Raw genomic sequence first — 138,495 nt, 5'->3', positions numbered from 1 at the left:
ACATACATACATACATACATACATACATACATACATACATACATAGATAGATAGATAGATAGATAGATAGATAGATAGATAGATAGATAGGTAGATAGATAGATAGATAGATAGATAGATAGATAGATAGATAGATAGATAGATAGATAGATAGATAGATAGATACATACATACATACATACATACATACATACATACATACATACATACATACATAGATAGATAGATACATACATACATACATACATACATACATACATACATACATACATACATACATACATACATACATACATACATACATACATACATACATACATACATACATACATACATACATACATACATACATACATACATACATACATACATACATACATGCATGCATGCATGCATACATACATACATACATACATACATACATTCATACATACATACATACATACATACATACATGCATACATACATACATACATACATGCATACATGCATGCATGCATACATACATACATACATACATACATACATACATGCATACATACATACATACATGCATACATGCATACATGCATACATGCATACATGCATACATGCATACATGCATACATGCATACATGCATACATGCATACATGCATACATGCATACATGCATACATGCATACATGCATACATGCATACATGCATACATACATACATACATACATACATACATACATACATACATACATACATACATACATACATGCATACATACATACATGCATACATGCATACATACATGCATACATGCATACATGCATACATACATACATACATACATACATACATGCATACATACATACATACATACATGCATACATGCATACATGCATACATACATACATGCATACATGCATACATGCATACATGCATACATACATACATACATACATACATACATACATACATACATACATACATACATACATGCATACATACATACATGCATACATGCATACATACATGCATACATGCATACATGCATACATACATACATACATACATACATACATGCATACATACATACATACATACATGCATACATGCATACATGCATACATACATACATGCATACATGCATACATGCATACATGCATACATACATACATACATACATACATACATACATACATACATACATACATACATACATGCAGACATAACATGTAAGTGTCGTGATGAATTCCACTGTGTGTCAACGCGCCAGGCTTCTCTATCTATTGTATTTTTTGTGCGCCTGCACCGCCTTAGCAGTCCCCTTAGATATATTATAGTAACGTATTCTGCCTCAATTACAGGTTGCACTTAAATTCGTCGTGATAATTAAAGAGTTTAAAATATAAGTAATATACAATATCGAGTTTTGTTCAAGTATCATAAATAGACAATAAAAAATCGTTGGCGCCATCGTTTGTATAATATAATCCAGCGTTCAGAAAATTATTTGACCGGATCATAGTTTATGCAAATATTTTTATCCCATAGCAAAGTCGGTGTGTTCGAAAAAATTGAATTCATTATTTATTCAGAAGGTCACCCAGTTGATTCGGTGAAATTGCGTATTTACCTTCGAACGAATGTCCTTTGCAAAGGTCACTTTAATTTGCTGTAAAACCCAAAGGAGTAAAAGCAATATGTGGTATTTTGAAATTATGTTACATATTTGATGGAGGCGCTTAATAATAATAATAATGTTTATCCCATCAATAAACAACACAGTACAATACCATCACAAAGGTTGACTTCTTCTTTTGAGTGCCATGAGCACCAGAAGAAGTCGCTCTTCCTCACCGCACTCATACTTTAATTCAAAGTTATAAGATGAAACAAGCTAACAATTATAAAAATACTAATGAAAATTGTTAATGGTAGTAACGCGCGCGTGTGTGTGTGTCTTTGTGTGTATGTGTGTGAGTACGTATGTAAATTTCGCGTTAAATGTTCATGTGTAAATGGCTAACTGTATAGATAACCAATTCAATTAATGTTATATATTTACACTCATTTCATTTAAGACATAAACATTTTGAATTAAAAGCCGTTCAATTGTAACTGTTTCGTGCATTCTTCTGTTTCAAATATGCATTTCGAGCGCTCAAGTGCTCTTTCTGTTGTTAATGTTAAACCGTTTTGTAGTACGTCGTAATATACGAGTCCGTAGCTACAACGTATATGGGGAATTCATGTTCAAGTCTGTATCGAAAAGATGCATACCTTTATTAATTTTATGTTAATAAATTACTTTAAATATATACAGTTATTAGATAAAAGTACAAATAAACATTCTTTTTAATTAAAGGCGATTGAGCTAAAACAATCTGAAAAAATTAAAGTCGCCACGAAGAAATTTGTAATATTTGTAAAATATAGAAATTTTCATTTAAAATACTATAAAGGTATTGCAACCTTTTGTTAAAAATATTTTAATGTTAATAGAGAACGAAACGTTAAAACATAAATAAAAAAAAAGGTACATTTTCCATAAAAAATCATAAAAGTTCAGATATTTGAAATTAGCAGTTTGTTTTCTAGTACGAAATAGATAAAAAAAAAATATTCTATCACGTGCTCAAATTCAAATAATTTTTTCAGTTAAAGTAAATATAATCAATTCTGCACCATCTTCTAATAAGGAAATTAAAATGCATCATTGGTTATTTTTTTTTATTGTTATTAGTACTCGCGACAAACCATGAGTTTTTTAATAACAATGAATATGGAAAAAAGGATATGTATTCATCTAGATTTTTGTAATTCTATTTTGTAATATTTGTTGAGTTGATATACATTCAAAACAAATTCATAAACATTCAAATAGTTACGGACCATTACATACCTCTTTATTAATGTCGTAATTTAATCTTACTAATATTTTTTCTTTTTTGTATTAAAATGATGTCCTCGCTTTAGAAATTAACTATTACTTAATACAAAAATATATACAATTAAGGATATGGAATTGTACCAAAAATACTTTTTTATATGTTAAATAAGAGAAATATAGTGCATTAAATACTTGTAACCCTTTGAGTAAGCCGGCTTGAGTGAATACCACTCATCTGTCATTCTACCGCTCAATCAATACTTCGTGTAGTTTGTTTCGATAAAAAGGGGAATTGAAATGGTAACGAATTTATTACAAACTAAACAAGCGCCTCATTCAAACATCAAATATTTTTATTACAGAGTATGTCAAAAAAGTACAATATTTTTTTTAAATATCCGGCCTAGAAATCTAATTTAATGCATTTCTATCAATAATATAATCCTGTAAGGAGTAATAATGACTTATGTATCAATGTTTTATTGCCATGAGCATTAATTTTTTTAATAGCCCCCCTTCTCACATCACCTTGCACCTCTTGTAACTTTTGTATACATTTTAGTTATAGTTTTTGGAATGCGATAAATAATACATAATTTTAGAAATTAAAGTTTATCATTATCAAATAGATATATGAACAAAGGTCACGTCCTACTTGAATATTAACTTTTGGAACAGCTTAGTTCTAATCAAGAAGTCCACGATAAAGTGATTAAGCTAGTAATTTTCGACTTACTAGATTCAGTAGTAGGGAAATTACCCGTTACCGTTTAGCTGACTTTACAACTGAACGCGGTCAGAGGTCACAGGGTGTAGTATTACGGAGTCAACTGTTACTTGTGCTATGAAGATTGAAGATGTAATTGGAATTTTATCAAATATTTTGAATTTTATTAATATTATGAGCGGTTTGGAATAACGATTTATAGGAGTAACAAAACATCCTCGTTATAAAAGTCAAAAGTTTTTATGTAAACGAATGTTAGATGATATATATGTGTGTGCAAACAGCTTAATATTTCAATGTTGATGTTATGTAACATTATGTGAGTACACATTAATCAATTCAACGTATTTTGATTTTTAAAATTAAATTAGCTTCTATTTCTAAATACCTTGGAGAAACCTTAATTATACGGGCGTGAATAAGATCTTAATTTAAACATAAACGAAGGCATCATAATATTATTTTAATTAATGATTGCGCCTTACAATATTTTTGATGTTTATTTTAATTAAACTATATTTAAGAATTAATAGACTTACCAATTCGATTCAGACGATTATATATATACATTACACCCATATTATACTATAAGGGTTTTTGTAATTTTATACCCTAACGATCTTCTTTATAATTAGAAAACTAAAATAAGACTGAAATTAATTTTGATATGGTTTCAAGTTGAAATAACAAATACTAATTATGTTTTGGCCCTAGAGTATAAATTTTCGTTGAATAACTTAGTAAGGTTTTGTAAGTGTGTAGGTAGATACCATTATTTTACCAATATTTGACAGGTTATTAGTTCTTACGCATAGCGAATGTTACGACCTTCTTCAATGTGTCGAAAAAAATATCCATTATTGTCCACCATTTACAATATCGATTTGTTTTTTAATCAATTATAAAAATCTTATTTCAAGGCGTAGATATTCTATTCTTAAATATTTGTAGATTTGTATATTTCGCAGGCGGGTTGTAGTATCTTAATAATATTTTAGCGATAAATGTAAGGCTTATAATTTTACTTAAAGCCACCGGTTGTAAAATGTATCGATATTTCTGCTATAGATTTAAAAAAATGAACTAGTACACCCAACACTTGAACATAAATAATAGTTTAAATAATAAAATATGAAATAGCTGTGTGAATCTATTTTCATCGTATAAGCTAATATACTAATACAACAGCCATTAATAGGTCTTTTCTTTACTCGTCATTGTATACTTAAACTCATTTGTAATGGAAATGTTGGAAGTTAATTGTAATTCAATTTCCAACATATTAAACAAAAGTGCAATGAAACTTTTATAGAAACTATACAATTATAGAATACAATAAAGAATCATATACGTAAATTACACTTTATTTCATTACAATACAACTCATTAAAGTTAAAATAATTCTAATATTCAGAGGGTTTTCTTAAGAACCCCTTCTCGTTGTTAGGAATTATTGCGACAGGCTGGACAGTGTTCTGTCCGCTAATAAATTTCGTACTGAGACCAAAATGCTACAATTACTGTGGACGCAGTAGACTAGTTTGACAATGTCAAGTCAAAGACGTAAACATACATACATATAGCTTTCAGTTAATTTCTTACGATGTTAGATAAGAAATATAACATTTGTAAATTAGGACATCACATCACACACATTACATTAGCAGCCTATAAATTTCTCACTGCTGGGCTAAAGCCTCCTCTCCCTTTGAAGAGGTTTTAGCCTTTGAACAAGATTTGGAACATATTCCACCACGCTGCTCCAATGCAGGTGGAATACGCATGTGGCAGGATTTTGTTGAAATTAGACAGGTGTAGGTTTCCTCACGATGTTTGTGAATTATAAATACAAATTAAGCACGTGAAAAGCTTGCCTGGATTTGAACCCGAAATCATGGGTTAAGATGCACGTGTTCTAACCACTAGGCCATTTCGGTTTTTTTTTTAAATTAGTACATAATTATGATTCATGAGGCAACAAAAATACAATGATCAGTCAGACTCCACTCACGTCTTCTCTAGACTCCAATCTATCTTTTATATGCCTTTATATATGTATGTATTTGTAATGATCGAATTCTGAAGATTAGGTTCGATTAAAAATGTTTGCTAATACTATTTATATTAATGAAATTAATAAAATTTCATACACTGACAATTTATTGCTACACTTTGAAAGACTATATCTTTCTAGTTTAATTAACAATGAAGGTTTCAATCTCGATAGTCGTAATTTATTTTATTTCAAATCGAAGTTTCATATTTAAAATAATAAATTATAAAGCATCACAAGGTAATTAAACGGAATATTATTGTATTTATATACCTTCGTGATTTTATCAGTATACAAATACGGTGCAATTGGGAATTGTTACCAGGAGTACTTGTCAAAAGGACATTGCCAGAAACTATGGAACTTAAACAGGCCAATTTACAAACATGCCAAATATGACAATTTATTACTTTATTTACTGATTATTAAAATGCCTTTTGAGTCGTAACAATAATAATTGCTTTTAGATTACTTTGGATTGCTTTGATGTAGATGGCTTTATTTATTTTTTTAATATTTGGCCAGAATAGATAAATGTTACAAGTTTTAATGTACGACAATTTGGTATTCGATATGTTGGTACATAAGCTTAAAAGGATGTACTGTATCGGTTATTTATACCAAAACAATTTCTATTTCATTATGATCAATGCTTAAACGCCTGTCTGGTATTATAATATTGCTTAACCAAATTACAGCAACGATTTCTATGTCGCGAGATTTACATATATTACAGATAACATATTGCAACATATAGATGCACAGGTTGCAATTTATACCTTTAGAACAAACAAAGCGTAAAAAATTATCAGTATCTGTAGCAAGATGTTAAAAGTTAGCGAGTAGGCGTATATCATAACAAAATAATAGTCATAATTATTTTCATAGAAATAGTTACCTTTATTCAAGCGTATTTATATATATTTAATCGATATCTGTAAATAATATTGTTTTTAATATCAAATATATTTCTATTGGCGCGCTTTTGGACATAATTGGCATTTTGTACAGAGTAGCGAATTTGTTGCTATTGTCCGAAGAATAGGAAATGACACAAAATGGCACATGGCTCGAGTAAATTTGTTTTCATTACATTTCTTTAATTCATATTTGTTTTAGATTAATGAAAAGGAATATGAAACTACGAGTATGACAGTGTCAGAATATGGCATTGTCATTTTACGCGGTCATGATTTGATTTCGTATTTGTTTTGTATTTATTATTGTTATTTTAAATCTTTTGTCTTTAGCTACTACATATAAAATTTCAGTCAAACATATAAATTAATATAAAAATATATGGCAAATATGTGTTTTCGATTTATTTCCTTTAAAAGATTTAACATAATAATAATTGATACGTAGTGCGACATAAAACAGAACTAAATAGTATATACTACGACTACATATAATACTACATACTTTCATCCATATAAAAGAGTAAAAGGTTCGTTAAACGCCACTTGGAATTCGGTTCAAAGTTTATGTTCAAAACCTCTGACTAACTACGAGTTATATGCGGTTTCAAATACGCTTTAGCTAACTGATGCTGGAAAATCTATCTCGACGAAAAGTTGAATTGGTGGAATAAACTGACCAAATCGATATTCGATTAAAACATCAATGGATCTGAAATAACGTAAGAAAAAAACATTTAATATTAGAAGATAAAAACTAGAAGCGTCACAGTTATTTTTTTTTTTAAATTAGCCTTCTCTTGCTTTTAACTCAGACTTAGGTCTTAGTTTTATGACTGTTACTAAAAGGTATTCGCTGTAGGGATAAAAGTATTTTATATTATGTCGAATGAGGTGATATCGAATGTCATTATATAAGTATTTAATTCAAACATACATAATAAACTGTCAGAATCTTTATATGTTTAAATCTTATTATATTAATATTTAATATGCTCATATTGGTGTCGGAGATATATTTCTTAGTTATTTTAATTTAGCGAAAAATATTTATAATTAAAAACTGGTTTATCCACACTAAGACAGCCGAATGATTGGTAACTTGTAGTGAGAAAAATACGAGTGTCTTTTTGAGCTGGTACTATTAATCAAATGCGTTTGCGCCAAGGAAAATAATATTATTTTCTATCGAGCAACTCATTTCTGCGTTTGAATGGTATTTTCGTAAAAACGTTACTCGAATATTTTTTGCTCTATATAAAACTTTTTGTTTTCAATTTCGTTAAATATTAATCTCGTAGTAAATGCTGCTAAATAAATAATATCCACTAAATTTATCTACCAACAAATATTATTTACGAGTATATCGTTACCATAACTAAGCGTCGCGGTTTCTTTCGCGTAGATTCAAATTAAAAATATATAAATAAATGTTATGATAATATCCAGTTGAAAAGCATTTTGATTAAATCGACAAAAAACAGCTTATGTTAATTAACTTTAAGAAACGCGTGATAGCGTCGTAGTATAATTGAAAGAACAAAAATGTTATTAAATAAATTGTTGAAATATTATAAGTAAGACCATTTTTTCATTAAGCTGCTACTTATATTCCTGTCATATTCAACGAGCGATTACAATAACAGCGCGTGGCCTCTTTGTTTTTATTTATTATACTCCACACTTCTTTACTGGTTTGCTTTGATTTTAAATTCTTTCATCAACCAATCAATTTCGATAACTTACATCTGCTGTAATCGTGACGACTACATTTTTCTATTCTTATTATTTGATCTATCTGGCACGAGAATCCATTACTGTAATTTTTATGTATTGAAATTTATATAAAGAAAAATTTTAATAATGAACCAAACATTTAAACCGTCATACCTTGATAATTTATTATTATTATTATTATTTATTATTAATAAAGTTTTTTTTTTTGGTTGTTTAGTGTATGAAATAATAATATCAGTTTTAAGTTTTAATAAATAAAATAAAAAAACATCTAACGTATTTTTTAATCTACATACATTCTTGAGTGAGAATTATTTATCGTAATTAAACTTCCTTGTTATATTAATGTGAATTTGTTTACTGCGAATAACGTGTTTTGTTACTTTTGACTGTGGCGTGTGTGGAATAAATTGTAAATTGAAATGGAACTAACTTTCCGCATTACCATGACAAACGTGAGGGAGGACCGAACCCCCCTGCGGTTACGAATTTGCATAATTTGCACTAATATTGTTATTAGGCACTGATACAGCGTATCGTATTTATTATACCCTTGTTTCCATTATTTTTAATACTAATGTACTTAGGTATGAATCATAATTATCTCTTTAAAATATAGTTATAATTGTACCTTCGTTACGTGTATATATCACCAATCGGTCAAACCATTTAAGGGGCTTAATGGTTTGACCGATTTTATTTTTATGTATAAGTTTTATTGTTTGCGTGAATCGTATTTACAACAATTTTTCAGTCATTTCTACTGATTCGAAACTAAACATTCTATAGTTACACTTTAATGTTATTTATACAACCGCAACTTTAACCGTCGAAAAATCATTACGTATCACTTGATTACTTGCGATTTCATCAAAGTATTTTTATTAAGATAGACGGATAAACTTCACTTGGTGGTAGGGCTTCGTGCAAGCCCGTCTAGGTAGGTACCACCCACTCATCAGATATTCTACCGCCAAACGGTAAACGCCAAATGGACTAATAAGAAAATATCTTCAAGAATATTAACTTCCCGATCAAGAAATGAATACTATAAAACAGATGAACAGAAAATAGAAAAACAGTTTCAGTTGACTGGATTCCAACCAACTGAATAAATTACGACGAATAAATTATGACGGATTATAAAAGTGTGGACTTTTATAAAGAAACAATCAAAGGGTGAGCCTACAGCCACTTAAATAATCGTTCTCAATGCAGTAAATTCTAAATGGTAGATTAAATATATAATGCATTAAATATTTCTTATAGTTCAATTGAACAAGTTTAGTTCACCATTTCCAAAGCAGAAACAGCAGTTGTGCTATTGAGCTGTAGGATTAGTTAGAAAATAGACGTCTTGACCCAACTTCACTATAAAGTTCAGAACTGACCGACGTACACTTTAAGCACTAAGAGCCCGTACTGGCAGTTTATTTGTCATGATCGATTTAAGTTAGAGTTTTAGTTATGATATTATATTACTGATTTTATAAGTAAAACTATATATGTATATATATATTAATTACGCAATGTATAGCTGAGAATAAACTTCCACGGAGATTTAAAAAGAAATAAATATTAACTGATCGTTTATAAATGTATTTTATAAATCATGATTGTTCGTTGTGTAAAATTTTTTGATGAAATTATTTAACTGTATAATAAATTTGATAATGGAATGTGGACGCGTTTTCTTTTAAAATTATTAACATAAAAATACAAAACTTTAAAATTGCTAGATTTATTTCAAAAACAAAAAGTAATGCTACCTTATATTTGGAAAATAATTACCCTGAACTATCGAATATAAGTTTTGTAACATGTTAATACCAGTTTAGTAGACACTGTCTTGTAGGTGGCCGCTTGAAGACCCATCTGTCCAAACCGTCCTGGCAAGTTTCCAAAATTGTCTGTTCATTCGCCACAGATAAAATATCAACTTGTTTGCACTCTAAAGAGCTATAACTTCCTGTCAAAATAATTTTTATTTTTTAAGTTCTATCCAAAAAGCAATGTTGATTAAAATGAACGTATGCATGAGAATTATTTACATATAGATTTGTAGTTCTAGATTAAGATGACCGACAAGTATTGAAGTAAAACAGTACATTTTATTTAAAACTAGTTATCGCCCGCAGCTTCGGTCACTTTTTAGGGGTTGTCAACAGGTTTAAAGCACAAAAAGTAGGTCCTCCCTTGGGGTTCAAGCTAGCTTCATAACAAATTTTATCAAACTCGGTTCTGTGGTTCGGCCGTGAAAGCGTAACAGACAGAGTTACTTCCGCATTTATAATATTAGTCTAGACTTTTTGCATTATTTTATTAGTATTAAAAATAATAAGTTTAAACCGTTGCACACATCTTTTTTTTATTCTATGGCAAATGGCTAAAAGGTTTGAATGTTGCCAGTCGAAACTATACCCTTTTAGGACATCAAACTATAAAAAATTACGATAACTATTAGTCATATTGAAACTATAAGCGATAATTATGTTAAATAATTAAGTCGGTAAACAATACATACACGGGCCTGTATTCTGTAAGTAGAGACTCTAATCTCACCACAGAACAAGAATGTGAAATATCAGTATGTGATATGTGACATCGACTATAACAATTAAAAAAAATATTGAATAAACGTATTAAAATAGTATTTCACTGTAAGTCGGTTGTCAACATTTCATGAGTAAGATTCGATGTGAATCCTCACATGATCGCGATGCTGATTTTAATTATGTAAATTAAATATAAGACGTTTTTAATTTTAATAAGAATATTTAAAACAAAATCGTATCTCATTTTAACAACCAACCTCAGTTTTTAAAGCGGCTTAATTGTGCATTTGTAAGTTATAACGAGTTCATTAGCTGACACGACTAAGTCACAACTCTCGGTGACTTATCGTTTTACAGGGAAAATTAAATAGAATTTAATTTATGTATTTTTCATAATTAATTCTTTAACGAGGTATTTTATACATTTTTATTTATTAAACATTTAATCAACTATTTAGTTTGCCTAAATTACTTTTATTTAGTTAGATAGGTTGTATTGTATCGCAATTATTTATTTTTTACTAAAGTATTTATTTATGTGTATGATTTCTTGGTGGTAGATAGGGCTTTATGCAAACCTGTCTAGGTAAGTACAATGCACTCATCGCATTCTACCACCAAACAGCAATAGTTAGTATTGTTGTGTTTCCGGTTTGAAGGGTGAGTGAGCAAGTGTAACTCCTGGAGTTACACTAGGGAGATAACGTCATAGTTCCTAAGGTAAATTTAGAAAAAAAAGATGCAGGCACATTGAAATAACATAAATAAAATAGTAAATAATATATCACAACGGCATGGATAGCGCGTCACGTCATACAATAATAACATTAAAAAAAGTGCCCAACGCGGCTATAGAAGTTACACTTCAAAAAAGTTTCCAGGGCAGATGGCTTATTTTCGATATATTATATCATATTTCTTACAGCGTGAATGTCTATGAACGGTTGTCACATATCATTTAATGGCCCATGTCGTGTCTGCTTATATTAAATAATAAAAAAAAAACATATATACATAAAAGTAAAAATACGATTAAACTACATATATAGAGAATTATAACACACAACAATTTGTGTAATAATATCCATCTACTTAAATTGGTTGAAAAGCTAACTTCGCTAAGAAATATATACCAGTGCAAACAAAGCGACGTAATCGATCCGATGCCATTCGATCAGGAGATAACTGAACCCCGCGAGATGACCTCTCACTCTTTATATCGACTTCAAGAAATCTTTGTACAATATATCGTTTTTTTTTTTCACCTATACGTAATACAGCTCTTGTTACTGGTTTACTCGATAGGCATCTAATTTGAAAGGGTTAATATTATTAAACGAACTCGTCTAAAATGTTGGACGGAAAATTTAATTTTAAACTTTTACTGCGTTTAAAGTCGCATTCTAGGATTTTTTTTTAATCCCAACTTTTACAGGTGCAGATAACAATTATATGTGTTGAAGACGAATATTGTTTAATTGTTTGTAAGAATCTGTATAATTTTTAATAGCGTCATAATAAATTATCTAAAATTATAATAAAACCTAATTACACTCGAAGTATCAATTAATTCGGTTAAACGGAACGTTAATATTGTAAGTCGTTTCTAACTAATCGTTCACGTTACACGGACATTGTTGTTGCTGGCTATCTACTAGCTCTTGTTGTTTTCACATAACATCATGCCTATATTGTTATTTGCTTTCGATAAACTTATTATCAAACAGTTATATTGTATACGCCTTAACTAAGAATTCGTTGAACATGTCGGATGCTTGTCTGTATATTAAAATACATACAAATAATAGGTATACATCTATCATATCAATCTGGACAGTCGAATGTAACCCAGCTGTAAGTTCTCCCAATAAGAACTTGACAGTTGGGGGACATGGTATGAGCCGGACATATGTTTTCAATCGGAATTTCCCTTTTAAGATAATACCAATGCATTTACGTTTGATGAACTTTTAACACGAATTTTATTAATTTCTAACAGAGAATCCAAAAATAGATTTTTTTAGGATTTCATTAACTCTCAGGTGTCTTTTAGGATTCTGAAACTGTTTCAATCTTGTACTTCAAAATCATGCAAAGTTGTGAGTCTCCGTTTTATTTGGATTATAAATTTTGCATTTAATTCCTATTTCATCTCATAGTCTAAGGAGATATAATACATTATTGTGATTTATTACAAATCATCAATGGCAGTCGATACCAAAATTTGTTAAGAGGAACTACCGAATTGAATTTTCCATTGAAAATTAAATAAAATACTGAATAAACGGTTTATTACGTTTTGCTTTAATTATTACAGTCTACGTAAATGAAGCAACAAAATACGCGAGCAATTATAAATTTAAATGGAATATAGATCAACATATTGAATTAGGGGCAATTGTAAAATGCAATAAATAACGCATATTTTGTTCAGTTAATGAGAAAAGTTATTGGAGTAATTTTGTTTTCATGAAACGTACTGTAAATCACCTTTAATGGCTTTTGCTGCATTTTTATACCGACGCATAAATATTAATGTTTTACGCGTATTTATAGGCAAGCACGTGAGATTTTTATGAATCGAAACAGGTCTATCTGAAAGAATGAAATGTAAATAATTATATTATCTATTTTGATTACATACTTTATTGTATATTTTTCAAAAACCGGGCATTCGTCCTTTAACTTATGTTTCATTGTTATTATTACAAACCCTAGAATTATGCACATTAAGGTCTTAAATTTAAACAAATAGAAATTAAAAATAGCTGCTGTATTACAAATCATGACCGCGTGGATAGCAAGAATGCCAGCACCATGTTCCCGTTGAAAAATATGTGCATTTATTTCGTATATACAAATTATGTAATTCTTACTTCTCTTGACTTTTGAGTATTATCGGTTTTGTATCCTAAAGCTTGAGAGCGTTAGGATTCACATACTACTCAGTAGAATAATTTTAGCCCTACAGATATTGATGTTAATCACTTGTAATATTAATTTTATATTATTTAAACAATATATTAAGGTAAACTAAAGATACGCTGCAACGTGTTACATGAATTTATTTTTAACACTTTGTTTGTTTTACGAAATAAATGTATAGAAATTTAGGGGTCGAGTAACAATTACACTAGTGGCCACAGTTTCAGAGTTCTGTTACGCTAGTGCTTAGTGTACAAAACCGTTGATTTAAACTCAATAAATCGTGAGGTTACGCCAACACGGCTCTTGTTTGGTTCACACTTGCCAGTACAATAAAACTTTAATTACATTTTTAAATAAATTGTGATACAAATTTACATTTTAGTTGCTTATAGAGTTGTCATTATTTACTTGTATCCTGATGAGAAGGAGAGCTGTAGCATCATATAAATCTCATCTTTATGGTTTTAAAAAGAGCATATTAAGCTTTAACATTATGTTATAATAATATGGTTCTGAAATAACAATTACTCATTTATTCTTGACGTCATGATATCCTGACGAGCATATACAGGAACTAATTATACAATAATCATTTCGTTTTTCATTGTCATTTAATCAAAATATTAATTTAATAAATTACATCGCTTATTGATTAGTAATAAATTACTAGTGGTACGAAAAATATTACTTTGACATAGGCAGAGCCGTCGAAAGAAAGCGGAACTACATTTTTTGTTTACTAACGATTTTTGTTTCATCTATGTAATTAATGACGTAACACCGCCAGGAGGTTTAAAACTTGCTAAACGATCTCTTATTACTCCAAATTATTTATGTATGTAGCATGCTACAAATTTTGTATATCAATATGTGCTAAGAAAAGTAGATTTTTGTTAATGTTTTTCATTTTCATTGAAAATTTGAAAATGACACAAACGGATGTCCCGAAAAAAAAAGACAAATTATATTAATAGTTATTTATATATATTTAGAAAAATATATAAAAATAACAAAAGTATAATACCTCTCCTTATTGCCTCCACTGGTGACAGGGCCTGTGGTGGAAGGGCTGGATCATTTTTTCCTGCTTACTGATTCAACGGGGAAATACTGCTAGCATTCTTGCCACCATTATAGGTCATGATTTACACAGTATATATTTTTAATTCATATTTAAGGACTCAATGTCAATATTCTTATCATTATTATAAAAATTATACAAACTTTGTTGAAATACAGTTCGTACAATTATTATTTTTTGATATAACATATTACATTCAGAATGATCGATTTTTATTGTGAAACTTGAAAAATAAAACTGGCAAGAATAAAACATTGTACAGAGACAACATTGTACATATTTAGGCGATTCCTTTATCCATACAACTGCCTAGAAGTAATAAAAAAAACAAAAGTGCGCTTAACTGAATTAAACCACCATTAATTTTTCTTTTTGAGCTCGGACAGTAAGGTCGATATTGGCACGACTTGTAATTTGTTAAAAGTTTTTGTTGTGTTTTATTTGGTATTGTAAGCTCAACTGAATAAGTAGCTTACTTTAATATGTATCATTTAGTGGTTTATTTATACTTAGATAAATTCGAAGTTAGAGCTTTTTTTTGTTTTGTTATTGTGTCCGATTTCATAAAAGTGTAATCGATTTCAGAACGTCATTCGTATGGAACGTATTTCGTATATTAAAAAATAATACAAGATGTTTTTCCCGCGCAACATAATAATTAAAAAAACAAAAAAGAGAGTCGCGCGTGGAATGACAATAGGAGTTTTTTGTTAATTGGATTTTTAACTACAGGACTATAATTTTTATAAAATAAAACAAATAATAAATAAATATTCTGTGTACTGGTGTATTTATTAATCGGTATCATAACTTTAATATTTCGCTAAGCTGTAACAGTAAAGTAACAGTGTATTTTTTGTCCTGTTTCATTCAATCTCAACTACATAAAGAGTACTGGCTGGAGTGCGATACTGAAAAATAAAAAAAAATAACAAAAATTCTATATTTTTTTTTCCTTTCATATTATTCGAAATTTAAAAAGTAATTTACGTAGTTAGTAAGTAGTAGTGAAGATTTTTATGTAATTTTCTAGAGATTTGGGCATAAGATTTATTTTATTCTCCATAACAGTAAATGATATAAGCGTGATGCAATAAATTTACCTACAACACATATAACTAACGACATTGATTACCAAATCTATTTGGAAGATTATTATTATGATACCCTATCGCGTATAAGCAATATTCTTTGATTACTTTTAGTCCCTGAAAGTTTAATAATATTATTGAATGTTTGACAAGAGCTCATATTGAACCAGACAGATACCAATTTGGTGAAGATATTATTTACCGTCAAAACAAACGAAGGCTAGGCTTCTTTTATCTCGTATTATTTAAACTTTTCTAATGGACTTTATTACTTTTATTATAGTAATAAAATTATACGTAATATTATAAAGCTATAATTTCAAACATAATTATTTGATTTTGTTGGATTTCTCGGAAATAACTACGGTAATTTAGTTTATTAATACAAAATACTTATAGTATATAATTACTAATGATTCTGTATTGAAATTCTGGTAAAATATTACTATAATTATTTTCATCAATCTCCAATAACAAACATTATTGATTGTATTGTTATTTTGACAATAACGTGTCAGTTTATTTCTGAATGACAATAAAAGTTTATAGAATTCAACCAACGTTAAAAATATTAAAAATAAAGAACATTAACGCTGAGGTTTTGTTCCTCTTAATAATATTATGTATTTCGCATGTGACATTGGCGAAATAAACTGTGCTCTCTCGGCACAAATAAGAGCCAAAATTAAAAAAGAAAAAAATATGATGTATAGATTAATTTTACAATAAAGCATATTATGCATTGATTAAATGAGTGCCAATATGATTTATGCTTATGATAGCTCAGATAACTGAATATGTAACACGGTTGCAGGTGAAATCCAGTCTTTACACAACATCGAATTCAGATAGCCAAAAGTAAAGCGTGTATTTTACTTGATAGATATAAAATAGATAGCCGAGACAGCCCAGTGGTTAGAACGCGTGCATCTTAATCGATGATTTCGGGTTCAAACCCAGGCAGGCACCACTGAATTTTCATGTGCTTAATTTGTGTTTATAATTCATCTCGTGCTCGGCGGTGAAGGAATACATCGTGAGGAAACCTGCATGTGTCTAATTTCAACGAAATTCTGCCACAAGTGTATTCCACCAACTCGCATTGGAGCAGCGTGGTGGAATATGCTCCAAACCTTCTCCTCAAAGGGAGAGGAGGCCTTAGCCCAGCAGTGGGAAATTTACAGGCTGCTAATGTAATGTAATGTAATATAAACAATTCACAACGGTCTAAATGGTATACATTGGCATTCGTATAAGGGGAGATGCGGTTCAAGTGTAAGGTTCTAGCATAAGACTGAGGCTCCGGTTGTACATAAGTTTTTTCTGCTATACTCTACTATACTAAAATACCATCTAGAACGCTTCTCTTCATGCGTGATACTTATAGTTCAAGAAACCTATTTAAAGAATCTGTAACAACGTTACGCCATAATAAATATAAAAATACTTTCTTTCGTGTGACTCTGTTGAGATAAATCTTGATAAAGAAAGCTCGCAAAGTCATTCCGAATCCACCTCATTATTCCTTTGATAGCTGATACGAGTCATAATAGAACAGGGAATCGAATCCATTGACTCGATAGCTGTGGAAACTCGGCCTCGTTTGGAACGAAAAGCTCTTGAAGACAATTTGAAGAAGGAATAACTAGATACGATTATATTTTGAAACTATTATTTCTCTTTTTATTTGAATTTTGTATTTTTTCCCCAATTACTATACTTTTATCAAGTCTTAAATCAGAGATGTATTATTTTTATGATTATATTTTAAAAGCTGATCATCAAAATTTTACGGACATAACAACGAACCTTGGAGCTGCTCTTCTCAAATTTATTTTGTGCGTGATCAAATATCTTTGACAGGAGTTACAGCTTCTAACAAAGAAGAGTCTGCATGTGAAACTATTAATAGCGATTTTTGGTGAAGGAGGTATTAAGGTTAGAGCCATAAGAGCAATGAGTCGCTTTCAAATGAGTGATCATCATAAAAATGTGTAGAACGAGGGGGCTGTGACTATGACCTTTGGTTATTTTATGTTTTATTTTGCAATGACTATGGTTTCGCAATTGCGAGAGAATTTATCTTTTTCACTATTTAAAACTATAAAGTTGGATAAATCGCAAGGAGGCTTATTCGGGCAAAATATTGAGCAAACAATCATATTTTATATTTGTATGCTTAATATTCACCATTGTGGAAAGATTCGCTTTGAGCACAAAAGACTACTTAAGTTAAGATTCTGATACAAATAGCGCAATGGCTGACTTATTTAGTCATGAGTGAAATTATATTTTTGAAGTGGTATTGTTTGTAGGTCAATTAACAGATGTGCAGACGCTATAATATATCAATCTGGTATTGGAAATTTTAGTCCTAAATTCTAAAATTTAAATTTACGAACCCAATTGTAATGTTAAACCGAAATTTTCAGTCAAATAATAATTAATTAACTTTTGGTGAAATTGAAGCAACAAAATATTTTTTAATAAAATATTCAATACTTGTTAAATTAAATTTAACCGAACAATGATACCCGAAAAAGTAAGATTCTTGACGATTTAAAAATTCATTTATTTTCTTCTCGATCACCTCGTGTGTGTGTATTATGTGTGTTAAAATATTACAGAGTAAAAAATTATTTAAAATATATTTTTTCATGAACACACTATTACGGGTCTTCAGTCGTTGTTGTTCTAAGGGATAGAATCTGGTATAATCATTTAATTCGTTTCAAAATTTAGTCAGCTAAAATCGAACCGTGTAAACCTTCTATTAATATAGCTAACATAAAACAATATTTGCAATTTCAAATTATTATAGTTGGGCATTGTTTCGATACCACATTGCGTTTGACCATATCTGATAATGTCTATCCAATACTCGACAACTAGACTATAAATCGATGGAATGGTGACTTTATCTCTTGACTCCAGATTACGTTGGACTACAAGATGCTCTGTCCTTTGTTTACGCGTAAGGTGTAAGGATATATTGTTTTTGAATAATGGTTATGAGTATTGTGTCTATGTATTTTAATTAGGTACCATATGTTCTGTACCATACTAGACGTTCTTCAAACTGACTTTGTTCATGGCGACTAATCTTCCGGAATAGTTAATCACCGGAGATATGTTGTGCAAATACAGGTGCACTCTGATATGCCGTGGAGATGATAAAATCTGTCAGGACACGAGAGAGTGATTTCTCTGCACCTGGTTCAATAACTAATACAATGATAAGTTATCGAATCTTAGTTTGTTTACTTTTCAAACAACGTGCACCTTCCGAAGTCCGGAATTCGAAATTAATTTTCGTAACTATGAATTCCTTTACTACAAAAACAATATCATTTATTGACCCGATTCGGGACCTCACAATATACAACCATATAAACTAACTTCCAGACAAACGACTCAGTTTATGATCAGCGTTAAAATAATTTACGCCGTCTCAAGAGTCAAGAGGTTATACAGGTCGCCGCCAACTGGTTAAATTAAAAATTCAATGAAACGCCTAGCCACTTTACTAAATGACACCGTTCATAGAATATGGACATTCCCGAAAGTAGGGCTGTTTATCCTGATAGAGTTTCAAAGTGGTTGTTAGTGCTATGGGATTTGCAGCATATTCGCCTTATTTGATAATACTGTAGGCGTAAGATCGAAAAGACCATTAAGTGAGTAGGTGTTTTCTGTGTCTGGTGTAGAAGAGTCTTCAGCAAATGACTCTGTTTTCTCTATTTCATTTAGTAAAGTAGCTAGACATTTAATTGAAAGCCTAATTTCACTAATTGGCTACGTCATATACCTATCTAAACGAAACCATTAAAGAGCGTGAACTTTATTGTAGAAGTTTAAGACGCCTCTAAATATAAATTAATTAGAATGTACTTCATTACAAGTAGGCTCTTACAAGCACTTTTGACTCGTCATATTACGAGACCAAATTAAAAATTATATAAAACAATTATTGTTAATATAATATTCTTTGCTCTGAAGGCTAAAAGTAATGGTTAACTTTGCTATAAACTAATACTAAAAATAATAATAATTTAGGTTAATTATAAACCATCCTATTAAAATCTAGTAATTTTCGATGTTGTGAGTTCATATAAACTCTGGAAAGTTATGTGTAGTGTTGTTTACGAGTAATACACTGGTTTTCCTTAACGATTGTACATGATTATAAAACTTAGACTAGTTAAAATAACACAATGAAAATACTACGTAAAGTAGTAATAATTAAAGACTTATAAAAAATACAATCGTAAAGTTGACTCCAACAATACTTAGAGTTAAATCAACTAAACTTACTTATAATGGAACGAGGTGAGTTTATCACAATTTTAGAAAATCACTCACGAAAGTACTAATAAATCAAACAGTTTTTAGGTTCCCGCATCGAACGGAAATAATTAGATGGTACTTCCTTTTTTTCAGATTAGTATGCAGACTAAATTCGAATCATATTTTTCTACTGATTCCTCGGAAATAATTATAGAGATATATGTACAGAGAACACACATACCAAACCCGCACACAAACACATAAACATCCATTAAAACTTTCATTACAGAGAATGTAGATACGTATAGGAAGTTATTTAATTTATATTTGTGTTCTGGGAAGTCAATCATAGACAAGTCAGAATTTGTGTACAGATTTAGTTTGATGGCATTTCGAATTAGGCCGCTCTCAAAGGATTTGGTCCAATCATAGAGAGTTAATTTGCGTTGAATTGTCTATTGGCGAAGGTTATCATATATAGTCATATTATAAATACTCGGCGTTATTAGTTACGTTGTTCTTTGAAATCGAGAAACATTAGAAAAGTTAATGTGTATTTATGTTATTTAGTATTTAATCAGAATGAAAACGAGTACAAAGGCTGAAAATCGCGGTACAAGTTTGATATGCCGATTTTTGAGGTGTAAGACCAGATAGAAAGCGCCAAAGTATTTGACTCGGACCAGAATATCGTCCAGGATACTTTTGGGTCGTAAGATTAGAATACATCTCTCTGAAAGCAGTCATGTCAGCGATGTTTTAGTCTTTGGTTTGAGACAACGAAAGCATCGACATGGCTCTTATGTATCCCGGCAAACATGTAGATTTTAAAAGGGTTTGCTGTCAGGACCTGGAATTGCAAATAGTGATCTTTTCAGAACACCTTTAGAACGACATCGAGGAGGATGACTCGGCTAATTGACTTTTGTCGTTGACTTAATTTTCAATAAACGACTATATTTCAGTTAGTACCACTAATAATAATATAAATATATTATTTATATTAAAGGACAAATAGAATATGTAATTGAATAACTCGTTATTATTCGAAAGGTTTTGTAAGCGAGCTGTGACCGATACATTGATTGGATATCATACCCTTGCATATTAAATAATGCGGAAAATCCCTTTACCGTATGTCGAGCTCGTTACACTCTGTCAAAAGAAATAAACCATTTGGGCTGATTTGATCCACTTACACAAATTCCACATTCACTTTGAACATAAATATTAAATTTTAATCAATTGAAATATATTTGAGCTCATTCATTTTCATACATCAATGATTTACTATATTTTGTGTCTTTATGATGAATTTCATTGGTGAACGGTTTTGTTTTTCAAGCCCGTCTGCGTAGATAATACCCTCATCATATATTCTACCGCCAAGAAGCTTTACTATTATTGATTTCCGGTTTGATGGGTGAGTGAGCCAGTGTAACTACAGACGCAAGGGACATAACATCATAGATCCTAAGATTGGGGGCGCAGAGGTGATGTATGTGTATTTCCTATAACATTAATGTATATGGGTAGTGGTAACCGCTTACCACCAGGTGGCTCATTTGCCTGTTTGCCAACCTAAATCATACTTGGACAACACACAAAGCTAACGGAAATAAATCTTGTAAAAAAAATAAAGAATTATGTGTAATATTATACAGATGTGATTAAGAAATTTATTTACATAAAGTGCAATATAAATAATAAATTTTATAAATTCTCATATGAAATAAACGACAGCTTATACTTCAGAAAGACTAGATCTATCAGATTTTTTATCCTATAAAAAATATTAATATATAATTCGCAATGTATCGTTATGCACCGAAGTCCCCAAAATGTTCGGAAAAGAATTTAAAAAACGTTCAGTTCGTTTAATTCTTGTCACCTGATTTTTTTAAATTTTTGATTATGTATTAAACTCAAAATTATAATAATAAATTAATTAATATGGTACCCAAGGATGTTAAATCTCTAAATTGAAATAAAAAATGATTATATGGCAGTTTCGTCAAACTGATTTTACCGTTTATTATAAATACAATATTATATCTTTCCGGACCGCCACAAATCTTACAACGTCCCGTTTATGCAAATCAACCGCTATTACGATTTATGTTTTTGAATATATTATAGCAGACCATTACTCTCATCCTTGACGTCCTTTGGTCATTAAATTGATTATATAGAACAATACTTAAATCCGTTACTACAAATTAAATATATTTTTGTTAACTTTTACCTATTTTTTATGATTGCTTATTCGTTATAAACACCCTTTATCGGTAAATCAAAGAAGCAAAAATAATATTGAATCAGTCAATACTTTTTATAGATAAATATCAGAAATTGTTCAATGCCTTAATTTACAATATCAGAGGTTAAGACTCTTCTTAAGACCACATCAATATATTTGATACCACGTTTTTTTTATATACATTATTATTATAAAGCTGAATTTGATTATTTAAATGCGCTGAACCGGAAACTCTCAAAGTAATACTTGTGAACAATAAGCCTAAATGTCAATTTTAATGTTTCAAACTATTCAATTTATTCGTTCTCGTTGGATTTTAATAATCCGTTTACAGCACATGCCTATCTCGTAAAAGAAACCTATCGATATAATAACCTACCTAAATATCATTCTCCTAGATTCAGTATTTTCCACTCGACGAAGATATTTCGCTCAGAATATTGTTACATAATTTTTCATTTTCAAATTATTTTTTAACTTTTTTTTTAAGTATGCTTGGATCAAATCTTGCTAATGAATTTGAAAAATTTTTTGAGCTGTAATTTTGTACAACACTACTCGTTTGCTAATGACCATACAATCAAATAACTTCCTATTAAAAGTTGTAACAAAACTATCGACAAATTAAGCAATGTCGATTATATTCATAATTAGTCATTTATTGTACAATTGTTTTATGTAAATATTTTTCTTGAATTATAGTTACAAAAAAAGCAGGTTCCGTAATATTTTTAAGGAAAGAAACTCTTTTATTGTGACACATCACACAATACTACACAAATAATGACAATTAAATTTTCACGTATAATATTATGTTGCAAAAGGAACCTCGAAACACAGTACATACTGGTTTTCAAATAAAATAATTTAAAAATGTACTGTTGCCAATTTGGCGTCCTCCTTTCGACATAATATTATTAGCTCATCACATTTTATACGCCCTATTTGTCAAAACAGATTAAAGCTCAATTGTGAGATATTTCGGTTTTAGTTGGTATACACTAAAACACATCTGTTGTAATAGGATTTTAATTAAAATTTGATAAAATGATAAAACAGAAATAAATATAAAATAACTTTAAAAGCTTATTTAAATCTTACCCCATTAAAGCTGAGAAACCGCAGGTATATTTCACTCTGAAAGACTGGGGGTGGAGTTAATCTCTGTTATTAACTCGCATGTAGGTTAAAATACCGCATTGACTTTACCGGTTCAGATTTACATTTTGTTACGACTTTTATTTTCACTTACCGACGTTCTGGTTGCTATGAAAAATGTTGCAATTTTCCACAAGCCATATCGATATTTCACGGATTTGGTAATTGGATTATAGAATTTAAAACTATTTATGATTAAAGATATATATAATACTTGTTATTTAATTTAAAATAATGTTATAATGGAATAGAATAAATTAATGGTTCTCATATTAAGATTCAAGGTTTCTTTCAAGATTCAAGGATCTGATACAGAAAAATTGTAACATATGTATATACACAGTATATATACAGTTTTAATATCTAATTATTGATTTTGAAGTATTTATTTTATTTTTAAATCCTAAAATGAGGAAGTCGAAGGTTTCTATATCTCGAAATATGACGGTAACTCAGCACTGCACACACAGGAGACTGCGTATGCCTAAACACCAGTGCACTCTAACTATCATAATCTGAGGGATTGCATATACGAAAGCTGGAAGCCAAACCGTAACAAGTTTTCTAAATAAGGGGTTGTTACTATGAAATTCTAAATACAAAACCTAGACCTCAGACTCAGCAGCCTCATAATTCCTAACGTAAATATATTGCACATGAGGAAATTCCCTGTTTTTATTTTACTTTCACGTATCACTCATATTTAATCAGGAAAGGTCTTTAAATGTTTTAAGAAAAATACAGTAATGTAATTAAAATACAACTGGAAGATTTTAAACCTCAAGTAAATCGCATAAGAGTTTCGTAAAATTAGCGCCAACTTGCTGTTGTGGTAAACTACTTGGAAATTCTTTGTACACATCCCTGAATTATTTATAGCTACCTGTGTGACCTGGCTTTATTTTGTAGTCTTGACAAAACTGGTATTAAATGCATTTTAAGTTGGAAACTTTTTATCTTCTAGAAAAAATATTAAACCTGATAAAATAATAGGTAGGTAAAATTTTTAAGGATGGTTTTTTAAATTTAATGTTCCAAAAATAAACAATTTCGCAAGATATTAAAATGTTGATTCGCAAGATATTAGAATGTATGATATATATTTTAACATTAACAAGAAACCTCATGTTTCGAAACGTTATTTGTGAGATATTAATGTATAAAAATATATATGTATATATGTAACAAATAATACGTTTTACCTTAAAATGGATATTTGTTACGTTCGAGGAATAACACTGTTATTGAACGAAAGGCAAAATGTTCTAAACATATGAATTATTTTATGGATATAATAGTTGCCAGTCCTAATTTCGTACGGGTGAAATAAGGATCGTGTATGTATAAACCATCCAGGAACTCACTTTTAAATACACACAATAATATTTATCGTAATCCGTCCAGCCGCTTATATGGAGTTTATTAGAAAACCAACATAAAGCAAAAAAAAATTCCAATTAAAGAAGGAATAATGATAAACAAACTTTAAATTTACATATTCCATGTGAAAACTAGTAGCTCAGCTATATTGTGCAGTACCCAGTTCTTGATTAATATATCTATATTTATAATACATAATTATTCTTCTTAACTACTAATATCCACTTTAAATTAACTCCAAAAGTTTCGATAGCAGCTTCATCGACATTTAAAACGCCATTTTTTCGCAAATCCATAATTAATATCATAGGTTATTGAAATTTAATCTCTCGACCAATGATATCGCTTCGATTCGAATACAAATGTTTTTTATTTGTCTTTTGACCGCTTGTGATTGGAACTGGCAACACAGAAGAATTATTATTATATATATAAAGAGTCCGCTTAGATTAGAAGTTTAGTTCGTAAGATTATTATTTGAAAAATATTTGTAAGATCTTGATTTTAAATATTTTGCTGTTTCAAAGCCATTCCCTCGTTAGTTCTAGTCGAGTCACGTCCGTAAATGTCATTACGCAGAGAGTATTGGAAAATGATTTAAAAGCAAATACTTTCCTGTAATCTGCTCGGTTGGCCTTAGTGATTTCTCTAACAAATGCAGGTAGTGTTTTTTATATTGAACCAAAATTATATTTCGCTTCAAATTATTGATGTTAGTTTATATTCTTATCAAAATTTCTTTAGTTTTAAAATTAAGTAATTAATAATTTTACTTTGTATCTTTGTGCAAGGCCGGTAGTAAGTACCACGCAGTAATACCATATTCTACAAAGATACTTAGAATGGTTGCGTTTCGATTTAAAGTATGATTAGTGCAGTGTGACTAAAGAACAAGACCTCATGTTCGTTTTAAGTCCCAATATTGGTGGTTCATGGGCAATGGAGAGGATGGTTATTCTTTTCTTTGACTATGTCTAGCATTGACTTCTTATCATCAGGTTGTTAATTTTTCAATCTACCTACTAAAATGTAATAGAAAATCAAAGTATCTCTGGTGATTTAAAATTATATTATTGTCAAATGTAATTATACTATAATGTAATGATAATGATAGTATTTGTTATTTTTGTTTATCAACGGCTATATGTTCTCCAATTAAATAAATAAATAATAGTGAATATGCGAAACATATTATTTTATTTTATTCATTTTATATAAACTATATAAATTATTTTTTTATAATTGATTACTAAAAAAGATGAATATACTCTTCTTTTGAAATAAAATTTAAATCATTAGTTTGTTCAGATTTAATATTTTCAAACGTTTAAATTGTTTTATTTTTAAATTCGATACTTTAGTTATAAAAATCAAAACTTACACCAACTTAATAAAACGGAAGACAATCAAAGCGTTATTTATCACGTGCAGTCGTTTATCGAATGCATCTGTGCCTCGGGAAAAACTCACACTCTTTGACTATATGATTTAGCAATATTTCTTCATGCGATATTTTGCATTTACGGATAACATTGAAGTGTTAATAACGGGATTTTTTAATATCGTATAAAATGCGAAGAATATCTTGCTATATATTTATAGTCAATAAATATATAAATATGTTACATTATACAAATCGGGCGCTCATGTGAATATTTAGTTCAAGTCACGGATTTAAATATATATAAATATAATAAGTACTTCGTGTCATTAACTTACTTATTTTTCGTTTTTAATTACATTCATAATATTAAAATAATCAGTGCAACTAAAATTACATACTCAGAAACAACGTAATAAAAAAATAAAAAATAAAACTAGTATTCGTTTGCCATATTATTTAACATGATGTGGAGGTTGCTGCGGATGTAGTTTAATTCTAGGCTGGCCGTGCATCCCTATTTACACGTGCTATACGAAGACTTGTTTATTTTCAACTAACATGCAGTATGTAAACTAACATGCAGTAACTGTATGTTAAGCATACTTCTTAGTTACAAAATAATAACCTCGTTAAATATGTTAAAACCAGCGTTTAAATGTTAATGCCATTGAAAACAGTAGTCTTTTATCGTAGTTTATCGCTGTAAAATTATATAATGATTGTATGTAAGCTGACTACATTGATGTTTATTTAATTATTTATATACCGAAGCAGTTACTTAATTTACTTCAGCGTTAATTGGTAAATAAACTTTCTCTCATTACAATATGATGTTTTCATCATATAAATTTTAATAAAACAATCAATATTACAACTCTATCGACGTCGATGGTATGATATGATAACCGATTATCATATAAGTACGCGCTAATCTCAGAAACAACTGATCCTATTTGAAAAAAAATCTTTCAGTGTTAAATAACCTACTCGTTGAGAAAGGCTATATTATAAAACTACGATCAAAAAGAACGGAGTTTCAATGAAAAATGTTTTAAAAACAGGGGAATATTATTCCTTTTGAAAGCTTCCGTTGCGTTCTACATAAATGGTTAAAGTTTCGCTAAACTCATATATGACAGAATCTGTAATATAGCCGATTTAAATCGTAACGAGAAGTTAGTATATACTCACGAAGGCGCGCTCCTTCACGTTAAAATAATTAGTTTATAATTAAAACAACTTAACAAAAATAATATTTGTACATTTTTGCTGTCTTTACTCTTAGTATCACGTATACCGAGACTTCATGTCACTAAAGCAAGTCGATAGTCATTAAATAGGGAGGGACGCGCCCTCGTAAGTTAATAGATATATAAAAGTATAGCAATGCTTTTACAAGGATAAATCTCTGTTGTAACTTGTCACTAGATAGTTGTTGCTAGTAAAACGTAAATCTCACATAATATAACTTTTGGCATTTGGCCACGACATAGTACATCGGCGCCCATATTATAGGTTTTAGAAATATAAAGGTTAAGACTTTTATGGTATTGAACGTAAAAGTTAGACACAAAAAACGTAATATGAAATATTTTATAACTTTTATTTCTATATAAAAAAATTATTTCTGTGTAATGATTGACGTTATAATTAATTCAATTTCAACACAACAGGATATCTAGATTATATAATGCGGTATGCTATTGCTATTATATTATGTATACGTATGGTTAAATTTGAAACAGATTGGTTTCATTGTCGTCTGCATAATGACCCTCATTACTGAGTCCAGCAATTAGCATTATCTCATTAAGCGGTAATCGTAATGTCATGCTGTTTGCCATTGTATCGATACGGAGGTAATGCTTTTTTTGTAATCCAATTGGAGGTGCGATGCTTATATAACTTTCTGTAACTGTGTATATGAAATGGAATAAGCAATGGAATTTATTTTATTTTATAAAGTGTTACTCTGTTTGAAATATTCTTAGGATATAAAACAATACGTCTTATTGCTATCCATTTCCATGTTGTACTATTTTTATAAAATGTTGATTGCAATCAGCAAAGTATTTCATCTGTATTTATTTATAAACAAATTAAAATAATTGAATGACTGTCAAATTCTCCATTGCTGAGCCAAGCTTCCTCTTTTTGGTCTGATTTGTGGGAACACATGTGGCAGAATGAAATCTAAGGCATGAAGGCTTTCTCACGATGTTTTCCCGCAGTGATGTGCAAGAGATAAATTATTATTGTAAATAAAAAGGTAAAGATTTAATTTAAGTATATAAGCAAGTATTGGGCCATCTCGGTTCTAATACTTGCTTAACCTTTAATAAATGTTTTAATAACTAATTGAAGGAAATATTAAAATAATTACGTATCAATATTGTTGTTTTGCTTATTATTTTTGTATATCCAATAGCAATCGAGACGACGACAAAAGTAAGTTCGATCTTTTATATAAGGTATCAGGACTTCCTTTGTTACATTTTATATTGCACTTATGTAATGTACAGAGGAGGCAGCATACATTTTATAGCATATCACACAGTATTTATGCGGGAAGTCCTTCGTTGTTTTCATTGATAAGCTAGAGTATGGTGTAAGCGAACAAATGTAAAGAAACTTTTTTTATAAGAATGAATATCAGCAATGCTAGTTTTTAAGGAATTATTAGTATTAAAGCCTGCGCTAGGATTCGGGACGATAACAGCCCCAGGGGTCACGATCAAACTTGCATCTAGGCCAAACCATTGCACCTATTGACGCTTAACTCAATAAATAAAAAAGAAACAAACTTCTTTTGCAAATGTGAAACATCTTCTTTTGTTTACCTTTAAGGAAATCCTAACTAGAAATTTATTATACTTAACTAAGGTGAAACACAGATAACATTTCAATTTGATTTGAACATTGATTACGATTCGATTCGATATATGATCGGAAAACCATTTTTTTTTACAGAATGTTGTTTGACGAAGAGCTTAATTCGAACAATTTTTTAATGGACAGCAATTTTAATCGACAATTATTTTCTTGAATGTAGCTGATTAATTTTGTTAAGGCATGTGTAATTACATACACCTGGGATCCTTTTAACCACTGATCAATTCGATCGGATACGATAAATGAAAAGATTTGGCGATATCACTGACTGACACAAACTTCAGTCAAACCTATACTCGTTAGACAAAGTGTCGTCCCATTTCACACAGTCGGTTTGGTATTCGTACCTTATCAAGCCTTTAATATAGTAATTCTATTGTGAATAAAATAATTTCTCTACAGCAAAATTTAATAAAAACATCATTATAAATATCATAATAAAGTTTTATTTATGTCTAAAAGCATCAATATGTTTAGTTATTTAGATATTCAATTTAATTTGACATTTGATAAATTCAAATATTTAAAAAAAATGTAATGAATGAAGTGTTTTTACTCAACACTAGATACATGACAAAAAACAGCGTTAATTGTATTTGATTGATATGACTTCGTATTTAAAAAGTGAGGAAAAGGTTTAGAATTTTTGGTAGAATCTACATTCCGAACTAGTGGTAACTTTACATTTATAGTAATATAATTTAAAAAAATACTGGTTCATCATTGGAGAGTAGGTACCTATAATATATAAATACCATATAATTTAATTAATTAATAAATTGCATCCGTGCAAAGCCGTTTCATTACGTAAAATGATAATTAAAAAGTGCTTGAATGTATATATATAGATAACCTTTTCAATATCTTATCAATGATAATATTAAAATAATATAAATAATTATGAACAATAGAATGATCCCCGGTTTAATTTTTTGTAACTAGAAATTTGTATATATTATATAATCCATACCTGAAAATGAAATATACCTTTTATAACTACTGTCACGTCACCGAGCATAAACTATATCATGTTCTATATTGAGTTCATCCAATCACGGCAACTCATCCCTCGGCATTTGATTTTATAATTATACAATATAATTTGGAGCGTTCTTGTAGTTATAATTGATTTTGAATAATCGTGGAATAACCGTTTTCATTAATAATCGGCTATACGATCAAATATGCGCAAATGTTCAACAGCTGCTGTAAGCTCTGCATTAGGAAAAGGAATGCCTTTTATAATAAAGGTTAAATCTCTAGAAGCTGTGAATAGCGAACGGGTTCGCTAATGCACTATAAATTCAGAGTTCACTAAATATCTTGAAAGTTCAGGAGCAAATTTCAATTGATAATTTGTATTTATTTTTAAAAATCCTTTGTTTCTGAAGATTATTACTTTAATCGACCGTTCTTATTCGCTTTCATTGAATTTGTTCGAGACACACTCTTCAACTATAGTGTGCCCGAACGAGTTTGCTGGACTTGACGAGGAATAGTAATAAAATGCACTTTTAAATTTTCTATGCTAATCTAGCTGAAGAAGGAATCTTGGTTGCTCGTACTAGTGCACTGTACCGCTGTAGCTGAGTGAATAAATTTCTATGCTTTTTTTGTATCTTGATTGAGTATTGCTGTTGGCCCTACTGGCCTTTACAACGTCACCGAACGTTGGGGCGAGTGTTAAAACTCTGCCTTAAGGTGAACCCTTTTGGGCTCGAGAGTGACGTTCGTCCTGAGGGTGTCTCCTATGAGATCGCACCTCGGCTCAGAACGTAGTCGGTGGGGTAAATTTCTATCGATCGTGGTATTTCACGCACCCCCCTGGTAATGGGGAATGGTGATGGCAGTTCCTAGGGCCGTGCCCTATCTACTGCGGTATCCTGTTCGCCGTCCGTTTCTACGGACGGGTCGTTGGGGTCGGGTAATTCCATGGAAGTACCCTAGTAAATTTCTATGCCCGGCGGCCGGGTTTATATACCAGGTAGAACAGTGCACGTGCGCACGAGCGCGCAAGACCCCGACCCCGCTCTATGCAGCTCTTTATTATTTAACCAATGGCGTGACTACTAGCTATCTCTTTCTATCTATTACAAATTAGAAACTAAATTACACATTACAGTTAACAAATTATGTACCTATCACTATTGTGGTTCTTATATTTAAGGATAGTCCTGAATATTTACATATATCACCCGGCTCCTACAAAGAGCCGTACCCGACGAACCGGTCTGTACAATAGCGTCTCACCGCGGCCGACCGAAAGGAAATCCCAAGCGGGACTTATCCTGACGGCCCCGACCGAGAGCGAGGCGTCTAGACTACGTTTTTCCACCCACGACCGCAGGTCGCTCGCTGGACCTCCCCGAACGGGGTCTCATCCGGTGCGCTTGATCGGATCGTGGGAGTCTACGCGGTCACGGACCGGACTCGCCGAAACAAACCACAACAACACAGAACACCGACAACCTGTCAGAATGCCGAATACCACTTCTTCTCCACTCTTCTCTACCAACCACCCTCACCCATCTGCAGCCTTCACCGCCAGCGACGGAACTTGATCTCAACGAGACACGCATACGCAACACACATTTGGCAGCAGCAAGATGTCTCCGAACCCTCCTTCTGTACCACGACATCTGTCGTGCGCAGACATTCGCAGAGCAGGTCGTTCGCTGGACCTCCCCTTACGGGGTCTCATCCGGTGCGCTTGATCGCTCTGAGAATGTACGGAGGACCAAGAGATGTCTGCAGCATACGCCACTAGGGTACTTCCATGGAATTACCCGACCCCAACGACCCGTCCGTAGAAACGGACGGCGAACAGGATACCGCAGTAGATAGGGCACGGCCCTAGGAACTGCCATCACCATTCCCCATTACCAGGGGGGTGCGTGAAATACTACGATTACATATATCACTATTGTAGTGTTTTTATACTTAAAGATAGTCCCGAACAGTATTAATGTTTGATAAAATGAATCATTTCAATTGGTGAGTTGGGAATTAAATAAACAGTATAATTTATTCATCTAGAACAACGCTAATAAGTTGTTTTTTTTAAATTAATAATTTGAATTCTCTTCTAAAATTAAAGTGAAAAAATGTATGTACCTCACGAAATTTTTTAATATTACTAACCTCGACATTTTGAAAGTGAAAAGATTTCTTTTATTACAAATCTACATTGCTAAATTGGGCTCTCAGAAGAAAAATACGTCATTTTTCATATCTCTGTATCCTAAGAGCTGAGAGAGAACTTGAAATGTCATCAAAAAAGAACAATATGTAAACAAGACAATTTCGCAACATTTCTTAAATAATTTTTAAATTACGTCAAGGGATGTAGATGTGTTGTTTGAAAAATAATACAATTTTTTTTTGGTTTGAAGGTATATATGCAACTGGCCCATACATTTTTTAATATTTAAAGTATTAGTCGTCTTTTTTGCGTCAAAAGTTCGAGATTCAGAGATATAAAATAGTTAAAGTTAATATAAATCTTATTGAATTATAGCACACAGGGATTTATAATGTTATGTTTATTACAAGCTGTGTGAATACTTTACATGCACAGGAAATTTCTGGTATAAGATCTAAGCCAAATCATAATAATGCGAAGTTTCTAAATTCAAATGAAAATGGGAGTCAGTCGGGTAATAAATCATGTATATTAGGAAATATATCCATAATACGTTACAAAATACCACCAGAATATTTTATCAATCAAATCTTAGTTTAATAGCTTGCAGGGCAACGATTATTTCGCCAATGTCACGTAGGTTAGAGAAAAAAATATTTTATTTGCAATCAAAGCCACAATGTCACATGAGTGAATTATTATTAATAGTCCGCTTAATGCATGACAGATGTAAACTTTTACATACTGTCATTTGTTTGGTGAATCGATAATTAATTAAATTTTTATACAAATTAATATTTATATCGATCAGTGATTATTATTTACATTTAAGGTTATTATTATTATTAAATGCACCCACACGTACAGCGAGAAATATTTGTTGGCGATATGTTATAATACGCCATGATACTTATATGGTAAAGGCATAAAATATTATGTAATATGATTTTTATATTAAAAAATATTCTTATACATTTTTGAGGTAATAAAATCTAAGAGCATTATTTATTTTAAGGTTATTTAAAGAGGAATCTTCATCTATAAGAATATTAACCAGGTCACGTATACAGCCTAAAATTTGTTTAATTATGATACCCTTGCAATAATTACAGTTAAAGCCTAGTGTATTAAGACATGGAAGTAGGACTGAACCATGACTATGCCACGTTTATTGTAATTTCAGTTCTGGAACATTCGTTACCCTCATTACCGTGTTTCATTTCACGTCTTTCATAGTCGCGCTACTTTTTCATCTTATTAAAATACTTGAATGTAGCGAATGTGATATGAATTATATATCGTGAGTTATAATATATAATTTATATAGGTATTCGAGCAACTCTTTGCTGTCTTACCTGATCATATCTGACTTGTATGTGTGTGTGTGTGTGTAACTTTAAACTGACTCGAGTATTTTATTACTGTATGCTTAATTAAGAGCTACTGTTTCAATGCGATTTTCATCTTCAGCTTGACGGAAAATTCGTGAGGAACATGTACAGCCAGTAAATTTCCCACTGCTGGGCTAACCCTTTGAAGAGAAGGTTAGGAACATATTCCTTCACATGTGGCATAATTTCGTTGAAATTACACACATACGGGTTTCCTCACGATGTTTTCCTTCACCGCCAAGCACGAGATGAATTATAAACACAACTTAAGCACATGAAATTCAGTGGTGCTTGCCTGAGTTTGAACCCGCAATCTTCGGTTAAAATTTACTCGTTTTAACCAGTGGATCACGTCGGCTCTTCTCGTGAAGAAACCTGCATCTAATATGGAATGATGTCATGTGTATATAAACCCTTCCCATTAGCAAAAGAGGAGACATATGTCCAGCTGTGGGATATTCACGGGCTTTGAAAATCCCATTACTAAATTTTCCCTTGTTTGTTTGGGCGTATTATTACCAATTCGAGGGTCAACGCCTGTAACACTGATACGACGAAGTAAATAAATTACGAGTCTCCCAACCCTCTTCAGCCGCCTCGACAAGTAGAACAATTATGCAACCCTTTGTGGTGGACACGTATTTATTATTGATGTAAAAAGGTTAGGTTATAGAACAGTGAAATATAGAAGAGAACGGCTTAAAGTACCAAAAACATACCTAGCAAATAAAATGGTGGCATCAGGACAATTATATTTTAACGTAATATAATTTGTTTAACATATGTATACTTTTACACTTAAAGATGAGTTTCTTAATAATTTGGATCTCGACTGCTTAAGCAATGGCTTCTTGATAGCATTTCTGAAATTATTTTCAATCTAGAGATGTAGGTCACAATTAACAGCGATATATTTTAAACCAAACTGTCAGTCAAGTTCGTAATTTCATTCCGAATTCCGGTCAATCGCAGATACCCCAATGAATACTTTATAAACTCTTTCTGAGAGCTAAATTTAAAACGGACTCGTGTTGCTGTATTTATTCAGAGTAATATCACGCTGTGAACATTTTCAACTGGTCGTTTCAGTTCATTTTACTTTATAATTTAAATTTATACATTCAAGAGTCTTAAATAACATTGATTTTTAGTCAAAGCACTCACAGAAATTTCTTTATAATTCTTTTTTTGTAAATATGCGTAATTGTTGGAAGATGAATTAACGAAAATGTAATTTGTTTATATTATATATTTTATAAATTGTAAGATCTATTATATATTATAATATAAAAATTTTAGAAGCAGCTTATTTTCGGTCGGAATTTCATTTTGAATTTCGAACGTCATTAAAAAGCGAAAATATCTTCAAAACATTATTTGAAATGGAGGTCCTTTGATCTTCCTGCTGTGGAGAAAATCAAACGGAAACAAGTAGGTATAAAATAGCCTGTGTAATTTATTATTAAGTAATTTGTATATTAAAAAGTAGCTAGGATTATTCTTATATTTACTCAAAACCTTTCATAATTTTTCCAAAATAAATCGTCTTTGTTTTATAATGCGCGTAAGAATTTCTCCATAAATGCGTAAGAATTTCTCAATTAATGATGTTAAAAAAAATTTACCTCTTCTTTTATTTGTTTTGTATTACATGTTTTGAAGAAACATAAACCAGTGCATTTATTTTGTTATATATTAATAATTATTACGCTTTTGGCTCTTGAATGACAATTCCAAAAATGCTTTTATTTAGCTAGTACTAACTGAAAACCTTTATATTTTTTATAATGTAAAATAATAATTCAAACGACGATGAGAGACTGTTTATTTTTTTAAATATTTTTGGTTTCGTATTTTTCATACGTACATGTAAGATTTAGATAAAATCAAATATTTGTTCATGACTTAAATTATATTTCTTATTCGGAGTGTAGATAAATTTGTTCAAGACGTGATTTGAATAATCATACAATATATATATCATTTACTTGTAATATTTAAGGCGAATCGTGACAAACCTTGAGAAAAGCAAATATAATTATGTGGAAATATTACATTGAAGAGCTATATTGCCTAAATATTGTCTACGTAGAGTTATGAAATTAAAAATTGGTATGACATACTGTATAGAATATGTAAATCTTAACAGGAAATTGTAAATTCAAACAAGGGCAAGCACCACGTCATAAAAAGTTATGTATTTAATTTGTAGGAATAACTAAATTTATCTCGTGATCGATGGTGAAGAAGCCCATCAATGAAATTCTCCTACATTTATATATCCTCCAACTCGTAATAAGCTGGGTAAAATTAACTTCAAACTCTCTACACGACTGGAGAGGAAAACTTTTCAGATACAGCAGTCCGACATTTGCAAGTGCAGGCAACAGAGAACTGAAATTTGATTTCAGCAATTTTTTGCTTTTAACTTCTGACTCATAGCAAAATCTAGAAAATCTGTTTTTTCATGGATTTCATGGATTCATCAATCGAATTTAGCTGATCAACCAGTTTAAAGTGATATTTTGTTTACCACAACAAGCCAAATAAACATGTTATTTATTTCGGTATACAAGAGGAGAAGGAGACCCTTAGACGTACCAATTCCGTATTTTCCTAAATTGATCTTAAAACAATATTTATTCATACAAATTTTGATCATCTAAACCGATGATTGGGGTTTTAAACCCGAGTAAACTACACTAAATTTCCATACTACACTTAATTCCAACTCTCACAACACTCCAAATTACACTTAATTTGTATTTATAATACATCTCATGCTCAGTGAGGAAATGGGCGTGATGGTAATATCTCCAAACTTTCTCCTCAAAGGGAGTGGAGGCCTTAGCTAAGCAGTGAGACATTGACAGCCTGATATTTCTTATTATACTGGTTCGAATTAATAGGATGATGAATTCATAGTTATGATGTTTCGCATTATAATATTATGTCAAAATGCATGCACAATAATTTATAGCGACAAATCTGGTAGCTTTAAAAAAATGGTAGATGAAATCTGCTTGTCTGCTGGGGTGTAAAAATTTATTTTTCTCTGTGATATGATGTATATATATTTTTGTAAAATATATTTATTTTATCAATGTATGTATCTATGCACTTTTGCTATCTCATAGTTCATTTATCCCTTTACTAAGAAAACCATAGGGGCGAGAATCAATAAACTCTTTGAAGGCGGTTTGGATTACCGATGCCGCATCGTAGTTGAACTTTTTTCCTTGTAAGAAGTTGTCTAAATTTCGGAAAAATGGTATCCTGTTGGAGCAAGGCCCGAGGAGTAGTGTGGATGTCGCAGACATTCCAATTGTAGCTCATCTAGCTTAGTGGTTATTTATTGTGCAGTGTGTGGTCTTTGGTGTTGTCGTGAAGCAGTTGTGGTCTAGAGCGATTGACCAATCTCGGTTGTTTATCAGCTAGTTCTTACTAGGTTGTTTATAGTTGCTGACAATAGATATCTGCCGTAATCGTTTGGCCGGATTTTAGATAGCTGTAGAGAACGACATCGGCGCTAGTCCACCAAACACTCACAAGTAACTATTTTCGAATCAATTTTCGTTTAGGGCAGAATTTGGTTGGGTCTCCAGGGTTCAGCCGTTGCGACGAGCGTTTCCGAATATCGTACAGTATCCACTTTTCATCACAAGTAATGGTTAGATTTTAAATTCCTTAATTATTGTGTCGGTTGAGCAAAGTCACACAGCAGTCGACGCGTGTATGCAAGTTCGATTTACTCAATTCATGAGGTATTTTTAATTTCTCGATTAGCTTCAAGTGGATTAATACAGTTTTATCACTTACTCCGAAGCCTGCAGCTATCTCTGAAGTGCTTTGTGATGGATCTATTTCAACAATAGCCTTTAATTCTTCATTTTCCACTTTCCGCCCGTCCACGGAGTTGGTTCTGAAGGTCGAAATTTCCAGAACGAAAACGATGAAATCAATAACGTACCATCCTTTCTTTTGCTACAACAGCGCCTCACACATCATTAATCCTTCGAGCTGTTTCTGCAGCACTGGTGCCACGGTAGAACTCGTACTCGTAAATATACCGATATTTCATGTTTTCCATTGTGCCAAAAAACAAATGAATGACTGTTTTCAAAACTCAAATGTACCAGCTAAATGAATTTATAATTTTGTGAATTCTTTACAAAGAGGAGATATTTCAGATCAAAGGGGTCAGTACGTACGGTACTTTCATATGTAAGGACCTAATACTTATTCAATAAATTAATATTAACGCTATTTTCTGATTTGCATTCGTAGCAGAAAATCAATAAAGTTTAATTTCAATGGTCAAGTATAAACAGCATTGAAAGTTAGTTATGAATCTTGTGATAAAATCATGCCTGTCATTTTGGTCCAGTTGGCGCCGTATAAACATATAAAAAGTATATATATTATTCTCGCAAGTTTATTACTTTTGGTTTACACTTTTTAATAAAGTTAAGATTTCTTTGGTTGCTGTTGTATGTTAATAAAAAAAAACTTTATTAAGTCATCGACCTTAAAATTAACTTTAATATCGTTGAAAGGCTCGGTAATATTTATAGTTTGTGGTCGCGAGTAAATTAGCTTAGCCGTACTAAGCTATTTGTAAACAGGGTCGGTGCTTAAAACATAATTACGCGAGTCTGCATTTACTGAGCGTCGCTCTTCCCTTGTTTTATTTTAATTGCATTCTACGTAGTGTTTACCATTTTATTAACCCCTGACGCAAAAGGGGTGTGGTGGCTTTGACACAAATGTGCAAATTTTGTACCAGATTGTCTCGTTTTGTTGCATTTTTATTTGATGGTACAATTGGGTTGTCTGCCTCAACTCTGCAACTATATGTATATTTAAAATTAACTTAAAAAATAAAAATAAAACGCGAATAATGTGCTTGATCGATCACTACCATGTTCTATTATAGCTCGCAAAGTGATTTTGACTTACTTTTTATTTAAAATACTCTATACGCCGAGTATAAGTTGCGAAATAAAAAAAAAAACTACAGTTTTATTAATATTGTGGGTTAAGAAAGTCATTTAACTCGTAATCTAATCAAAGTATAGTTTTATTATAGCAATTAAAGTTAGGTTATTAGTTGAATTTGCTGTTTTGGCAGTTGTATGCTGCTCTAAGTAGACTAAAATATTATAGGCCATTTAATTTGTTATTTAGAACCAAGTAAATAATAAAACATTAGTAATAATGTATTCGCCCGTCTCTACTGTGTTTATGCTTATTGCAATATATAATGTAATATAATTATTTATAATTATAATTTTATGGAAATACATACTTATAATTAAGAGGATAAGTATTTTTCTTTTTATACATACTATTAATACAAGAAATAAAAATAAACTTGCAAAGCAGGGGGCTTTTCGCTTGCATACGTTACAGAGAATGTTTATGGGCAATGGTATACGCTTATATAATAAAATACCGAAAAATATAATCAATTTACAGTTAAACAAATTTAAAATTATTATTTTTATTTATTACATTAAAATATTATTTTTTATAAAAAACCGCTTTGATTAGACTCTGGTACCATCACAGAAGTAACATATATTATTGAACAATAATTGTGAATAACAGCATTGTAAATCTGTTTTTTTTTTACCCTTAGTACGTTAACGTTTGACCGTTGCCTTGCCTGATGTTAAGCATTGGCACGAACGACGACGTAGCACGCTCGCCTAGAAGATACCAAGATTATTATAGAAAATAGATCGTTTTATCTATTTTTGAAGACACCAAGGTTTTACTTATCGGGAAATACAGACTCAGGCAAAGTATTCCACAGCTTAGCGGTGCGAATGATATGAATCCACTTTGGATTTGAAGAGCTTCGTACGTAGGCGGGGAATTTCCACTGTGTACTTATGGCGGTTTGGTCGTGTTTGCCTGGCCGTTCGATTGTTTATTTGAAAATTTCGATTTTTTATTGGAAAGAGCAACTATGCGAGTTCCTTGTTCTTTTCGCTAGAGACTGCTTTCCGAAAAGGTGGCTATGTTTATGAATAAAGTAAATTTTATTTGAATTAATAAAACAGATGAAAACGTTGCCTTTGTAATAAAAATATTTAATTCTAAAATGCCAATTTAAAACAATAACACAGCAACCCACCTGTCTTGATTGAATAAAGTTTTATTTTTAATATTGGTGTAGTCGGTTTTGAGAAATGGTAAACATCATAAGAAAATATATACCAGTCGAAAATTCTTCTCCAATTTTGAAGTTAGTCCATTAAAACATTTTAATACAATTTTCTAGTAGGTGGATACTTTTAAAATTACTGTATAGATTAGTTTGATAAACAGAAATAAATACTGTATTTTCAATGAATTAAATCAAATGTACAATTATTATATAAAAATAAAAGATTTTCGAATGATGTTGTCTCCATATTGAACTAAATAAAGGTCAAACATAATTACGCCAACGATAATAATAAAATAAAAGGAAATCGATAAAACAATAAATTATTTATTATAATAAAATAAAGTACATAATATCTTATTGAAATATCCTTCTGCGCCCGTAGTTTGTTAAGCTTATGATGAAATACCATAATATATTTTAAAATTATTCTGTAATTTATCTGTAATTTATACGGTTCTGAACAATTAGTTCAACTGAGCCCTAATTTAGCAGTATACATTGTTACGCTACTAAAAGTTTTGGTATCTATTAAAAGTTTTAAGTGCCATAATTTTAGATAAGAGATTCGTGATACATAAAAGTGTCATTATCGTTTAATTTTATACTTCTCATACACAGACCCCGGTGTAAATAATTATTTTGTAAATATAATATAATTAAAAAGTATACACGTATGAAAGCATCATTATAATAAAACTAAATGTTGTAAATAGGTTTGCAATAACTAAAACTTTCTATCAATGATGTAAATTTTATTCAAAATAATGTTTCACATAATTTAATTTATCTGAATCAACGTTTATTTATAATAATAATAAAAAGTATACTCAATAGTATTATGGACCATTCGTTTTTCAACTGTCGTAGTGTATGATCGGTGAAATAAAATGATTGTTGGAACTCTGTTTTATATTTTTCATGGCACCAGACGCTCATCCATTTGTAAAAATCCTTTAGCGTTAGATAGTCCAGTAAACAATAAAGTTTTATAGACTACCCACATAAGAACAAGCTGCGACCCATGACTGCAATAGTAGCTAGTGACTAATAAAGATGGTTTTGTATTTGTCGTAAATGTGCATTATAAAGTATTATTTTTCTTATTTTCTTTTACTTGTCTATGTTATATAAGAATTTGACTGATTGATTTTCATCAACAAAATAATGAAACTTACCGGGGGCCTCTTGCTGCTATTGGTGATCTTCCCAGATCCGTAACAGAAAGCTTTTTGACATTTACAAAGTGGAAACCTAGAGTTAAACCCACGTGTTATCGACCCTTTAGGTTTTCAATGAGCTAGGAGGTCTACGAAAAAAAATATTGCTTAGATCAACGTTTCTCATTATCGAGTAACACGTCTTCAGACCACAACTTTTATGTTCCTATCGATATGTATGTGCACCGCATTCACGGAACACGAACTTAAGGGCTCTTTTCATAAAAGGAACACGAAAGATCAAGAGGTCGATTTCATTATTTGACTATAATTGGTTCATTCCGTACTCTCCCATGTCTGACCCTATTCCGACAAAGGGACAGACAGCGTCCGACATTTTATGATACTATTTTTGCATTTATAATATATATATATATATATATATATGTATATGTTGAAACCCAGGCGTGCACCACTATATTACATGTAATTAATTTGTGGTTATAATTCGTCTCGTGCTCGGCGTTGAAGGAAAACATCGTGAAGAAACCTGCGTGTGTCTAATTACAATGAAATGCTGTCAATGTGTATCCACCAAGCCGCATTGGAGTAGTGTGGTGGAATTATTTCCAAAAAAATACATATAAATATTGTTATACGATCAGTATTGTATGCGATTCTTACCATACGTAAATAAATACTGGGAAGTATTTTTCATTAATTTATTCAAATATTTTATTATTTATTCAAATAAAGTTTAGATAAACAACCTTTAATATTATTTAAAAACATGTTAATAAATAACTATGCTATTTATTTTAGTGAGGATTAGTACTAAGTTACCAATTTATTGTGATACGAGATACGAGAATATTTGTGTGTATCATGTATATACTCACGCGGTCCCTTCACGATAAGTTACTCGTATTAGCGTGCATTAACAAATATTCCTATGCTATTTGTATTTTTTGGAACGAATTCTTTTACGCAGCTTACAGTAGAGTAAACTGACAGTAAATCATCATGTAAGGTAAAAAAATTATAACCCCTCCAGGCCTTTCCCTCTCTTTCTCTTTTTTTCTGTCTCTTTCTTTTATATACGGTTTTATTTCAACTTAATTTTGGTTTTGTTTTAATTCACACGAAATTTGTTTTATTTGATTAAAATTAACAATTTTATTTGATTGTATCTATTATAAATAAATAATGTATAGATAAAGAAACTCCGTCCCAATCAATTGACCCACAAAACATCTCGTTTTTATTCCGACATTAGTCATCTTACGCACTCTAAGACATCTTGTAAGCAAAAGGCTCACTTATGTTAAAGTATGTCGATAATTTACCGTGATGGGGGGTGCGCCTTCGTAAGTGAATAGATCTATACATTACAGTAAGAACTTCGAATTAAAAACAAAGAAAAAAAAAAAGAAAATGTAGTGCGTATAATTATTGAGATAAGGATAATATTTGTCATCCGCAACTTCGCTCACTTTTAAGGGGCTGGTCTTCTGTGATGAGACATAAAAGTTTAGCCTATCCTTTCTTGGAGTTCAAACTTGTTTCATACAAAAATGCTAAAAAATCGGTTCAGAAATTTAGCTGTGAAAGAGCAACAGACAGACAGTGTTACTTTACAAATAAGACAATGAACAAATCTGTACTTGAAAATGTTTAATAAGGGATTTATGTAGCTATTGTACGGAGTGGGCGTGACTAATTATGTCATAGACTTCTTGGTTGTTACTATATTTAAATTTAGTATTACATAATGTAAATAATAGACAATACTAGCGACCGCGACTTTGTCCGTGAGAAAGTCGTTTTTCAACTCACCTCTGACAAATCACCATGAAAAATTCAGTCAGTTTTCTTTGTATTCACAGTCCGCGTTTCATTACAGAGGAACACAAACCATTGAATTAAGAATAATTCTCACGCAATACATAAATTCGAAAACGTATTTTATACACGACACTAACGGTTCATTCTGTTAGGGCTAGTGTTAATTTCAACTGTTTTATTACATATATAAAAGACGACGATGAATGATAAATTTTTTTTTTCACCGTCATCCGATTTCGATGAAACATAAACATTCAGATAGACAACTAGGCAAAAACTTTAAAAGTATAACATTCACTCCTCTTTTATCGCCCACGATATTTTTTTAATTTTAATTTAGCTAATACTTATATTTACATATAAATATAATATTTATTATATTTATATGTAAATACAGTTCATTTACTAATATAATAAATAATATTTGAAGAAAGGTACTGAGTAGGCACTAAATGCTGGCATTATTCTAAGGCTGATCTGCCACTTTTTAGAGTCATTCCGATGCACGCTCGCACTACCGGGAATTTGGATTGACATGGACTTTGGATTTTGTATTCGTTTCTTGTTGCTTCACTATTATGTTTTGTGCGTTCCATCTGCCGTTTGTTTTATAATCTGACTAGAGCATTATAAAGATTCAGAGTAATTTAAAATCACCTCTTGTCTATTGCTAACCTCAATCTATTGTTACATGAAACTACGGAAACGCCATATTTCAGCGAAACGACACACTCGCATCTGGCACTCCGCGTAAATGATGTTAAGTTTGACAAGTTCACGTTAGCACCGAGTGGCGCACACTTTTAAAACAAACTGCAGAACGTTTATATGTCTGCATGCACGACATTAATTCTTCAACTCGACGTTTGATAGTAATTCACTAAAGACATCAAACGTAACATTGCAAGTCTCACCATGAAGTCATTTCATTGGAAAAAGTTGTGACATCCCTTGAAAAACAATTCAGCTATTTTATTTAGTATCTATATTTATAATTTAGTATTTAGTGTCATATATAGTTTTCTAATAAGTTAACTAATCATATTTATAGTGATCGTTCCAATATTAGACATATTTATATCTTATAATAATATATGGCTGCGAGAAAAGCATGTTTTCGGCTCAGCAAGAGTTGTCGGGGGAACTGACATGCCCCAGATAATATCGCTAGAATATATTAGTCCCATCATAAACCACAACTTTTTGTAATTTGTGTTTTGTATGTAAATGTGTAAATGTTTTTTATCGGCCATCCTTGGCCTCGTTCTTTTTCTTTATTTCAGCAACGACGATAACTTTTAAAGAAATAAGGTTTCTAAATCCACAGGAGATAATTTATAAAAATAATTTTGGAATTTGTACTCGGCATCATGATGCTTTGTCTCTTCGATCTTACAATCCAGCCATTAGAGCTACGATGCGTTGATTGTCATTTTATACATAGCGATCCCCGAAATAAATTATCATTTAAATCGTTTTCGTCCGCAAATTTACATAACAAAGCGTGGGTGCTACGAATCGAATAAACAATAATTAAGGAAGCGAAAGTCTGTCTTTTATTATTTGATGATTGTAGGCTCATCGCAAAGCGTTGAACAGTATTTTTAACGCAGTTTAATTGGAACGTTTTCCTAACATATATTTAAAGACTAATGCTGTGATCTTTGTAAACAAATTAACATAAATGATTAACTGTTAAACAACTTCTGTTATCTTTATTTTTATTACAAGTTTTAAGAAAAAGAAGGAAATTTTACATAAAATTATGTGGATGTTTTTATTATATAAGTTATTTAAAAATTTAATTAATTACGCGAATCTTGACAGAAATAATCTATAACCATGAAAATTCTTAGTCCTTTCTAATCTATAAATAATTAAATAGTTATTTTTTTAAGGATATATTATATTGCGCTATTATATACAAGACGAAATATGATTGTTTTTATTTATGAACTAAATTTAACGCAATTGTTAGCGTTTCTGTTTAAAATACAACTTAAATAGTTAAATTTAATAAGGTTGAATATAAATAATAAACATTATATTAATAAACAATTTTATTGTTATATTTACATTACAATTCTATAGGCAGGTAACTTATTATAAAGTCTACATAGAACAGAGTATCATTGCTTATTCATAGATTTCTAATATTTACATAACATTCCCTAAAACTAAATAACGCTTACAATAAATAAACGCCACGAATAACCGTTTAGTACCAAGCCGGTAAACCTAAACAAAATGATCGCATTTCGCATTTATATTTATTATTTTAATTGCATTTATTGGATTAATAAATTAGAATGTTTGACTGTACACGGTGTCGCAAAAGAAGTCATCCATCAGATGTCACCATCCCGTTGTAACGGTGCTGCCTTTGTGTAAGGCATTTATAATATACACGGTTTCATACCTGAAACGAATCATGACAATACGGCCTCCGTGGCGAGACTTGCTGATGTGCGTACAAAATATTTCAGTTTGTTGTGTGGATGCAGAAGAAAGTGGGACCGTAGTGCGCAATATCAAAATGTATATATATGTTCTTTTGCAGCACCGCGTTTTAACAGCCTATTGTGTAATCTAATCTTATAATAATTGTTAATTTATTTAATATATCTATATTTACATACAATAATTTACAATTTATTGATATGCTTTTTAAGATTAAATATTTGTACACATTTTGTGTTAAAACGTCACAAATATTACTTGTATTTACATAACGTATAGCTTTTGTATTAGAGATCATCTGCGTGTGTTAAAAAATCACTGAACCATTATTCTTAGATGATTATGATTGAGATTTACATCGTTAACAAGTAGCGACTTTAAAAATATTCAAGATCGATTCTTATAGAGATATTGCTTTATAAATGACGAGAACTATGAACGTGTGTATGTAGTTTCGTAGATATATGGCAGGTTTTGAAATCGTGGACAGGCTCAGCTGATCTAAAGGCCACGTTGCAATCAATCTTCGGTCTCTCATCCTTTTTAAATTTTTATATATAGACTGACAATATAATCATGTTAATGTAGTTTCATTGTTATATTCTCTATCAATTTTAAGTCAAAGAACTGTTCTGCTAACATGCATTTCGAAAGCTTTAACTGAATGACACTTTTGCTGTAGTTTTTATTTAGTAAAGGAAGATTCGTTATAAATAAAGTTGTTAAAAATTACGACGTACTAAATTACAGAAGAAAATTGTAGTAAATATTATTTAAAAAATCCATTGTACTTATTAAAAAAATACTCAAACACATTTTGTTTTGAAAAATATTCGTATTTATTCGCTGCTGTACTTACGTATTCGTTGGTTTTTATTTTTCTAATTCGCTGGTTTTTCTATCTTTATTTTGAGAATATCAGGAATGCCAATTAAACATGTGCATTACCTAATGGTTATAATATAGTCTCGCATGTAGATTTGCATTACACTATCAGTATACTGGTCACAACTGGATCTGCACTGTTGTGTTTAATGATATTATAATTAGTAAAAGAAGTAATACGATTCCATATGCTTTTAACAGTTATTACGTTGATAATACAAAGGGTACTTCAGTTTATCCTGGTTGTGTTGACACTCATTATATTAGCATGTCGATATTGGCTTAAATAAATGACTAATAAATTCAACGCACTTATGAAAAAGGTTGACTAGCTGTAACTAATCACAATTTTCACCATTAGCATCCGCATATCATTATGAGCAATTTATATTAGATATCAATAATTTACAAAATAACATTACATTTGTATAACATTAAATTGACACATATGACTTAATCACTAAACTTATCATCTTGCACCGCGTATTATTTGTTGATATTTAAGTTGAATTGCGTTTGTAAAATTTATTTTTAAATTAAATATAATGTAAAATAGTAGCTGCGGCAGCCCTGAGATCGCCGCGAGAGCGTGGAGTGGCAAAGCTTGATGGGAGCTAAACGCTGTTGATTCTGCAGTCGGTTGCCAGTTGTTGTCGAGGACGGACTGCTCAATCACATTCTGCATTGTATCTAATAATTAAATTAATTGGTCAATATAACTAAGCATTTTGATTAAAAATTACAAATATACATATTTAATTACAAAATCCTTAATGGTTATATTTTAAAATTAATCTCTTCCAATATTGAACAATAAATTCATATTTTACCGTATGTCGTAACATCTGGCGTATAAAATTTTTGCTCAGCCGGTTGTAACGCCACCACGAAATCTGTATGAAATAAAGGATTATTGTTTAGTTGAAGACAAGTTAGTTAGCATTTACATAACTATAATTCATAGATTGGAATACAATCGAAGAAACGAAAATATAACGCAAAAGAAACAGTTCGCGATTAACATATTCGATTTTTATTCCAAGGTTTTGATAAAAGTTTTGCTAACATTCAAAACATCTTATTCTCGTGAAACAATAATGAAACAGAATTTACCAATTACATTGCGTTAATCTAATCAATGTCGATTGTTTACTTCTCTTGTGATTGTAATAGGCTGTGGGTCTAATATTATATACGTTTAATAACTAAAGTGAGCAAATAACGAAAATTAAAAAAAAAAAAAACATTAGCAATTTCTTAAATTATTTTAAAACTGTTGCAATATGTTTGCACACACAAATTTCTTGTTAAAATAAACGAGACAAGTGTTTACACACGTGAAGAAATATAATAGTCATAAATCGTAAGCAGCTGAACAAATAAGTATTAATATCAGCAACGCCCCTGGGCGCCTGTTGCGATGATGTCTGCTATATCAGAAAGTACTAATTTGCATATTTGCTTAATAAAATTATAAGGGGTGAATATAGATTATTTATTTGTTTAATTCTTGCTTCTATATAAATGTATAGGGTTGTTAATGGAGCTAATGCTAAGCTATTTGCTTAATCAGTCGTAAGCACACTTTCCAAAAGAGCTTTGTTGTTTCTCGAAGTTTTTTATTACTAGACATTACAGTAATTTTCATCGAAATTATTTATGTAGGTCTAAAATATAATATTTTTCAAAAAGTGTATTAGTTTCTATATAAAAACTTACGTGGCGGTGTCGTCATCTCTGTTGTTGTTGGCGCCGGCGTGGTTGTTGTTGTGGTTGTCGTGGTTGTCGTCGTCGTCGTTGTGGTTGTTGTTGTTATCTTAATTTCTGTGATTATTTTTAAAATATAAATTTCTTAATTTTTTCACATCGGATGTTTTTTTACTATATAATTTTAATTGATTAAGTTTGTGCCAGACTAATAACTTCATTAAAGTTATTGTAAAAACATTTAAAAATCTTATTATATTTTTTAATTTTTTTATGGCATAGGTTGGCGGACGAGCATATGGGTCACCTGATGGTAAGTGGTCACCACCGCCCATAGACGATGTCGTTGTAAGAAATATTAACCATTCCTTACTTCGCCAATGCGCCACTAACCTTGGCAACTAAGATGTTATGTCCCTTGTGCCTGTAGTTACACTGGTTCACTCATCATTCAAACCGGAACACAATACTGAGTACTGTTGTTTAGCGGTAGAATATCTGATGAGTGCGTGGTACCTACCCAGACGGATGAGTGAGGCTGTGTAATTACAGGTACAAGGAATAACATTATAGTTCCTATGGGTATAAACAATCATATTATTGGCGTCCTAAAGTGAAGGTATATTTTTTTTCCTTTTCTTTACTAGATTATCTAGTCTCTAATATACGTAGATAATAATTATAGTTATGTCTTTACATAACTGTCTATCTCTTACCATATAATCTTAATGTTCCTTCAGCCTTTCCTATAGTATTTGTTGAAACACACGTATACGTTCCTGTATCTTCAGTTCTAAACTCTGTGATGGTTAAGATCGTCCTCGTCTGGTACGAGGAGACACGGATTTCGTTAATTTCATGCTTACCCCTGAAACAATTAATTTCTAATAATTAAAAAACAAAGATTTGTTTTTTTTTATCTCTTGATACAGAATTAAATACAAACATTTAATGGACTTTTAACATCTAATAAAAAATAAAAATAAATAATCATATACATATATTTATTGATAATATAATAAATGTGAATTTTTGAATAATGGGTGTTTGTAGTGAAAGGATCTGAATGAAATTTAGCACAGAGAGTTAGTTAGAGGTTAGTTTTTATCTCGAAAAAACATCAAAGACTGAAACTTTGTATTGTATTTTTTTTTTGACAAACGATATGCATTTAAAACGTATTATATATATATTCACTATCATCACATCATCTCATCTCTTATTAAGATTTGACTGATGAGGTTATTGTAAGTAAAAGTTGGTTTTAACACACACATGTACATTTTTGAGGTTAGCTTGTAGAAAATGTAGTATCGTTACGACCTTTCGGGCAAATTTAAACAATCATCTCCTTAAATCGTTACGTTGAAAAAACGATATCAAAATCCCAAACTTTTGAAAATCAACTGAACCAGAAAGATTTATATTGAAGCGCATTGTTTTATATTGTATGTAATGATTAAAAAAAAAACTTAAAACAAGGTAGCTTTGTCAGTTTTTAATAAAAGCGTAGTAGATGAACAGCGTGCGCCATTTTTCACCGTCGTTTCGCATTTGGGATATTTCTCATGCCGTGTCAATATATCTCTATATTTTATTTCACGTGGATATTGTTTAATTGAAATGTACTAAAAACATGTTAATGGCTTTTTCATTCGATATAATATACACGAAATGATTAATTTTTGAACTAATTTATTCCCTAAGAAGTAACCTATTGACATTTTGTTCATGCAAAACGTGATATGGCATTATAACTTAATAATATTAATCTTTATTTACTATATACTTTATTGCGCATTGGTGTATAGGTTGCAGTAAGGACTCTGTAGTTTACTGAGGACAAAGATTACACAGCCAATTCATATTTTTCTAGGTGCACCACATACAGACATAAACTACCGAACCAATGTTATAAATACATAACTTATTTTTTAACATAATTTTGAAACAGAGTTCTTACTATACAATAGATATATAGATAAGACGATATTTATTTCGATGTATTTGGAATTAAAGTATATAATGCTTCAGACTTTGATTATGTATATTTCAGATATGAACCGATGACTAGATAATTTTTCTAAATTATATTCTCTCTGTTATCTCGAATTTGTGAATTATACCAAGATTTTTTTCAATTATCTAATTATTTTGAAAGAGGACCTTTATTCCACTCACATACCCAGAGAGTATCATTTCTTCTCCACTTTTTAACCAATAGTTGATGGCCGGGGGGTAAGCTTCCACAAGACACTGGAGCTCGGCTTGCGAACCAGTGGGAACTCCTATCATTTTTGACGATATCATTATAGAAGGTCCAACTGAAACAAAAATATTCAGTTAATAACCAATATTCTTATTGTTTTATATTACCCTTTAAATTTTTAATATATTGAAAAATTAAATTTCAGTTTAATTTGGGACAACGTTTTGATTACAAGCCAAATGTCGAACTGAAAAGTAATTGTTAAATAGTTTTCGAAAACAATATTTAGATTCTGATGATAAAATTGGAAACACCCGATATTTTATTAAAATACACAGAGTTTTTGTTAGCGTAGATTGACGTAATACATTAAATATTGAGAGAGTGTTTAAAGGTTTTTTTTGTTTATGATGCTTCGTAGAAATAAAAAACACGCGGGAATATAAAAAAATAACGTATATCATAACAATAGAAGAGTATACCAAAAATACCTTTGTAGAGATTGAATTTCATTATTTAAGGGAAAAAAAAGCTTTTCGTTAGTATTCCAAATCAAAACGGTAAATTCTGCTGCAAAGTAAAAGTCACTAGCTTTTATTTAAAAATTTCGAAGCTCAATGACAAAAAATACAGTTTTATTGAGTTGCATCAATCCAGTTTATCCAAAAGGAATAAGTTTGAAATACTTTTATTGCGTTTTTGATACGATCCAGACATATAAAATTCTCATATTGGAATGAAATTTCCTTCGCTAACTTAGAAACTTATTTAAGAATATATTTTTGAGTATAACTTGGATTAGTTTTGTACGGTTTTATTTTATTTTATACTACGTTAGATTTAGTAATTTTAAGTCGAAAATAATTGTTCTCAATAAGAAATGTCTTTGAAACATTTGTAACAAATAAAACAACATTTAAACTAAATCAATTATTCTCTGACAGACAGGCTGTCTATCCTTCTGTCACTGCCTATTTTTTCCGAATGCATTAGAAAAAAAGTTTAAATTTGGTTTACTGCAAAAACTAAATGAAAATCTTTTCAAGCAAACTCTTTACTTTGTTGTTTATTTTAGATACATTTATTTTATAATTCCATGAGATGTATATATATATATTTATTTAAAATGTCAGTCTACTTCCACAAGTGGGATTTTATTTACCACCCAGCCCTTTGTGCGTTTACAAACACTTACCAGTATGACAGTGGAATGATTGTAGATTCACTCATTCTATGTATTTTCACATGGAAAATATTTAACATAAAACATAATAAAAATATTTACATTATATATATATATATATATATATTATATATTTACATTCAAAAATATAAAGTCAGCTGTGTCGCAATAGTACTCACAGTTTACACTCAGCATTATCCGCTTGCTGACGGATGGCGGCACGTCATTGGATGCTATACACAGGTAAGCACCCATTTGTCGTCGTTCCACTTTCGTGAGATTTAGTGAAGACCCCGTGTAGATATCCACTGCATAAATGAAGTATTATGTTATATTCCGTAACTTCTAAGCATTAAAAGTAAAGGCGTATCTGGTTTTTATATCATAGTAAACATAATTAATTTCATTCAATTTTGGTCACCCCTAATAACCAACAAATAAAATGAAATTAAAATAAAATTATTATATTTTCTGAAATGTATACTGACTTTATAATGTATAGTTTATTTGGAATAAATGTGTAAAAAAACACAAGGGAAAATTCTTAACCTGAGTTAATAATAAATGTTAAATACCTTTCATCCTCAAGAATGAAAATATATTAACAATTAATTGCTTTTGTTTAATCTTCCAGGGATAAATAAGCGAAAACAGGGAATCATTTTCTCTTAACAATATACGATACTTGGAAAAGAGGAAATAAAAGGCGCTCTTGACAGAGAAATTAAAGTATAAACCGTTTTTACAAAGGAAAATTTTATATAATACTTATCCGTGAAACGGACCTGTCACAGTCATTTATAAAAATCACCCCTAATTTTATTTTTCCGTATGCTGGTATGGAAAGAATCTCATTTTATATCGAACTTTATTCCCTCACAATGTTTACGTTGTTTTTTGCAGTATATTTTACCATTGGAAGTAAATTATTTTTATCTATAAAGTTTATGCTTAAAATGTTGTCTTTTTCTGAATCGTAATCATCAATCAGTCCTCTTAATAATTTGTAGTATGTAAAGCTGTATCAATGTTGCTTCCTTAGGCGAAGGCTTGCAACTAACGATGTTGCTCGAATACATTTTGTTTGATTACATATATATGAATTTTAACATATGTGTCATTGGCCTACCTACACTGAACGCAGGATTAAGCGTATGGAAGTTAGCAATGGTTGTTAGGACCTTTGATCATATGTTAAGTTTTCTGTGTTATTTCCACTGCGCCATCACTTGATCAAATAATCTATCATTGTTTATTGTGGTAAAGAATGTTGATAATGCTAAAAATAGTAATTCTTAATTTATTGTTGTCAGTTCAGATTGATTGCCGAAACGAATTCAAAATTGTTTTGTATGCGCTTATATCTTTATTTTTTAGAATGAAAAGATAGTATCTCCATGTTTTAATAATGTAAAAGGCAAAGCCAACAGCTGACGATAATGGGACCTAATAAGTTAACCTCGTAATAAATTATCTAGGTTATATAGTATATATTATGTAGAACGTAATTATCTACTTGAAAGGTATAGTATCACCGAGTACTAAGTGACAAGGATAAAATAATGAACGTGAATTTAGGATACCTTTATAAAGCTCTCCCACTTCATTCCTCAGCTGTATGTTAGCGCCGTCTTCTCGCCTCCACAGTATTCGCGGTAAGGGCCTCCCGTCAGCTTTACACGAGATACTGACATCTGTGCCCTCTCGACCAACTACGTCCCCGCTGGTACCTTCATCTACTATGTTTGGTGGAACTATGTGACAAAATAAAATAGGTATAAATATAAATACGTAATTTGAGAATATGTATTGATATTATAATTTTACAAACATATTCAATTGTATATAGATACAAAATGGAAATATGCTTTTAATATTGTGTTGCAATGATTTACTGAAGTAACAAAAATTCCTTGTATCCTTACGCCTTAAATGAAAAAGAAATAAAATTCAATATTTTGTAAGAATATAGTCACAACAAAGGTCACGATGTTATGAAAGCAAAACTTATTTTAATCGGCGTGTGCTTCTTTCGTAACAAAAAAATAAAAATAAAATATATTTATAATTGTAAATGTCTAACTCTGTACATACATCATTTACACGAATTCGCGAGCATTACAATGTTATAAATTTTACAACGTACCTCGCTAAAAGCGATCGTCAATTTAAAATACCCATCCCCTACAAATTCATCTCGAAATCGGAATATATATTTTAATAGTTAGCTAACACCCACCTGCCTCACTTGCTGGAAGTTATAACTTAGTAATAAAAGTGTCGAGTACGGTTCACAGGAATTAAATCCTAGGACGGAGAAAAAGGTAAACCTATTCTCTTTATAATCTAATTTCAACTCCAAGAACTTGAAAGGAATTTGTATAGACAATAGTGGAGGTGTTTATAATAGATAAACAAATGAAGTTGTAATTTCTTGTACAGTCTTTGTTTGATGTTCCATTTAATAAATGGAATAATCCTATATTAAATTATTATAATTGAAAAGAGATCAGCATTTTTACCACCACAACTGACTGTTGTACATTAAATGATAATTTGTTAAAATATTTTTGGAAGTTGTAAGTTCGCAAATCTCAAACGGGCATACCTTTAATGCTTTTACCATTGACACATTAATTAAACTTTCAATTTATGACGTTTTAAGTAAATATCTTAATAACATAAGATATATCCATACAAAGTTAGAGCTTTTTAGAATGTTTGGTTAAGGAATGGTTGACCTATAAAATTAATTTTAAGTTATATTTCCCGCGTATATAACTTGATATTATAATAATTTTGATATATGCTAGTTTCTTGTGCATGTAACAAAATAGTTAGGAATAATGACATCGCATTTATAATCAACAATTTAAATAATTGACATATTTAAAACTGCCTTTATTTACTTTTTTAAACACCTATAATAATATAATCAAGTTTCGTTTTCTAAAAAAACCTTGATTAATCGGGTGGAAAGAAGAAGAGGAATGAAATTTAACTTCATTCAAAATAAACATTATTATTGTCATAATGTGATTATTCATTTTGTTATTATTTTACAACGAACAAACTAATTACAATCACGTAAGTTAGTGTAGTGTTCAGATATTTATAATAAGTCACATCGAAAACAATATGTTATATGAAATTATATCATCCTTAGATCTTAATAACGATAGACGTTTTCAGAATATCGATATTTTTCACATTTTTAATAAAGTCTCTACTACATTTATAAAAAGTAAATTTGCCTAGAGTGCACTTGCTGAAATAAAAAAAAATAAACATAATAAACTCTTTTTTTGTTTTCATTTGTATAAAGATTTTGCGGTAGATTTTTTTTTATATATATTTACAAGATACACTGCTCACAACAACAATAAGTGAAATCCCTGACTCCTGTTCTAGGCTGTAACTGTCGTACGGAAGTCAGTGCTTTGTTAAATTTTGTTATATACTGAAAAGTCAAACGTTGATTTATTTTCGTCGACCAAAATAAATGTATATATAGAGCGTAAATATGAAAACCATCAACGGATTTTAATAAAAGTTGGTTGGTTTAGGCTTATACTCCGCATAAGCACAGTCGGGGTCATTTTTCAAACTATCCTCATATTCAACTTTTATAATATGAGCCTCGTAACAATTTATTTAAAAGATATTTAGCACGATTTGTCATTTATTTGTGTTGACAATCTAGAGACATGTTTTTTACTATTATAATAATAATTTTACTGTAAAATGATATTAGGAGTTTTAAAATATTGTTTATTTTGAAGGTAATTGTGTAATTTTGCTTAATTTTCATATAAAATACTTATGACGAGGTCTTGTAATAAACCTGGGCTTATTTATCATAAACTCCGAATAAAAATCTCGAACAATATTTTTTGATATAAAATATTATACCAAGCGACGTCAAATAAAAAGCAAAATCGTGACGAAAACGGCCTTTTCATTTCCATTGTCATTATTTAATTTTAAGAAGAACATAAATATTTATACAGAGATCCTTATCCTTAGATTTATGCGTTCATTTCGGTCCAAAAAAGGGAATAAAAAGTAAATTATCCGGCCAGAATTTATTTCCGTTGGCGAGAAAAACGATTCTATGACGGCTGAAATACCGTTTACCGTTCAATGGCTATTGTTTTAAACTTCAATGCAATAAAAAATCGAATACCACAAATTATCATTACATATGTTTACAAAGGTATTCATACCTAACATTAGTAACGTTGTTAGCGATTTATATTTCAAGGATATAATTTTATTGTATTACACAGCCATTTTATATCATACAATCGGTTAAACAAAAAAATAGTTAGGTTTTATTGTTTATAACAATGATCATACGTACAACTTACAAAGCTAAGTAAAAAATTAAACCAAAGTTAAACAAATTTAAAACATTTGAAAAATATCGTTATTCTGAAAACGTCTATCGGTATTAAGATCTAAAGATGATATTAAATACACATAACATTTCGATGTGATTTATTAAAAATTTCTTAACCCTACACTAACTAACGTGATTGTAATAAGTTTATTCGTTGTAAAATCACAAAATGAATAACCTTTCTATGACAATCACAATGTTTACATTAAATAAAGTTAAATTTCTTAACAGCACCTGTTCAATTCCAGATTCCAAACAATATCCAATAATTTATTACAAAGTTAAAATCGGTTAAAGCTTTTAAAGAAATTTATTTTTAAGAAACAATGAGAAAAATTATATTTAAGTATTGTAAAAGATTTCCAACGATAAGCAACAATTCTCAATTACTACAGTTCGCTACGCTGTTCTTTGAAATAATTTTCATCAATTCATGTGCCTTCGGAAACATTTTCCAAATCTATTTTACAGAAATTGTCAATTAGACTAGCACCCATTGAAGTCGACAGCTAGAAGAGGAAGCTATTATTACAGCGTCTCATAATAAAACAATTTAGAAAAAGCTTTCAAACGATAATAACAATTTATTGTTATTAGACCAAACTCACATGAAACGCTTAAAAACTAAGCATACAAGAGCTAAAAGACTACTATAATATAAATATCAGAGAAAACTAATGCTGTTTAACTAGAACCTTTGGTTTCAGCATCGCGCTACTTCCTGGTTAATTGCTTAATTGAATTTAAAAAAAAGTGATCAGTTTTTAAGTAAGTACTAACGAGTCGGTTAGTATTTGAAGTAAGATTATGTCAATGATTACAAGAAGTTTCAAATATGTAATTAGAAAGAAAAAATAGCAATATATGTCAATATAGAAAAAATTATAGTAAGTATAAACTACATTCAATTTTTTTTTTTAATATTATTCATATTTTGACGTTTACGATTGATATTTGATGTCAATTGAATGAAAAATATTTAATTTTATAAGTTGATAAATATGGATATATTATAAAATCATGGGAAATGGAAAAAATGTTGACCAAACTATCTGCGGTCGTGCAGTTTATTTTACAACACTCGGTTTCGGATGGAAGAGCGAATAACCGCATTTATAGCGGGAAACATACTTTTTTTAAATAAAAGTTTTTATTACATTCCATGACAGTATAAAGACAACTTTAATTTCTAAACTAAGTGTACTTTATAAAAATATCTAGAATGCAGATATGATATATCAAAACTTAATTAATTTTAAATGGTAACCATAATTTTATAGGAATGTAGTTGTTTTATTAATGAAACCCAACAGTTAAGTCGGCCAATACAAACTCAAGACAACAATTAGTTCAGCCAATGAGGTGCATTGTACATCAGTACAATGCACCTCATTACTAAAAACATTTATATTTACTTATTACATTACAAAAAATACGTCAAACGCTGATGCGTTTGACGTATTTTTTGTGTTTTAAAAAAATCACAAAAATTAACTTTTCTTTAGTTTATAAATTGAGAGTATAGGCTAGGCAGTGTGATTTAGAACTACACATAAAAACGCAAAATGAATCGTAAATATTGTATGGGAAATGAAATAACATGGATATACATGCTACATTAAAAATACTCGGACTACCACACTATACAATTTCACTCAGTAAACTGCACAGCACTTTATCGTTTTAATCAAAACGGCAAATTCTACGTGAAAACAGACACTATTCCTATTTATAAAGTCCATCGATACACTATTGTGCGATTTTGTGATTTAATCATTGCATAGTGACAAGCTCCTCTACAACGATTAATGGATACATTTCATTGTTCATCAGTACAATGAATAATATTCAATGGAATATTCGATTCCGGTATTGTACTTAATATTGAACAATATCGAGTTAATTATGGATACGCCATTACAGAATCAATTATCTTGTTTCGTGAATTTGGATAACATGGTAACAATATAAGAATAAATAAGATTTTTAATTCCTCGAAGAATTTAAAACTGAACACGAAACCTCTTCAGGTTCGGGAACTCGTTATTTTTTTATTTGAAATTATTAGGGAGTTTCAGCCATCTGATGGTAAGATGCTATGGTTCAGAGACATTGGTTCACATTACACATTAACAGCCTGTAAATTTTCCATGGCTGGGCTAAGGCCTCCTCTCCCTTTGAGGGAAAGTTTAGAGCATATTCCACCACGCTGCTTCAATGCAAGTCGGTGGAATACACATGTGGCAGAATTTCGTTGAAATTAGACACATGCAGGTTTTCCTTCATCGCCGAGCACGAGATGAATTATAAACACAAATTAAGTGGTGCTTGCCTGGGCTTGAACCCGAAATCATCGGTTAAGATGCACGCGTTCTAACCACTGGGCCATCTCGGCTCTTGGATTTTTGTATTCTTGGACATTGGATCATTACGAAAAATTAACTCAAATTTTAAATTATACTTTATTTAAGCACCTTTGAATCGTTATGTTACAGGATTATATCGAACGTAAAACTGAACCGGTTCGGAAAATTCTACCGAGAAGAACCAAATAAAAAATCAGTATTTACTCTGTTTTATGAAATGTATTTATTGCATATAAAATTTTTTATCCTACCTATAAAGTTATGAAAACATACTCACTTATGTTATCTAACTTTGTATTTTCACTAATTTTGTATTTTAGCCTTAATTTATTGCTTGATTTTAAGATTACAATTAGTTAAATAACAGTCAAAATTAATTTATATTTTCATGTGCCACTAACCTTATTGTTGTCATGTCCCTCGTGCCTGTAATTACACTGGCGAACTAACCTTCAAATCGGATTATATAATACAAGGTATTTTGTATCTGTTAGTTTGATGGTAGAATAACTCATTATTATGAGTATTCTGTATAAAGCCCAATCAGAAAAATGAATGAATTAATTCAAATACCGTTGATCGTTAATCGTTTTTTTAATTGAAATTATGTCTCAAGTTGAGATTTTTCTTGAAATCTTATCAGAGATTCGAATTTGGAATAATTATTTTAAGCTATAAATAAATATATTCTCGTAGCATACAATAACTGAGGATTTGTGTCAATTTCATGTGAATGATATGCACAATATCTAGCTCTGAAATTGTCGATATCTACATTATTAATATCGTATTTGATTTATAACTCAGATGCGGCGCCTGGAAAACGAGCTAGAAGTCTCGTGACTGGAAATATTTAGTGATATTTGAAATTATATCGTGCGTGTTGTAAGAGCTGCAGTGCTACTCTGACATACGAACTGCGATCAGTATAGCGTATCTCAGTGATACACTGTTTTTATCTTTTAATTAATTTAAAAGAGGTATATAGATAACAGGTCGGTCTCTTGGTGTTAAGTGGTCATTAGCAATGTAAGTAATATCAACCATCCCTTACGTAGTGATTGTGCTATTGATGCTAATTATGATAACATGTCCCCTGTGCTCGTAGTTACACTGCCTCATTTACCGTTCACATCTGAATACAACATTACAAAATAGTATGCATGTATCCTTTAATTCTGCTTCTAAAAAACAGGTTTTTATAACTTACTGGTTCTCAACCTTGTACATTAGAATGTAAGAAAGAAATTAATAAACTTATTATTATATGACATACTGAGTTAGTTGAGTGTTAAGATTGTGTGTAATGAATAGCCCTTTTTATTTTTTTAGTCTAGTGGCTATACATAGGGCCGCAGATTCCAAGGCCCTGGATTCAAACAGGTCAGGCCGATTAAAAGTTATTAGGTTTTTCTATCGAAAAATTATCCTGAAGTTTGTACACTCCCGTGCCTTGGAAATTGAGTAAAGCCGTTGGTGCTACGCCTGAACTCTTTCCGGTCGAGTCGGATTCACTCATCAGATTACGAGAGTGAGGGAATAGAGAACGCACCTGTGTTTTTGCCCACACTTGTGCACTATAATATGTACTGCACAGTTGTTTAGGTTCTCTTAGAATTGGCGGCCGTGCCTGAAATTGGTCAGGTCGACATCGTCAGCCCAATTTTTAATGATATAACATATAAATACATACGTAGTAATCAGAAGACGTTATTAACCTTTTTTATTTTGTTGCCTCTACCATATTCTTCCCTTGCCTGATATCCAGTACAAAAAAACAAAGATAAACAAAAGTGATTAAACTCATGTGTACTCTTCAATAATTTTCCAGTCGAGTTTTTAATTTTTTGCCACATCATCGTAGTGACAAACGGAAACTATGATCAACCGTCAACTGAGTGTATTCCAATAATACTGGCAATCGATGCGATGACACTTGCCTTTTATGAGGCTATTGTACCAATGACTACGATTAGAGTGGCAGCTCTATGCCAGATAAGCACTTGAAAAGCGTATACGCTGTTGTATGAAGGACTTTGCTTATGGCTTTCGGTATGAGAATCTTTTTAAGCTATTGCCTATTTAAAGTTATTTTAAGCATTTTTTAAAAACTAAAATTATTTAAATTCAAGTAATAATAACGGTTTTGCCTCTCATGTGGAATACCGAGAGTATGATTTATTTTTGCATTCAATTGCATAATTTGCTCTATGTGCCTGAACACAACACTATACCAAAGCACAATTAGATGATAGCTGAAGCATGAGATAACTGATTGTTAGTTACATAACACTATTGAATAGTGCAGTACCATCGCTGTGTGTATTGTTAAAGTAATTGTAGCCTGGTCTGCTTGCTTAATAATTGCTAATTACAGTAGTAACCTTATATACTAGGTACTCCTCTCTTCGTGAAGTTTAGAGCTTATTGTATCAATGTGTGTTACCGGTAGATTTTCATGCATAGATCCAATTTTGTATACGATATTTTTTCATCGCTAAGCATAAGATAAATTTGTAACACATAAAGACTTAAAAGTCTTTAAGCCCAAAAATGCTCTGTTAATATTCACGTGCACTAAGCTGAGATTGCTTAGTTGCTAGAACATGCAAATCCAGACACATATACTAGAATCACTGATCACTTTTAATGCTGAATTCAGATATATTATATAAAAATGTGTTGAATTATATTTGATTATAAAAAAAATGACCAGTTCTAGAGCAATCGAATTGAACCTTTATTTTGAAGCTCTCTAACCAAAACTTTAAATATAAACACTTATATAAGTGGCTGCACTTATATACATTCTAGTATCACTAGATTCAATTACTGAGCATTAAAAAAAATCTTACCTAGAACATCAACACATCCTATCTGTTTCTTCATGGTGCTTGTGTTGATCTGGCACATGTAACAACCTCGATCTTCAACCTTCAGTGGTCGGATGTGCAGCTGCCAGGAGTCTGGAGAATCGTTGGTGACAGCATAGCGAGAACTGTGCGTCACGAGTCGCGTGTGTAATGTGAGTATTGTCTGGTCGTCAGCTCTTATCCATGCAACCTAAAATAAGTTATTATTGTAGTCATATTTACTTCTCATTTTTCGTTATATACATTAAATAGTCTACTTATTGTGAAAGCCTATTAATTGAGAAAATACATATATCTGTCGCATCCGGTCAAGCGTACAGACACTCAACGGAACGAAAAGCGCGCCTACGGTTGTGAACTTGACTTCGATGTGGTTCGTTGCTAACTTTAGCGTGCTTTCGACAAAGTCGTGAAGGCATCGCTCGGGTCGAGGCAGATGACTTACTGCAACGTATTAGCGAATGAGGTCACGGAACTGTCCTACCGTTCCTGAAGTGCTGAGTATTATCATTCTTATTTTAATTACTTTGTGTGTTAACACTGTTAGGCAGTGAAATTAAATATTAACTACGTGTTCCTTGTATTATTTTCACGATTACCCACTGTACGCCCACACGATGAAAAATAATAGTGACAATACATCTGATGACCCCCGACATATCTTTAATCTATGACTTATGGGGTTAAGTTTGTTACTGGTAAAAACGTGAATATCAACTAGCCAAAGTTAAACCATAAAATGTAACAACTAAACACAAATATACGATAAACATAAACATACTATAATCGATCCGTTCAACACCACACCACTTTACAAATAATTGCGCTTCATTATTAACTAACATAGGCTATAAATATACTCGTATGTCATGTTTGTGCTATAGGCGAGGCGATACTAATTTCAAACATGCAACGTAAACCCTCTGTTTATGTATTTCCGTTCAGAAGAATGTAATTATTCGCCCATCGTTTGTTTTGCCATATAGTATAAATAGGTTGGAAGAATAGTTTTTATTATAACAAAAATTGAGTTATGACAATATATAGTTTCTCGAATGATATAATGTTTGTTTCACCAAATTTATGCGTTAATTAATCAATGCGTTGCTTTGGTTTAGTCGTTCTAGTACCAAATGAAAGGAGTTTCAGTACATTCAAAGATAAAGATTTTCCCATTTCACGTCTTGGAGAGAGATAAGCACATAGGTCCACCAAGATTTTCATCGATTCATCTCGTTATAAACAATATTTCCAATCATGAAAATATGACAAATAAAAAATGCTTTTTCTGAGTACCTATTTCCCTAAGCTACTTCTATGCCTATTTTATCTTTAAACCAAAAACTAACCAGCAAATAAATCATTTAAAATAAAGTCGTACTTATCCAAATAATAATAAAGTATATACTCGTTTACAAGAAACATTACACATAATCTTTTAGAATTACGGTCAAAAATTTACAAGATGTAACATCATGATTACAAGATCTAAATTTGCAAAAAGTCGAATATAAACCGATTGCTATTACGCCCGGGGTAAGAAATCAAGTGAAATCGTGTTACTATAATGATGAAAAAGAATCCCTTGTAAAGGAAAATTCCTTATTCTACCACGGCCCCTTTGTATTTCTTCAAATTCAATTCGATGTTATATTATTTAAGCTGAATGTGTGCGAGGTTGACGAAATATTTAAATGTCATAAGATGTTATCAATTGTATAACATTATATCCGACGATTCGTAATATTTTTAACTGACTTCGAAAAAGAGGAGGTTCTGTGACAATTTTATTTTGGTTCGTTTTTTTTTTTTTTACCCGATTGTTCGATTCTTTTTGTTATGGGCTCGAAATAGCTTCAAGCATGCAATTTCGTTTTATATTGGTAATGAACATTGTTAAGTTTTTTTTTTATGAGAAGGCTAAGGCAAATTTTAAAAGTAATTTTTCGCTAGCTTACCAGTATTTTTTTGTTTTAGGACATAGAAATGTAATATTCTGCTATGAAATTTCTTGACCATTCAAAGATGAACACACAATCAACACAGAATTATTAAACGTGAATACAGAAAATCCTAGCAAACAGATAACTGATCGTATCTGGCTTAGTTGAAGGTTACTTTCAAAATAGCGTCAAATTAATTACTTTCATAAAATTAAAACACGGTTACTAAATATTATACTTTTTTGCAATGAGATAATTATAACAAAATGACACCATAGTTTATAGGTAACGAGGACGCATTTAAGCGGGACGCCACGTGCGTTGGGCATATTGCCCCGATTCATGACAGGAAAACGACGTTAAACGTGGTTATAGCGACGAAATTTTTCAAAACGATCTCGCGCAAATAAATTGTCATAGAATTATATATTATTCTAAAAACAAAAAAAAAATCGTTTGGTCCAATCAACCTTACCTTCGCTAGTTTTGCCTTTAACAAAGCCGTATTTCATTAATTCAATCTTGTATACGTCAAATAAAATTTTAACAAAAACTTTATTATGACATAAAAAGAATATGCAACTAGATTTAAATTGTCGCTATCCTATAGCACTTTGCATAATGGTCCCTTTTAATATGCAACGGTAAAACCATGTCAAGTGCGCTGACAGCATACAAGAAGAAAATTGCATTCCAAGGAGCTTTAGAAATAAAACCACAAAACGAAGTGAGTGCATGATCCAACTAGCTTTATGAATTGTATTAACTGAAACCGTATATTCCAATCTTCGAAATGATATTTGTAATCTCTTTTTAACATTGAAATGAAAGATTTAATATACAAAATGGCTTTTCCATTGAATAATTCCGTTCTGATTTCATGCTCGAATTTGACGTTGTATTTCACTTTAGTTATTCAAGGTTGATATTTTTATGTACATTCGGAGTCGTTTATTTACTCTTTCTATTTCTCTTTATTTTGGTAACTTCAATGGATTATTACGTCCGTGTATTTATTAAAGTAGCGATTTACATAATATGCTTTTAACATAAGCTTAACCAACTTGTTTCATTGAATGCGTTATATTTTTGTGGTGATAAACTATCTTATAATAATAAGATATTTATAAATTGCACGAAGGCTTTATTCTATCCCAGATATTCCATCGCTATCATAATTACTTAATATTGTAGTATTCCGGTTTGAGGGGTGAGTTCGCCGGTGTAACTCGGGCACAAAGGACATAACATCTAAGATTCCAATATTGTTGGCGCATTTGCGAGATTAGGAATTTTCTATTGGCTCAAATGTCATATGGGCTCCAATGTTGATGTTGACCACTTATTATCAGGTGACCCATAATCCTCATTTTAGTTTAAAAAAAAGTTATTGAAAGTATGGTAATAGAGTTATATTCTGCGTTTTAAGTGGAAGTAAATATAACTTTAAATGGGAATTCGGTCGAGCGGCGGGTATTTCAGAAAGGACCATCCTAGAGCACAGCCTAAGACATCTATACATAAACGCGACATCAGAGTCGCCGAGGCTGTACTCTCTCTGACCGAGCACGGAGCAGGGCTCGCTGGTTTTCATTGAATAGGATTAAAATAATTATTTATTTATATTATTATTTATTATGGATCATGTATATATTCTTTTTAAATGAAAAGAGAGAAGACGACAATCTTGAAATCCAGCGAAGATCTGCCAAAATGTATAAAAGTAATCCAAATGTATAAAAGTAAGTAATATAATCGTGTGACTCGATTTTTAAACATCATGTTTGTAATCTTCCTCAAATTGTTCAATTTATCGTCCAAATATTGTTAGTCGACAATGACCCGGACTTCTCCGAGCACAGACAATGTCCTTTGTGATTGGAATTTAATTGAACATTAGATAGTTATCGGACTATACGTCAGTGTTAAATTTGAGAGGACTAGCAAGCTCATCCTGTCGTCTTTTCACACATGACTACGTTGTATACCAGTGTATCCACTCAAGCCTTTCTGATTGAGAGTCGCATATTTTGACAAAGCTATTTGCTATTTGAATTTATTATTTTCTTAAAGAATTCCTGAGAAAATACCATAGTTTTATAATTATTTTATTATTATAAACAGTATATATTTTTTTTATTAATATATAAAAAAAGGTTGAGAGCTGTTTAGGTCGCATAAATTATGGTAGTTGTTGGTAATCGCGTAATATTTTTTTCGACATGATACACTAATCAGTAGTGTCAACAACATACATATACTTACTGACGATATTTTGGTTGGTGGTTGGGTTTAACTGGCGAGATGGAAAACATATTTTTGTAATGTTTTTATTTGTATTTTTTCGGTGATTACAATAAGGTGTCCTAGCGGTTATCGTAAATACAACGTTGCATGAGTATATTTTTTAAAAATAGTACATTAACGTATTTTTTTATAATTTATAAACGTCGTAATACATACATACATACATACGTATGTACATACATATGTCTTTAAGATTTTGAAATCGCAAGATTAATTGGTGTTCCTATGGATGCCTTTAACTGATCAGACGGTGGGGTACACTTTAAGAAAACTTTTCAAAGCAAGCCTTGCTCAAAATTAGCACATTATGTTGACCTATTACGTAGTTTTTATAAAAAAATAACAAAACTTCATAACTAATGAACTTATCTGTCAAAATTCAAAAATTCCTTAACAGGGACAACATAGGCTATTTTACCCTATACAGAAGCTCCTTTGCCCATGATTTCGTAACTGCATCGATCTGTTTTTTTATGGCAACATTAAACTATAAGTTAAATGCTCATTTTTATTTTTCAAATAATAAAATTCCAATATTTTTACAATTACTAATTATTTACTGAGTCTCAATTTTAACCTCAAATGCGACTCAAAGCATTTTTACGTACTACACATTGAATGAGCCTACAATCCTGAAAATGATTTCGCTGTACTTTATGTTCATTATCAAAGGCTTAACGTTAAGTCTGTGTTAACGAACGTCGTTTTTTTGGAACTAAAGAACGTCCATATTTATTTCACCTGATAAAATATGATAGTTACCTTGCCGATATTAATTTTTGTTTATATTAATGTTTTTGATGAATTAAAATTCAGAAATACAACGTCTGGCGAAAGAAAAGTTGTAGGAGTGTGATACTAAAATGAATATGTACTGGGACATAAATAAATAAAGTAAATTTTATATATATACACTCTATCTATATACTCTAAGTTAAAATCATGAGTCGAATAGAAATTATTGCCTTTTTTATTGTTGTTAATAAAATGACACATGAAAAATTAGTGCCAGTTCAAATAACATCATAACATTTTTTCACTTTCAATTACTCGCTACAATGTACAAGATAAATAAAAAATAAACTTGCTAATAACAAATTAAAAATTGTTTGAAATATGAGGAAAGAAAATTTCCAGAATTTCATTATCATTATAATATTTGTAGACGAACTTAATGATAACGAAGGAAAGAAAGCAATACATAATAAGGTAACGCCTCGAAATGCAAATGAATTTGCCGCTCGGATGGCCACAGCCGGGTCCGGATTGAAAGTAAATTGAAGCTGACGGCTAAGTTTGAACGTTCGGGAAAATACAACGCTTTTGATTTGTAAAATACGTTTTCATGTGCGTTTTACCTTTTGTAAAATAAAAATGAAGGACTGTGTTTATTTAAAACTACAACCAAAGTACAAACCTTACAAATATTAAAATTTGGTAATTCGTTGACAATTTGCAAATTCCGTATTATGTATTGTTTCGAAACTAAGTCAATATTTAATTCAATTAGGCTTTTACAAGCACTTTTGAATCGTCATTTAACAAACTATTTAAAGTAAAGCTACCACCGCATCGGAATCTAGATTCTACCGAGAAGAACCGACTAGAAACTCAGTAGTTACTCTTTTTCAACATCTAAAAATACAGTCATGTTAGTTAAATACAATTATATATGTATGTTATGTCTCCTGCCTGGAAGTCAACAAGCATTAACTCCACACTTTTTTATCATCAATATAATGTTATATCGAATAATATACCTTCTTTACCAATGTATTTTTTACAAATGAATTGAATCTATGAAACGGCAAAGTTAAAATTATCTGCGTAATTTTATTATATAAGCGGATACCTTGCCTCAAGAATGATCGAATTCATAATGACATACATTGCTTGTGATTATCACATAATTAATAACTATATGAACTAATTTAAATTAAAAATAATAAATATATGAACTAATTGGTTTCGATTGAATGTCCTTACAAATTTAATCATATATATTAATTTAGTTGTTGTACCAAATATGAAAACAAAAATAATAATATAACGGTAGCAATACATTAGCAATAGTGAAATCGATTAATGCATTTGAACATTTTAATTTTAAATTGACTTAAAACGTACTTAAAAAATCGAACACATACTCAATTATTAAATGGGGAATGAAACATTGATAATGTTTCTTTTCTTAAATCATAACGTCTGCACCAACATTGGAGCAGTTTATTGAGAAAAGGTGCAATTTTACATTTTTTCCGACTGTATTTTATATAATTTTTTTATTGAACTTTAGTATGTAGATAAGCAAATATGTATCTCATTGGATATACCCCACTCCTTCCACTACCAATGGCTTGTAATCATGGGTTGAGAGATTTTTATCTTATGACTGTAAACACCCAGTGTATTCACAGCCATAAGATATCTCGATCACTTTGTATGGAACACAGCAATACAGAGGTTCATTTAGCGGTAAAATCATTTATGAGTAGGTAATATCCACACAGACGGACCAGCATATAACCTCTGTACTCAACTTAATATTAAAAAGAGGTCGGCATAAAAAATGTTCTCATGTAGCCCCCGCGGACATAAAACGCGTAGTTAGTTCATATTCCATTTTAAATATTCCGACTATTTTGCTTTTTAATTTGAAAAAGAGTAAAGTAGACTTTAACTTAAAACACGCCAAGCCGTTTTCTATGCTTGAATACTACAGAATGCATTTAATTCTTCGTAAACATTTGCGCTAAAAGACTGCAGGCGTGCTAATTTTCCGTAGTAAAAACGAACGTTGCGAATGGCTTTTATTTCATCGTTAGTGAGAACTATGTCTACATTACTAAACGTTATTATTTTCATTTGATACTGTTTTAGTATACGTTTGATAAATAAAGAAACAAGACGGTAAAAAACAAACTTAAATATGCGAATTGAAAAACTTATCCAGTTCTACTACTGGATAATATTTGCGTGTAAATAAAAAAAAAGGTAATGGCAAACGAAAACTTTCGATATAAAATCTCCTTCGTTATATTTTGTGTAGCAATTCTAACATTCTTGACAGTTTTTTTTATTCTTGTAATACAAAAGCAAACAATATTCTTAAAGAAGAAATCAGTCGTTTGTTTTTCCTTAGCCTATTTGAAAGGATAATATTTATCAGATTTCTTTTTCGTAACCGACATAAGAAGTAAAACAGACGATATTATACTGAATAACAAAGTGAAAATGCTTGATACGTTACTTTATTGTGATATGTTTAGGGTTCCGTAGCCAAATGGCAAAAAACAAAACTCTTATAGATTCGTCATGTCTGTCTGTCTGTTCGTCCATATGTCACAGCCACTTTTTTCCGAATCTATAAGAACTGTTTAAACGTTTAAATTATGTGAGCCCCATTAAGATTTTCACACAAAAATAGAAAAAAAAACAATAAATATTGGGGGTTCCCCATACTTAGAAGTGAATCTCAAAATTTTTTTTTTCATGAAACCCATACGTGTGGTGTATCTATATATAGATATAGGATAGGCCTTCAAAAATGATATCGAAGTTTCTAACATATTTTTTACGAGAGACACTCCCAAAGTCGAAAATGTGTGAGTAACTCTGCAACTTCTAAAATAGGAGAATGATAAAAAAATATATATTATGAAGTACATTACCATGTAAACTTCCAGCCAAAATTGGTTCGAACAAGATCTAGTAAGTAGTTTTTATTTAATTTCATAAATCTTAAATCGCAATTTACCTTTCATTCAATAAACTCAAACATAAAAAAAAAAAATTTAATTTCATAAACATAAACCTTGTTACTTGCTACGGAACCCGGCGAGTCCGACTTTTCGCACTTGGTCGCTTTTTTAAGCTATACAACTATTTGATATAATTAGTTTATATATATAATAATTGTGTTAAAAATAATATTTTTTTTATCAATTATTATTGGTAACCCTCGTAGTACCCGTATAATTTAAAATATCGTGTTCTTCGGATTTTGTTAAATTGTTCACAGTGAAAGGAGTTTTCGCTAAGTGTAAGCAAGAATAAAGATTGATCGCTAATAAAGGATGATATTTTATTCTAACCCTCGAAAGTTCGATTATACGATGTAACACGCAAGTCATCGAGATCATCTCTAAAACACTGTTTAAATGTCATTAACGTGATCGATCGCCCTCAGGACGGCAGCTCGTTTGTCATTGAGGCCACTAAATGGGTCCTCTATAAACGAGGTTATTTACTTTATAAAAAAAAAGCACACGAAAGAGTAAATCCAACAGATAAAATGTTTGGAGTTTCGCATTGGAAGATCATTAATTTTGTTTTCTTCGGTCGCCATTTTGCGGGAATTTGCCCTATTGCAGCTGTTTTGTAAAGCGAATAATAAATAGCTCTTAACTTTATCTTTATCGGCCATACTCGCCGGTTTTGTAAGCAGCTCGCAAGCCTTTTCGGAAATTACGTGCGTACTTTATATATTTTTATAAGAGAGATTCCATTTTTGTTAAAATGATCTATTGAAAATATTTATATTTATAACAGTTTTGTCATTATAATGTATAAAGTTTACTTAATATATAAAAAAAGTATATTAAAAGGCGTTTACGTTTTATAATTGAAACTAAAATAAATTATATCTATGAATTAATTTAATGTACATTAATATTTAGTGAATTTCATTTTGCTGGTAAAAGACTAACAAAAAGTTCTTGCTAACAAGAAGTATCAGGAGTTTATCGCACGTTACGGGTACGTAGGTATAATATGTAGGTTTTATAAATGTTATATACATCGGGTTTTCCATGATGTTTTCATTCATCGCTGAGTACGAGATAAAATATAAACACAAACATTCATACATTCGGATTTTTATTTCGCGGTAGTGTTTTCGTTTTTTTATTGCTAGGTATCTATGCAATATAGGTTTGAAAAAGTTGAAGTATTAATTGAAGGATGAATGAGTCAATGTAACTAAAGACAAAAGGGATATAACGTCTTAGTTTCTATGGTTGGCGGTGCATTGGCGCTTGTTTAATATTTTGGCGGTGGTGACCACTGACCATCAACTGATCTATTTTCCCGTCTGCCAACATTTATCATAAAAAACACATTGAACGAATTATCTAGCTTTCGAAACGAAATAGCAATATAATATTAGAACGTAAATAAATAGACATACATGTGACGAAGGTTTCGTTTGATGGCTATACTTTCGAATACTTATATTTATTATTATTATGTGAAAATAAATCTGCTAAGAAATAAATTATCGTGAACTACTTGTACTCACAGAATCATTGAGAAAGACGACTGGCAAATAATAATCTTACTTTTGAGTATTTATTCGATGAAATTTCAAATTGTATGTTAAAAGAAAGTATTTTCAAACGAAACACTATTTTACTGCAAAAGGAATAAGATATAGATTACCTTAGCATAAAGGTAAGACTCGTGTTCGAGGGCTTAATAGTTTAACGAGTTCGCCTCCGAGTAACGGAACACATAAATTCAGGATAGATTTTTTTCTAATCCAATTTTGTTTCAAGTTATGATTTGAAATGGCGCTGTTGGATTCAATTTTGAGGAAATGAGATAATATAAGTGGATATAAATTATGTATATTAGGAATGTATTATGGATTAGTGGTTTTAGTAACGGTTCTGGAACGGGAAGTCAGTTCGAAACCATTTTGATAATAGGGAAAATACATATCTAATAGAACTGTTTTCTACGTCTATACTATCTTTATAAATGATATAACAACACTAATTTTAAACTAAACTAAAACACCTGGATAAGACACTACTAAACTCTACTAAACTGATCTTAATTAAATCCTTAACTAATGATGGTTAATAATGTACGTTTTTAATTTGTAATAGAAACTAAATTACTAATTAATATTAAAAGATGTATATCTTATATAATTAAGTTATGCAATATAATGCACTTCGATTCTAAAACTTCTCATGAAGTGTAATAATATATAAGCAATATTTACCTTATAGTCACCGATGTCGGATACAGAACAAGTGAGCACTGCTTCTCTGCCCAATGCAACCGTTACGTTTTCAATGGGACCAACAAAGTTAGGCTCACTGTCACGGAGCGACGCAGTTGGTCCGACTCTGCTTAGCGGTGACGTCGTCTGATACCGCATACTGCTTTTCACTACTGTAACAAATAATCAATTTAGGATACAGAATTATTCAGGTGTTTTTTTAAATATAGATACAAGATGGCCAAGTGTCAATCCTCCTCCTTCTTAACAACCCGTGTTATATTTTATAATATTGTACTATACTAATATGTAGACACTAATATGTATTGTACTATACTAATATGTAAGACAGTAAACATATTTTGTTTATTTGAATCTTATCTCACATCTCGTCCGACGAAGAATTTAAAAAATATAATATTTTAATCCTATTTGTAATTTTATCTACAGTAATAATTCGTCAAATTTTTTGATTGATTGATTAGATAATGATGGGAGAAAGCTCGAACCGTTAGGTAATCTCTGTAAATAAATTATTATGTTAGTTAAAAATGCTAATCTATGGATATCATTATAAACTTTGAATTACTTTTCACTGAAACAATTACGAAATATGTTATTATTTAAAATAGATTATACACAGAAGTATGTTTGCTGTTTTTGTTGATATATTTAACTTTCACAAAAATACACATTTAGTTTGAGCTGGATCGTTGCTGTCACGTTTCATTTTATCTGATATTCAATATCTCATAATAATACTTTTTTTTTAATCAGTTTTATCAAACTTTATCATATAAATAGACTATTTAATTACACTGAGTTCACACCATTTTGAAAAACCGTGATGTAATTAACGATATGTTATTTTACCTACCATGTACATTTATAGTAACATTGAGTCGATTTTACATAGGATAACTTTATTCATTATTATCTGAAAATCTCGACGCACAAATTTTAAGGTCGCTCGTAAAGCCATTCAAAGTGGCGTCATTTTATCTGCATTTTTCCAAGGCCTAAATCCTTCAGTGACGATGTCATAACAAATTTAATGGAAGGGAAAAAGAATTTAAGGCGGTTCTTCTTTTCTTTTATAAATTGTTGACCCTTTTTATCGGCATTGGTTGGAAAGGTTTGGATGTTGGGCGTGTGAAGACGATGTTTGGTTCAGCTTCTAATCTTACCTCTGATTGCGAAACGCTTCTCACGATTTTACGAGGCCATTACGGCTTTCTACGAACCAGTGTGTTAAATTGTGGACGAATAAAACCGAAGCTCTTTCATTATTCGGCTAAAATTTGGGGTGTATCTTAGGTAATTTCATTGTTATTAGGAAGTAAATCTTTCTACATCACGAATTCAAATTTTAACGCTTTTTATTCAGGTAGCGTTATAATTTTGTCGAACGTTTATCCAATTTACGATTCATTGATCGCAATTCATGGTGACGTCGAATTTAATAATGTCGAGTCAGGGACGCATTTCTATTCACAATCTATCCGTAGATTATAGTGATGTATCTAAGGGAATTTTGAAGTTGCTTTTGAGACTGTAGCCCGAGACTTGAGGCTATACGTTAATGTTAGCCTCAATAAAATATGATAATTTAATGTTTATGTATATTAGTTTGGATAACGTCTCTACCATTATATTTAGTCTATTTACTATTTATGTAACAATTGTTTACACTGATGTTAAGTATTTGCAGGAAACTTGGCCAAGAGTCTAAACAGTTTCTTAGGCTCTATTCTTGGAAATTTTCTATAAGCTGTATTAATTTAAATACGAAACTGTTATTTAGTAATGGTTAAGGTATGTTTTTTTGAAACAAGATCGATGTGTCTTATCACGCACAAGACGTACCCTATTTAATATTTACAGATAATGAATTTAAACATCACCAAAAAAGATAAGTGTTAAATTGAAAAAGCATTCGCATAGTTTTCATTGAATTGTTTCTTTACTAGGTGGCGGGGCTTTTTGCAAGCCAATCATCAAATATTCTACCACCAAACAGAAGTACTCAGTTTCGTTGTGTTCTGACTTGAAGTCGCGTTTGAGGGAGCAATTTTAACTACAGGTACAAGGGAAATAACATCTTAGTTACCAAGGTTGGTGGCTCTTTGATGTAGGTATGTATTGTTAATATTTCGTACAGGGCCATTGTTGCACAGGCGATGGTGACCACTTACATTATTCCTATAACTATATATGTCAAATTAATTTACAACTTGCTAATTATTATCGTTTCGTCAGCAATGACTCTTAACCGAATTGTTTTTTAATATTATTTTAAAGTTAGACGTATCAAATAATTATTTTTTATTCGAACTTAATTACAATTGGTGAGTGAGTTGGAATAATTAATTTAATTTAATTATCTTAAATCACTCCAATCAACCAAATTACAGCAACACGAAGCTCTACCGCTGATAATGTGTGCGAGTATATCGGTATTCACTATACTGATGTTATTAAGCTCAATCTTATTATATAGTATATATATTTGAAAACAACGACTTGGCAAAGTGCCATCCATAGGTATCTAGGAACTTTGCCAACATAAATAGCACTGTTTAGTGTTTACCTTAGTAATTAAGTATTAAGTATTATATTACACTTGGTTTGCTCAGCATTGTTCGAGGGTTTTAAGTTTATTGTACTAGCGTTATATCTTGTCATGCTACGACGCCCTATAGACTGTAGTACTGAGAGTAACTGTAAATGCTGGTTAATTTTCTTTATGGTATAAAAATGTTGAAGACTGTAAGTATTTTCTACATTATAGTTAAAACAAAATATCGAACGTTCTGACGAAAACTACAGGTTTCATTGCTATTGTTTTGTTCATCGTCAAATCCGATACGGTAAGCATAATATTGGTCATTATTAAAAATTAAATTGATAAAACATAAAAAAATCATAATACTTTTGCTATGAATGTATCGTTGTCCATTGACTAGTATAATCATAGCGACTTTATAAATAGTTTTGAAGTAATACGGCGTAAAGACACTCTGCCATTCATGGAGCGGCGAAACTAATGTGTCTGTAATGAGCTGTCGTTAAAAATTTTATTTGGATTCCGTTTTTAATCGAATAAATATATTTCGCGCTTTAATCTTTTACAGTCTTAGTATTGACTATTAGCATTTTTAATTAACCTAAAAATTAAAAAAAAATACTCTTAGTTAATCTTTTTAAATTAGTTCTATTTTATCTTAACTAGAATAAACTGTAAATCTTCTAGGTATAACCGTAGCAAACTCCTTTAATTAGATGTGCAATTAATTTAATTATTATATTTTTAACATAACATTATAACATTAACAGCCTCTAAATTTCCCACTGCTGGGCTAAGGCCTCCTCAAGATTTGGAGCATTCCACCACACTTGCTCCAATACGGGTTGGTGAATATTTTTTAATATATTTTATCTTAAAACCATTGTTACTTCTGTTGAATGTTCTGAATAAATAAATAATATAAGGATAGTGTATATAATTATATAAAATGCCACCTTTGGCTTATTATTTTTGAATAGTGATTTTCAAATCGAAATAAATCATGAATATATATTCGTAATTACTAAAAAGTTATTAAAGAAGATTATCAGATGTGAAGTGTCATACAATTGTAATGTTATAGTAATTTTGAATTGATTTGTTACATATGAGAATATTTAAGCCTTTTTGAATATACTCAAAAGGGCAAAACGATACAGACAATGAGAATACACAATAAATTAAGAAATATAACGTACGCAAGATCTAGTACTAATGAACGAGCGAATAATTTCCAAAGTTGTTTGAATGGCCCATTATTCTTTATGAGCATGCAATCTATCACGTGAGCTTTCAGCGGCCTGTAATTAACGTGTGGCGAACCCCTAACGTTACATCGGTCGATGTTTATAACAGAAATATATGCTTTATATAAAAATGGTAGACTAAAACCTTTTTCCACTAACAATCCATTTGCATGGAATAACAAAACATTTTTATTTTGTACTAGCGACCCGATCCGACTTCGAACGGATCAAATTAATTAATAAATAAATTGTTATGATATCAATATAATTAATACCCTATTAGTAATCAAGCGTAATATAGTTTTCTATCAATGAAAAGAATAATTAGCATTGGATCATTAATTCCTGAGATTACACCTTCCTAGAAACAAACAAATGACTCTTTATAATATTACTGTACATAGTATAGACAAGTATTTTAAAATATATCGATTAAAAAGCTACTTATAATACGTTACGCATAATTTATGAGACATGAACAAAAAATAATTATCTAAACTTAAATAACAAAAGTAAAAACCAGTAGTTTTAGTTAGCAGATGAGCTAAGATCTCATATCCGCTTTGAGAAGATTTAGAGCTTACTCTAGTTAGAGCATGCGGGTTTGTGTATAAGAGTAAACGTTGAAGTTTTTCATACGCCACATGCTCTCCACGATATTTTCACTCACTGAACACACGCGAGTTGAATTGACATGAGATTACAGTAGTGTTGGCCAAAGTTTGTAGACCATCACGGATCACGGATAGCAAATAATTTAAAATTGCAATAAAAATATGCAAAATAACCACCGACATTCCTAGATTATACCTTTTTAAAGTCTATTGGAATAAAAATGTAAGCTGAAAAAGGTTTTTGTTATTATTAGCAATCTAATATCGAAACAGCTTTTATCTGTATGTTATGATATTCTCCGTTAGAACGTCAAAAAATGTTTCCAATTGAATATTGTATGTATGTAAATATTTGAATAAAAAAATATAACAATTCTAAAAAGTGATGAGCTCGAGTAAACTAATTGGTTAGGGCGGTACTGATTGTTGATTATCTATATAATAAAACATAGCGGCTTTTCTCGGTAATTATCTCTGATTTCCTTCCATCTTTATCCCAAGATAACATAATTTTTTCCAAGGTTACATAAAATTAACGATAAAATCACGCCTTAATACACTTCTGCCTTACATACAAACCTTTTTTGAATATCGATTTTAATCTATAAATTATTAAAATATACATCGCACATAAAACTAGTTTATATAAAATATTATGAATACCAATATATATTCATACAATTGCACAAGGAACTTTTTTCGGCTTTATTTATCGTAGTACAAGCTAATATCTAGTTATCATTAACAACTATAATGTTCGATAAACAGTAACAACTATTACAGTTTGTTGATAACAAATCAATCTGTTACAAGTTTATTATTGAAATATGTTCGACCAACAGTCCGACATTCAAAACCACATTAATCCCTTGTATCAATTAGACGGCTCGTATGATGCCCCAAATTAGGATTATTACTGCACTATGCATATCTAGGTGTTAATACGGCGGAAATTATTTAAACAGTATAGTTATCGCTGTGAGTTATTTACAAATTGATAAATTAATTACGACCTCTCATAGGTCATACTTATGACTGTTTGCTTGTTGATATAATGAAGAAAATTAAGACTAAAAGACAAACTTTATGAAGCCTACTCGTGAGATAGGTTCCCATATTTATTTACGAAATTTTGAAGTGTATTTTGTTTTCTTTTTTATGGCATTGGTTGGCGAACGAGCTTATGGGCCACCTGATGGTAAGTGGTCACCACCGCCCATAGACAAAGGCGCTGTAAGAAATCTATACCATTCCTTACATCACCTATGCGCCACTAACCTTGGGAACTAAGATGTTATGTCTCTTGTGCCCGTGATTACACTGGCTCACTCACCCTTCTAACCACAACACAAAAATACAGAGTACTGTTATTTGGCGGTAGAATATCTGATGAGTGGGTGGTACCTATCCAGACGGGCTTGTAAAAAGCCCTACCACCGAGTTTTGTGTATTTGTATCACATTATATATGTACGACGTGAGATAGCATGTGTCAGAAGAACGTAGCTGAAATACAAACGACATTGAATAGATAGAGACAGATAGAAAATACCCTGTGCCAACCCCAAATAATTGAAATAAGGGCGAGTGAATATGAACATAATTATATCTACACTGTAGATTAATTCAATCTTTTCGAGAGTCTCGCCTAATTTGATTATACTCGTACATAACATTTAAAGTGTAATAATTATATCATCTCAGAGGATATTGCCACGAGCGTAGAGGATGAATACGAACAAATACATAAAACTATCAATATGACAGATGAAACTATCTGATCATTACGCTTACAATTGATAATAAATATCTGACTTTACATTAATACAAATGGTAAGCGCGGATAAATATCTAGAAGCATCTAGCTGCGTGGAAGCCACCAACTCACGTACTCGTCAGGTTAACTGCAGCAGATTTTTTTCCGAAACATATAATTTGAAATCGACTTGAGACATAACAAAAGCTCATATTAAGCAAGTAAAAGCATACATCTTGGCTTATCTACTTATTAAAATTTAAAAATGACTGACTGACACACAACCAACAAAACTGATGGCCGTAACAGCTACTTAAGCACAGGAGGAGGATACTAATATATTTTGCAGAATATTTGTATGAAAGTTCTTCAAATACGGTCGTTTTCCGAATAATGTAGGTATCCGTTAGGATGTCCCATTGGGTACACGGGTAGTATATACAAATACATCACTATCTAATCGTATCGTACATTCTGTTATCAGTTATTACAAAGGGAGAAATGAAGCTGATTTAAAAAGTGCAATTAAAAACCATCACAATATAGCAATAATATATAGGGAAAAATTACAACATAAAAATTACGGATTTTCCGGACTTATTCGAAGTACTGACCAAGTTGTAAGTGATTTTTAAAACCTACGTTTTCATTTACAATAATGGTTTGAATAAAAATATTCGAAAACTGTTGCATTAAAATATCCACTCGCATAATAACGAAGCTCAAATATTTAGCAAACTTTATATGGTGTAGTTATAAGTGCAGGTACAATTTTTAATTGGTGGTTGAAACAAAGACAAATAAGAATTGCTTTTATATTTAAAACATTTTTAAAAGTTATTTAATTATAATATTTACCATCAATATTATTACTTTTATTATATATTTTTTTTTCTTATTTAATTATATGAGACATATTATAGCATATAAAATTATTTTTTCAACAAATAAAAATCCTGATCTTATATCGTTTTACGATAGAATAATTTATAACAATTTTGAGAAATACTTCGAATCTGATTCAGAAAATGCCGAGCCCAGTGAGATTCAATCAAACTTTGAAGTTTTACTTGAATATCTCTTTGATATGAAAACCCTTAAACTGTATTATTTATCTGTAAAGTATTTTTGTTTCTTTTTTTTTTTACAAATTAACAATAAATTATTTAAAATAGAAAGTGTTTGTTTAAGTTTAAAATAACGCAATGTAACTTAACTTAAAGATAAAAAATAATAAAAGATTTATCATCGTTTATTGCAATACTAGATCTATTACTTTTGCGACCGATATCGCAACACCTGAGATTTACCAATAATTTTAAATCGTACACCACATACTTTTCATTTTTTAATTATACAAAAAATCAATTTATACCCAAAATCTATTATTATTTTTATAAACTTTGATAGTGTTTTAATTGTCCTTGTTCATTTGAAAGGCTTTTCATCGGCTACATCGTTTTGTATCCCATTTTGTTGCGATATATATAAATATTTGGAATCCGTGTCGACACCCATTTCGAAAAACACGAAGTTTTCTGTTAAAATTTCGTTGGAGTGTAAACGATACTACTAAAACTAAAATAGAAAAAATGCTAAAAACACACAACGGGACAAAACTGTTCTAAATCTGTTAATATATTTAGTAAAAGTGTCCGAAATTTTTCCGTTATTCCCCAAACATTGACAAATATTTTTTGAACGTTTCATTTGCAGTTTTCATGTTTCAGAACAAAAGCCATTACTTGTTTACTGGAATGAATACTCACAACCTAGGTACTGTTATTCCAAGTTCGATTGTTCAGTTTTAAATGGGTTACCAAACATTCACATTTCAACGGCATTTTTCCTCACCAGTTGGAAAGTTGCATACTAACTAGTTAGTGGAACGCTAACGATGCAAGGTAACTTTTTCTAATTTATGACGTGATTATTTCTCTCCTCTTACCTTTACATGTAATAAAAAAATTGGCGAGAAGTTTTCTCTGGTTGCATTTGCATATTACATTTTATAAAACTGTAACCATATTTACTTTTATATTATATTATTATGAGTTTATATATATATTACTGTCAATGAATGTTATGTCCAGTATCTTTTGATATGAAAATATTTTAAGTATATCAGGTAAATATATAGTAAGTAGATTTTAACAAAAGATCAAAACAATATATTCGAACACGTTTCCATGAACCCGCAGTACTGCTGCAAAGCAAATTTTGTTTCCAAACTCTCCTCCAGGAGGAAAGAGAGTTGTCTAACTATGGGAAATTTATGTTACTTTACTTTTCTAAGGTATAAAGTCGAGTCTAAAATAATAAACCACGAATATATACATTTTTCTTTTAAATGAACCACGGAATAATTTAGTAGGCTTTTAAGACACATGCTATTGTTTTCCCGACGTCGAGCAGTAAGATAGGATACCGGATGTACGAGGTCAGTACGGCGGGCTGTTAGCCAGAATGAACTGGTGTTAGTGGGCGACAATGAGAGCTATATTTCAGGTTGCGAACGCTGAGCTGTACAAAACGAAACGGTCCACGGATAATAGCCTCATCAACATAATAGTAACGGGATTCAATGAAATATAATCGGCGTATCTTTTATGCGTTTTATGTCGTGTTTCAATCGATAAAACAGATCGCTCTCGACAGATGGGGTGGTGGGTTTTATTGCTACGTATTATGGCGCTTGATAATTTTGTTAACTAAACGACCAGATATTGCGATGCGATATTGTTTTATTCATATTTGATATTATTTGGATATTGTAAGCATAAAACGATGATATTATGGTTATAACTATGCTTATATTGTTAAATAAATCTGTATTTTTAACATCAATTAATTTACTTAATTAAAACATGTTTACATTTTATTAAGCGTTTTTAGCTTTAATAATAATGAACATTGAGATGTTGTATTGATTACATATCTGAGATAATTAGATACTTCTAAAGATATATTAAATGAAACATAAATATAATGTTATTTTTTTTGTTAAATATTTCAATGAAGAAATTCAATTTTTTTCGAATTTGTATAAAATAAAAAAAAAATTAAAGTCTAATACATCTATTAGTTTTTGTAACTATTTAAATAATGAATATTATTGTTTCTATTTTTTTTAACTTCCCTTACCTCGAAAAGTATGGAAACCCGTTGGTCGTGCGTCTGAGCACTTTACGAGTCGGATTACCAATCCCATCGTACTATGACAGTAAGAGAGTGCATTTGCGTAAACTTGTCTATTATGACGTGTTGCCTGAACTCTTCCCGGTGGTGTTGGATTTGTCTTGCCATTGGATTATGAGTGAGGAAATAGAGTGACATATGACAATGTCCTGTGTAGTTGGCTGGTCTCCATTGAGTTTGGCCGCCGTAACCAAAATCGATCCGGATGATATCACCAACACTGTCTTGCGCAGGTGGTTAAACACCCAAGGAGGGCCGAAACAGGCCGGACAACAGTTTCAGTGTACACGCAGGAAAACTCTAAAAAGGTCTTATTTATCTGAGTTAGTTATATTATACACATTATATCCGTTAACAATAATCTTCATTACGTATTAAAAAGATGAAAATTTGAAATCTATATGTAACGTGTCAAGGTCGTCGATCGTCTTCAACCTTAACCTAGAACGATATGGCGTCCTATTCATTCCACGGTGATTGATGAGCTTGATATAACAAATATTTCAGTAAGCTCTTACAGTAAAGACGACTTATGAAGACGAAATGTTCAGAAAGTTAATTTACCGCGAAAATCTCAGAAACTATTAATTTATTAGCAAATCATGTAGGTAATCTTGTAATATATTTAACGTATAAGATTCGGATTAATTTATTAATATCAACTACTGATCTTCACGCGCAATTTCATCCACATGTGAGGAAAAGTGAGTATCTACAAATATCATAATGATTGGTTGAGTATTTAAGATGCGAAAGGTTAACTAACAAACAAATAAACCAATTCACTTATACCTTTACAATATTTAATAGACTTCCGGTCTTAAAACTTTTATCGAAGCGTATTTAAAACGCTTCGAGAATATTTCTTTAGTTATACTAATAAAGTATTTTATACAAAACTAGCGACCCGCCCGTTTCGCATAGGTGCAATTTATTTATAAAGAAAGATCAATTTAATTGTTACAGGCAGTTAACCGACTGCCCGTTTCGCAACGCACGATTTTTTGGTTGCACATAATTTGGAATCGGTGATACCTTCCAGTGATACTCTGTTTAAAGAGGTTTTTCATTCCAACTTGTTACAGAAACATTGTGGTGAGTCGTACAGTATAAATATAATATGTTATATAGCACTCAGGAATAATGCAGCTTTCTACGAGTACATTATTATTTAGAATTTGATCATTATACCGCATACATACAAACGAACAAATATTACCTGCAAAATAAGACCAAGCTGAAATTATAACTGATACTGATAATTGAACTAATATTTCTGAAATTGGTATCTTATTTTTGTAAAAAAATTTTTGAGTATACTTCATAAAGAGATATGTATATTAATTCGTTTTATTAAGTGTGAGCTAAATTATGTTTTCGTCGACTTTTTGCCAATTTTTGTGGTTATTTTTTTAAATAAAAAACTCTTAAACATAAAAGCGATACAATTTAATTTTACGATTATTCGTTCTCAGTTAGGCAGTGAGTTTAGAAAGTTTTTTAATATGTGTAATTATTTTTTTGCAGGGGCTTACTTATTTATGTATTTAGAATGTCTATTGAATGCATTTTTGTAATCAGTTTCAGTCAGTACAAGAATATCAAGACTTATCGATATACTCATGTTTAAAAACATATATTTTTCATTCAATATGTTTTGGTCCAAATTAATATTCAAATATAATTATTTCAAAAGTAAATTAACTAAAAGCGTATACTTAAGCCCGAGAAAGTTTATAAAAAAACCAGAAACAAAATCGTATACGATGATGTTTATATATATTTCAGCAAATAAAATAGACAAGTATCTTTTGATTTTGTTAGTTTTAAATAAATCCAATCAAAAAAGTTTTGTTTTCTCGTCCGACCGTAAACGCCCCTTTCAATACCCATTGGAGTTGAATTACGATAAATCTTTCTGAACAGATGGCAACGACACTCGAATAGCCCGTGTCTACAATGTCAAGATATAACGCGGCGTTCTAAGTTATACAATGACAATAATAAATATAAATGTCACTTAAGAGTGCAAACTCTTTTTTTTGTTGGAAATGTATAAATGTATGGTGCATGTGAGAAACCTGCTTAAGATTTTTTTTTAATTTATATTCAAATATATATCCCGACGGAATATAATAAATAGTTCATCTGGGTAGGTTACCTAAACCACAATATTTAGTATTGTTCCAGGTAGAAGCGTCAAGTATCAATATACCATTTACAGCCACAGGGGTCATAAATTTTTAGTTTCCAAGGTTGGTGGAACATTCGAGATTTATATCAATGGTAATGATGTAATATACCACAAGATAGAAATTGGCCCATTTGAGAAATAATACATACTTACATAATATGGTTACATATATCATTTTAAATTAAATATTTTCATATTTTGTGCATAAACATTTACTGTAGACAACCAATACGTCATTAACAATAACATATTCATCGTTGTAAATTATTTTATATCCTGAACAAGCAATTCGAATTCACTGACTTCATATAAATTGATGTTTTCTCATTTCCATTTACATAATTTATTTTTCTTTGTATTACACACAAACGCATTAATCGCATTCGTATTTATTACCATTTTAAATTTGTTCGCAGTTTAGATAAAGGAGTATAGAGTTTAAAAATGGTGTTATGACATTTACAATGAAAGCTCAAACGACGTCTAACAATAGCGATACCCTGGGGTGACTAGAGTAATGACATAATCAAATTGTCCTGCGCATCTGTCCTATCCTGGGGTTCTGTCTATAGCTGTTACCTCAGAACAGTGAAAAACACAAGTATCATCAATCATTTGTTGATCGCAGCACAATATCTCATATAATAACAATGACATAACATTTCGCTTGCTACAAATGTATAATATAGGTACTCAATATTATAATAATAATTTTAGAATAATGATTGAAACAATTAACAATATGCTCTGACTGTTTACTATAGATCAGCATCAGCCTGCAAATGTTGTTCAAGGCTATAATATGTACCCAGTACCCGAAATCTTCTAATATTTAATGACTGTGAAAATGTAAATATCAATAAGCGCCATCTATTAGTATAAATTAACAATTTAACAATATTTTTAAATATAAGTATTCAATTTGTGAGTCTAATAGGATAAATAATTATAAATTATATTTAGTATTTTATATAAGATTTTAAAATATTCTTCAGAAATAGGGTGTATTTTTGATGATCTATATATTTATATATCAATGCTACTTCCATATGTCCTCTGTTCTAAGGACAATACGCACGAATACCCTCGATAATAGCTTCGATACATGCAGGCACAAGGTGATTTATTACACCTTAAACGGATTGTTGGTGCAGATTCGCTATATCGATGTTCGATAGTTTTACGCTGCTTCAGAGGGGATGAGTCGTATCGCCCCCTTTGATGATGTTCAATTTATACTGATATTTTATACCGAATTTCTATTTCGTTATTATGTCTCCAGTACGTATTTACTTATTATTATTAAGATACATAATTAAATATTTTATCTTCGAAATATTTTTTAATATGTATTCGAAGAATTATTGGAATATTAGATTTGTTCATTTCTGTTGTAGATATTTAGTAGCAGATTAATAAAATATATTTGTCTTAAGTAATTTACTATTTACATTTATTACTTATTTCTGGATGGAAATGTAAAATAATATTTATTATAAGGTCTTGCGAAATTCATTAACTTTTGTTCAGTACGAAATGATGATATCAAGATTTAATACTCTAAAAATAATATGTTACGGTATTTCAATCGTTTGAAATGTACATATTTTCAAATATTTGTCGTATGCAAATTATTTTCGTATGTATATATACCATTTTAACAAATAAGTCTTCAGAGTGAAAATAACCAGTACGTAGTTAAATTAACGTTGTTTTTATTACCAATGAGATTTAATTTTTAAAAAAAATACAGATCAAATAAAATCGATACAATGTGAGAAGTCAATAGAAACCCGACAATTTTATCATGAATATATCAAATAACAAAAACTTAATCATTTCCAGTCAACGAACAGAAATATTTTAACATTCTCTCTCCTTTTAAGTCACCAGTTTTTCGTAACGAGTTTCCGTAAATTTGGTTGCTACGATTTTTTTTCTACCGGAAAGTTCAGAACGAGGAAGGAAAACTGGGACGCGCAAACATTGCGACAAGGGTGACTGAAAGAAGGGAATAAATCAGAGAAAAATAACGAAATTTTAAACGAACGCTACCGAGGGAAACGGATAGTCATTTATAATTTAAGGAATGAAGCAAGGGTGAGCCTCTTAAAAAGCAATTTCCTTGCTGCCAACTTAATCTCTAGAGGGAGAACCGCAAGGGTATATAAAAAATGAAACGACCTCTCTGGACAACAATGCGATTTACAAACACAATAGTCGGTGACGATGGGATGACAAGAGCGTGCATATACTGCACTAGTGATGGACGTTTTATCGTAACATATCGAAAACACAGCAATACTTCACCATAAACTATGGCTATCGTTAGTGTTCTGATCCGTAACTAAAATGTGAGCACAGCAAATATTTATTTTATCTACTGAGTGTCCTATGTTAAATCATTGAATAAGTAAAGATAAAATGTATTTGCGTATTGCTTAACGCTGTGTAAAGGAATTACTTTGATAGTTATTTTTATCTTTGATAATAATAAATGCGGATACTCATTTTGCCTTTTATACCTAACAGAAAAAAAACTACTACACCAATAAACATAAAACTTATACCAGACGATGCATTGTATGGAGAAGGTTTGGTTATATTCAAATATTATATGACTAGCTTCGCTTAACAGTTACGCCCGCTTTAAATTCAGACTATTGACGTGACGAGCGTTCACAATCTTGTTTTATTATAAACTGCAATATATTTGCACAAGAACACACATAGATTATTATCGGCATATTTATGTACAGCACTCAAATTGATATGACCCTTGCTGTCAAATCCAAGGGGAAATACAGGGGTAGTATGGGAGACGTAAAATGTGCAAACAATTAGAATGAGCTCTTTTTGCGGGGTGTACCTACAATGGCACTTTATGGTAACGACAGCTACCATTTAATATATAGATTTTAAATATGAAACCCCATTAGCCGTGTGCACTAGACATCTGTTCGTTTCGCACTTCCAGTGAAGGATACTTTAAAAGCTTTGAGTAGTAACAGGATAGATTCTGCATACGCTAATCATCATATGCGTTTTGAATAGTTCGATATTATTTACAAAGTAATATACAGACTAAATAAATAATTCATGTATTTTGTTATCTCGTTAGTCTAGTAGCAAATTTATAAGGATGCAGATCCTAAGATTATGGATTCTCAGTAATTTCCAAAATTAAAAGTTACTGAAAGAAACTGCTAATTCTCGTGCTTCAAAAAGTATATAAAGGTTGGTCCTATGCCTGAGCTCTCTCCGGTCGTGTCGGATCTCCGACCCATCGAGTTACGAGCGTGAGGGATTAGGGTGCACAGTGTTTGCGCACACACTTTAGCAATAAATTATGTCCTGCGCAGTTGGTTTTTTTTTGTTAACAATGATCACAATCACCGATACAGTTCAGGCGTTATTATATCAAATACATAAATATAACATAGAATTATTAATTTTAACGCATTTTAACAAGCGGCTACGTACTAAATTCAGTATTGTTTTATTTTACGAAGGATTCAGGCAGGTGGACTATCTGCTAGTATGTTGTTACTTGATGGCTCTTGTTTAGGTTAAAGTTTGGAGCTTATCCCACTACGCTACTCTCATGCGGTGGATACGACTTTATTTGACATTCGAGTGCGTCTGATCAAATTTTGTCAGTATTTTCAAGATATTTTCCTTCACCGCTGAGCGTGAGATGATTTTTAAAACAATTTAAACATATTAGAATGTTGCGCTTGCATGGGTTTAAACCTTAATTCTTCGGTTTAAATTTACGTGTTCTAGACACCGGACATTACGTTATTTTACCGCCTATATCTGTTATTTTATTTAAATAAATTTAAAACAGATCTTGATTGTGATCGCGATTATCAGATGTGAAATATCAAAAAAAATGGTTATTTATTTATTAAATAGTTTAAATTTAAAGAAAATCTATTTAAAAAAGAACATAATAGTTTCGTTAGTAAAATAAAATACATTAAAAATCACATATGTATACGCACCACGCAGATACAAGGAAGTCGACAGTTGGAAGATAAAAGGAATAACTGCATAAGACAACGTCACGACATAAGAGTCGCTCAATAGATATTTCACGGCAATAATTTAACAATTACAAAACAAGGGAGTGCTTATAAATTTAGCTTAGTTGTTACTTTGCTTAGCTTAGATAATAATTTTCAATTTCCCGCAATAGGCACTGCAAGATTTATGTGACATCATCTATTTGTATCTATTGTAAATATTGAATTACGATCTCGAGATCCATTTTTCTCTTAAATATATAAGCAGCGGCAATCGGAACACAACGTGGATCCTCTCTGCGTGAACCCATTCGATCTCATGCATTTAAATTCAGAATTAGTGAAAAGCTTTGCCCACGTTACTTTTTTCCCGAGGTAAGCAAACGTTTCTTTAAATTCATTCCGATAGCAGTTTTATTGAAAACGTGATTGGTTTAATGGACTTTGTTAGCATCTTTTATAGCTATTTGATATCAGAATCTTAGAAATGATACTCTCCGGTTGGATTTATCATTGTAAGTGAAATTACTTTTTGATTACTTTTGTACGATCTATTCAAATCCATTAAAAACAGGTATCGACTGTTCGAATTGTTAGTTTAAAGTTCGGTTGTATAAACTGCGATTGGGTAATAATTTAGCATGTTTTATGGTTCATGTCCTAGCCTCTATTATGTGCAATGTTAAATTGGAATTCGTTGGTCCGTTACGTATTCATTGAATTTAGTATTCAACATGACCTCTTTTATTTAAACTTAATCTAGCAACTCTCGTATTCGTAGGAAACCAATACAAATTTTAACATATTTTCTGAATTGTATTGACCAGGATTTGTTTCAATAATAAATTCTGGATTATACATTGATTCGTAATATAAAATAATCTCAAAGTTAACATATTATAAATATAAAAATAAAGTATCAGTCCGTAAACCCGCTGCTAAGTAAAGGCCTCCTATTCCAAAGTATAATAGAAAGTTTGGAGTGTATTTCACAACGCTGCACCACTGCGGGTTAGTGGATACACATTTAGCAGAATCATATCGAATATCACAACAATATTTCCTCAAGATAACGATATCTAAGCCAAACACCATATACGTATATTATAAATTTATATTCACAAATGCACATGAAAACTTAGCGGTTTTTCCTCAAACACGTTTTAGACACAATTTTCTGTTAAGATTCACGTGTTTTATCGACTAGTATATCTAATTTCATACAATATATTGTTAAAATATCGAGAATCAACAATAAAGAATCAAGCAACGAAGCTGTAAACATAATGTATTCTTGTCTCTTTTCCTCATAGACCGCTTTCTTTCATTTACCCACGATATAATACCTTACAAAGGACATCTTATATTTGACATTGACAAAATTTTATCTTCTTAGATAAGGGACATAAGCATTATATCCCATTCTGTATCACCCATATTTCCTTCATTGTAATTGCAATTTTTCCGCTTGACAGGGGTCGCCACTAGCAATCAGCATACCTTTCCGCGAACAGAGAACGTAAATAATCTATTCGGGAAAGAGTCGCCTTTTCCTGGCGTTGGAAAAATGTATCTGCGACATAAAAGAAGGGGGGAGTGGTTCGTTACGTTTTGTCGCCCTCTAGGGAACAACTCGGTGGCGTCTCTACAACATGAATGTTTTACATTGCCGTCAGAGTTCTGATTTGTAACCACTATTCGACAGAGTTTATGACTGTTATGGTTCTACATTCCACAATAGAGTTGCATTTATTGTATCAACGTTATTAAATATTAAATTGTGCATTTATAATAGTTACAAAAAAGATTTAGCGATTTGTACTCGCTGTACGTCAGCAAGAGAAAATTAGATATACATTTTGTCACGTCTTAATAGTGCTAATCATTTGAGTGCAATTTTATATAAATTTTAAATATACTAAGATTTATTTTGCTATTTAAAATGAGCAATAAGAAGACACTATTAAAATATATTATACTTACTGGCTAAAGAAAAATAAATGTTAGTTAATTACAATATGATGTCGATATATAATTATATAGATAGGAAATTTTAAGCTGGTTGCTATATGTTAAGCAATATTACACAGGGATTTAGCTGTTACGGGATATTAGGATAGTAAGCGGACGAGTTAGCTTGCGGGCTTTAGCCGTCACGAGCACGTTATTGCATTTTAATATCCAATTAGTATAAGATATTAGTTTGTATTATTTTATACAGAATTTATTCTGAGAGAATTTAATTTTAATTTTGAATGTGTCACTTTTAGTGTATCTATTACTGAACCCTAACTAACAACTGAACAACTAAAGTCAATGTAAAATGTTAATGCTTATTGTTTAATAGATTACCTTTTGTGCTTTCAACAACGCCGTCGATTCTCCAGAGAAGTAGTGCGCCGTAGACTGTCAGGAGCATTTTGTAATCGTGGTACAAATAAATTTCACGGATCCACCTCATCTCTTCCCAATCTCTTGGCAGTGATGCCCTTGACACTCGGAGGCACCATTAGATTGTCCCTATTTATAGCAAAGTCCTTGATTCTACTTTGTTTCTTTCTTGTTTCTAGAAAGAATTTAGTTTCAGAAAAATTGCTTGAATTACATACATTTTTATTCGTTTTTTTTTTTAAGTTAAGTTTCACGAATAAGTCATTCAAAGTATTTAGGTACGATATTCGATTTATGAAAACTAATTAACTCTTAAAGAAAAAGGGTTTTGTTAAGTTTATAGTAAGAATAGATGAAAAAAATAATTTGAAGAGATTGAATAACCGTTTTTAATTACATCGGTAAAGATCGCGCCTCGATTCACCACCGAAATCTGAAACAAAGATTATTTTTTAATTAGTTTGAAGTTTCATCAACAGTAAATTGTTCAATAACAATGTTTAAAGGATACTTTTTTTAAACTGCGTAAAAGTAAACGCATAAAAATTCCGTCACAATGCCGTCAATGTCTCAGTTACGGGATAAAAGGATTTTGTGTAAAGATTTTAAAGGGCCATTGTAGCTGTGAAAACATTTCTTTTTACTCTCCGAGACGTTACGGGTTGCTTGTTGACGTCATTTCAGAGGGATTCCATTACGGCAATGATGCTACTTATGTGAGTGGCTATTTTATTTTAAAGGCCACCTTGATTTAGGCTGAACCGTGCACCTTTCGTTGAAAGCCGTCGTGGTAATGTATCGTAATATTCTCTCTGTCAAGTTGATTCATTTTACTGCAGCCATCAAAAATGTTCAACGATATTAAGTTTCCCTTTGTTCTAATAGTCGCTGAAGACTATTTTAGAATTGTTTTATTTATTCTTCTCCTTTTGAGATAAAGTAACATTAACATTTTTTAAACAATCAAGTTGTAAATTTAATTAGTGCTTAAAATATCTATTCAGACACTGGAACAAAACTATTCATATTTTGAGATACATATAAAATTTTAAACAAATTGTGTACTGTTAAAGAAACAACAATATTTATTAATAAGTAAGAGGAAATTGAAAATATTTAATGATTGATTATTAAACATTGAACTAAAACCATACGATACATCAACCATCGACAACTTTGTTTTTAAAAATTATAAAATTATTGATATCATTAAGAAAGTCGTAGTTACGGAATCGAATAGAGGTAGATAATTTAAATTATAAATTACCTTAGTGAGGTTAGAATAACTAACATTATATCTAATTACTTTAAAAACTTCGCTTTAAATTTAAGCAGTTCAAACTTCAAGAACAAAAAGGCATAATTACGACTGATTTCTCTTATTATATTCATCATTTGAAACATTTATTAAAAGTAGTTTTCCAAAAGAGATTATTTCAACTGTATTCATTTATTGCATTATTATTTCAAATAAATTAAATTATTATATATAAATATATTATAAATTAATTTTTTGGCCACCAAATCATTCATTTTTAGCCAACTAAAACTTTAAAAATTGGCAAGATACTTCACTAATTCAATCATTGTCAAAAATTCAAAGACATACTTTAGACAACTTGACTTTAGGTTTTTGATGATACAGCAATTATTATCAATATAATACTCATGATTGAATAATCAAATAACCTCAACATCGATCAGTTAATACTATATTATATTTATTTATTACACGTTCAACATACCTATTTAACGTAAATGATCTGTATAATAATTTGCGTCTTTTATAATCCTATTTTATAATTGTATTCCTGCAGCATAATCTTAATGAATGTACTTAAATTACTTATCTAGAAAGAGTATAAAATGTTACATGGCATATTTTTTAATTACTTGCTTAAGGAAAAACTCCTTCATAAAATGAAGGTAGTACAATAAACGTCGTATAAGACAAATTTCGGTATATTGTACTATAACCCTATTCAATAGACTTTTTTTTTTCAACTAAACTTAATGTAATCTATACATTCCACTTTATCACATAAAAATGCCTAAACATTTGCAAAATATCGCCAGTTAGTTGCAAAATAACGCCTAACAGGTTTTATTTAGTACCGTAATCTCGTCCGTAAAATGTATTACGGTACCTGTGCTGTAATCTATAGCTCCTTTGTGTAAGAAAATACGAATGTTCTGTTTAAGAATGAATAAAAGATTTTATTTTGTCTCTTAAATATTTTAAAGTAAATATCAACTAAGTAAATGTTCATTCCACTTTGACAAAGGCCTATCAGGGTCTACGCTTCATTGCATATCGGCAAATCTTAAACTATCCGAAATTATATGCATATAAGACCACAATTATACCATTTAACTATCATACATATAATATAGGATTATGTTTTTAAAATGGATCACAAATTTTTAATAACCTACGAAAACTCACAGATTTATTCTTAAATTTGGCTAACAACTCAATTAAAAGTTTAATAGCTGTTACACAAATCATATATCGCGTTGATACATTATCGGTTATGAGAGCAGTGTACATTTATAAATAATATCAGGAAAATGGAGACATTCGGTGGAATGTTTTACATAATAAATATAGATATGTAATATTAGAAGGAAAGGGAAAGCAATAACCTGACTCTGCTTTGAGAGTGCAACGCTGACAATTATAAACTACTACTGATAATAATTTAAATAACATTAAAAAAAATATTAACAAAAAATAGCCTCAAAAAATTGAAATGGGACCAAATATATAATTATATATGCATATGACTGAGTTCTGAGGAAAGAAACATAAAAATAAAACTTAATTGATAACCTCCTCTCTCTTCTTTTTCTAGTTTAAAAATTAAATTGATGTTGACCCTGCCACCTCGTAAAAATTGCAATGCAACGACCGTAACAAATCAGTAAGTCTTGGAGTAGTATACAAATATCTAAAAACAAAATTTAAAGCTGTAACTTTAAAATTTTTATATTTAAATTTCAAGAACAATAAATTAGAAATATACTTCAAAAAATTGTACACTATTTTATTTAAAAAAAATTAATTGTACGCATTCGCAACTTTGACCATTGTGCGAACGAAATTTCAAAGCCAATTATCGTTATCAAAGTATAAATATTCCACGCTTTTTGTAGTCTGCGCGTATAAAAAGAAATGAAAAACCAAATGTTTCCCAAGGGAGCCATTCCCTTGTTTTATTCTTAGATAATTAACTCTTTGATGTCTGAGGACATCTGTTTACACTGTAGCTAAATTTATACGACGTTTAAAACGAACACAGTTTCCTAATTAGATTGATACCTATAAAATGATTTATGTGGAGTTAAATTTTAAGATCAGGTTACAGAAATAATTAAGTAGTGTTCTCTGAAAGATTGCTAATGTTAGTTTGTTAAATAACATGGCACTACAGGTTGAGAAAAATGTCGTTTCAATATTTGTTTTTTGTGTTTTATAGCTACATAATTTTATTACAAAATGAATTGAATATCTTGGTCTAAATTTTATATAATATATTTTATTTGAAATATTCAAATAATGTATTGTGTACTATACACTACACGGTACAAAGATATAAATATATAAAGCGATCAGTTCCAAAACATTTTAATATTAATCTTTTACAAATATAAATAAAAATTAAATTAAACTTAAATGACCCCGATGACGATTCTAAATAATCTGTATAAATTACCTTTATAAAGTTTCATTCAGATCTTTCTTATGAGTTTTAACACGATACCTGTGTTGAAACATGTTGAGAAGGTGCTGATGATCTTCAAACAACTACAAATTGGTGGTAGGGATTTGCGCAACCACGTTTAGGTAGGTACCACCCATTCATCAAATATTCTACTACCAAAAAGTAATATTTAATATTGTTGTGTTCCGGCTTAACTTGAGTGAGTGTAACAGGCACAATGGGTATAACATCATAGTTCTCCAGATTGGTGGCGAAATGGCGATGAAGAAAAAAGCGCCAATGTCTAACGGTGGTGGTGACCACTTACCATCAGGTGGTCCATTTGCCCGTCCACCTATTTAACTTAGAAAAGTAAAAAAAGCTGAACAGATTTTCTTTAATCATACCCAAGAAAAGTTTCTGTCAAAACACTTTTCATACAAAGAAACAAATTTGTTGGGAGTTAAAATATCTAATTTTAAATACAATAATTATTTTAAAAACTTCTCCTAAAACATCTTACTAACACGCTATCCTTTAAAGCTTATGTAAATGGAGTTAGTTTATAAAACTAGCGTGTGTACGAAAAACAGAAAATGTTTGCGACAAATGAATGCATTCGTAAACCTAAAAGACGACCTAACATGTTTAGCGTGCAGGGACTGTATCTAATTTACAATTCCCTTTGTCTTTTGTACTCATATTAGTTTGTATGTATTACATTTGTACGTATAAACTCATTTTGTCCCGTCTAATATTTCCCCGCTTGTGAATAAATAATCATAGAGGGGTTACACTTTCGCGCGTGACGCTCGGACAAAGCCTCTATTGTGCTAACCTCGAAAGAGACAACAGCACTATATTTCAATAGTGTGATAGAGACGGTGCGAGACGTGGTATGAATAATATTACCAGTATTTCCTGGTTACCAGTATAACGTACTTTTGAATTGAGTTAATAAATTTGACTTAACTAGTAAAATTTTGGAATACATTTCGTGTTTTTAATACCTTTTTGTTATTTCGAAATAGGGTATAAAACAGAGATGGAATTGTGCATTGTCTGCGTTTTATTTCGTTTGTCATTTATCATTTGTTGTTGTAAAAAGTTTACTCTTACATAGATAAGAGATAACTTATTTTGCATAAACAGTTTCGTCACTTAAATATTATTTAAAGCTGTCGTAAAAATGTCACGCTTGTGAAGGGAAATGATAAGAATAATATATATATACTCCTAATATTTTAATTACAATGTTTTTCGCTATTAAATCCGAAACTTTCTAAGACTGAGAAATTCAATTTATGTACTTTGCAGCGAATACTTGGACAAAAGTTACGTGTAGAACTAACAAGAAGTTTAATAAGATTAATAGCTACATTGTAACATTGTACAAACTAAGGTGTTGAAGTTAATATTTAAAGAAATAACCAACTTTTAAAAAATCAAAATTTGCTTTACTGTACGCTTCAAATACCTAGATGATCCAGTGGTTAGAAATACGCGAATCTTAAGGAAATACTGCGGATTCAAACTTGGGAAAGCACTACTGAGTTACTTTGTGTTAAAGATTATGAATCTTGTGCTCCACGGTGATGGGAAAAATAGTAAGAAAATTTGGTTGAGATACATACAATTCTGACAAATGTATGTCCATCATAGATGATGGTACAGATGGTACAGGTCACATCTACAATCTCCTCACTTGAAGTTCTTAAAGATAATATTCATCATTATTTCATAGATTTTTAATTATTGTAAATAAAAAACCTGAATCGAATTAAAATTTCCAAAGCGAAGTAATCACAATACTTTCCAATATGAATGCCCGCATGATATATATGTTTAGTCGTGTAAAAACAGACTCGCCTTTGTTTAAAATCGTCTCTTAAAAATGTTTGTCAGGGATTCTGTACCGTCATGGCAAAAGAAGAATCGTTCATCAAAGCTTTCATGTTACATATGCATTTTTTATCAAAAAAGGAACTATTAATAACTTGAAACATGAACTCATAATCAAACTTGAAGTCTAATTTATGATACAAAGAAAAAAATATCAGGAAGACAGGTAAGAAAATGGGTCTTTGGTCAGTTTTGTTCCTATACACAAATAGTAATTATTTATCAATTAGTCGTTGCTATCTAAGGTGTTATGTCTCTTGCGCCTTAATCACCCTAGTTAGTATGAGTGAGCCCACTTTCACTGCAAATTGGAACATAGTAAAGAATATATATATTTGGCAGTAGATTAATTGATTAGTGGGTGGTAGACACCCAGGCACGCCTGCAAAACTGCTGCTCTTTTACCAGTGAATTGCTTTTAAACAAATATTTCGGTAAAATGAAATTAATTGAAATTTTCTTTATTTTAAGTGTAAAACTTGTCTTTATTGGAAATACTACTTAGAATTATATCTTAAGAATTATTTGAACGTGATTGTCGTACAGTTATTCATCACATCCAAAATAAATTGAACTACGAGTATGACTTCTTTAATTGCCTGGCTAACACCAATTTCATCTCATAACCGTCTATCATTATCATTATTTCTCTTATATATTGCGTCTTATCGGTATTGTAGTTTTCAAAATGATAAATCAAACTAAAATAAATCAAAGTATGACATATTTGCCAAATTAAATCCGAAGAGTTTTATAATTAAATTTCTAAAAAAAATTTATATATGCAATTAATATTCCTCACATTTATATATTTATTTCTGTAAAAACTAAAATAAATTGAGCTACGGCCTCTTTAGCAGACCGAATACGAATATTTCTATCTACTAACACTTAAGTGCAGCGACTGGAATCTTTATGGCTTGCTTTGGCCGCACAAAAACCAAACATAAACCATTGCATTTGCTTTGATGTTACGACTAATGATGCGAAAATAGACACGGAAGTCGATTGTGTGGAGAATAATCGTGAATAAAAAGTTAAATATTTGATATAACAGAAGCAATGGTTAACCCTTACACTAATCCAATTGTAAAAATATATTATAAATAATATTGGAAAGGCACAATTGATTTTCTTTACTCATTTGTTTGTTTGTTACGCTTTTACGACTTTGGTGCTCAACTGATCAGCATACACGTTGTCATGAGTAGAAAAAGGACATAACTTACTTCGACCTCCCCCTCACACACAGCTGAAAACTATGATACAATAAAAACCCAGACAAAGCCGTAATATAGTTTCAACTTTAGCCCAAACATTAGTACTATAATTTGTTCAAATAATTAAGTAACTATTCATATATACGTTGTACTTCGTACAGAGTAATGTATGGGCTTGTATACGATTTGAGATTTAAGACATTTATTTCTCAAAAAGAATACAATTCAATGAATATGAGAAATAGAGCTTAATCGTTAAACTGAAAAGACGGATTACGGAGTAGGTAGATCGTAAATAATTAAGTTAATTGTATAGCAAGACGACCGTATCGTTACCTTGTGTCGTGCAGTACTAGTGCACGTCTCAAATATTTTGGCCGCCTTTATTGTAATATTATGGAAGGCGATTTTATATGGAATACAACACGCAGTCTTGGAAGTTGCTGCACTACCTGATGCACTGTTGATTTTTTAATAGAAGAGTTACCAACTATTTTCGGGAAATATCATCATACAAAGATTACAATATACATAAAATTAATAATCTTAACGATTTCCGACACTGTAAGAATGTAAGTGTGTACTGCCTTTAAGTCGGGTAAGTGAAAGGATTCGCTGCGGTATAAATGACAATTAACATTAATTATGCAAAAAGTCACTAAGACTACGTCACTAAGGCCACAAAATGATTATTGTAATTAGACAGATATTATAAAGAGAAAATCTTTTTAGAATTCTCTAGTATGAACAATAATGTTACCAATGATTATTATGAAATATTAAACATAATTACTGTATCATGAGAAATCATTCTTACATTTTAGGTATATGAAATGAAGATTAATATATATATATATGTATTTATACATAGCTCCAGAACAATTTCCGTATCAATCTCAAGAGAGGAATGTCAATAATGAATAGCGGATTCGTAAAATTTTGTACGAATTACCAAATTTCCCTGAGGACGTATATCAGTGGAAAACCGTAATAAAATTCCATAACATTAATTAGCCGAGTATAAATTGTTATCTTTTAAATACTTTTACTTGATAAGTACCTATCAGCATGATATTAGTGTTCCGGATTGATGGGTATGGGTACAAGGGTATTCTTATTCCCCAAGATTGGCGACACGATTGGCGAGTTAATATTTCATACAGAGTCAACTTCAAGGGCAGTGTTGATAACTTACCATCACATGGCTCATTGACTGGGTTGCTTTAATATATAAAATAATTAAATGTACTATTTATACAAAACATAATACCTATGTTATACATATAAATATTTTGACTCTAGTCTCTAACTACACTGAACTCTACTAATTTCCCGTGTTTTACGTACAAGATTAATACTATATATTATAGTATCAAAAGTATCTGAAAAAAATGAGTAGTTTCTTTTTTTAAATAGCAAATCAGATGATTTTTTAATTATATAATACTTATTTTATTGTATCTTATGATATATTGTTTTTAATTGTCCTCACACAGTACTGTATATACATATATGTATGACATACGTTTTCTGCCTACCTGTTTGTAATAAATAATACAAAAAACTTCAAATTTAAGTGGGTCCAAACGGTAAAAGTATTCAATCCCCCATATAACACACAAACGGAAAAATCCAAGTTGAAAAAAAAAAAATTAATTGGTGTATTTTTTGTATTGGTGGCAGCACACGATTTATTCTTATGATATGTGGCTTAACCTTGAAATAATAAGCAACGATTGATGACAAGCAACATTAATCATTCCGTACAAAATAAATTCGGCCTGGCGGTACGGGCCTATCAATTATCTTACTCATTATTTAAGCCTGAATACAGAAGTACAATGTCTTGCTGATAAATAATTTATGAGTGGTTACAATCACTTGGGTGACATAGATCTAATTGTCTATGATTTAATTAAATAATTAATTTTATAAAATAGCAATAAATTAAAGAATTATTTTTTAACCTGTAACTCGTCAAACATTACATAGAATTGTTGATTAAAAGACCCAATCAACAGAGCGATGTCGTTGTTAATGAAATGTTCAGTCTGTTTGTAAATTTATAATTACAGGAAAGCAAATTTTGAAGTCAATTCCGGGGAAAATGAGATCACTAATTAGTACGGCTGGCCATTTTGCTGTTGTGACAATACTCCAATTGATAATCAAAATAAAGGCCGGCCGAACCAAATTTACCCTTCAGTTTTAATAGTTGATGCTGTTTAAAGCAGCTTTCGTAATTTGATTCATTACCGTCTATTCTCCATAGCACTGATTAATATCAAAGTGAATTTATAGTTGAATGATAAATAAGCTAGATTGACCATGACGATAGAACAATTGAATTGTAATCAAAGATAAATTAAATTATTTACGACCTAATATAACTTTTGATTTGTCAACGGTGGTTGAGAGTTAAACTATGTTTTAACTTAACTCTGGTTAAACTTCTTATCAGTAAAGAAAAATAAATATTAACTGGTCATGACATATAAATATTAAGTATTAGACGTGCGTTTTTATAGAGAAAATTCTAAATTATTTAAGCTTTAATCGCCTTTAACTAGTTAACGTTTAATTATTCAACGCTGCGTGTCTTTACATTCGCTTATTAGGCAAATATATATATATATATATATATATTATTTTTAATGTATTTTGTTACAAATTGTAATTAGTCTAAAGGCTTCCCAAGGGCTGTGATTACACGGGCCTTTGAAAATCCCGAAATATGGTTGGTTCTATGGACCTTTAAGACCAAGAGTCCGTGCCAGCACGAGCGATACGCTTCCCACGTCGCGTTGACGTGAACATTAAACGGAATTTTAACGGAACGTCTTGATGGAAAGTGAACGTAAATTTTTACAATGACCTTTAGAGAAAAATATAGGATTTTTTATTACAGATCAAAAGAAAAATAAATACATATGTATCTTTTACAACGTTGTAATTGATTATGTTTAAGGCATTATAACGTTTGTTATTAAAGTAAGTTGAAATTGATAAAAAAACAAAATCGTATAAAGACATTGTTTGCTCGTACTAAACTTGTTACTGAAAGTTTCTGAAGTTATTTTCGACTTTTACCTTGTTCGAATCTGATAAAAAATTGTTCTCAAAGAAACTTAATTTCAGAAAAGAATACCCTTTAATTCTCTTCGGGTTCTTTAATACAATAAACGTAAAACATGGACGATTCTACAAACTAGATATTTTTCTAAATGAAATTGTATTAGAGAACTTAACACTACAAAGGAACATTATATCAGCTTGTTATTGCATATATCATACAAAAGTTATCCAATCCAATGATAATTATATTCAATGAAAATATGAATATAATAAAATTAAATTCAGACTTAAAATAATTACATGTACGATTTTAATAAAACGTAAACCAAACCACGAGGCATGAAAAGATACTATTTGGAGATCGTGTTCCTGTAGAAATTGATCGTTGATATTCTATTTTAAATGTTTGCAAATAATCTTTAAAAAAGTATTACTATTTTTATATCATTCTTATTGTTCGTAGAAGTACAAATAACATTCCAAGAACAAGCATAAGGATATATGTATATAAATTACAAAATCGAACAGAAATAGAACATATTTTACGGGATTCGCGTAACTTACAGTTTGACATTTAACGTTTTCTCGATATTCAATATAACGTTGAAGTCTTTGTTTTTAGTGACAATTTTGAATATATCAAAGCTAACCTCAACTAGGCAACAATACTTGCCAGATTAACCTCCAAGACGACACTAAGTTTAATACAAATTTCCCGTGATAAATATATTTACCGACAAATTGTATCCGCGACGCGGACTGTAGCAATTAAGTGACATTTTTATTAATAAATTTCTTATAAGAGGCACCGTTTTTGTATTTTTTTAATATAGGCAGCAAAAATAAAAAAATATTCTTAAGATATTATTTTTTGACCTCTTTAATGAAAATAATATTCTTAAAGAATCTTAAAGAATTCCTGGAACAAAAACTCTACACTCATTATAATCGTTTTAATATCACAACACTGCCTAGTGCCGCTTTTCACTTGTCGCTTTTCACTTGTCATGCTATGGTTATAAAGAATGAATTCGAATCTAGTCTACGTCAAGATTCGAATTCATTATGATTGGTCATAATACTGAATATATGATAAAGAAATGGGAATTGATATTTACCCTTAATAATTAGAAAATTAAAAAAAAAAAATTACGCGTCAAAATTTTACTCACGTCTTATATCGAATGTCAAAAATATTTCATACAGTGTCTTCAATAACTCCGAGTACGAGTACGATTTTAGTAAAATAAAAAAATATTCGTCCAGTTTCGAACACGCGATATAATATCCAATGTACATACATATTATCCTCTAGGCCATCACGCTATAAATAAATGTACATTATCACGGTGGTCTAATTGAAAAACTTCTGACAAGGGTTAACTCGACACTCGTGTAGTATTCCGACGTAAATTATTGTATGTTATTACATTCAGTGGCAGAACTGACGTATTTATTACCGGTTACATACCTCGATCATACAATCTCGTCCAATATTTTATAAGGAAGGGTTTTGCTTGAACGCAACTAAGGTAATTTCAAGGTGTTCTTATAACTAGTTATGTTTTTCATTGTATAGTATATTGTTCCTACGGAACTTTATATTGTTCCTACGGAACTTTTAACTTTAAATTATTTCTATTACACGATGACTTGTTATTAGTAGTAGTCATTAATTCAGCGGCCATATTTATAGACTTGCTATACGTGCACAGGTTTTATTCAACATTAGTTGTCACACGCGGTTTATTTCAGCGGTTTATCGAGACGTTAGGTATAAAAAGTAGCATATATCCTTATTCCTTGAGATTCAAGCTTGCTTCGTACCAATTTTCATCAAATTCGGTTCAGTGGTTTGTCCGTGAAAGCTTAACAGACAGACAGACCGAGAGTAGTTACTTTCGAATTTATAATATTAGTATAGATTAGAATGACATAGTTTGAACAAAAATCTTTGAATTTGGGAACACTTATTAATGAACTGTGGAAGAGTCACGTAGACGATTTGAATGTGAAAGATCTCTAGATTTTTTTCGTACTAAAGTTGTGTTCAGGATTATATATAAATTTATATTTACTTGATTCCGTAAGTATTTCATTCACAAGAATATGCAGCCTTTGTAAAATTTAGAAATTAATCGCGATAAGGGATTAAATTTTCAACAATGTAGCCGATAGCTACTACAGATGTTTCGAACAAGGTGGCGTAAAATATAAAAAAGGTATAATCGCAGAAAATAACATGAACATAGACAAAATAATTTATAAAGTAACTCAATTTAAGTTTCTATAAAATGTTTTCAAAGATTTATTTTATCGATACACTATTTTATATTACACGTAAAAAAAAATAAAGAAACATAAAAAGCACTAAATTCTTCGAACAGATCCACCGTGACATCTACCAGTATTTTTACTATAATTTTCTTCTCAGTTGTCTCGCAGACATCTTGACATACATCTTAATCTGTCTCGAGAGACTTATTACATTTAAATTGAGCTCGCTACTTCACTGTCATTGATTTTGAATAGCGTTTTATAAAAGAAATAAAAGTATTTAAAATCAACCCCTTTTTTAATATATCAATATCCAATGAATGAAGCCGATCAAATTGCATCCACGGCAATCTGAAATACTATATAATTGTTCCAATATGTTGTAGATTACCTGCATTCACACAATATTTCCTCACATGAAACAACAATTTTAGGAAATTTCCGAGGCGTGGAAATAAAATAATGCCAATTTCTTAACTCAGTATTGAAATTCAATACCCCTTTTTTAGCTCAATCCAGGTTCTGCAACCAGGACTTGCAGTTTTATAATTATTGTCTGTTCCCGAGTAATTTTCATTAATAGAATATCCCAGTGAGTCATTACTTATCTATTATAAGATATTACGATGGAGGGACTTAACATACGATTTTTTTTCAGTAATGTTAGTTTATAAATTTTTTAAGTAATGAAAAAGAAAAAATAATATATTCGTTTGTAAATTATACAGGACATACCTATTATTTGGAGAAACGAAACAACCACGTTAAGACATCAAACGACCTTTTGTTTCAACCATCAAGTGAAACGCAAGTTTGAAAGCTTTATAATGGATTTATTTTCAGAAACAATTGAAGAATTAATAAATATTAAAGAAATAATAAATTTAGCCAAATACTATTTAATTATTTATTTTAATGGTAATACTAAATTAATTATCATAGTAAAAACTAATTATAATAAAGTTATAAAACTGTAACTCGTCGTTTACTTTACTAGAGCCACTGGTTTCATTTAAATGAAGCTCAGGTTAGTAATACCTATGTCCGAGTTTAGTCTATAACATATTATCTCAGAAAATACAAAGTTGTAAGGTCACTAACCTTAAAACTTAGTAATATATTATGATAAAATAATAATAATAATAACTCCTGGAAGACTGCTTTGGTGCATCCGATCCCTAAAAAGGGCAACCGCTCAGACCCGTCCAATTATAGGTCTATAGCCATCACCTCCTTGTTCTCCAAGGTAATGGAGTCCATTATAAACTGCCAGCTCCTGCGGTACCTAGAGGAGTACCAGCTGATTAGCGACTGCCAGTACGGTTTCCGTCGGGGTCGTTCAGCCGGTGATCTTCTAGTTTACCTTACTCATAGATAGGCGGAAGCAGTTGAGAGCAAGGGGGAGGCATTAGCAGCCAGTCTGGACATAGCGAAGGCCTTCGACCGCCTGTGGCATAAAGCGCTTCTTTCGAAGCTTCCTTCCTATGGGCTTCCCGGGAAATTATGCAATTGGATTACCAGTTTTTTGGCAGATCGGAGCATCAAAGTCGTTGTCGACGGTGCATGCTCCGACTTAAAATTGATCAATGCTGGTGTTCCACAAGGCTGCGTTCTATCACCCACTCTGTTTCTTCTGCATATCAATGAGTTGTTGCAAATCAGTAATATTCACTGCTATGCAGACGACAGCACCGTAGACACCTCATACACCGGCCGTGCTAATATTTCTCGGGAAAACGTCGAAGAAAACCGGAACAAACTTGTGTCTGAAATCGAGTCTTCGTTAAACAAAGTCTCGAACTGGGGTCGGCTAAACCTAGTCCATTTCAACCCCAAAAAGATGCAAGTTTGCGCGTTAACTGCTAAACAAACACAATTTTTCGTATATCCACGATTCGAGAACATTCCGTTAGCCGCCACAACTAGTATCGGAATACTTGGCGTCGATATTTCGAGCCTCGTTCAATTCCGCGGTCAATTGGAAGGCAAAGCCATATTGGCATCAAAAAATCTCAGTGTCAGCGTCAGCTCAGCAAGGCAAGACAGTATTTCACGTCAGCCCATCGTCTAATACTACATAAGGCGCAAATTCGGCCTCACATGGAATACTGCTCTCACCTCTGGGCAGGTGCTCCCCAGTACCAGCTCCGTCCATTTGACCGTATCCAACGTAGAGCGGCTCGATTATCGACGATCAAGGCCTTTCCGATCTGCTTGATCCTTTAGCTTTGCGTAGAGATGTTGGATCGCTCTGCATCTTCTACAGAATTTATCACGGGGAATGTTCCGAGGAATTGTTCGGATTAATCCCGGCTGCTGAATTTCACCTACGGACATCTCGTCAAAATTCCAAATGTGATATTTGACACCACATAGATGTCCGAAAATCCACAACAGTGCGATTTTTAAGACATTTTCTGCCTCGCACAACCACTCTGTGGAACTAGCTTTCGCCGGCGGTTTTTCCGAACCGATACGACTTGGGAATCTTCAAGAAAAGAGCGTACACCTTCATGAAAGGCCGGCAACGCACCTGCAAGCCCCCCGGTGTTGCAGATGTCCATAGGCGGTGGTAGCTACTTTCCATCAGGTAAGCATCGTGCTCGTTTGCCACCTCCAAGATTAAAAAAAAAAAAAAAAAACATTCAACAATCTGTGAATTCATTTATTTCTATTAAGAACTAGCTGAGATGACATTTTTATAAGCTTTATGTTGTTACATGTTGAACTATATATAATAAATAAAAAGCCGGTACTTATTTACGATGATCTTTACTCAAACCTTTGCCCATAATATTGCGTTATCGGAAATATTATATAGGATATATACTTTACGAAAGAATACTACAAACAATCAGGAGTCCAAAAAGTTACAGGAAAAATTGATGTTGGAAAAAAAATTGGTGTAATAATTATTTATATATCTATACGCTCTTTCGTACAAGACATGCAGCATCGTGGAAAGGCAATATGACAATACACCCTATTAGCACAAGGGACGAAACATTTTAGTTCCTAAGGTTGGTGACATTGGTTGTAAGGAATGTTTAATATTTCCTACGGTGTCAACGGTGATCACTTACCGTCAGGTGGCCTTTTTGCACGTCTACCACCTATATATAAAACATATATGTACCGTAATACTATAGGGTTACATAACAAGTTACCTCGAAAAATGGTGGCCATATTTAGAGTAGATTAGTACAGCAAGCGTTAGAAAAGTCGTTGCTTTACCACTCAGATCGACCAGATCAGAATTATTATGATCAATTACATGGAAGTGGGCTTATAATTTTACAACTTTATAGTCCGGAAGAAGAAAAAGAATAATAAAGAACTGAGTTAACAATCACACACAATTCAGAGTAATTCGGTAGACTGCAAATTTAGTTGATTAAAACTCAATCAAAAATACAAGTGGATCAATCTGAATAGAACTAGCTCTTGATCTTCCAGATTAACAACTGCAATTGTGTTTTTATTGAACTAAAATAGAGTATTATCGTTGTGTATTTTGATATAATAAAGAAATTACTTTAAAACTGCAAGCTTTTTTTTAATAAATGATTTTCCTATGTAACCTTATATTATGAGAATTATTTTATATAATTTAAACACGCATTATGGGAATTACTTTAACTAATTTATTTTATGGTCTTTGCTATATTTGAAGATTAGCTTCAGCTCTTGAGCCCAGCCCTGGACTAGATGATCTATGTATGGCTTGTCTGGGAAATTGAAGATTAAGTACCGGCTTGATGGGGACAACATACTATGCAGCGATATATATCTTTTATAAAATTCCGGAGAACGTATATAATAAATACATTAAATATTTAAAAAATTGCTTATTGTATTATAGTACAGGATTATAATGATTATAAGTACAGTCCAGTCTTTGTTGTCACGTAATATTAATCGCAATCATCCTTGCTGGTATTCACAAAATCTAACTATTACCGCGGCTTACATGTGATGGTATATAATGTATGTGGTATATAATTGCTTGCAGAGTATTTTTTGTATGTAATTGGTAGACGGACTAGCAAATGGACCATCTAATGGCGCTGTAAGAAATAATAACTTTTCCTTACATCACACCAATGCACCACTAACCTTGGGAACTAAGATGTTATGTCCCTTATTCCCGTAGTTACACAGGCTCACAAATCCTTCAAACCGGAACACAACAACCCTTGGTATTGCAGTTTGGCGGTAGAATATCTGATGAATGGGTGGTACCTACCCAGACTTGCACAAAACCCTACCACGAATGAAGATTACTTCAAATTTATTTTTTTTACAAATTTTCAAAACCTTTTCGTAAAAGTGAACCTAAACGAGAAAATTGTTTAATTTTGTTTACGCACATAATCCAAGAGAACACCTGGATCTTAGATTGACATTCGTTTTACTAAAAGAGACAAATTGTCTTTTAGGCTTGTGGGAACTTCATTAACAGCCCCGACATTTCAATTTACGACTAGGTACATTTAGAATCGTTTTTTATTTTTTTTATCAAAGTTACATAATGGTTATTAGTTGTTTGTTGTGTTGTTTATTATTTTAATGAAATATTTCGTAAAAATACAACTTTATAGTAAAACTGCTTTTCTATGGTTGACTCTGGCCTTTTTAATTTACCTCTAAGCATTGCAATTTAATAAGGCTACCGATTTAATCAATTAATATCTGTGGAGTATTCTTATTTAGTAGTAGAACTTCGTGCAAGCTCTACCAAGACCGGGTAGGGATCAACCAATCACATATTCTATCGCTAAACGATAATACTTAGCATTGTTGTATTCCGGTTTGGAACCAGTGTAATTATATATGTTACTGTAAAAGCTCGAACTACGGTAAATCTTAAGATTTTCCAATAAAACCTAAGATTTACCGATTATGAATAGTAAATATCCATAAAATTTTGGGATTCGAACTTTTACCATCATTCACTTGATAAATCTTAGGATTTACATGTTAGCTTAGGTTAGGTTGGAATGGTAAAAGCCCGAAAAAGTCGTCCCTTTATAATAAATACTTACATTTACCAACTCATGTCGGTAAATCCTAGGTTTTACTGGAAAATCTTAAGATTTACCTTAATTCGAGCTTTTACAGTAACATACACTAATTAATATACATGCTAACTGCGTAGTTCCCAATGTGGGGCATTGGCAACGCAAAGAATGATTTCTCACAGCGCCAATGTCGATAAGTGATGGTGACATACCATTGGGTGGAACATTAGCCAGTCTACTTATTCGTTATAAATATATAAAAGTAATGTAACGTACTGAACAAGCCTAAATTTAGATAGATGTTATATATATGAGTAAAATTCAACAGACTGTTCACATAGCTATTAATAACGGTATAAATCATAAATTACACTAAGAGAATATTCTGTTTCCGTATTAAATTTTAATTCAAATTCCGTACAAATTACATTTAAACGTAACCAGGGGCTATAATACTTGAACCACGTAAACATATTAGCATATATCAAAGCACATAGTAACATCATAGTCTACATAGACATTGTCCTATTGAATATAGTTACGAATATTTACGATATACACGTGGCGCTTGTAAGCGTAGTAAACTGTATACGTTAGCTAAACATGGCTTCGATTAGTTATTCTAAGCAATTACATATAATTTTAAACTCCTTCCAACCGAATTTCTAGTACCATTTGAGATTGACAGCCAACTATGCCAGATATATGAGTACCCGAGTGAATGTGGCCTTAGTTTAATAGTTCTGTCTGATCTTATACATATTTTTCTGTTAATCATTGAATAATCCTTTCCGGCTTGGCTTTGTACGAGTATATTTTATTAATAACGACAATAATATACCTAAAAACATCATTTATATTACTATATCATTCAGAAATTTAAATCACACACTGCTTGGCAAAGGATTCTTCATGCCACGATCGAGTGTGCCACTTGGAGCTCCAGCGCTTTTCCCTGGTGGAAAATTTCGGCGGAGCTCTCTCGGGATCAAAATCGGATCAACACCGCTCATAACGCTAAGCAATTGATAAAGCTTTGAGTGTATAGTGGCCTTAAAATAAAAAAAATACACAAAATGGATGTTGAAGATCGTTTTGATGTCTATAAAAATAGCCATTTCCTTTGTACTGTTATTCCAATTAATAGCTATTAACGTTTATTTACTTTGAATATAAAACAAAACCATAGTTTTTAATAATATAGTATATTTATTTCCCATATTTCATGTTCATTCTGAGTATTGCAGAAGTGGAAATTGACTACATGTATTTCTAATAACGATAGAATGTTTGTGCCAGCCGTTTGCTACTCGCCGACCACAATACCAATTCACCTTGTCAGAGTATCTCGTTTGATTTTTATTTAAAGCAAAATGGAGATATTTTTCGACTACTTGAATCATATGACCGCAGCTTAAGATTTCGTTAATTTTATATTTCGTAGTTTACTAAGCATTCAAATTCATTTTACTAATAATGTTAATACAAATTGTGCTTGGATGTACAAAATAATATTGAAAAGTTCTCGAAACAAATCGAGTCCAAATATACTTCTATAATATCTTATTTATATTAAGATTGCTAGTTTCGCCGCAAACTTTTGTATCCGTCTTTTAAACTGATTATTTATACCTAATAACATAGATGAATTTAATTTAATACTATTTTTATAATGTTAATACACGTTTGTATCTGTAGGGCTGTTAAGACTTCAAGTCAGCGACGGCGATGCTAAGCTAGATCGAATCTAAAAGATCGAAATTAAAAGTTAGTAGCCTCAAATTTTATCAGCCACTCAAACACAGTAGTGTATTTTTATTTGCGTCAATTTTCAATATAATTTATTAAAGTAAGTCATTAAAATAACTTCTAAATTATTAATTTAAATCTTTGTAATATTTATCATGTAACAATTTACAGCATTACATTTCAAATATAATTATAAAATATCATGATTAAAACAGTGCAGCTGTTATTAAAATCCGGACTGGATCTTATCTAGAAACAGCATCTCACCAAGTTTATTGCCAAAAAATGACCAAACAGCTTAGTAACACTATTCAAAACAGTTTCTTAGCTCATATGAAAACTCCTTGAGAATATCGTTACATATCAAATATCTTGCGCAGTTCGAAACTCTGACATTGGAAACCAACACGGCTCTAATAAATCATGCAACGTGAAGCGTGAGTTCTTTTTCGTTCTTTGTATGAAAACATGTAGGTTAATGTAGACTAATTTTTCTAAGGCTTTTGATAAGATTGATCATGACGAAAATCTCGGTGTGTACGGTAGTCTGCAAAGACGGATCGAGTCATTTATGAAAATGCCATCAAGTTGTTTGCGTAAAGGTGTTCGTTCTATCTTTTTCTCTATTCCTTGTAGAGTCTCAGTGCTTTTTCTACATATTAATGACTCAGGAGATATTTTAAATAACAGTCTTTTGAGCGTTGATATAGATAAAATACATATCATTTCCTAATTTCACGATACCTCGATAACTTGTCCGAAGATTGTGCTAACTAATAATCAATTGTCCTTGAAAATAAATAATCGTAAAAACAACGTCATATGCATAAAATGTCTATCAAATTATCAATCACAGCTTAAATTTATTTCAATCACGTATTAAAATATGATAATTATTTATAAATTTAGGACCAAGCAACTGAGTTGCTAAACCATTTCATTTCTCACTTGTTTTTTTTTTTAACAAACTACGAAGCATCGAGGCAGTTAATCTGATACTATATTTATATCTTAAAGATTTAATTTTATAATTGAACGTTCGTCCTTATTCACTTCATCAGAAAAAACTCAATACTTTTTTAACCCAATCGTCCGTAAAATATTTTAGTTCCTCTGATTTTATGTTTGAAATATATATAAAACTGTTATATTTAACTTTCTATTGATCATTATAATCAAGATTTTATAAATCTTTATCTCTTGAAATGTTTCTGAAAAGTCTTTGAATTAAAACAAAATCAAATAAAAATATACTTTATTCAAGTAAGCTCTTGCGAGCACTTTTGAATCGACGACTTACAAGATAAAATAAATTTAAGCGTTTCCAGCTCCAGCGTTTCGTAATGTAGATTGTTACGAGAAGGATTAGCAAGAAACTCTTTTCTGACAATCAGTTACATAGAATATTAAATACAATTAAATTATTACTTATCATGATTTCTTATATTATATACTTTTTTGCCGCGTTACGAAAAAAAACGATGAGAGTGAATTTAAATGACGCATACGTCACAGGTGACATGAGAACTACATGATGAAGTTGCTCGCTAAACTGCCAAATAAGTGTCACGTCGCTCGAAATAAATAACTGCAGTGCAATTCTGTAAGAATATGAAATATTGATAACGAACTTAAAGTGATACGCCATTTTGATACGTGTATCCTATAAATTTTATAATTATTGTATTCAATGTCATATATAAAATTCTGACATTTCACGCTCGTTTTCTGCATTTAGATTCGAGTTACTTGTAACAGAATAGCTTACCTGCTCGCCTTTTCTTGTTTTACAATGTTACTTTTATTTCAGATTTAAATTGTGAATGCGTATAGTTATGAGTGATTGTTATAGTGGTAAAAAGGATGAAATTACATTTATCATAATAATAATTATTAGATCATTATTAATTTATTGTAATAAATTATTTGGATGAAATTAAAAACCATTTTAATCACACCGAAGAAGTAGAGTTCACGCATCTTTTTTTATCACCTGTATCACATTTATGGAGTGATACGGCTTATTTATTAACAAAGCTAGATCAATCTTACGATAAATATTGAATGTTTACAAGGCTGTTTGTTTTTCCTCTACCTTTATTGTATCTTTAAATAAAATGTAGCACTATTACACTATTTATCCTCTTTTGCTGGTCAATATATTTATAATAGTATTACTTTTTGCTTGTTTTGTGCCAAAAACTATATAAAAAAAAAAAATGTTTGTTTCATTTATTGTTATTAGCTGTGTAATTAAATATATACAAATATATTTTAGGTTATTTGATAAAAATGTTACGTATGTCATATCATTATTATTGCCTAAGATTTATTCAGGAATAAGATTTTAAAGCCATAAAGTAGAAAACGTGGAAAGTCTTTTAAATTTTTTTTTCTTTGGAATTTAGAAGCGTTATTAACAATACATCATTAAAATATATAGAATTATTTTAGCACTAATAACTGTTAATATAACATATAGATTATTTATATTATTCATAAATAAAGCGATATAGTAACATGAACATACCTTCTTATATATAACAAATTACTATATACTACGGTTTATTATGTCGTTATATTATCTAAAATCGAGGGGAAATAAATGGGCCATACTCGAACCAAGACCACCCTCTTTTACGAATTCTGAGGTGGCACTTGTATTACCAAACCTTGAGAAGTTCCTTTGAAGTGATAAGTTATAAATAACGTAATATAATTTACATACATTAATCGTTGCTTTGCAATCGCATTGAAATTGGTTTGTTATAAGTTTATAAAGTCCGTAATAGCTACTCATAACAGTGTAACATAATCAATACATAATATAGAATTATAATTCATAATATTATATTCTACTCATACATCTTCCTACTTGATTCTTGAAAACATTTTGAAATTGGAATATATGTTTGAAATGATCGCAAATACTCGGTAGTAGGTAGGTCTTTATACAAGCTTGTCTGGGTAAGTACAACCCGTTCATCACAAGTTCTACCGCCATAATGCATTACTCAGTATTGTTGTGTTCCCGTTTAAAGGATGAGTAAGTATGTATAACTATAGGGACATAACATCTTTGTTCCCAAGGTTGGTGGAAAAGGAATGGTTAATATTTCTTACAGCGCCCTTGTCTATAGTCGTTGATGACCACTTACCATGAGGTGGCCCTTTTGCTCTTCCGCCTACTTATATCATAAAAAAATGCATACACTTGGTTTGGTTGTTTTAAATTAATAAATTTTCTTTAATAAATATAACCTTTGACATATTCCGGAATGAAATAACTTAACAAAATAATTGTATGTTATTTTATAAATCTGGGAGGGAAAAGCTATCGACTGTACTCAGTAAACACTAGGACAGTTATCAATGTAAGATATTTTAAAAAATAGTCATAATCTATTAATTGCTATTGTTTCAAGGAAAATATTTACTTAATAGATAAAATGTATTCATAGATGAAAGATGGTTAGAGAGTTATTATACCGCAACATTAAAGTAAAAATAAATAAAAAGTAACAATAACAAACTAAAGAAAAGAACTCATTACGTCTTGTAGCATATTAGTGTTAATTATTTTTTTATATGTAATAGTAGCATCCCACAACCAATGACACTTATAAATGTTTAACCTCACAAACACATCTCAAGGCCAATAAATACCATCCGAAAAAGTAAAAAAAAAAAAACCATGGAATAGCTGATACATTGTGTACGAAAGGATATTGGAGGCTGACAGATTGCACCGTTCACTGTATAGATTGGTTCATTTGTCGAGCTGCTCAACTTTAACCTTTTTTGCACCTACGTAGTTTTTAACGGACAACGACTGACGAATGGGTGTTTATAAAATAAGTTGTTTTTGATTGATTCACTTAAATGCTTTATATGTTTTTTAGATATTACTGGGCTAAAAATAATAGGTTCATTACTCATGCACGGTAAAGCTAAAAGGTTTTTTCACGTTGGCTTTTAACGTCGGCCTTGGTTACGAATTTTTTTTTTTTTTTTTGTATATAGCGAATGTTTTAGTTGTCGCGCTTAAAAATAAAAGATACGTAGATAAAACAACAGCAAGTGGACATCTATATTTGCATAATTTCCTTTTTGTACTCAAATAATATTTTTATAACAAATTTGATATTTATATTTTCTTACGACGACGGCAGACTGATAAGGCCATATTGTTTTTGTAACACCACCTCGTTGGCTTAGTGGCTTGTATGGCTGCAGATCATACAAAGTCTAGTTATCAAGGTCGATTACAAGGTATTGCTTTAGTAGCATAGAGTTAGTGCGTTGAAGGCGCAACAGTAGCGATACGTGACATACATCGGTGTCATTGATATTATCATTTACTGTTATATAAGTATATAAGGGTAATGGAATGTGTAATATACACCTACATATGCACTGTCAGTATAATACGTCATTTGTGCGTCGAAGCACATTTCAACATATTTGTGAACTATTTATATACGTGGGTAGTACCTATTTGATAGTCTCTAACGTGATCGAAATTCAGCCGAGATATAGAATTCATTGTTACATTTATCAATAACTACACACTACGACTTCCAGTTATGTAAGCTAAGATGAAGGGACTTACCCTTGTGGCTATAGTTATGAGGAAATGTGCTATCGAAGCCATATAGTTTAGGTAGGTATGATACTCATTAAATAAAACATTTATATCGACAAGTACCTACTACTATTACAAATGTGAAATTAAATCCGTCTCTCTGTTGTTTTTCACGGTCGAACCACAAATCTTTATTTGATGGAATTTGAAATGAAGCAAGCGTGAACTCAAAGGAAGGAACACAGGTTACTATTTTGTGCCTACGACCTGAAAACCGACACCTAGAACGAAAGCGAAGTCGCGGACGAATACTATTTGTTTATAAACATATCAATCATTACAATTAACACAAAAGGTTAAAGTAACATTGGCTTAAGAATAAAAAGCGTGTGGCAGATAAATGGATAGGCTGACAAGGGACAGTAATGGGGAAGCAATTTATTTTGTGAGGTAGGCAATGGAAAAAAGTCGATCACCACGTCGAGTGTTTGTGTTGAGAATATAGTGTGATATATCAGATACTCATTACGATCTGATAGCAACAGTTTATTTTCACTTGTCCTTTTTTCAGAATGTTATTTGCAAAAATGATATAATATTATACGTGTTTTCCGCTAAAGGAGTATATATCCCCGCGGATAAACATATCGCATTCATGCAGATATTCTCACGATGTTTTAATATCGAAATCAAAATCGAAGTACTCATTATTCAAGTATAGAAACACGTTTGATTCGTCGAGTGTTGAATTAAATGTAAAGCTACCACCGGTTCGGAAAGTAGATCCTAGAGAAGAACCGGCAAGAGACTCAATAGTTACTATTTTCCACCATTTTGATCACAAAGTATGTCAATAAATCGTATCGGATTTGAACCGGGTTTTGTCAGTTAGAAATGGCGTATCCTAACGACCAAGTAATCTTGGTTTTTTTTTTTACGGTTATGTAAAATTATCCACATAAAATGTTACAAATCGTAAAGATTCTTCGTCGGTTCAAAAAATCATTTTTTGACTATTGTTTCCTATATTTTTGAAATCACTGATATAATTCATATTTATTATTAAAAGTTAATAATGTATTTATTCATTCTGCACATGTCCTGTTAGGATAAAACTGGAGGGAATTTACATACTTACTTTGTCCAAAGTTCCACTAAAATTGCAGCCCACTAATGTATGATAATGTAAAAATAATAAACTTCACATTACAACGTCAGTGCGCGACCAATCATGAGATCTAAGATATTATTTTCCTTCAGGGATAAAATTGTCTCACTCATCCTCTGAGCCAGCAGTACATAAAAATACTCTTTAACGGTTCGTAATAAATAGTAAGAAGGTGGTACGAGAACAAATACCGTCATATTCTCGAATTAACAACTGCAGTGTAGAAATTAAGTAAAAAAACTATAATTACAGATTGGCGTTTTATACTCAAAAGAGTACTAGAGTTTCTTGCAGGCAATTAAATATAACTAGAGCAATAATTAATTATTATCAACGATGTATTGTGTTGGGCCTAGAATTAAAATCAATGATATATACTAAATAAATTGTAATATATTTTCAGTCAATATAGCGGTATTAATAAAGTGATAATGCTTAATAATTTTAGCCGCATATATGAATCTAGAACACTTTGCATGTGTTTAATTAAAACAAATTACGGGCAGAAAGTATTTTATTTTAATAGTTAATTAAGTTTCCATACGCAAAGGAAAAGGTACGTAAAAGTTTACAACATGCTGAATTTTTTTCGCAATAATATTATTTTAATCAAATAAATGAAATTCGACTCTATGCTATTTTATTATTGACAAAATAGTATTTAAATATAAAAAAAGATATGATTAATATGATTCACATTTAATATTAGAGCTCTTAAAATTTTTAAAAATGTATTAATTAATCAGGAGTACATAAAAAAAAGAAGTTTATAAAGACTCCGTTGAAGTTAGAACAGATAAACAAATTGATAATTCCTTCAAAAATTTAAACAAAATCTTAGAATAAAAAAATAATTTTAAGTATATTTAAGTCATGTAAATTAACTACGCTTAAACTACGCTTTCAAACAATTTGATTCATAATTTTACGTTGTAAAACTATAAATATTAGGTTAAAAAAAACTTTAATAACTTACTTCGAACAGCCGTTTAAATCCCACAGCATTTTCCAAATTTTCACAAACGATCACAAATCAACAAAACACTCGCGACTATTACGATATTTCCTTCAACACTTAAAATCCGGCCGTCAGTTTTATATATCGTCACGTAACAATTTACGAAGAGGCGAGAACGGACAAACACGTCCCAGCCTCCACACGAACTGGAGACATCTAAAAAATCTGAGTCCTGGAAGCTTATTGCTATGCCGCTTCATGTCAGAGCTTCATTGCTACCGAACTGAGCAATTTACAACCCTATTTCATGTACATAAAGTCGATAGCCCGAAATTGAGTTTAGATGTTATGATTCTGTGCGTCACAGATAGGGGAAGAAGCACAGATGCTGCGCGCATGCGATTTAGACTACTCACACAAGCGCAGTTAAGTATGTTCGTATGTGTGTAACAGAATGGAAGACAGCGCTATATTGTTTGGCCCGTACTGGACGCTATTGTTGGGAATAAGTGTTCGTTCCATATCCTAGAGGCAAATAGTTACGTTCCTTGTAGAAAACTGTTAGAATTGGATTCTGACCCTCCAAAGTACAAGTATTGTCGCTTAAGATATTATTTTCTTGTAATATTAACTTTGTTTGAAATAAATCGCAAGAATAACCAGCTCTTCTTGAATTAATATCAAACAAATGCATTTATGTTGGTTGTTTGGAGTATTTGTAAATTATGAGCATTGAAAATTAACAAAACATTACATTGTATTAAAGTTAGTACTCCAAATGTGAATCATGTGTAAACCGATATAGTCTTAAATGGGAAGCCTATCAAGCAAATAACAGCTTCCATTTGCCAAAAAAAATTGATTTACAAAAATCAATTTTTAGTCAGCGTCATCCTCACGAAAGGACTATTGTGCTAAATTGAAAGTCAATGAGACATAGCTCCGTGATGAGTTATATTTCGCTTATAACTCATCGTGGTATATATATGTATGCTGTCTACTCATTAGCGTCAGCGGTCAATAAATAAGACGATAAACTGATGAACGCCTGGTGTATTTAATTACACAGGGTTAGTGGAATTTGAATGCGCCATTACAATAGCATCACAGAAAATTACACAGAACTTTTAATTTAAGGTACATTTTAATGAACTTATAAAATAAAATGATATTCATTGTAAATATGTATGTATGTATAAATTATATAAACAATTAAATTATAAATAATCTCTAATCGACAAAAAAGGACACGCTGAGTTTTTTTCGTCGGTTCTTCTCAGATCACGATATTTTCTTTTCCGAACCGGCGGTAGTGTTTGCTTTGACAATCAATAAGTAAGTATAATATTTCTTTATTTAATAAAGGAATTTGATTTGTTTTGATTTGAAATACAGGTAATATAATCCTGCTGTGTTTCATGCGCGCGTTTCTGCACATATCTGTAAGCTAGTCAGTATCTAATAATGAATTTGAGTTTGGATATTTGATTACCTAATCGTATAAAATATTTTTTGCCTGGAATTTAATGGATTACTATTAAAACTTTGTGTTACTAATTTATTAAAACGGACGTCATTTAGTGTATATTAGTTAACAACATAAATTATTTCTGTTAGCACAGATTTGATGAACGGAAGAAGAAGATACAAAACCGTTTAAGTATCCGTAAATTTATTACTGACTTGTTTTAATAGTAAAACTTGAGCAAACAATTGTGATTTTAAGAAAGTAGACAGATTTGTTAGTAACTTTTTTGTGTTCAACAATTCAATACATTTCAATGTATGTAGGTTCATACTAATCAAATTATATTTAATATTACGAGGACATACGACAAAATATTTATTCGATACATGTTCCAATGCATCGTATTAAATAACAAAAAAAAAAAAAAAACGATAGAGTTTTTACCGTCATTAATGTCATTTATGTTTTATTATTCATAAGTTTACAATTAGACACGCATTACTAAACACATGTCATCTAAAATTACCAAATAGGAATAAAACGTCACAAGAGTCACATTTCATGCGATATCTCACCGCCACGTCATCTGTCATTTTCAGAAGCTGAATCTGTTGGGTTAACGAACGTTAAGGTTAATTGTTCATCTAAAACAGAATCTATAACCACTCGTAGAATTAAACTTATATTTAACTAGCCGCCCGGGATTCTTACGGAGTCAAACATCAGAGTCTTATAGTATTTATAGTTTTCATTCCATGACATTTTTGTAATTAAAATTATATAATTATGTCATCAGTATTACTCATCTTACCACAAGGCCCAGGTTCATTTCAATGCCTTTTTACAGTTGCTTTGTTATGATCCAAATTACAAAGTATGAAAGGAGACTTTATTAAAAAAAAATATTAAGACGTTTTTATTTTTTAATAATATGTATCTGTTAAAGATCATACGTACTAATTTAACTAGTATTTGTTATCATTTTAACATAGTTTCCTAGAATAGCACCTAGACCGACATTTTTTATCCATATGTACCTTATATATTAAATAATATAGAACACATTGTACACATATTATAATATTATATAACTCAAGTCGATTCTGAAACAATTAGCTATCATAATATGAGAGTTTTATTCCAATCGAATAAGTTTTTTAAGGTGAATACGTAATACGATAACTTACCTATTTTATTATATTATATTGTTGTTGAACGAAGTTTGAGTGACGTCGCCGGGGAAGTGACGTCACCGGACAGACGACGTGGAAGAAGAAAATATATGACAGACGGGCGGCGAGGCAGCCATATTGAGTTGACTTAAGATAGAATTGAATTGTCGGTTGCTTATGATTTGAGTTCTTTAATGTTTTTGTTATTTTGCTGTATATGATTGTTACTTGTGTATATTTTTTCAATATTTGATGATTGATAGATTATATCAGAAGTGGGATTGGGTTTATGCCCTATCCGACTCGCCTTCTGACATTTTCTTATATTTCTCACGCATGAATATGAGCGTCCATATATTTTTTTGAATTTAACGTTTTTAATTTTTTTCTCTTTAAAGGCGTGATGATTACTTTGATTTTTTGATTTCAGATTTTATGCTATATGGTTATACTAACGTTGTTAGTATTTTGTTAATAATGTCTGACCAAAAGCGTGAAAGACGTAGCCGAGAAAGAGGACGAAGTCGACATGGCCGGCATCGTGACAAGTCTTCTAGTAATGTTAGACGTCAATGGATTTGATTCTTGAACGTCTAAATAAATTAGAAGGTAATAATGTGCAACAATCGCCAACGTCGGAAGCCGCGACTACACGCGTACCATCGGACCTTGGCACACGGACGCCGCAGGTGACAAAGAATGTGGAAGGCGCAGGCGCTGGGTCTTCCTCGAGGACTCAATCTGTGAGTGGTATCACTGATGCAGAAATAACCACCACTGAGCGAATTGTAGATGCATTTCGTTCTATAAATACTTTGGTAAATCATTCATTTTATATTTCTAACTTTGATCCCAGTATTCATGACATTGATGTTTGGTGCGATGAGGTAGATCGCGCGATAGCTATTAACAAATGGAGTGATAATGAATGCCTCCCTCGTATAGGGAATTGTCTTAAAGGTGACGCTAGATTATGGCTTAATGAGTGGGTTACAACAGATCGTAGTTGGAGTAATTTTAAGAGAGAATTTAAGTCATTATGTTCAAAAAATCCCGACGCTGCAAATATTTTATTTGATGTCATGAATACGGATTCAAATAATTATCCCACCTATGCGGATTATGCACGTCGTTCGTTACTTCGTCTCCGAATCGTTCGGGGATTAAGTGATGAATTAATGTCTGCAATAATTATTCGTGGTGTCACAGATCCACAGATACGCGCTGCCGCGACTAACGCGAAATTGATGCCTAATGATTTGGTAGAATTCTTTTCTATATATGTGAAACCCGATTTCTCTAAACACGATGTGGGAGCTTCCGTGTCGCATAATAGAAATGATTTTTGTTAAAATGAATAGTGGTAACACTAATAATAGAAAACGTCAATTTGTTGATGGTAGATGTTTTTCTTGTGGCCATGCAGGACATAGGCAGGCTTATTGTAAAAAGAAAACCAAAGTGGGTCGGTCAGGTCAACTAGGTTCTTCGTTTAATGTGAATAGTTCTAATTCAAAATCTGTTACGATAGCCGAGCCCTGTTCTTTTTGCAAAAAGTCTGGTCATCGCGTTGATACTTGTTTTGCTAAATTGAAGTCAGAAACACGAAATAGGGATAATGTTAACTTCTGTAAGGAAAAAAAAGATACACGCGATAATGATGTGGTAGTAGCAGTTATATGTGGTGTACCAGTACACATTTTAATTGACAGCGGTTCTACTATTTCTTTAATTTCCTTGTCTTTACTGAAATATTTTGATTGTGTTCGGAAACCATGTTTTCTTGTTTTAAGAGGTATAGGAGGACAAGAAATAGAAACCACTCAATATGTCACTTTACCGATTGAGTTAGATGAAATTATTTTAGAGGTAGAATTATTCGTAGTTTCATCAGAACTTATGAACAGTCCTGTGGTTATAGGCACTGATGTACTTAACCGTGAAGGAGTTACATACGTTTGTACGTGTGATCGTCAATTTTTAAAACATGTTTCCAATGAGGTGACTGATGTGTTTACGATTGAGTCTTATAGACATATACCCTTAAAAACCAAAGTTATTGATGAGAATTTACAACATTTACACGAAGTTATTCGTAAGTTTTCAGGATATTTTATAACGTGAACGGCAACTACAACAGATAAAAAAGGTATTATGTCAATCAGTAAATAATCGAAAGAATCTCCTTTCTTAGGTAGAGGTAAGTGTCAGCGACTTACTCAACATAAAGATTGCAAGATAATCCATTTAGCCACGAAAAAATACGGCACGCATCATATGTGCGTTGATTTTAGCGAGCGACTTTTACCTCCTCTGATTGTTGATCAGTGGATATTTTTTAACAAATTCCGTCACCCCGTTGAATCTGGTAAGGTCCTGTTCTATGATATTTTGAGTAACATGATTAAAGACAGGTTTACTAAATGAAAGTGTTGAAAATTGAAACTGATGTCCGATTTACCATAACTTTATGAAAGCGTTCTTTCAATCAACAAGAAGTATGTACTTAGGCTGTACAATAAGTTATGTCAGGACCAGCCGAGCATACAGAGATCTGTGGATCCATGGTACCTTGACGAGGCGAGAGAACTGCTGAAGCCTGTGCTGCATAATTGGAGAGTAAGTAAAAGACATGCTTCACGTTGTGCCTCTGTCTTATGTACCTGAGATATGCTTCACGTCGTGCCTCTATCTCGTACATTTGGGATAGCCTCACGTCGTGCTTCCTCCCTTATGTTTGGTTTTTGAGATATGCTTCACGTCGTGCCTCTATCTCGTACATTTGGGATAGCCTCACGTCGTGCTTCCTCCCTTATGTTTGGTTTTTGAGATATGCTTCACGTCGTGCCTCTATCTCGTACATTTGGGATAGCCTCACGTCGTGCTTCCTCCCTTATGTTTGGTTTTTGAGATATGCTTCACGTCGTGCCTCTATCTCGTACATTTGGGATAGCCTCACGTCGTGCTTCCTCCCTTATGTTTGGTTTTTGAGATATGCTTCACGTCGTGCCTCTATCTCGTACATTTGGGATAGCCTCACGTCGTGCTTCCTCCCTTATGTTTGGTTTTTGAGATATGCTTCACGTCGTGCCTCTATCTCGTACATTTGGGATAGCCTCACGTCGTGCTTCCTCCCTTATGTTTAGTTTGTGAGATATGCTTCACGTCGTGCCTCTATCTCGTACATTTGGGATAGCCTCACGTCGTGCTTCCTCCCTTATGTCACAAACTGTGAGATACGCTTCACGTTGTGCCTCTATCTCACTTGTTAATAGCTTCATAGCGTAATTTATCTTCTAAGATGTTTAATGTTTTTTTTTGGTAGGTGCAGACTCATCAGATGATGAGGCCATTCGAGACCAAGTTGCTGGAACTGAAGATGTTCAACCTAGTACCTCGTCAAGAGCGGGGCCTAGCAGAGAAGTACAGACTCATTCAACAAAAGAGAACGAGGACGTTCTCATGTCAGGAGAGGCCGTGTTGTTGAACGAAGTTTGAGTGACGTCGCCGGGGAAGTGACGTCACCGGACAGACGACGTGGAAGAAGAAAATATATGACAGACGGGCGGCGAGGCAGCCATATTGAGTTGACTTAAGATAGAATTGAATTGTCGGTTGCTTATGATTTGAGTTCTTTAATGTTTTTGTTATTTTGCTGTATATGATTGTTACTTGTGTATATTTTTTCAATATTTGATGATTGATAGATTATAATATTTATATAATTTGTTATTTTATTCATGAAATTATCTGAATATTTATTGGCAATACAAGTTTACTTTAATGACCAAAATATTTTTTATAATTAATTTAAGATACGATTATTAAAATGAATTTCGATTTTAATTACGGATATCGTAGTTAATAAAATAAGAATTTTAATAAAATAGTTATTAAAAATTATAGTAATTTATTTAAAACACACACAAACAAAAATTAGAGTTGAAATCCAAATGTTTCAAATATTTGGAACTAAAATATATCTCAACGAACGTAAACAGCGTCGCTATTTATATCTGGTAGAGGATTAGCCTTAAACTGGCAAGGTGTCAGCCGTTTTACGGTCTGCCATGTCTCATGATAAACAAATTATTATATTTAGACATTACAACTTAAACATGAACGTCCAAAAATATTTTGAATATATATTTTATATGTTATTTATGGTATATGATACTTGTACGGCCGATCATATGGCGATTCTTATTTAAAATAAATGAATATCACCGCTCATTGGCTTTGACGCTTTAAGCAATATTAACCATTTCTTACAACGCCACTGCGTCACCAAACTTGGGAACTAAGATGTTATTTCTTTTGTGCCCGCAGTTAAACTAGTTCAGTCAACATTTAATAAAATTATAATAATGATATTGTGTTTTCCAGAATAATAATTTAAGCCAGAATACAATAATAATAAGTATTGCCATGCTTGTATATTCATTTATTTTAAATAAGATTTGACCTCAAAATTGAAAAAGTCCTAACGTTCGGATTTTATTTGACATAATCTACAATTCTACGTGGTGCTCTTATAATGTTTCTTCGAATGATTAATTCCATAAACGACAAGCTACAATATATTAAAAAGAATTTCATTTTCAACCATATACATTTTATTTATTTTATCAAAGCCAGATCTTATTATCTTGATTAACACCGTATATTGCATACGTGGTGAGCATTTAATTTGTATTACTCTGTTTCGATTTGACTGGTGAGTGGGCCAGTGTAATTACAGACTCAAAGTGTACATCCTTGTTCCTATGGTTGGCTGATCATTGGTAGTGAATCGAAAGATTTATACACATTGTCAATGATTAGTTAATATCAGGTAGCCCATTATTCAATCTGCCTACGCTGCTTTATATAAAAATTATCATTATTACAAAGTTCAACAACTTGGCAATGGATACACAAAAATACAAAACAAGAAATAGAAAAAAAAGAATTATCTTTAAATAAGAGAAAAATCTTGAATGTCGTTCCATAGCCACAATTATCGAGTCGTAACGAGAAAACAAAGGCGTATGGCATAAGTCCAAGAGAAGCTTACTACAGATACCAGCAAGACCTCCTGTTAAGACTCAAACATTTAGATAAACATTCGACAAACGTCGGAAAGCTTGGCAAGACAGGTAGAATACTTGTCTACCCGCTAAGCCTTGTCTAAAATATGGTTAAGATAAATGAGTTATTTCCATGTAAATTAAAACATTCGATTTAAAGTTACGAAGTTTAGTGTTTGTACTTCGTTGGCGTGTTTTTATTATAATTATGGTGGTCGCAATTGGTCACAACCGCCTTCAAAAATCAAAATATATTTTATTCAAGTAGGCTATTGTGAGTATCTTCGAATCGTCATTTTACGTAATGAAATTAAATTTTGATCGATCACCGGATCGGAATGTAGATTTCATCGAGACGAAACGGCAAAAAACATCAGTAGTTACTCTTTTTCGACAATCGATTTCATATATTTTCACTTTTTTGTCATCTGCCTTATCCTTTTTCGAGTAATATGCCATAAATCAAATATTTTTAAACATGTGATTCAAATTTATTAATTGTTAAAAAGCTAAAAGTATTTGAAGAATTGTCGAAGTAAACACCTTGCCAAAGGAAGTATGAATTAACATTGCGGAGACGGAAAGCAGGTATTAAAATTTTTCATAGACATTGGCATCATCCCTTACTACGCCAACGTGCCATAAAACCTGGGAACTATGTAATAAGGTCCTTTGTGGCAATATAATTATATATGTATATAAAAACAATGTTGTTAATTAGATCGCTGGATTTGAGTTTTATGTATTGTATTTTGACTAGGTAATATAGATAGTTATAATATAAAATATATATTATAAATATACTTATTGATCGTTTTGTACTCTATATAAAGACATTCAATGTAAAAGTCTAAACTCAATTAAAAAAATAATTAATTAAATGTAAACATATAAGCTTCATTCGTTTACATTCAAATATTATATAAATTATTCTGAACTTATTTCGTAAACCGTATGGCATATTTTTCGGGAATAGTGCCGCGCCTTCTCTGGAAACTACGCAAAATATGGTGCGTGTGTATACCGCCGAAGAGGTTACAATCAAGTCGAAACAGTTTCCGTGAAAAACAACCCGCGAGTTCGAGCTTGAGTGTGTGTGGAGCATATCACGTGATAAGAAGCGGGAGATACTTGATATCATAAAGTCCGCAGGGCTCGTTCGATCCTTATACAGGACGACGCTTGCAGTGATTTTGATGTTTAAGATCCTTTCATTGAGATTTTCGCGTATTGGAAATTAAACTTAACAATATATTCTCACTCAAATTATATGATTATGTTATTACAAAATGTATGAACAGTTTTCAGAATAACATAGAATCGTACATCAATTTTAAAATAACATAAAATATAAATCATTTTAAAATATGAAATATATTCCATACACAGTTTGTACTCATTTTCATATAGAATTACTTTTGCAAAATTCAAAAGAAACCTACATTTCAGTCGTATTTAAACCAATTTATCAATACTTAAAGAGCCCTCATTTTTTATAGTATTTTATTTTAGTAAAAACTGCAGTTACTGCTATTTCCTCACGTTCAGTAATTAACATTAACAACAGTCAACGTAATGCGGTGTTTAAATGCATAAATTCCGCATTTCCGAATACAGTATCAATGTTTCAAATGACATTAACGTACACACACATGTAACACATACGTATATTCATTACGTATCTGATATCGATCGTTTGTTTGTTGTATTGAGGTATCGTGATTGCAGAATGGTTGAACAAACAGCCACACGCATACAATTTGCAAATATGAATATCAATTCGTACATCCCGGTCTTCGTATTTCGAATAAATGGCTCAATATAGTACAAGGCTTATCCAACTAAGGATATACAATGTTAACTAAACGCTTGTGTGATTTCGACGTCCCTAATATTGTTATGTTGAATTGTATTTGAAGTCATAACAATTTTTGTTAACAGTTCTAATTCAATATATATATATATATATATATATATATAAATCTTATAAAACATTTTTTTTATGTAATATTCTTAAATATTTTATTTTCTGTCATTTTGTTGATAGAGTTTTTTAAATAAAATATGCTTGTAAACTGAGTTCCTAATTTTATTACTTTTATTTTATTTAAAAAACCATTCGTTAAAAATGTAATAGTAAAAAGCTCTTTGCTTTTAAATAAATGTAAAACTTAAAGTTTGTGACTTAAATAATAACAGTTCCTTTTATCGAGATCAATTTTTAATTAAATTATTATTCCTCGCAAAAGTTTTAGCGTAAAGATTTGTACAGCATGTTAAGTGTTAAATTACTAGTTGTTCTCATCGGCTTTATTCAGGCAGGTCGACTAATCCTCTTAAGCTAAAACCTACCACATAGTCGACAGCAAGTGCTTCGCAATATCCAATATCGTACACTAAGATTTTCTTTAATACGGATCCGTTAATATTTCGAAACATCCATTTTAAAATATTAAAATAAAATTTGTCGTTCGTATTTTATGTTATGAAAAGTTTAAGGCGTGTAAAATTTTTCGATCCCCGTACAAAGCCGTGTGATTACTTATGCGAATCAGGCATTCTCGACTTTGAAAGTCGATATTTTTATGAACTTCACCCGTGCTCAGAACCAGAAGTTCATAAAAATTCTATCGGGTGCTAAAGAGTTTAAGCAACTTGCTGAACTGGTTACCGCCGTCACTATCACGCAAACCTTCGTCCCTTACTCCGCTGCTTGCCATTGTCAAGGTGTCAAACGTTTGGTAGATTTACTCAGTTAGACTGAATGGTTTCGATTATCCGTTTACAAAAGTCTCGAGCTCAATTCCTTTCGAACTTGTTTAATTAAACTTCTTGCACACTTTTTTGCCTTAGGGCGGAGGAATAATCTCTTGTTTGGAACAGGGACTAACATCGACATGTTTCAAAAATAATTATTTTATTTTCTTACTACTACTTATTTTATACTGGCGTTAGTATTAACGAATTTACTATAAGGGTAACTATAAGCACAAGGGACATGACATTTTAGTTCCCAAATTTGGTGGTGCATTGGTGACGTAATGAATGATTAATATTTTTTACGGAACCATGTCTAAGAGGTGGTGACCACTTACCATCAGGTGGCCAATTTACCTTTCCGCCTACATATATAATAAAAAAACGGAATATAATTCCATTTAAGTACTTAGGAATTATATTATTAAACATTAACACTGATATCTTGTGAATGGTGAGCCAACTTACTTATAAATGTACAGAAAGAGGTGTAAAATTATAAAAAGGTATACCGAAAAAAACATTTAAAACAAACGTATTATGGTATTTAATTTTGGAGTGAGTTAAAACAGTTGTGTAATTATTTCGACATTTTCTTTTAAATAGCAAATCCTGTAAAAAAAAGTAACGTGTGACTAACACTACTAGATTAAGTTCGATGAAAGCTAGTAACCACATTACAAAATTGTACAACAAAAACGATGACTCCACAACATTCTCTGTCTTAACAACGTTACGAGTTTTTGTACTCAGTATTTGCTTTTGGGATTCGAGTTAGACTTTGTATGTACATATATGATATATAGCGGAAGTATTCTTGCATTCCCATTCACGGTACAACTAGTACTAAGTACCTTCTATAACTTCTGCACTTCAAGGTAGTGTAATTTAAAACGTTTGCTTTATTTGATAAAGGTTAAAATTTGACCATTTGTTTTGATACTAACTTTTCATATTTTCATAAGAGAATTTATAATAATAATAATAAAAATAAACTCTGATGGAAATTATAACGAATAATATCCAATTTGCAAATTATATAATTAGTTAAAGTATAAAATATTTAAAGTTAAAATCAGTCGATTTAACTACAGAGTATTAAACTAGAAATAGACTTAGATGGCGATCAAACTATTTTAATTAGTTCCAGGTTAGCAGTTAGTAGTTAGTAAGTAGGTGACAAAATGTTACGTGTGTTGTAGTCCATTGTAAACAAACATTATATTAAATTTTTACGATGGTAAGGGGTAACAGAATTATCCTAGTCTGTCGGAACCGAAACGAGTCATGCGAGTTTTCCGTTCAGAATCTGCAAAACTTTAATAATGTTAGTTTTACTTCGGAACTAGTTATCATAGAAATAAAGCCTGTCAATCACATGAACAAACTTGAACTACGCATTATCATATTTACCGAATGTATGTAATTTAATGTTAATATTATAAATGGGAAAGTTTGTTTGATTGCGATTAAGAATCGTCCTTAAGTGTGTAGTGTCGGAATTTGAAGTTAAGTTTCCCTAAACTGTACAGTAACAGTAGTTGAAGAACAACAGAATATGAGTGTGGTTTGAAAGAGTAGATCAAATTATTCCATGCGTACGAGTGTTCTTGCAAGTTTTATGACTAAGGTACGAAATTTTCAACTAATTATACTATGTTTTCGTTATTTCTTTAGGTAGGGCTTAATGCTGGCACTGAGTAGATATCACTCTCATCAAATATTCTTCCGCCAAACATCACTACGTTATATTATTGTGTCGCGGCTTAAAAGATGACCCAGTGTAACTACAGGTACAAGGGGCATAACATCATAACTAGTGAGGTGAGGAAATATTAATATTTCTTACAGTAACAATTTTATGAAGTGGTGACCAGTGGTGACCGCTTACTACCAGGTGGACAATTTGTCAGTCCAGATAAAAATTGTAATATTGCAAATATAAATTATTATACCACTCGCGAGGCCTTATAAATAAATTATACTTTTCCAATCTTCAACATTATTTTGATAGTTATAAATAGAAAATGAAAATTTTTGAAATTTGGAAACTTTTAGAATTAGAAATTAGTCACATGCAGGTTTCCTCACGTTGTTTTCCTTCACAGCCGAGCTCAAGATAATAAAAAAAATAAGCACAAATCAAGCACATGAAAATTCAGTGGTGCTTGTCTGGGTTTGAACCTGTATCATCAATCATCATCGATTCAGATGGACTCGTTCTAACCACTGGGTCATCTCTACTTTTACGTGACTCTAAAACTTAGTTTGAGGTTTTCAAATTCACCAGTCAGCCATCCATCAGAAACAAGCACCATGTGTAAAAGTACGCGCAAGATTTGATATCGTATTCTAGACAATATAGCCGCCAACAGCACAACAGAGGCGAAAGACTAATGAGATAATATTACCAGCTTGCGGGTGGTATGCGAAGAGCAAGGCAGTAAGAAAACTAAGAGACCTGGCTGCTGGCAACATCATAGATAATGACGGATGCGTATTGTATCGTCGGCATTCAGCTACGAATAATGGACAATCTGTAGCTAGGAAAGTCAAAGGACAAGATATTCATGTTAACAATTGTTGGATTGTACTATGCTCACCAATATTTTCCAAAGTTTTTAGGCCCACATTCATGTTGAATTCTACTCCGTCAAGTCGATCAAGTAAATATGTAAATAAAAACAACGATATGACATTTTTTGATAAAAGAATGCAAATTACAAAATATCTCAAATGGATCGCAATGCGACGAGGCGATTGGGCGCATATTTCCATTTGAGTTTCACGAACGACGCCCTACAGTACACCTGGAAAAATTTCAATAGAGAGAACGCTGACGCTAGACCGGCGCGGCTACCATCGACAACATTAACAAGGTCCTTCTCGATTTGTCGATCAGATTTTTTCCCTTGTAATTTGCTGTCAGTTAAAATTCCACGCTAATACACATGAAACGCATCATCTAAATCGTTTCAGAGTCGGAAACAAAGAACACGTACGGTATGCGGTATAAGGCGGATGGACATCGTAATTGATATTTGCTTTAAACGCTCTGGTCGTATCTATACTGTAATAATATTAATGGTAGTTTGTACGAAGTTCACCGGGTCACCTAGTCTTATATCTACATATAAATCTATCTTGTTATTAGTCTCGCTAAAATAAAAATAAAAAAAACTTCTAATATATTTTTTATTTTATTTTCTTCGCTTTTATTTCACTTTGTTTTGCTTTGCCACGCTAATACACATGGAAGGCATAATTTAAATCGTATCAGCGTCGGAAACAAGAAATACCAGATGAAATACATCCTAATATATTTGCTTCACATGTTCTGTGTCACAAACACCCTGTATAATGAAATAAATTATAGGATATACAGACACAGTTCACCAGGTCATCTAGTTACGTAACATTATGTACTTATTGAATGGAGTTGCGTATTCAGAAAGTTGTTCATAGTCGACCGATGTTTCTCTTATGTATAGCTCGATATAATCAATTATAATTAAAATTTTAAAGAGAAATCGGACATCTCGGCTGTCGAATAAAAGAAGCTGAACAATTAAAAAATAACTTAATCCTACTCATCAGCTGTTCAACCGTCAAACAACAATACTTTGTACTATTACTGATACTGTTTGAAGATTAAGACAGACAAGTAACAAAATACATAACATTTTAGATTCGTTTATGCTTTACAACGTCGGGTGTGTCAGTGTAGATATACCATTTACCAAGTGCCGTATTTGATTGTCAGACTTCTAAAAAATAAAAATTGCTACGGACGTATAACTCAACAACTATCAAGCTCACTGACCACATGTCTAACTTTTCCCACGAATAAATAAAGGAATGTTATATTTCCTTGAAATATCTATAAGCTATTTCCTCACAGATATGTTTCAGATGTATTTACACGTTTATTCATGTAATGCATGTGGATATGTAAATACTTTATGTGTTATGTAAATGATGCATTCCTTTGTGGTAACATTAGATAAATAAAATAGAATACGAGGATTCTGGCGAGCTAGAGCCATTCGGTACAATTGAAAACCGCTTTATAGAACTTGCACCTAAGAGCTGAAATTGATATTTTGTGATGTAATACATTGAGAAAGCTTTTGCGATAAAATTTATGCTTATTATGTTTGCGTAAATAGTGATGTTTTTGGTTAACGAATTTCTTTTATTTTTTTTCAGACATCAAAAATATTTTATTATATGTTTTTTATATGAAAAATAGATTTACGAAACGGTTATTTTACCTCGACCGTGTTAAAATTTAATTAAACAAAAAAAAACACGTTTTCGATTTTATACTCTACATATACGTTTTTAATTTCAAGAATTCGAAATTCAAATTTTTTACGTACGTATAAAAATTTTCCTTTTAAATTTGAAGCTGAAATAGTTATCAGTAGAACGATAGCAGAACTAGTTTAATGCGCTCACCACAAGCAATGAAGATAAAACTCAAAGTACATTGAAATTGTTTGCTGACTTTCCAAGTAATAACTGATTAAACTCGTTAAACAAGTCTTTATTACTCAGCAAGATTCTGAATGCAGACCGATATTTTAAATTATTAAATAAGAAAAAAAATATTATTACTGTTATATTAATCTTCGAGGTTTCATGATTTATATTCTGGATTTTCATTTACAATTTCATCAGTCTGCTGAGAATTGAACGTCGTCATCAACCTTATAACTATTCATTAAGGGTTAGAGCCGAAGAGAGAGAAATAGCCCGTTAGAACTACGAAGTAGGTTCTGTTAAAAATAATTACTTAGATTTTCCTTGTAATTAAAATGTTCGTTTAGTTTTAGGATTAATTACTAATACAAGTATATTTTTAAACGAAATTACTTCCCATTATAATACAATATATTATTTGTAATTAATTAATATGCTTTTTATTATTTATGACGTATTTTTATAATTAAAATATTAAGTGTTTTTAGTATCTCAAAATAAAATTTTACAAATAGAAAAATTAAAAAGTCTAGGGTATCCGGTTGAAATCTTTCGTTCTTTTATTTTTATCATAAGGTTAAATTTTATCTGTGCTAATATTATAAAAAGGTAAAAATTGTTTGTTTGTATATAGGGATTAATCTCCGGAACTAATGACCCAATTCTAAAAAGAATCACTGGTAGAAAGCTGCATTATTCCTGCGTCCTATAACTTTTAACTTAGTAATAAACTATACCTATGTGTATCCGGGGCTAGTCTAGGCTAGGCTTGCTTCACTAGTCGCTTATATAATCTTCCAAAAAAGAATAAATAATTTAATAATCGATTAGGGTTGACCATAACGACCGATCGGATCGAAACGGATCGAATAAAACCTTTGGTTATAAGTATTTAAAGCCGACATCAAAAAATTCGTTGTCAATTATGAAATAATAACACCAAGCTTGAGCCCTGAACAAAAAACAAAAAAAAACATACACGCACCTTTATAAAATTAATTGTATTTACTTGGTTAATTACCTACAATATTAAATTCTAAGTTCGTTTTCAGTTACATGTTATTCGTTTGGAAAACCAATAGGTTTTATTTACTATGCCTGCCTTACATGACGTAACTCTAATCAAATTGAATAGCAGGATAAATTCCCATTGGCAAACATAAAGCCATACTGTATTGATAATTTATTTTCCAATGCTGGGTATCTTAGATTTGACTTAAAGTTCATAAATAGTTATTAAATGTATACGTTCCAATAGATCTGCTATCTTAATCAATTCCATACAGACTACTGTATAACAATAAGTTCTTATATACAAAGCTAACGTAAACTATAAACCAGTTCTATAAGTTATATTGTATCCATAACCAAAGTAACATATGTCTGGTTTTGCATTAAATACGTTGAGTGAAATGAATATTTTTATAAATAGATAACAACTCGTCCGATAATATGTTTAAAAAATAACGACAATAAAGTTCATTTAAGAAAAAAGAATGAATGATTTATTAATTAATTTTCGAAAATTTTCTATAGAAAATGGAAATCAAATTACAAAATATAAGGAAAAAAAAATCGTAAAAAAAAATATTCATATTTCCAACTAAATATAAGGACAAAAGATACTCCTTCCATTATACATAAGAGCAATCGTATCTACAGATTGAAATGAAGCCTCGGTTAAATGGTATTGACACCGATATCAATGAATAGCTATTGTCATAGAATGATAGAGGAGGGTACGTAGAAATGACCTGCATTCAAATATAACCTTTACGTGAAAAGCTTTATGAATCAAATTGCAATTACAGATTCACACATTTAAATTCTTTTCAAAATACAAATGCAAATATCAAACGCTGATTTTATATTTCACTCGTTAGTAAATTAAAACCACCCGGAACAAAAAATATATGCGTCTATGATTGTTTTTTTTTACTTTATTTTAAAATACATTTCAGTTCAAATTTATTACAATGGAAGCCTTAAAAATTCACAGATCACACAGCTGTCTGCGTCATAATAGCACGTTTCATTTCTGATAATTTTAAATTATCGTGAATATTAGAATTGACCTTTAAAAAATATAGGCTGTGTTATTCTTTGCTATTTAAAATTTAAATATTTTAATAAATGACAATATGCAAGTTGACAGCACAACCTTTATTTCTACACATATTTGGTGATATAGCTTTGTGCAAGCCATCACCTATTCAAACACCAAAAAGAAATTTAGTATCGTTGGATTGCGACTTGATGAGGGTGCCAGTGTTAGGTATACTACAGGCACAAGGGACATACCATCTTAGTTCCCAAGGTCGGTGGCGCATTGCCTATCTCTTCGTGATCATCTACCAGTAAGTGGCACATGTGCCCATTTTACCTATATTATACAAGAAAGAAAAAAATAAAAAATGAGGAAGAATATTAAGACAAAAAAATATTTATGACATTACTATTTTCGTAAATAGACAGAGTGTTGCTACGTTAAAAACGGAATATAAATAATACACAATTAATTTAATATACTCGGAGATGAGATTCGTATAACAAAATTCTTGTCAATAAGACGTACTTAGAAATACAAAAACAAAATCAACTATTATAAAAGTATTTTCATACTAGAAAAATTAATCGTAGAATTAAATAAATATTCAACATTTCGATTTGAACTACACGGAATCTGTATATATCATATCAAATACCAATTATAACGAATTCAAAATATATATCTAGATTCATAATTCGTCGAATAAAACTACGTAACCTCTCTGACATACCGAAGTCGATAACAAAGTTTAATTAGTTAGGGTAGTTCAACAGTTCCGCCCTAACTATTAAATGGCTGATCATTACCACAGATAATTATTCGTGAGCCTTATTTGAATTTGTTGAAAGTTAATACTTCAAACCTCGTGATTTATTTTATTTAATTGATTAATCATAATAGTTTTCCGAATATGCTCGGACTTAAATTTATTTTTTAAGAGATCTATAAATTCCATAAATAGTATTATATTATATGCGTTAATGAAATATTATTTATATTTTATTATAAATCTACTACACTACTAAAACGTGAAAAAGTATTCTTAATTCTGACTGAATCGAGATTATAATTTACCTTTACAACGTTTACAATACAAAAATACTTGGACATTTGTATTAGTACTTCGAAATCGAAGCTTTCATTATTTTATGAATATCATTATATTGTAGTAATAATTAAGACAACATGTTGTTTTTTTAGTTAGTAGTTTTGACAAATCTACTTATCCTAAACTTAATTATATACATAAAACTCATACGAATATGCAACGCGTTTCGGAGTTATTTTTTTAAAATAGGTATCGCCAATGCGCCACCAACATCGTGAACTAGGTTATTATTAATTACACTGGCTCACTCACCCTTCAAACCGGAAGACAACAATACAAAATATTGCTGTTTGGCGGTAGAATATATATTGAGTGGCTGGTAGATACACAGATGGTCTTGCACAAAGTCCTACCAACAAGTAAGTTAGGTTTTAGTTTATAATATTACTATAAGCACAATATTTCGCAATAAGCCCGTTTTAAATTAAGAATATTAGCGTGATAATTGAGAATTTCATGTTCTTGTTATAGATATTTGATATTCGCAAGTAATACGTTTAATAATATTGTACCTCGCTTGGTCTTACTAACGTAGTCACAGCTGTATATGTGAAATCATGAAGCAACTCGAGAGTTTAATAATGAAGTAAGGCTTAAAAGTACGCAAAAATAATTGTAAAACAACAACACTTAGGGGCAACTAAAGCCGTCAAAGCCTAGTCTTAAAGTATAATAGTATTGCATATTTTAATTTTATACATAGAGCAACTCGAGCGAACCGTCTTATCGGTTCAATTTGCATAATACGTACACGCCTGCAACCGCTTTTGATATTGCTAGGAGATTATCGCCGTATAAGCCGACGTCTTTGCTACCCTCAATGAGATTCTACGTCAGCCTCGCTTTACTATCGACTAACAGAATCACCATGTTTAAATATACGCTGTGCTAGGAGCAATTCATGAAAAGACAAGGCCACTCGTGGCTTAGTTATCTTTTCGGTGAGGATCAATGACGGTTTTTGTCAAATATTCTGTAGCTGTCGACGTTTGTGTGTATGGGTGTGAAATTCGGACATCTAATGCAACAAAGGCATCACAAAAAAAATATCAATTGTACTGGACAGCATAAATACTGCTTGTAACAGATAGAATTGATTATATTTTATACCTAACTTGATGTATATCATGTCATTGGATTATTTTATAATTCTACCTTTATTGGTTTTTGAATATTTGAAATAAAAAAACAAACGAACTTAAACGAAACTAAAGCACTTGTTGTTGACTTTCTTAATATTCAACTATAGAAAATAAACATTTATTTATTTATTAGCGACCCGCCCCGGCTTCGCACGGGTGTAATGCTGATACTAAATATACTACAGAATGTCTTATAACGTTTACAGTTTTTCAGTCATTGGAAAATACAAACCGCTATGTCTCTGCATTTTAAATCTGTAATATCTTCGAAAATATTAATTTAAATTAAATGTTGTAAAGGGCCATATTATGAAGCCCTTTAACCTTTGACCTTTTTTTAAGATGCACAGATGTACATATGTAAGATAAGGGTTCAGCGAGCGTTTGCTATGTAAGAGCAAAAAAAGTTTTTATTTACAACATCACTTTGTGCATATATTATAAATACTATGTAATAATAGTCCAGTGAAAAAACACAAAATAAAGACCAAACTTCGGAAAAACTCGGGGAAAGCTGGATTTTTGGATGAACCTCTCTTTTGTGGTTCTAAACAAAAACCCAAAAGTCCCCACTGATCCATGTGCCGCTAAGAAAGTTAACCGGGGTCAAAGGTCGCGACTAACTGTTTTTCCCGATTATCTTGTGAGCGGTCACAATTACGGAAAAAAATTTAGTTATCAAATTTGTAGCTCTTATAATTTCCAGTAAAAAATTATACCACTTGAATGAGAAAATTTGAATTCAATCATACATATACTCCAATTCTAGGGCAGAAGGTATTTTATAGTGCAATGTCTTTATTCACTGGACTATGATGATTTTGACATTTACATGGCGTGTTTATGACTTATTTGCTTCTTATAAACAAATCATGATTTATCTATTTATTCCCATTATATTGAATGGAATTAAATTTTTAGTCAATAAATAAATTCATATAATATAGTTTTTAACAATCTTAATTAAAAACACATTAGTAAATTAACAGCCTATTAATATCACACTGCTGGATTGAGGCTTCCACTTCTTTTGAGGAAAAACCTTGGAGCTTATCACGCTGCTTTAATGCGCGTCGGTGGATACACGTTGCAGATTGTCATGTAACACGTGAATGTATCCGATTTATCCTTAATACTTGAGCACGAAATGAATTATAAACACAAAGTGAATGAAAAATAATCAGTCTAGTCCAGGTTTAAATCTGCAATCTTTACTTGTTCTACATACGGTTGGCAAATCTCGGTTTAAAAACAATTCATTCCAAACCATTTCGTTTATTTTCTAGATATTCCAATATTTTTACAAATTAAGTACACTTGTTAGACGTTTTACTGGAAATTGTTAACATACAATCATATATCTGAAATAGCAGAAAAATTTCTCAGAGATTCGGGTGTGGGTTTACCCAGCTAGTGATTTTGTATTGAAGTTAATTTGTTGTCATAAAATGTATTAGAACAGACCAAACTAGAAACTTTACAGATCTAGATAGTTGATATGGTACTTTTTGTAAAACATATAGTCATTTACGCATATCATAAAATTATTAGCATTGGGAACATGTGTATCTATTTTATTAGCAATAGTGTAGTATCTTATATCGAATGGATAGAGTAAAAATGAGTACACAAGAGGAAGTTTGAAAGTGGCACCGATAACCGAGAAGTTACGTGGAAGGCGGCTATCATGGTATGGTCATTTTATGCGGAGGAATTAGGAACATATTGTGAGGAAGGTCTTGAGCATGAACGTGGATGGATATAGAGGAAGGGGACGACCAATGAAAAGATGGATTGATTGTGTGAAAGATGATATGGCTGGAAAGAATGTTACTTGTGAGATGACGTCAGATAGAGAAGTATGGAAGAAGAAGACGTGCTGCGCCGACCCCAAGTAAATTGGGATAAGGGCAGGAGGATGATGAGTGTAGTATCTTAAAAGCTGTACTATATGTATACTTAGTACATATCCAATTAATAGCTTGTACAGTAGAAAATATCATACAAGATAAAATATTTACTCTGTAAGCTAAACTAAATTATATGTAGTTTATATTTGGGATGCACTTGTTTTCTCTCACGCTAACATAAAAATAAAACACCAACAGCAACAATTTCTAAAGCGATATTCTTCTACATGAATCCAAAAACAATAAAATATTTACGTTCAAACATATTATAAGAGAAATTTAAATATGTATTAAAAAATCAAGTAAAACTTTAAAAGTAGTAATAATTTCAAAAGTACACATTGTAACTTAGAAATGATAAAATATCTTTCTTAAATATGAAATGTTGTAATGATCTTCTCAAACTTTCTGTCTGTCCAACTTTCACAATTAATAATGTAGTAAACTTAACAAATAAATGTATGAGATACGGTGTACCAGAGTAAAGTACGACCGGTTCAATTCTGAAAACTTCGTACGATCGCTCTTCACAATTTTCGTCGCATATTTCATGTATGATACTTAAATATTGTGAATATTCATTTTAATCAAACGATTAATTGTTCAAAATAATAAATAAATCAATATTTTTATCGTCATTATTGTATATATATAGGAAATAATCTTTAGTGTTTTTAGAAATAGAACTAAAGCAATGTATAACCGGCCCATAATATAAACTCGGCCCTAACACTTTACAACAAAGGTAATTGAAGAAAAAAAAATTAAGTACCGCTTTTTAATATATGTTTGATAATAAGATTTTTTTATGGATTTTTATATCTGGATCGCAGAATACGTTACTACGGATCTTCCCAGTGCTGATGTTTTCACAGATAGTTAATGCAGTTTATAAAAAATATGCATTGGTACTATTATCAGCGTACAGTAAATTTCACTATAGAATAAACACATACGGATAATATTGATCTAATTTTGATGTCATTTGAATCTTAGAATTGAATCTTGAATTCTACAGATATTGCATATGTTTGTGATCGTAAACTTCTAAACGATAGGCCGATTGAGGTCACGATGAACTGCCTTGAATGCCTCGTTGATCTAGTAACAAGCACATAAGGCTGTAGATCCTGATATCCGGACTTTGAATTCCAAATCCGGAGAAAATAACGTTAAAGGATTATAAATAATCGTCGGAGAAATGGCAGCATTACTCTCGTGCCTCAAAAACTTATATTGAATATTAGAAGTATATCTATTATGTTTGTTCCATGTCAAAAAACCCACAAAACCATGACCAGATAATTGACTCTTAAGTCTAACTATCATTAATTAAATTTAGTCAATAGTATTCTCAAATTAAATTGTTAAATGTTAATTATTAATATAAATAGGACCTTAAGCAGGCATAGATTAATCTAACAAACAAACCAACGCCGTATAATAAATATACCAATACAATAAATATTTACTCATTATATTTTATGTAATTATTTAATTAAAAAAACATATTTTTCTTTAACATGTTATAACTTTACCCGACGAATATTATCAAAGCTTTATTTTATATGAAAGGAAAAATATAAGTAATTGCTTGTTAAGTAGCATCATTCACCTCGGGTAAAAGACGTTCATGCTAAGCTCATGAAGAGTTATGCCTCATATTTTATAGGAAGGCGGGGATCTGCATCCATATGTTCGTTCAGACGATTAAATCCGTACCATTTTCCATATTCGCTTAAACCTTGCACATCTGCAGTCTTATATTTGAAATGTAAAAATAAAAGTAATTTGTGGCCGAAACACTTTGAAAATTTTTCGAAATTCGCTATCTATCGAACGAATATTAATCTGCTAGAGTAGTAAGAAATTTATCTTTATATGAATATCACTCGTTTCTAAAAAATATGTATACGTCCACTAAAAGACTAACACAGGAAAAGTATTCGAAAATTAGTACCTGAACGAAGAATTTTAATTGGTCACTAACGAGACAGGTTCACTTGCGAAAACATCTTGAGACATAAAGGCGAGTCGCCTTTGTGTGGAGAAATGTAATTTCATAAGCCAGGGGTACTGTATACGCTTCTCTATTTAAAATTTCCCATAGCGCAAACTTAAAAAATACGTTTAAAAGCCGTACGGAGCACTGATAATTAAATCCATGATATTTAATGCCTCGCATTTCTAATGCTATAAAACTTTATTAATTATGTAATCTTCATATAAAACAGATACATTTCAACTTTGATAAAAAGTTTTTATATTAAAAAAATCCCTGTTTCTCTCTTTAGTGCAAATAACTTGAGTT

General features: G+C 31.0%; 1 protein-coding gene across 2 annotated transcripts; it reads right to left on the bottom strand.

Moving 5' to 3' along the window:
• Nucleotides 1-46,628: 46,628 nt before the first annotated feature.
• Nucleotides 46,629-115,250, bottom strand: LOC113398771 (lachesin-like). Of its 2 annotated transcripts, XM_026637658.2 has the most exons (12): nt 115,042-115,250; nt 89,762-89,797; nt 89,326-89,493; nt 71,372-71,544; nt 61,094-61,301; nt 53,054-53,224; nt 51,650-51,778; nt 50,264-50,402; nt 48,795-48,946; nt 48,091-48,195; nt 47,202-47,264; nt 46,629-47,061 (listed from the first exon to the last, which is right to left on the bottom strand). In XM_026637658.2, the coding sequence occupies exons 3-12, from the start codon at nt 89,432-89,434 to the stop codon at nt 46,841-46,843; spliced, it is 1,470 nt and encodes a 489-aa protein (XP_026493443.1). In that variant the 5' UTR covers nt 89,435-89,493; nt 89,762-89,797; nt 115,042-115,250; the 3' UTR covers nt 46,629-46,840. The 2 variants fall into 2 exon arrangements, with proteins under 2 accessions (XP_026493443.1, XP_064072921.1); XM_064216851.1 differs by lacking the exons at nt 89,762-89,797; nt 115,042-115,250 and having other exon boundaries at nt 89,326-89,623.
• Between the last annotated feature and the right edge of the window lie 23,245 nt (nt 115,251-138,495).

Source organism: Vanessa tameamea, chromosome 14 (assembly GCF_037043105.1).
Source record: "Vanessa tameamea isolate UH-Manoa-2023 chromosome 14, ilVanTame1 primary haplotype, whole genome shotgun sequence".
NCBI classification, from domain to species: Eukaryota; Metazoa; Arthropoda; class Insecta; order Lepidoptera; family Nymphalidae; genus Vanessa; species Vanessa tameamea.
Note: the sequence above shows the minus strand (reverse complement) of the source record. Positions and strands in the feature narration are given on the sequence as shown.

What these genes read in the sequence shown, in the direction of transcription:
- LOC113398771 (XM_026637658.2), bottom strand. Translation starts at nt 89,434, where the DNA reads ATGAGGTGGATCCGTGAAATTTATTTGTACCACGATTACAAAATGCTC. An exon ending in AGGATGTGTTGATGTTCTAG is followed by an intron (nt 53,225 to 61,093) that starts GTAAGATTTTTT and finishes TTTGTCACATAG; the next exon opens with TTCCACCAAACATAGTAGAT. An exon ending in AGGAACATTAAGATTATATG is followed by an intron (nt 48,196 to 48,794) that starts GTAAGAGATAGA and finishes AAATAATCACAG; the next exon opens with AAATTAAGATAACAACAACA.